Source organism: Natator depressus, chromosome 4 (assembly GCF_965152275.1).
Source record: "Natator depressus isolate rNatDep1 chromosome 4, rNatDep2.hap1, whole genome shotgun sequence".
NCBI classification, from domain to species: domain Eukaryota; kingdom Metazoa; phylum Chordata; order Testudines; family Cheloniidae; genus Natator; species Natator depressus.
This window is the reverse complement of record NC_134237.1, coordinates 21,539,748-21,680,587: the sequence shown is the minus strand read 5'-3', so window position 1 is coordinate 21,680,587 and position 140,840 is coordinate 21,539,748. Positions and strand designations below refer to the sequence as shown.

Genomic DNA, 140,840 nt, shown 5'->3' with positions numbered 1-140,840 from the left:
TCAATGGACCTTTTTTGCAGAGATCAGCTCTGATGCGGATACAAATTTTGTATCTGCAGCTATAGCACAGACTCTCCAGAGCGGGTGGAGGGACCCAGACTCCCATGCTAAGAGCCAGGCAGGCAGCTGTAGGGAGCAGCAGTGGACCCTCCACATACTCTGGGTGGGGATCCCAAGCAGCCCCCCGGCCCGTGTTGCTGCCCCCGAGACCCTCCCACCCAGGGCAGGTGGAGGGTCCACACTGCGGTTCCTCACAGTTGCCCACCCGTCTCTTACTGTGGCTGGGCTGAGGTTCTGCAGTGCATACACACACACCCGTAGCTGGCATGGACTCAGGGATCCTCCACCTGCCCTTGGCCGGCTGGGCAGCCTGGGGGGCAGGGACATGGCCAGGGGCTGCTCTCAGCCCCTCCCGCACTGTGGGCAGGTAGCAGGGCTGCCGTGGCTCCCCATGACTGCCCACCCAGCTCGTATCATGGCCAGGCTGTGGCTCTAAGGCCCCCCTACACCTTGCCAGGGTGGGGCCTCGGTGGGGTAGAAGAGGGGAAGGGGGAAATGGTCTGTCCCTGTGAAAAGGGAATGGGTGAGGCTCCCAGCCTGTTGCTGCACAACTGGTCACTACTGCACGGTGACCTGTAGAGCTGTTTAGAGCCCTGCAAAACTGGTCTAAGTGAAAATTTGCAAGATTTAGCACATAAGTATTATCAAGTGTACAGGTAACAAATTGATCTAGATAAAAAGACCGGCTGTCTAGACAAGCAGGTTCCACATATGTAATTGTTTCTAAACATAGCTAGTTCATTCATTCATGCTTATTGCCCTGGACTCTATTCTAAGGGATATAATGGACTTAACCTGAAAGAACCCTCATGTCTTTCTGCTGTCTTGTTTCTACTGCCCTGTTCCTTTTTCTGCTGGTGCTGAATAATACATCTGGAGTAGATAATGAATTCTGCAGTAAATCTTACAGGAAAGACTGGAGCACATTATACAGGATGTGTAGTAATGGAATGTGGAATGTCGGGAAAGAGGTAGAAGTAGTTTAGAAATCCCTCCTCCATCATTATAAGGTTGAAAAACCTTGGCTGACATTTCCTCAACAGAAACACTTCCAAGTAAAATTACATTTCTTCGCAATTCACAAGTTGCAAACAAGGACATACAGTACCCAGATATTTTTAGTGGGAATCAAGTCGCAATTCAGGAAAGCATTCAAGAATGTGCTTAAAGTTAGCCACATGCTTAAGTGCTCTGATAAATCAGTCCCCAAGTAAGGATCGTCAGTTATTCCCTACACTGTCTCCCTGTCCTCATTCTGCCTTACATTTAAGTAAAAAGGTTCAAAAAGCCTTCCAGGGGTTAACCTTACCTTTCTAGCACTTTGCTGTAAATTCACTTGTCTGCTGTCCTGAAAGATGAGCACCTGTCATTGAGCAGCACTCCCAGACATTCTTGAGGAGGATGCTTCCAAGCACAGGCTCTGATTCAGTGTGGCAAGGCAGGCAGACCAACAGCAGCAAGCAGCAAAGCTTGGACACAATAATGGCAGCTTTACAAACTATTAATCATGTTTTATGTGAATGAAAGAAACCCCGGTCGGAATATGATTAATCATCAAGCAGCCTCCATATTAAAGTAGGTAAGCTGGCTGAAAACCAACTGGGTAGGTGCAGGAAAGCAGCAGGACATGCAGCTTCTGGACACCCACATAAATAAGTAACCCAGTTCTCCCCTCCTCAGTTTTGCAATGATGTGACTGGAGAATCAGGCCCATCAAGTTCTTTCACAAGTATGCACACATCTTGAGAAGATTCTACATTCAGGGTATGCAAATTTACAAAGACGACGACATTCTCACTAACCAACTGAGAAAGATGTTTTGAAAGTTTTTAATAAAATTGGCATTTCCAATTCTCCTACATCCCCTATCTACTTGGTGCTTCTCTTTTCATCATTCCTTTTGTCTCCTTCATCCACTCCTAATCCTGTGCCTTACTTCGCACCACCCTCTATGATAGCTGCCTCGACTAATATGTAGAATGGTTACCTACACTACAGGTATTGTGGCTCCTTAAGATGTCCTGGCAGCTTTTCAAATCTCAGAAATTGGAACATTCCTAACGCAAGAGGTACATGCTGCCTGTGAGCTGGTCGTGTGTGCTTTGATGTTTGGAGGCTTACCAACTAGTTGATGACAAGTGAAAATACACTGTGTGATTCACTTGGAGATTCTCTGTGACAAGATGGTTTGGCCTTTAGACGGTTAGAAATGGCTACATAGAGGTGGGGAGACAATCAGAAGGGGTTGGTGCTATCAAGGCAATATAAAAAGCTCTGGACACATCCAGTGTACACAGTTTCTTCTCTCTCTGTTTGAGGGCAGCTCTAGGAAGAAGCATGGTGAGGTAATTGGTTCAGGTGGAAGTGAGAGATCACCTTTTCTTTGTTTGTAACCATTTTTGACTTTATCCCCTACACTTGAACTCACTTAAAATCCTCTTTTTGTGTTAATAAACTTGTTTTACTTTTAATCTGAATTAGGGCTGTCATGCACAATTAAGGATCCTGCATTGGGTGAAGGTAGAAGTATTCAAACCCCATTGGAGGTAATTGGTACTACTTTTCCTACTCATTTTGCCATGCATGTTATCATGGTCAGCATCCACCATAGGATCTTAGCTGGGTCAAGCGTCGGTTATTTATGGGAAGGGCAATCCTGACAGGACCAGAAGTTGACAGGAAGTCAAACAGCTTGTTGGATTTTTCTGATATGACTGACATCTCTATCTCCAGAGTCTTGTCAATCCTCAAAAGGATTTGAAGTCACCAGTTGCTGGTACCAGTTCAGAGGTTACACTATCATCAGGAGATGAAGATGACTGGTCTTTTGGTGGTGATACCGAGTCTTGGGTACTGTTTATAATTTGTACTATTGTAGCACCTTGGAGCCCCATTTGTGCTAGCCACTGGACAAACACAGAACAAAAAGACAGCCACTGCCACAAAGCACTTACAGCCTGCTCTGCCCTTGTGTCCAGTTCGTCCTGGTACTCCAGCATTGATGGTCTGGCCACAGACACCAGCAGGGAAAGTGACCTCTTTCTCTTCCATGAATCAGGTGGCGACCAGCTTCTTGAAACATGAAATAGTGGACCCCAGGAACCCCAACAGAGCAATGGTGAGCATTCTGTAGGAGTATGGTTGCCTCATTGGTTATGGGCCAGTCCAGTGCCAGTCCTGATGAGCTGCTTGTGGCGGAGCCCTGCAGGGGAAGCTGACTTTGAATAGAGAATCCTCTGCTCTGAGGATGGGGAGAATGGATGCATCCACGACAGTTAGTAGAAACAAACCTCATCTAGGGGTGGCACCAAAGATTATGGTGCTCTCAGTACTGAGGGCTGTACAGGTACAGTAGATTCTTCAGCACCAAAGACTGAGCCGAGGGGAGACCTGGGACATCCTCTGTGGTAGCCACTTTGTGTTGGGATTTCCTCCAAGACCTTTCAATTCGGCTTATCCAAAACACTTTGTCCAGTTCTGGGAGAACACCTAATCCAGTTCTCTGGGATCCAAAAAACTGACTCCAGCTCGTGTCACAGGTTACTTTATTAGGCATTTAACAGCTGTTTGACCATGCTGGCCAGGCCCAGACACAGAGCTACAGGTTGATATTACAATTCCAATTCATGTCACACACCACACAGTTATATACATCTTTCCTAGATGCTAACATCTATACTTCTTGCATGTAAAGTCCCATTGCTTTGCAGATTGCATCAGGCAAGCTTATCAGTTCAGGGTGTTTCTGCTTACTTTTTTTCTTTTTTTTTACTACAAATATACCCACAATAGTTAGTTTAGTTAATTTCTGCCTTCCTTATTTATTATAAATATATTCACAATAGTTAGTTGTTTCACCAATTACTTGTCCGGGCTTGTCTTGTCTTAACTTGGGCCTGCCCACGTCAGCAAAGCCAGCTCTCCACAAAGGCTCCTTCTCACCAGCCTTTGACTCAGTGCTGGGACTGTGGATTTATTTCTGGAGTCTTTACACTGTCTGTCCTGGAGCTCTGACTGGAGTCTCTGCATCCATGTTCAGAACAGCCTCTATCAGTACTGGACTTCAATGCCAGAAAGGTAGATGCCAGCTTTGATGCTTTTGTTGTTGGAAACAGCTTTGGTGTCAGGGGTGGTGGTGCCAGGGTCAGGCCTTTTCTCAGTGAAGTTTTCTCTGCGCTGGTCTTCAGTGTTGATTGCCTGCTAGACTGGATGATGCAGCAGGATCTTGAAGCTTGTCTGATGAGGAAACCTTCACAGATTGTTCCAGAAGATGGAGCTGGAGCTTGAATTGCGCGTCTCACAACTTACACATCTTAGCAGAGAATGATAGCCGTACTGAACAACTGTTTGGTATATGCGATTCTTCTAGGCAGAAGGGGCATCCACGGTGGCCATCTCTTAAGGGGATTAGCCCATTGCAGGATAGACAGGGCTTCAAATGCACAGGCTTTCATTCTGCCATGTCAAGGAGCTCTGTACTGGGAGCGTCTAAGCATCAACCCTTGGTCCAGATGGGTAGAGATGATCACAGCAGTTCTAAGTCAAGGTAATCAAAAGAGTTCTGAAGGTTTTTAGAAGATTTGTAGAAGGTTTAGCCAAGGGTAAGAACTAATGGGTCAGACACTCAAGAGGTTCTGTTTTGCTACAATGGGTGCTAAGAGGGAACTGAGGTAGGGTTGCAGCCACCCTGCCCTTTATGCTCTGATATGGGAACATGAGGAGGCAAAGGATACATGCGCAGCCTTAATAGACACTGCTATTCAAAAGAATCTTCACATGCATTAGGCATGTGCACATATACATTGGGACCCACACTGACATACTCAGAGGAGAAACCAAGTTCCTTCCATTCTTCCTTCAAGAAACACTTGTTCCATAATAAACCAGCCTGTGTCAGTTTTGTTGCCCAGGATCATACCCACTTCTATCCATGGATTAGCAGCTCTTTGGGACAGGGATTCATTGTTTGACCCAGTTCACCTGCTATACAATGCTACATAAGCTGAATGTGTAAGCTACTTTGTGGGAACCAATCATTATGTTAAAAAGTGATGTTGTTTGTGATGCTAACATTAAGAACCCCACAAGAGAGGCCAAACCCTGCTTTAGGTTAATCATAAAAAGAATGGTAATGTAAAACAGATGTTTAATTAAACATTTGTGTTTCCTTCTTAAGCGGACTCCTTCACTACCGGTAGCAGAATCAACCCTGCTTTTCAGCAAAATAACCACCTTCAAAACTATGCTCACAAATGGAAATTATAATTAGAAATTTAAAATACACTTCAGTGCACTTACAGTGACAAGTGCTCCTTACCCTGTAAAGTTTTAGATTATTAAGATGAGCAAAACGTGTGGATTTTTATTTCTTTAAATAGCCCTGGAGTGAGTTGTCTGGCAGAAATTTGAACTCTCATGAATGTGTCCCTGCAGGCATGCACAAAATTTTTTTAAAAAAATCCCCAACAACCATGTGCTATGCTGTACTCCTCATTTCACCCATTAGGGACATGTCTGGTTCACCTTATTCTGAGCATTTTCATGTTTTCAACCACATGCAAACAGCCAATGCAGATATCACTACGATGCACTTTTCCTCCGCTCTGGGTCTAAAGCAGTCATTTTGAGTGGGGGGGGGAGGAGAGAGGCAGGAGAGAAGGGGGAGATGGAGCCAAAAAACATCCATCGCTCAGAAAGAAAGGACTGAATTATTTCTTATGCACGATTGTGAGAACTGGGTTTGAGAATGGGTCGCAGGGGGACATGCGGTTTGTACTAAGGAAGGGACATGGAGAGGAAAGGATTCTTATTTAAAGAAAGAACTTAAAAATCATACACTGAAAATATATTTCTTTACTTTACCACCACCTTCATCATTGTCTATAGTCAAAAGTTGCAGTGTTTTAAATATACCAGTCTAGTTAAAGCAGTACAACCCCCCTAGTGTGGGCTCAGCTGTACCAATATAAAGATTATTTACATTAGTATAGCTTATTCCCTTATGGGAAGGGGAATAAGTTATACTGCTATAAAGATCCTTTATACCAGTATAACTGCCTCCATACAAGGGATTGTACTGATAACTATATCAGTGAAAAAAGCATTCCCATCAATGAAACAATTTATTGATACAAAAACTGTGTGGACACTGGGCCTTAGACTCCAATCCTGCAAAGAGATCTATCTGAGCAGACCCCTGTGCCTGCCTGGAAGTCTGTGGTGCTTCATGTAGGTAGGTACTGCCTGCACGGAGCTCCTTGTAGGAGCGAGGTCTTATATTATTATAAACAAAGACATTAAAACAAATACAACCCACGTCATGTGTCACTCCTCTTGGACAATGAGCATTAATAGTCAGTTTCACTTTTCTTTCTAGCCTGTTTTACTTCGTAATATTTGGCTTTGAAACATTGCAGAGGCTTGTTTATTTATTTAAAACAGCTTTTTTTTTTAAATGAAATTTTAATTGTGGAAACATTCCTGTTTGTTCTAGGGTTTTTATTTTAAAGTTTATTTTTATAAAGATTGGGGCCAAGTGTAAGTTGACAAACATTCCTTTCAGTTTTTTTATTAAAGCAGCCTACAAAATGGGAAGAGAGAAGAAACCTGCTGTTGGAAGAGAGAGCTGTATTTTTATGTGACATGTATTGAATGTTTACTTGGCATGGGAAACATGGACTGAGGGTGGTATTCTGCATTGGAAAGCAGAAGGCTAAAGATGAAGAATGGATATCATTTTGCAATATCTGCCATTCTCTTCACTGCATCATCACAGCAGGAGCCTTCCAAAGTACCATTGAATTGGGAGTTCATAAATTCTGCATTAAACTAACTTTAATTAGGTTTGCCTCGGGCCTAAGTGCCCCAAAAGCTGTTTTGTTAACAGAGAACTATTAAAGAGTTTTCCTCAGCAGAGTAAACTCTAGGGATCTATCTCACAACAAGTACAATAAAAGAAAGAGCCAGTACAGCTGAAGCAGATGGACCCGGTCGAGAGGAAATTGACATTGCTCCAAGGTATAACTTCCCCTCACACACTCCATAACCCTCGCACACCCAACTGACTGAATGGCAATTCCTCTCCTTTGCAAACAAAATGCCTCCCACTATACTGGGCACGTGGGTAGCAGACATAGTCCAAGACAAAAAATAAGTGAAATTAACCAAAACAGCCAGGTGCACGTTCATCTTATTCCTCTTATCTAAGTGTCCATTACACAAAACAGCGAAATGTATTAATGCACAAGAATCCTCTGCTATGTGTCAGCTATGGTTGATCTCCGCCCACATTATATCAAACACAAGCGTTAAAAGGCAAGGAAATGAAAAGTTAAGGCTACTGAAAGTACATCTTTTATTCCTCCGCACAGAGAGACGCTCTCCATTAGCACAACCATCATACACCACAACCTTAACTCTGGCCTCCTAAGGATGCCAGCCTCCATCACTCCTTTCACTAAATTCCACCCATCCACCTCCCCCACAAGCAGACCAGACGTCTCTCCTGTGCATCCTTCACTGTTCTGCAAAACTATCCTAAGAGCCCATCACACAATACCTAGGCAAAAAGGAAAGCATTTCAGTTGAGCTATCAATTTGAAGTTTGTAAAGCTGCTGGCCAGTCGTTGTGGGCCTCTGTAGTACAGTGCATCTGAGCATCTCAATCATTAATGGATGTGTTATACCCCTTTTAAACAGATGGGGAAACTAAGGCACAGGGTAGATTAAGTGAATTGCCCAAGATCACGTAAGAAATCTGTGGTTGAGCTGGGGACTGAACCGAGGTCTCCTGATTCCAATGACAGTGCCCTAGTCACTAAATCATCCTTCCTTGCATATTTGGTATTGCACACAATGCAGTCTAAAGCACTGGTGCAGAAAATACATATAGGTATCAATCAGTGTGTTCATAAAACAGCTGAACCAAGGAAATTCAAACTTCGGTATCATGGCGTACATGGAAAACGCTGGCCAATGCCCAAGAGTTCGACGAGAATCACACCGTTATATACCGTTCCATTACTGTAGCAGATTGCTTTGCCTCAAGAAGCATTACACTGGCTCACCTGACCATTAGGCTTCAGAAGAAGGGAGACTATCAAGCATCAAGTCAATGTACAATCAAACAAGGGTGTGGAGGTGCACTTTCACATTCAGTGTCTGTTCTGCTTAGCTTCATATCCTGTATGTAGGAAAAGGAAAACCACTTTTCTTTTTTCAAAAATCTAAATTTAAAGTTAAATCCTAAAATATTATGGAACTGTTATACACTCGGTGGGGGAGAAAGTAACTGAAGCCAATGTGATGAGTTTGGTGCAAACATAGAGTACTGCTCGGGGACACATCAATTAGATACAGTCTTTCCCTTGAGTTCAGTGGGCTTTGGATCAGGCCCTAAAAAAGCTATGCATTATTAATTGTTGTTACGAATATTAACAGACTCCAACACACATATTTATGATGTACAACTGCTGTGTTTCATATAAAAACAAGTCAGCACAAATAACCAGAGTGCCGCGCAAATACTCGGCCTACCCTCGTGTATTATTAATTCAAGTGGGGCCTCAGTTTTCTCATCATTTCCTTTAATACTCCACTCTTTACGGAGTTTGTGCTGCTGGAACACAGGAGTTGCCATAATGGAGCAGACTAACGGTGACCAACCTAGACAAATATCATAGTTCTGTCAATGGCCAATATTGGATGCTAGAGAAGAAGGTGTAAACTCCCTATATAATTGTGCCATACTAAACTGCTGGGGAAGTTTGTTTCCCAGCTAGTGATCACCTTATATGTCTTGAAACATGACACCCGATAGACTTAGTAATATCATCCTAGACAGTTTGATTATTGATGCATAAGTGCGACGAATGGCATCAAACATCATTTTTTTGAACACTGTGATTCTCAAAAATGACAGGAAACACAGCAGCACAGATGATCAAGGCAGTAACCTATCAGAAAACTTTTCAGTTCAGAGGTGCCCAGATATTGCCAAACATGTTTAGCTTAACATTAAATCAAAAACAAAAAATGTTCAAAATGCAGAATTTATTGCACTGCTAATATAGTTGTAATAATTTATATGTCAAGAAGTTTCTTGACTCTTATGTTCCTATTTGCTCTGCCCTGGAGTAAAATTTGTATATATTTCTCATGACAACCTTTGAATCCTATATGGGTAATAAATAGTCTTCTTCCAAGATACCTGTATGGAGTAGTTATTAAATAAACACGAAGGCATTTGTTATCAGCTGTGTTTAATTTTCAGGGTTTTTAATACTTCTATGCCTAGAGCCTAGACAATTAAATTCCTCTTGAAATAGATCTTAAATAAAAAGGAAAGTTAAAAATAAGTGCTGTAGCATGTAAACAGTACCAGCATATTAAATTTGTGTTCATGAACAAGGAATAAATTAAAAATGGAGGGTGCTTTTTGCCTCCTCGGGGCAATAGTAAGTTATGCCTCAACAAGCTGCCCAGATTTATGTCCCTCAATACTATTCTATCCAGTAAACATTTTTGTACCTGCCATGGAACCTCCAGAATCAGCTGAGGCTGTTTGTTCCAATATATGGAGTTCTTTCTACAAGCATTACTTAGTAATGTGTTTAGAATTCCTTAAGAAAAAAAATCTTAGGAATTTCTATACATTTTACAAAAAAGAAAATGCATTATAGCAAACCAGAATAATACCACCAATTTTTAATATTCTTTTTCTATTTTATGACTATGCCATTTTTACAGAAGCATATGTTCCTCTATTCTTTTTAAAAAGGATCCTATTTTAGAAGAAAGTCAAAGTGAAAGCAAAGCTTGTGAATGCTTTGGGACAGAGATTATCTCTTTTTCGGCATTTGTACAGTTCTTAGCACAATGGGGCCCAAAGCCTGATAGGAAGCTTTGTGCCTTAAATAACTCTGGGATATTCAAACAAGTCTACAGGAGGTAGGAACCAAAATTTCATTTAAATTCAGTGGGAATTGGGTCCTAACTCCCACAGCCTCCTTTGAAAACCCCAGATTAAAGAGATCTCTGTTCATGTCACTCTTTCTAGTGGAGCTATTTCAGAAGCATATTTTATAAAACAGAGGCATGCAACTATCAACTGATTATCGTGGAGGCCATCTATAAGTTATTACCCATGACCATCTGCATCATACAAGGCAACAAAAGACACAGAACACCATGAATCTTAGTTCTATAGAAATTCTACTGATCCAGTAAGGAAGCAAGCCTGCCATGGAAGCTCAGTCGCAAAATATATATTGTATTAGTATCACACTGTGGGAAATTGCAGGGATAGCAAAGGACCCAACCCTGTACCCATTTAAGATGATGGCAAAACTCCCATTAACTTCAAAGGGAGCAGGACTGGGCCTGTAATCTGTGGGTGAGTATTCCATGCCCACAGTACGACATGTAAACATCCCCCATATTTGGATATATAGTTACATTTACAGTCCCAAAAGTTACTCCCCATCACTCTGGACACAAACAGGGTTTAAGGGTCTATATATTTCTTTAATTATCCTGTTTTCTTGCCATGAAGGATGTCAGGAAGAGAGGCATTATCCCCCAGTCTATTGAAGAGCATCCTACCTTCAAAAGCATTTCCCCCTTCCCAATCACTTAAAGACAAACGTTCCTTTAAGGCTTTTACCATGCTGATAGATTTGTTTGTTCTTACCGACAGATAGGAATAAGATCAATAGGATACCAAGGCCTTTCAGAATATGCTCAGCAGAGTACCTCAGATTTAATTAACGATAGCATACATAGGTCTCAGGTTGAACCAAGTTGCAAACTCCATGTTGAAAGGGCTGGCCTGGTGTATTTAATGTGGCATTCTGCAGACCCATTAAGGATTGTGTTTTTTAAAATGAAAAGGAGTACTTGTGGCACCTTAGAGACTAACCAATTTATTTGAGCATAAGCTTTCGTGAGCTACAGCTCACTTCATCGAATACAGACTAACATGGCTGTTACTCCTAAACCTGTTTTTTAAAATGTTTTCCATATGGAACTGGAATTGGTCTGCACAATGGCTTTGGTCAAAAGGCCCAAATTGCCTATGTAATCTCTAAACCACAAACCTATGTGTTGCTAGGAAGTGATCCCTTTTTGTGAGCCAAATGAAATATTTGTCCTGCTCCAACTTCTTTCCCATGTATCTTATACTGTATATGCACCAACATAGGACTTTGTGTCAGTTCAAACAAATCTTGGAAATATCACAGATTATTGCTTAACTCAAATATATTTTGGTAAATGGCCTCATACTGTAACTACAAGAAAGAATCCATATTTTTTTTCTTGTGATATATTAGTGTCTTTCATCTGTTCCCGTGTGCACAGTCCTGTAGTTGTTGTGCACGGAAGACTCCCATTGATTTCAATTACCTGTGTGCACAGGCTGCCGAATTGGACCCAGGTAAGTTACCAAACGTCTTGGCTCTTTCCAATGCAGTCTTCACAGCACTATTAAAAGCAACCAAAAAGTAAACCAGCAAAGTAAATTTCTTGAATACCGGTCTTTTATTAAGACATTCATCATAGCAGCATGTCCAACATCAGGGTCTGACCTTGAAGTCAATAGGAGTTCTGGCATTGGCTTGAATAGGAACGGGATCCAGTCTTAGTGGTGCATTTTGAAGCCACTATTATATTCATAGCTAGAACACAGCATTTAGATAGGAGAACTATTACATGAGGACAGCTTTCTAAGCATAAATGTAATTACATATTTTGGGCCTAACCTGAATGTTGTTTAAAACACAGTGAGGGAGTAGCAGCTGTCTGCAGAAAGTATCTAGAATTATTCAACCACTTTTCTAGTTGCTTCCAAATTATTAGAGCTAACCATAAATGTAAAATATTAAACTCTAGTCTTCAACGATAATGGCCTTTGTAAATAAGAAAAAAAAGAGCATTTTAATATAGACATGTTTTTTTAAAAGAATGTAGATGGAGAACACTGAATCACACAAGTGTACACCACATTCCTGTGACTAGGTGGCAAAATTTTAACTCATGATTTCCCCCCTGTGCCTTGCCGCAGAAACCATCTCAGTTCCCTGTTCATCAACCTGGGATACTGAGGAGTTTCATTTGTAAATGCAGCAGTATATCTTTAAAAATTAGCTAAACTCCCAAATAAAACTCCTACATACAACGATTTCTGATTTAGCACTGACAGTATATGTTGCATTCTAGTAAGGCCTGCTGTTAGGCTCAACCATCACCACCACTCTGGTTTAGTTCCTAAGTGGTGTGAAAAGGCAGGGGGGCTGGGGGGGGAGGTAGCAGAAGTGCTAATGCATTTGTTTGATGTGTGTATGCGAGAGTGAAAGAGAGGAGGTGGGTGGGAGTGTAACTACACAGGCAGCCGGCAAAGCAAATTGTTTGGTTTTATATTTTCTTTTCCCCCTTAGTAGAAAATAATTATAGCTGTACACAGTGATGAAAATGTTGATTTTATTCATCTAATACTGATATTGCTTTTATACCCATTGAACTCTTTGCTTCTAATTTTTCACTGATCTTTTTACATGCCGCTCACAATACACTATGCAGGGTAGATAATATAAAAGCTGTGAACAAATCTATCCCTACATGATTCAGTATGGCAACTTGCCAATGACGAGTGGCTGACATTACTACATTCTCCTCCCCCCCCCCCGTAATTAATGTGAAAAAAACCACAATTATCTAAAAGGACAGTGTGGATTCTCTGCACAGTGAGGAAAGCATGGCCATAGACACTCCATAATGAGGAAATACCTAGGTCATTTTATCATAAATGTGATTTGATATTCCTGGGATGACAGTTTCCTGTCCACGTAAAGCTTGAAGTTCTGTAATTGGCCTATTATAAGGCTGCTGTACTCTGGCTTCCTACTCCATTGAACTCTGGGCTTGATCATCCCTCCTGTGGGAAAACTTGCAATGTGGACAGAAGAGGAGAAAAATCTCCTTAAGGTTCCCCTGCTGGATATTTCCCCCAACCTGTTCTATCTGTGGCACTGTTGGTCACCCTGTGGAACGGACTCCCAAGATCCAGAGACCCTCTACACAGAGGCACCACATCACCTCTGACCCTCTTGTGGCTTTGCCCCGACTTCTTGGGAACAGGGCTCTGTAAGAGCTGCACAGCCATGGCTAGGGCAGCCACGAGACCCTATTAAAGAGGGAGCCATAATACAGAGGCTGGGCAGGACCAAAGGTGGAATATGGCCTCCTACTCCTTTCCACACCCAGCTCCTGCCTTTCCCTTTCTCCAGCATGGCTTTCCAGACCCGCTGTGAGCTCTCTTGTGGTGCAGGCAAAGGGCTATTACTGCTGCAGAGGTAGCTGGGAGGTTGTATATCCTCTGAGATCTATAGGTGGAATGGTCTGGCCCTCTTTTCTCAACTCCCCTGTTGTAATGTACCACAACTGTCTGCCAGGAACTGCCATAGAGAAAGGAAGGGTCACCATGTTTTTGCAGAACATGTGAAACCACCACCAACTACTACTGCCACCACCACCTAGATTTGCATCAGCTCATAAGGGCATGAATTTTCTTGCAATCCTTCTTGGCTGTAGTAAGTGCGATCCTGAATCCACAGAAGTCAACAACACCACTGTCTTTGACTTAAATAGCAGCTATGTTAGGTCCACTGTAATATAATTTTTTTTACTATGCGGCTGATCCTGCACCACTTGCTCATGTGATTAGACCAGCTGGCATTAGTGGAACTACCTGTGAATAAGGGAAGCAGACTTTCCCCCCCCCCATTCCAGCAGACTACTTAGACATTGTTATTCTGTAGTCTCTTCATTTCTGATTCATTTGAAGAGTACAATTTTGGGGCAGTGAAATGAAATTTCTTACCTTTCCAACTAGAAGCAAAAATGAATTTTCCCTTCCAATATAAAGTTCATGAAATCAATATAATTGCAGTACCTGTGCATGTATTAACATTCAGAGCTTTACATAAATTATCTGCATTTTACTTATAATATTGCAGGAATGTGCTTTGACCTACAGTAAGACAATATTCTAGGAAGTAAGATTCGAGTATTTACTCAGCATTTTAAGTAAAGATCATAGTCAAAGCTAGTCAGAAAGCTCACCTGGACCCTCTACTGTGCTATTAATGCAAGAAAAATTCCTACCACTGACTTCAGTGGGATATTTTCCCCATGTAAGAAGTATGGGACTGAGCCTTTGGGGCCTGATTTTGATCTGACTTGATGCTGCATGGCCCTGAGCACCCTCAACTGCATTGACGGAGGATGCCCCTGCTGAGTAACTCTTGGCAGGAGCTGCTCAGAACAGCACTGAGCCCTCACGCCAGTCTCAGCCCTGATCCAGCATTCACGGTAGACAATGAGGGCAGCCTGTCCATTGACTTCAAATGCCTCAAACCCTCTATCAGGGATAATTCCATTGAGTTAAGCAATGACAAGGGAGCATTACGATGTAAAGAGAGATCGGAAACAGGCTCTTTGTCATCAGCTTTTTAACATTTTTAGCTGGCCAATCCCAAGGTGAATTTTAGAGATGTTATATAGTCACTGTTTTTCTTCAGGAGCTTCTATGAAAGAGACAGCCTGCTGATGATCACTGTTAGCAGTTTTTAAATTATTTTTATTTCGCATGCTCTCTCTCTCTCACACACACACACACAGTTGTAATTACTGAATATACAGACTGAGACCTTTATTCAGATTTACTCTTTCAGAAGAACTCTGATACTGGTTTTTCACTTTATGAAAGTATTACTCCAAGATAAATCATTTGAAACCAATTTGAGGTCTTCCTCCTTTAGACATGAGTTTTTATTTATTATTGTCTTATTTCCAATCCATATTACTGAAGCATTTATGTAGAATACGGTACCTCATTTACGACGTAGTCCTAACACCTTGCAAACACTCCTCTGCTGGCTCAGTTCCCTAGCTACAAAGCACAATCATTAATACACAGTATGTAGCATACGTGGTAGATTTGTTAGTCTTTAATATGTGAAACTCTGAATTCAGCTCTTGGTAAGGTCAGAAGTGAAAATGAATTTGGTGATCTCATGCTGCAGTTGTTCCCTGTGGATATTTGTACATGTCACAAAACTACTGAACAATTGGCTGGCTGCTCAAGAGAGGTTCAGGACTGGAATAGCAAGGATGCTGCTGGTTGAAGTTGAAATGCAGTGGCAAAGGTGTGTGGGGAATTTTGTACAAGTACCTGACTCTAGCTATCAATGGGATGAGCACCAACAATTTTGTAAAAATAATTATTATTTGTTCAAAATATTGAAAGGATTTACCCTATAGCTTTAGCACTGCAATCTCTAGGGCTCTGTAATGGATCCTTATTCAAGAAAGCACTTATGCACATGCTTAACCTTTAAGGACAGGCTTAACTGATTTTCCTCCATCCTTATTTTTGAAAATAATGGAGGACAACCCTCCCCCACCTGAAATACAGTAAAGTATTAACTTCAATAGCAATGGGTTCAAGCTCAACATACTTCTTAGGAAAATATCACAAATAGCATAAAATAAACCAAGCTGGTATTTTAGGCCAATTGGTGTAAATAGGAACAGCTCAATTGATTTCAACAGCTGAGGGTCTAGCCCATCATGTCTATATTTCCATAAGATACTGAAGATAAAACAAACACCTTGGCCCTGATCTCACAAGGCTTGCACAAAGGTAGAACTCCAGTGATTTCAGTGGAGTTACTCCTGATTTGCACCAATGTAAATTAGATCAGAGTCAAGACCCTTTTGTTTTTAACCAAAAGAAAGTAACGTATGAGCCTTGTGACAACGAATGGAGAGAGCGTTTCAAGTTCTGAGGCTGATAATAGCAGGGAGACAGAATCTAAGCTCTATTGTTTCAATAGACACAAACTCTCCATTAGTATGCAAATTATTATTTAAAGAAAGAAAATGTGGCATAGAACGTGAATGATGACAGTTACAGTAGTTGTGGTTATGGAGGAAAAAAACATGACTCAGTCTGGGTAACCTTAACATATAATACAGATTCGGATCCATTAGAGGAAGGCCTGGAAGGAATTAGCCCTTCTTCTGCACAAGTTGTCAAAACTTCTAACGAGATAGGTGTGGGAAAACATGCAATCAAAGTACCGTTCACATTAGCACAACCAGCAAGCTGTTTGCAATATGTTTTCAAGGGATTAGGATTAGGGGATAGAAAGTTTCTTACCCTTCAGCTATGCACAGTCAATAACATCTTTTTTTAATCACAGAGACCAAGCAAGAGCGCGATTGCCACCCGCACTTACAATTTAAGCTAAGGAGGCAGTGGTGCGGTCTGTCAGTTACAGCTAAAACTGGAAGCAGCTGCAGTTCTAATCCGAGCTGAGCCACTGATTTACTGTCTGATTTTAGATGAGTCACTTGACCTTCTTGCTCCTCAGTTGTCCCAGCTGGAGAGTTGATGTAAATGGCTGAGTGTATGGTCCATATTGCAAACATACCAAAGATTCACAAATATTTGGGGAATTTAGAAATGGTGGCTAATACAAATGTGTTGTAAACTAGTTGGCATGGAAAGCAGGTCTGAAGACTAAAAGATTAAATTTCAAAACACCACCTACAATTTTGGGTGTCATTTTTTGAGTGCCCAACTACTGACACTTTGGAGCTAAAGAGAGCATGGCAGGAGGGAGAGGGATGGCTGGAATGCAGTTGCCTTCTGACAATTCACAGCTTCTGGAACATCCCTTGGCATTATACTAGGGATAAATATCCTTTTGGGGTTTAATTGAACACTTCAGTACATTGTGGTCCTGTTTGGCTACACACTGCAAGAGTCATGGAAAACCCAACAGACGCTGTCGTCAGATTTCTTCTTTGAAAACTTTTGACCAGTTTGTCCTCTGTCCTTGAGCTTCATTCTGTAGAAGAGAGGTGGGGTGGGGATGTCAGGGAGCCATAAGTGACTCCTTGAACCTTAGGGCCGGCTTCAGCCTCTGCACCGGCTCCAGTCCCGACAAAGTTTAGAACTGCGAGTAGGGCCGCTGTAAGATACATCACTGACATGGGATTGGTGTAGCAGAGTTCCATCCTCATGCTGAATGAACTTCTTCCTGCCCCCCAACGTGCCCCCTATCCAGGAGGTGGCTGGGGTAGCTGGTACAGGACCTAGGTTTGGCACATCCATTCCACGGAAGAATTCATCTACAACAGGAGAATTCGCTGTTGGCCATTTGCAGACAGTTTCTAATTTTTGTGCCTGGATAAAGAAGGCAGACCCGTGGGTGGCATCTGTATGTAAATGGCCTGTTACTGTGAGTATTTAACATATATAGTAATTAGCTATGCAGAAGAGTGACACCCACTCAGCACACCCCCATTTGGCTGAGCATGAAGTTCCCTGCTATTCTCCTCTGGTGCCCCCTACTGGCAGCTGCTCCAGCTCTGGATAGTCTGCTTCTTCACACCCTTCGGTCAGGTCACGTGCAGTCCCACCTCTTCCAGGGTAACACAGGGTCCCCCTGAATAATCCAATGACCTCATGCCAGGTCTTTAGCCTAACTCTGGGCTCAGTGATCCTTACACCACTTTTCACACAGGGCTTTCGTATCATCTTCCTTTGTGTCTGGTAGGGGAATCCAGGGCCTCCTTTTACTCTGGGTTCCAGTCCCAGGAGCCGGCAGCAAGCAGCTAAGGTCTGCTTCCTCACACTCCCCGATACCTCACTAGCCACTTCCTAGCTCAGCCTGTCCCGAGGCCCTTTTCCCCAGCCCCTTCCTGGGCTCCTTCCTCTGCGGACTCCTCACCCCTTCCTGAGCTCTGCACAGTTCTTTCCAGGTCCTGTACTGAATGACGCCTTCCAGAGCTTTCTCCCTGGAGGTGTGGATCCTGTCTGCCTCTCCTGAGGCTGTGTGTGTAAGTCTCCTTCCTCCAGAAACCCAACCTCCAGGCTGCCTCCCGAGGATCTTGGTCTTTTGTTAATGTTCCCGTTCCACCCATGTAGATTCCCATCCCAGTGTATCTCGTGGCCCTGTGCCAGAGCACTCATCTTGGTAGAGGCTCCCCAAACCTATCTTCCGCTTCCCTTCTACTGCCTTGAAGTCCTTCCTTTATTAGTCACCTCACTTCTCTCAGCTGGGACTCATCCTTAATTCAGCCACCCACCTCCTCCCGAACTAAGCCTAAAACCAAATTGGACTAACTCACCCTCCAGATGCAACCAGGTGCACTAATTGCTCTGGATCCAGTTAATTCTTTCTCTGCTGCTGTGGGGTATACACCCTGTCACAAGCTGGCACGAGAATAGCTTTGTGTAGGTTGGAGAATGTTATGTGAGCTCTGCGAGTTTTGTGGGTCTCCATTTTCCTCCACTGTATGAAAAAAAAGGAACTCATGGGGTAGGAACCCTTTAAAATTGATCCCATCTGTACACCTAGCCTCTATGTCCTGGAATAACAGGATGGCAAGACTTTTGTTGACATGCCTGTTTACAGGAGTTAGACGCTGCATACAGCTACTGAGTGAACTCCACCTACTCCCTCTGGTAAGTTAATGGCAGCTGGATGAGAGACAAGTGGAAGTGACCCTATGGGCAGTGGAAGCAGGGAGAAAGGACATGAAGGTCCCTATGAACAGCTAGACTAGGGCAGAACGCTTACGCTGAGGCTGGTGTTCTGTTATTGCTATTTAAGTTACTAATGAAGTCAAACCCAAGCCAGAAGGAATGGTAAAGTCGGTGTGAGCTTTAACTGGACTATGGTAGAACCTGCACAGGAGCTTTCAAATAGCACCTCCTTTCTTCTAGAATTACCTGCATAATATACAGTGGCATCCCCCTTATAAATAAAATATCCTTTGTGAAAAAAAACACTGTCTGTTTTAATGAATAGAGGCACAGCTAATAAACAGTACATCAGTCGTTCGTGCAGATGCATATGCATATTTATAAATAATGCATAACAACAACAAATATGCATTATTGCTTTAAAATGTACCCTTTCTTCTGCTCATCATAATATGAAGAAAGTGAAATTATAGCTCTATCTGTCAGCTGGCACTTAAATAAACTGAAAAACATTTGAACAAACATTTCCTAGATATTACTCACTGAATTATTTTCTACCAATGTTCATTAAATCAAATATTTTATCATAATCCACATAGCCAACTTTACAACATCATACGGTTCAGATGCAATACATTAAAATATACTAATGGGATGACATTTTACCAAGGAAAATAATTGTCAACAATAGAGAGGTGATTTCTTGGCCATTTGCTGAGAAATTGCAGAAAATCCCTCTTTAATATGGATCACTTCACCTCAGCATGTAGGAGAACTGACTAAAAACTAAGCTCTAAAACCTGATGCCTAGCATCGTGACTAATATGGAAATACGTCTACATTGTTCATAGCTTATGAAGAAATCAGAAACCACCCCCACCAGAGAAAAGACACATATATACTCCAGGTCTTTCTCCTGTAAGTTTCTACTGCAGTATAATGAATCACTGCTCACAGGTAGTTAAATTCTAATTGCAAACAACAGAAATAAAAGAGATTCATGCTTGAAAAATTCTAGTGAATACAGTGCAAAGATATGTCACGATGGACATCTTTGCATCATTGGCATGATTTCTTTTTAGATTGGCTGAAGAGAGATATTATTGAAAACCACGGTCACATGGTAAATTTGTGACATTTTCTTCTGTTCAGAATACATTGTGGAACCTGACGTGTTTCCTGGATATGGTAGGGTTTTTTTTGTTTTGTTTTTTTTGGGGGGGGGGGCAGTGACTTTCATAGCCCAGACTGCCTGGTTGGCTGATTCTCGTTCCCAGCGCTGCATGCAAATTGTTCTCTAGTATGTCACTGTTTAGTGTAGATGTCTGTTAATTTTCTTAACTTGGTGGTAAAAATATCACAATGGAAAAGAGAGTTAGCTTTGTAAGTGTTTGAGAGATACATTGTACCATTTTACAACATCCAGCCCAGGAGAAAACACTTGCAGTGCTATCAAAATTCATTACTACACTGGGGGCTTCCTAAGGAGGCTCTGTCAAATAATGCTATTTAAGAAAAAGCTACTGTAACTTTTTGGGAGAGGCAGAAGTCATATCAAGAATTTCGTAAGGATGCTGGTGTACACCCTGATATACTCTACATCTCATTTCCTCAAAACTGGTGCGTGAAAATAGACATGATTAGATGGTACATGTGCTTCCTGTCTTTGCACAAACATAGCTTCGGTGTAGATGTTTCACATGAATGGATCAATTACAAGCACTATTTTGGGTAAGAGACATATTAGGCCTGATTTCGAAGTGTGTCAGAGCTCCCAGTACACAGGAAGAGAAGTGAAGGTTTCCATCATCTTTCTGCCTGTCCTGATTCTGGATGTTGCTGAGCTAATCGAGCCCCTGACACAACTGCTGCTCTAATTTGCACCAGAGAATAATGGCTCCCAGGGACTTCAGTAGCAAAGAGCACATTTCACTCTGGCCCCGTGTCCTCCCACTCCTGATATGACCCCTTTTCCTGCGAAGCACCCCTCTATGGCTGGAAAGAGCAGGAGCAGCTGCAGTAGCATGACTATATCAGTCTTTTGCAAGCCGAGGATTCTCCCATGAGAGGGAATCCTTCAGTGCTGCATCAAGCCAGATGCACAAGGGGAATTTCGACGGGGCTGAGGATCTGGCCCATTATCTGGAACTCTTAAATGTTATTCCATGGGCCAAATATGTTCTGGGTTCACTTCTGTAACTTCCATTGTTATCTAAAGCTGAATTACATCATCTGGGTACCACAAGCCAGTCCAAAATTACATGCTTTGTATTGGTGGCCAAAAAGGAACATTCATCACTATTAAAAGACACAAACTGGATTTTGTCGCAGTGCTATGATCCATAAAGATAGCCACTCACATTATTATTGCCCCTTTTCTTCCATACCCTGTTCAAGCCTTTTATTCTCACATACAAGGTGGGGGACACCTCTATTCCCACCCACAGCTCCAATCCCCATTTCTTCCTGCACTCTGTTACACTCCCGGAGCAAAGTACTGTTTCAAACTGGAGGACATTATAAAAACATTTGCCATAAATCAAACAACATACGCACAGCTTGTACAAACCCCACTGCTGGGGAGTCAAACTCTGCTATGTCTCTTCAACCTCTTCAGCACAGTTCCAAACCTTAAAGGGACAGGGTGCTGGAAAGTATAGCCCTGGCATTGCTTCTAGTTCTTGCACAAAAGTAGTTCTGTAGACTGTAGTTCACGAGGGTTACAACCTTACCCAGGCTGCTCTCCTAGCTTCCCCCTTTGTTCCCATCATGCACCCCAACTCAATGCTTTCTAAAATGTCACCCTCTACACTTGGAACAACCTCCCCATCAACATTAGCCAAGCTTATTCCCTGTCCCGCTTCAATCGACACCTGAACACCTACTTATTTCAGAGCCCTTATGCTCTACCAATGATCACATGTATCTCCTTTTCCTCCAGCTTCTGTATTACTCTGCTGCTATGCTTTATCCACATCGGGACCAATCCTGCTCCCATTGTGGTCCACACACTGCTAACCTCCCAGTGATTTCAACAACAGCAAGACTGAGCTTTTAAAGTGCATGCTCTTTGGGCCAGGATTTCCCTTTTTTTCTGTGTGGACTGTAATTTCTGTCATGTGCTGCACACACCTATTTGGTATTATTGAAAAATACAAAAAAACCTGTTTATTTCACTAGTCCACTCATTTATTCAGACAAAAATCTCGAATCCCAATTTTTATCTCACAGCAATTTACATATCCATTTACTGTAAAGGTCTGAGGTACATAGACAACTAAATATCAGGTGGATTATCATTAAAACAAATTATGGAACTTTAATGACAGTACTGTAGATGAGACCTCAACAGTGTGCTGAACTTAAACGAAGAATCAGCAGATATGTTTTGTGAAACTGAAGATGCACATGGGTTATTTTAAAGCCCATTTATTTATTAGGTAATCTATTTGCATTATGTGTGAATCCATGGTCAACTATTCTAAGAGTCCAGTGATGAATGCCACTAAATGATTATGCAGCACAAATGGAAATACAGCCAGTGTCCATATAAGCATTAAACGAGATCATAATGATTAGCTCTGTTTCAAAGCAATATCATATTAATTCACAAGGGATACTTAAATTGTCATACTTCATTTATAATTTAAACATTGCAGTCATGAAACAAATATATGCATACCCTCAGAATCTGATATATTCACTGCCTCACATTTCTTAAAAATGTGTCTTCATTCCTATACTGTATAAATGTAAATCAGACAGCTGAGCTTTCAACTAGCTTTGTCTATCTCAGTTTATCAGTAAAATGGGGCATCAATGGGGCAACAGATCTCCAATTAAGACAGTAAAGGAAAGCTTGTAAATTGCAGAGAATTTATCCCTAGAATGTGTGTGTCAACAAGTTTATTATTATTAATATTGCTTCATCTCTGTTTGCTGTTCATACTCAGATAGGTTTATGTCTATAGAATTGCTTTGGAAGCTCACAAAGGAACGCAATGTGATCTAGGGCTAGAGAAGGCATCTGGGGATCAGGGGCACTGGATTCTCTTTGTGATTCTTCCACCGACTCACTGGATGATGTTTATCAGCGCTACACACTTGTGCCTGCTTCCGCATTTGTAAACTGGAGACAATGATACCGTCCCACCTTTGTAAAGTTATTTGAAATCCTCAAATGAAAGGTCGTACATATGTTTAAAATATCATCATCATTACTGGGAAGACCTAATGTTGTGCTTATTGGGTGAAATTCATCCCTGGTCTACCTCCATTGATTCCAGTGGAGTTAGACCATAGACAAATTTAGCCTATATTTTTTTGCCTTCCCATCTGCTCCCTGAGAAAAAATAATTGGAAATCAACACTGAATAGTTATGTAAAATACACTGCTGACCATTGTAGTAGCTCTTTTCTTGTCTACTATTGATGGGAATACAATGCAAGAGAAATACAGCTAAGGGCCAGATTGCAATTCCCTTACTCACGCAGAGTGATAACTTACTCAAATGGTCCCACTGGTTTTAAAGGGACTGGAATAAGGTAGTACCTAACTTGTGCAAGTGCATCACAATCTGGATCTAACTGAGTTTAACTTTCCTTTTCGATTTGGACAGTAATTCACAGTTTAGTCTATTATTTTCCCATATTAAAGACATATTACTTCATTGCAAGCTACAGAGTATTTTCATTTGCACCAAAAAAAAAACAGGCTGCCATGATACATGGAGACAGCTAAAGCTACCTATGAATGGCTGCATTTTCTGATGGATTTAGCTGAGTCATAAACAGGAAAACTAGAAGTCGATAAACCTGTAAATCTGACCTCAACTCACTTTCTTCTACTCTTTCTGTAAGGCCAGTTAGCGAAGGGCTAACCAAAGAGAAGGAATGACAGAGAACAATTATGGCATTTGAGGAAGACTTTATGATTGAAGTAATAAAGCTTGGGGCTACATTTTACATTTACTTTGCCATGAGCCCCGAACAAGGAGCAATGCATTGCCGAACCCTAACCAGGAGCAATCTGGGAACCTGACGGACTCTGAAAGTCAATCTGTCTTACATGTTTCCCCTTCACCTTCACAGTAGAACCCCCTTGGTCATGTCTGTCTATACTTGATTCAGAATATTTCTCCTGCTTAAGAAGGTTATATATTGTGTACTTAGGTTCTGTTCTAAGCAGGATGAGAACTTTACTTGCTCACAATCACTTTAAATCCTTATGTCAGGTACCAAGTGGTCTACAACTCTCGGATACAAATGCTCAAACTCCCCTCCGATATCAACAGGGCTTACCTTTTTTGGCTAACTGATTCTGAGCCAGGCATACAGATGTGAAGCATTAGTGCACGTGTAGAATGCAAACCAAACTTTAGTGTCGCTAATTAGGAAAAAGTCTTTTTGAAACACGGCACAAACAAGTGACAGTGGGGAAAATAACATGGCATTATTCCCTGAGATATGAACTAAGGACCAAACAGATGACACAACTTTCTTAAGGGTAAATTAAGTCAGTGGTAGACCCTGGAATAGAACCAAGTTGTCCAGTTTCCTAGTATCTTGCTTTATCTAATAGACTACCTTGCCTCCTGCTATAGCCTTGCCTACACTAGAAAACTTCACCATTGCACCTGCATTGGTGTGAATAAATGGGTGTAAGCTGCATCGAAGAGAGCATCTACAGTAGTCATCCTGTTTTGGGTTCACCATGTCTACATATTCTAGCACTACAATAGGACTGTTTTATGGATACCTGTCTTGCAGTTCTCTGCAAAAATCCTCATCCACTGCACTGTCCAGATTCCTATTTGTAATCTATAACAATTTCACATTTATGAGCCAGATCCTCTCCTAGTGTCACTATGTTGCATTAGCTGAGGATGTGGCTCTGCATGTATAAAAAGTGTATGTATGAAAGATAAACATCATATGGGAAATACCATATAGGGCCTTGACCAGAATGGTTTCTGGGGACATGTCAGGGACATTGTGGAACTGTAACAAGAGAACCCAACTGGATCAGTGGATCCAAAATGTCAGTGCTTCTGGGTCTTCTGTCGACACAGACAACGTAATGATGCAGAGTGGCCAGATGAAGGATGCAACTGATGCATGCCTAGCTTAGAGCAAGTGCCATTGCAATGACGTTGGCAACGCCTATGCGTAACACCGACAGACCCCAGTCGGTAGCGGCCGGAATCGAGCCTGGGGCCTCTAGAGCTTAGTGCATGTGTTTTTCTCTAGTGCACGAGTTAAAAGCCATTTGGCTATTAACTAAAGTTGTAGAGCAGACTCAGTCAGTCAGTCAGTCAGTCTCTCTCTGTCTCAGAACACCACACCCAGGAGGCGTGTGGGTTACATGTGCATGTTGCAAGCCCTTTTGAGGAGTGTTGACACAATGGGTATTACCAGCATTGCGGTTCTTTGTAACAGCACTGGCAGCAATAACACACTTGGGTATAAACAAGCCTCAGGATGGCTGTGAGAATGGGCTTTGTGCGCATCACCATTCTTCTTGGCTGTCCTCCGAGTGCAGTTCTCATCTTGATCAACAGCACATGATTCGTAACTCCACTTAGCGGTAATAGGCATTACTATACACAGACACATCACTAAGAAAACAGAGCCCTTTATCTGCTGAACAGACGCCTGTTCTATTTTCTTCTCTTCAAAACATGTGATAAAAACAAGGCTTTTTGTGACCTGTTTTATAAAGCTAATTTTTTTAAGCCATCCGTTCTAATTCTTCCTTTTTCGAGCCTCAGAAGCCCAGCGGAATGAGTGGCCAGCTGCAGCAGAGTACACTGTGTTTCATTATTTTTAAGAAAGTCAGACTTGCATTAAAGCGGAAGGCAGGGCAGAGCGGATTTAGGACTTTCAGCCTTATATCCACAACGGACGTGTGCCATTTATTGAAAAGATTTACGGAACTGTATTTTCATAATTAATGCCGGTTATATATTTAAGATCAAAGGGTAGTCTGGCTTGCTCGGAGGCAGAAGGCAATAAATGGGAGGCCTTACAATTAAGGTACCCCCTTACTTTCTTGTGCTGGCTACCTGCATCACAGGTAGAAGTGTGGGAGGGGGATCAGGTGTGGCAGAGCTGCTACATCCCACCTGCACAGGTACAGACCTCATGCAGTTTACTCCTTCCCAGGATGCTTAGAGCAGACCCAGTAGTCAGGAATCTTTGTCTAACTCTTAGTGAACATTCACTTACACGTTCTGGAGTATTTTGTTCTTTCCCAATACAGCCTGAAACATTCAGAAATTATCTGTAATCAATCAGTTAATAGATGAATACACCAGAGTTATCCAGAAGCTTCTACATCACATGAGATTGCAATCTGGAAAATGCTCCTTGGTACTTAACAGGGCTGAGTGTTACAAATTACAAACAGAAAATGTGCACAAAAACCAAAGACCTTGGCCCTTGGCACTGGAGTACACTCTTCAACTTTGGGGCAAAGGGCACATGTAAAGAAGGCTATGCCACTTCATGCTCCTCTGGTCCTAGGTCCTCCAGCCTGGTCCCCTGAACATAAGAACGGCCATACTGGGTCAGATCAATGGTCCATCTAGCCCAGTATCCTGTTTTCCGACAGTGGCCAGTGCCATTCAGAGGGAATGAACAGAACAAGGCAATCACTGAGTGCTCCATCCCCTGTCATCTACTCCCAGCTTCTGGCAGTCAGAGGCTAGGGATACCCAGAACATTGGGTTGCATCCCTGACTGTTTGGCTAATAGCCATTGATGGACCTATCCTCCATGAACTTGTCTAATTCTTTTATGAATCCTGTTATAGTCTTGGCCTTCACAACATCCCCTGGCTACGAGTTCCACAGGTTGACTGTGCGTTGTGTGAAGTGTTTCCTTTTGTTTGTTTTAAACCTGCTGCCTATTAATTGCATTGTGTGACTGCTGGTTCTTCTGAAGGAGTAACACTTCCTTATTCACTTTTTCCACACCATTCATGATTTAATAGACCTCTGTCATATCCCCTCTTAGTTGTCTCTTTTCCAAGCTGAAAAGTCCCAGTCTTTTTAATCTCTCCTCATATGGAAGCCATTCCATACCATTAATAATTTTTGTTGCCCTTCTCTGTACCTTTTTCAATTCGAACATATCTTTTTTTGAGATAGGGCAACCAGAAGTGCACGCAGTATTCAAAGTGTGGGTGCACCATGGATTTATAGATGCTCACCTGGTGCCAATCTACAAAGCTCCACAGAAGTCAATAGTGGTACACCCATTTATATGAGCCGATGATCCAGCCTATATTTTTAAAATGTAACACTCTCTCTACAGTAGCTATCCGAACTTTTAAATTGCACTCAGCAGCAGAGTGTCTGAGTATTGGGTGGAGCTTGAGAAAGCTTAAGAGAATTTTTTGCCGTAATTAGGTATTACTTACAAAAAGACATCTTCATGAAAACCTTTTAAATTCCCTCCTAGTTCACTTCCTATATTTAAATTCCTGAATATTTCCACTTTTAATACAGAATAATAATTCATATGCCAAGCGTTGGATGTTCATTTCCAAGACACTGCAAATCCAAATTAAGTCTTGAGACACATGACTCTGTTGGTTTTAGCTCATATACTACTGAACAGTAATCCACAGCCCAAAACTAACATAATATAATTATGCAATATGTCACTTTAAAAAATGAGAACTGTGCGAGTTGAGAGACTGAAAATAACAAACAGTTACCTCTCCAGCACAGGAGGCCACAAGTGGGATGGGGAGGGGGAAAACTGCTTTATTGCTTCTTGCACGGAACTGTATGGGAATTAGCTATGATCAGCGGTGAGTAGAAGATGGATTTCATTCTCCAACCTTAGCAGCCTTTCACAGTTCACTGGCTAAATATTTTTAAACAAATACATTTCATGTGTTTGCTCACATGCTTCCATGCTATCACCATACATTCATCTGGGACCAAGTCACTGTTTGAAGTACGTATTGATTATGCAATATACAACAGTAACAGTTTTAAAAACAGCAACAAAACTCTAGCAAGAGCAGACCAGGATATCAACAATAAAACCCAAAGGCGTTAATGTTCCTGGCATGAGCTACCCTGCACAGGACAGAGGAAACTCTGGGTGTTTCCACACCGTGTTTCATGTGAATTCTTCTAAGGAATGGTTTGACACTTGGAGCAGATTCCCCAAGATCTTCAGAGGTCAGGGCCACCTGCATGAAAGCCCTTGATTCCTGGCTGGCTGTTCGCTTCCCCATAGCCCTCCTGAAGCAGCTGTACTGCCAGACAATTTCCTCAGCCACTTGTTGTTACCAGACCTTCACAGAACAGAAGTGAGAGGAAAGCAGGCATGTTCATGCGGACAGCTTCATCATTCACTTACCTGCAAAAGTCCCATGGCTTTCCAGTGGGTCAGGCAAGTTGAGTGCGATCCCACTCACACTTCCATTTTGCCCTCTCACACAGCAGGTCCCAAACCTTGTGAAGCCCTTGTGGAAGGAGGTAACCATTCAGTGGAGGTGTATTTCCTTCTTCTCTCTTCTGATCCACCAGGTTCTTTTCCCCTCTGACCATGGGACAATTGGCGCCAAGTGAAATTGACATAAGACTGGTCTTCTCTAATTCAGCAATCTTTATAGGTAATTTCCTTTTGCTCTCCAAATGCCTTTATAGGTAATTGTTTGTTTAATAATTTGTTCCAGTGTCTTTCTAGGTTTTGAAGTTAGGTTGTCCAGTCCATAATTCCCTGTCCTCTTTGTTATTCTTTTAAAGATGGGTAATATATTAGCCCTTCTCCATTTCTCTGGGCTCTCACCTGTGCTCCAGAAGTTCTCAAAGATAATTGCTGATGCTTCTGAGATTGCTTCAGCTAATTCCTTAAATACTAATAGGATGAATTTCTAATTTTTATAAGTATTCTTTAAATTATTCTTTCCCCATTTTGGTTTGTGTTTCTTCCCCCTTGTTGTTAATTGTGTTGAGTATCTGGCCACCATTAATCTATTTAGTGAAGACTGCAGCAAAATAGGCATTAAATACCTTGGGCTTCTTGATTTCATGAGTTATTAGCTCTTCTTCCCTGCCAAGTAGAGGACCTACACTTCCCTTCATCTTTCTCCTGCTCCTACTGTATTTAAAGAACCCCTTCTTATTGCCTTATGCCTCTTCCTAGATGCAACTCATTTTGTGCCTTAGCCTTTCTGATTTTATTCCTACATCTTTGTGCTCCTTAGCAATCTGTCCATGTTTCCACTGTTTTGTAGGATTCCGTTCCGATTTTCTGGTTACTAAAGAGGGCCTGATGGTGCCATGTTGGCCTCTTCCCTATTCTTCCAATCTTTACTTTGCATTGGGATAGTTTGCTCTTGTGTCTTTAATATTGTCTGAGAAATTTCCAACTCTCCTGAACTTTTTTTCCCCTTTAGATTTTCTTCCCAGGGGATCTTACCTACTAGTTGTCTGAGTTTGTTCAGAGCTGCTTTTTTGAAGTCCATCCTGACCTAAATTACTATCTACACCTACAGTGGAACTGTCATTTGCTTCAGAGCAGTCTGACCCCCAGTGCATAAAGGTGCTGATTTCTCCAATTTCTTTCTAGACAAGGTCTGAGATACGTAACCTAATACAATTCTCTTCAGAGGAAAGACTATGTAATTAACTCAGTGCCTGTCCACTTTCTAAGCTAAAGTTTCTCCTAACCCTCTTGATCTGTAGAACTATCTGTTCTACCTCTAAAGCAGTACTAAGGAATAGATTGGGGAGTTGTGGCATCTTTCAATATTCATCTATTTCCTTTTTCTTTTCTCCTATCATCTCTATGTAGTCCCCTAGAAAAGCATGTATTTTAATTTCATATCCTCCTAATTAACTCTTCTTGTAATAACTAGGATTTGATGGATCAAGACAAGACTATGGCGATAAAGCTCCAAATCTCCCCAGTGTACTAATTTGGAAATTATGCTAAATGCAAGCACGGAATGGCATGGAAACAGCAAAACCCTTTGAAATGAGGAGCAATTTTACAAGGGTGGTAAAATGGATACTAAGTGTCTTCTTTAGGAAATGTAACTATTTCATAAAATCGTTTTGTGCCACACTAAGCCTTTAGGATACGCACTATTCAAGAGACAGAACTCAGCTGTGCCTCCCTATGAAAAGCCTCATGAAGGCTACCTTTCTGTTACAGCTCTTTTTAGAGCACAGGGCATTCTACCCCTCCACCCTCAACCCCTCTCTTTGTATTATATTCTCTGTATTTACTACTGAGATGCTCCAGCCCAGGGCTGGAGGAGCTGAGCAGGACTTTCCCAGCAACTGCTGCTGTCGGAGCCTATCTACTTAGCCAACTCTGCTGCCTCTGCAGTGCACCCTCTCCATGCTTGCTTGCAAAATGCATTATCATGCACACAACCTCTACCTTCATCCCCATGTCCGGCTGCAATGGTAGCTAGTGCTATGGTGCCGCACAGCGGAGTTGGGAGCCTGTTCGCCTGTGAAGATGCATGGGAACAAGTGGCCTTAAAAGGCATTTCTAAATAGAAAAAAAAAAACAAGCCTATGCAGTCATCTGTTCACAGTAAAGGTTACACTGTGGACCTTCTATTGCAAGTCCTATTTTCACAGCCCCTTCAGATTTACACAGAAAAACAATTTTGATCTCAGAACTTGGTTATTATTTTCAGCCACTTGTAAAAAAACTGGAAAGCTGGAAATAACTGAGCAAACTTTTTTTTAAGTTATATGAGTTACATGGGAACCTTTTTTAAAAGTGTTCTTACAGTTTAATTGTACACCTTAAACTGAAATATCTATGAAAACTCAAGTTTATGTTAGATTTAAAATATACATGCGAGGTGGTGCTATCAGTTCTGCCTCTTATTAAGGCTGCCTGAGATTTCCCCTTATAATTTTCAGTTAAATTATAATTTTGCCAAACTTCAAGTGTTTGGGCTGAATTTTTCCACACAGGCTGTTTGCCTCAGACGGAATTCTTCTGGAAATTTTCAGCCAAAACAGTTCAGCCAGCAAGGCTAGGGAAAAAATACATTGCCTTGCCTTTAAAAAAATATCTGGCAACCTTTTATTTGAAAAGCTTTTGTACTCCCGTACTTTGGAGTAGAGACTTGCAATTTGCCTGAAATTTAGCAGGAGAGGGGTGACCTTTGTACCAGGGATCTGCTTTTGGCTGTTCCTGTGAAAATCCGCCAAAATTTGGCTAAGTTGTAACCCTTTGAAAGAAAAAAAAATCAGTTCAGCCATGAGATAGAGAGAGACTTCTTAGAGTTTAACAGCGAAAATCCCTGAAGAGCCCATCCTCATTGAGCATGTTCCACTCTCTCATAGCTCCGCCTTGTGACCAGACAGCATGTGTGCCAATCCCAGAGAACAAATGAGCATCCTCCATCCCAGGGCTGTATCTCCTGGCTACTGTAGGCTGAGCACCAGAACAGAGAATAGGTAGCTTGTTTTCCCTGTCATCTCAATGACCCCACTGTTGGCACCCTGCCACAGGCCCAAGTGCTGTGCCTCACTTTCCTCTTTTAGCTATATAAATCAGTCCCCACTTAGGCTTTGCCTTCAGGAATCCCTTATTCAGAAGGAACTTTATATTAATTAATAACCAACAGCTAATATAATGAAATAGTCTCTGGCTTCTGTTTCCTCCTTTGTGGAATCTTATCCTTCTTCTAGCCCTCTGTCATCAGTAAGTCACCCACAGCCCCTATTGCCTTCCCAGACTCAGCTGCTGTACCCCAACCCATGCTGGGGTTCAGTCTTTACTTGCTCTCTCTGTGGGGTCTCTCTCTCCCTGTCAACACACTTCATCTTCCTATTCGCCTCTTTGCTTTAGAGGTGGCCACCAACCCACTTCCTGGAGCTAACTGCCCACTCTCTCCCTTCCCCTGGGAGTCTGACAGTTCTCTTAGGAATCTTACTGTCAACTCTTGTTTAGGGCTTGTTTCACCTACTCTATCTCCTGTGCATTCCTCTGCCCGGAAACACCCGCAGGACTTCTCTAGAGAGAACTCCTCTTGTAGTGTAACTTCCTTTTTATAAAAGAAAAGGAGTACTTGTGGCACCTTAGAGATGAACAAATTTATTTGAGCATAAGCTTTCGTGAGCTACAGCTCACTTCATCGGACGCATTCAGTGGAAAATACAGTGGGGAGATTTATATACACAGAGAACATGAAACAATGGGTGTTACCATACACACTGTAACGAGAGTGATCAGGTAAGGTGAGCTATTACCACCAGGAGAGCGGTAGGGGATGGGACCTTTTGTAGTGATAATGAAGGTGGGCCATTTCCAGCAGTTGACAAGAACGTCTGAGGAACAGTGGGGGGGGGGAGGAAGGGGGAGGGAATAAACATGGGGAAATAGCAACTATCTGCTTCCAGATATTTCCTACAAAGGTCATCGTGGGCCAGTTAGGCCCTGATCCTTCCTGAAGGGCCTCATGACATACCCAGGCAGTGTGAAGGAGGAAACCACTTGACTCTAATGCACAGGGGAACAGCATTAGACTGGGGACGGGGGAAAGGGAAAAGAATAGACTAGAACAAGGGGTCTGGTGAGAAACTGGGACTGGAAACAGTCTGGATAGGCAAGGAGAAGGGTGTGAATTAGGAGAGGAGTATGGGACTGGGAGCTGGTGAGGAAGAAGGGGACAATTTTGAGGGGCAGAGGAATACTGAGATCAGAGGAGGATATATAATAGAGCTATTAGCATTGTCTGTCATTACTGACAGATTCCGTATCACCAAAGCCAATGTATAGTATTATCATCATCAAGAATTTGTAATTTAAAAAAGTTTCCTGACAAGAGGACTAGGGTGGGGAAACTTCCTAGGTGCACAGATCCCTGCGAATTGTGAACCTCAGGGGAAAAAAAGTTGACGATGCTCTGAATGGTCTCTGTTCTCCCCTTGGTCCATGTTGCTCATTATCTCCCTCGAGAAAAGAAGCCTGAGGTTCCAGGTCTGCATTCCCTCCCAACAAACCCACTCCATGTGAGGCACCTAGGCTCTTTGGGAACAGTCACAAAATTTAGACTCTCAGGCCACACAAACCATGCATGCCTCCAAGCCATGTGCCTGTCCATGCTGAGTTTGGTGTGAGCATGGACCTGAGTTTTTGACTGGGAGTTGGGAAGGAGAGAGATGTGGGAGGGACAGGCACCCTTTATCCCATTCTTTTTGTTTCATGTGGAGAAGTTTTTAAGGGCTGAAGTCTTTTCATTGCATAAAATGTTTTACCACCATCTTTGGCCACTGAAAATAGTTCAACGCCTTACACTTTATGCCCATAACATTTTGTGTGACTAAATGACTTGAGCGCAAGGACAAACAAGCAGCCTGTAGAGAAGAGCTCTGCATTGGCTCAGAATAGTAGAAGTTTAGGGGTGGCCCCAAAACTCAAACATCAATATAAAAGGGCACAGAATACAATAACCGCTACATCCGCCTATGGACTGGGGCAGTGGTAACATTGCCAAAACAATATTTTATTTCACTTACTGTTTCCCCTGGCCTCTGTCAGCCCACACCCTGCTGCAACCAAGCTAATGAAGGAGGGGAAGCCAATTACAAAATGTCTGTCTGAATCAACTCCTCGCTGTAGGGAGTATATAATATTCTCAGACCAGAAATACAATATATACCGACACAGTTACTAACACATAGCTTTAACTGTCATCTTTGCAACTACAAGAGACTGCCCATAGATACAGACTCTAATAATCTCTGTATAGGGAGCACTTCGAATAGAGACAAAGCATTACATTATTAGAGAGAGACAAAGTTATGGAAATAAATTAGTCCATACTGGAACTGATTCTTCAGAACAACAGGGTGTCCTGAGTACTTTGCTTCTGATATTGTCCAGGATATGTTTGCTGAAATCTCTCTCTGGTGTTTACAATGCAGTAGGAATTAATTAGCGAACACTCAAGTACGTACTAGAGAAATCTCACCTTTTTTTCCCCTCCCCTCCTCCACTGTGGACCTAAAACTCACAGCCATTCCCTGCTAATTACATTGGGTGGATTACTTGAGCGCCACTGTAAGCTGCATGAAAATGATAACACTTGACTGGGAGATGAGTGAAAAGAAGCTGACCTTCTTAGTCAAGGTCATTGTAGTGTCATTGTTCTGAAGAGCTAGAAGTAAAGATCTCCTGAGCCATCACGATACACAGGCTGTTCAGTACAGTGAAATGACAGTGAGCGTTGGAGGGCACAATAAATGCAATTTTAAAAAAAATATATTATGTAGGCTAAACTCCAAGCGCCAGTGACCAGCCTGAATAATCAGGCTGTGTGCTGCGGAGGTGTGTCAAGTGGAAGCAGGGAAAGGATTAAAGCTTGGAACAACATATGCCAGGCCTTTCCCACCAGAGGGGGACCAAAATAGGAAGATGTATACAACAGTCGATTCCCTGCCCCACCTTTCCTCTGCACTATGCACGCCCTGCTCCTTCACAACTTGTTGCAGGCTACTGCAAAGCAATCATCTATCCCAGGCAAAGTGTGTACATTCCTTACACAGCACCTCAATAATCACGTTCCCCCACTGTGCAGTAGAACCTTTTCCATTGTGTTGCAAAGGGCCTTTGGCAGCGAATGAATTTTTTCCTTCCCACTTAAAAGAGATCAGTATGTTGCGTTTTTGCTATAAAAAAAAGATTGTATTGTAAAGAAACTCTGTGAGGTTGTGGAATTTTCTGGAGAACTTCAAATCTATGTTGCAATCTTTGATGTTCAATCACAGTCTGATGGGCTGGCTGAGATGGGCCATGTGACTATCAATCATTTTGCATATATAGCTCTCCTATCTGCTGTTCAATATCTTGGGCACTAAAGACTATTGATTGGCTACCAATTGCCTGAATAAGGTCACATAAGCCTGGCATTTGTAATGCAGAGAACACCAGATGTGAACTTTAGGAAAATTTGGTTATGGGTCAGAATCCATCCAAACACTCTTGCTGGGGCTCATCTCCAGTTTTGCATTTCACAGGATGAAGCACTTCATCTTTTTATTAAAACGACTAACCTATTGTTGCTTTGTGTACCTCTAAGCTACAACAGGGATCTGATGAGATACAGTCATCAGCATCTTCAAGGTTGCCAAAGATCTGCCACCAGGGTCTGTGGCGGTGTTGTGGCAGCTGGTGAATCTAGTTAAAACTTTCAAAGGGACCCAAAGCAGTTAGGTGCTCAACTCCAATTGAAATTTATACGAACGCAAACCCACTCACACACATGTATCGAGATAAATCTCTATGTATCATACAGAAAATGTAACCAAAGAACTCCAATTACCACAGTGTTAATGGGAGTTATGCGACTATGCTCTCCACATCATGCTGATCATTTGTTCGCTTCTAGTTGTCACAGTTTCCTCTGGAGTTAATACACCATTCAGACCTCATCCTGAATTTGGATCGGCTGACTTTGCTTTTCTGTGATAGTTTTTAGGTCAGACTTGTTTCTCTCCTACCTGCAAAACCAAGGCCAGGAGGTACAAGGGGCCAGATTTTTAATGGAATTAAGCACCTAAAAGTGCAGATAGGCACGTAAATACCTTTAAAAATCTGCTCAGGGAACCTTTCCCTCCATTTTTTGTCCATGCGCAAGAGTCAGATGCATTCCTGGTCATTCAGCTTCCCGTGCACACGGACTAGAGTGGGCAGTGCGTCTAGACTCCCCAAAGGGCAGCGGTGGGGCCGTGATGGAGCCACCACTTATGCACCAGCTAACAGAGCAGAGGCAAAGCAGAGATGAACTTTATAGGGTGGTGGATCTTCCCCAGCAGTCTTAGCCAAATTTGCCATCATGCCTCTTCAAGAGTATTCTCAGTGCATTATCCCAGCTAAAGAGAAGTTATCTGCTCTGTACAATGGTTCTGTTTGGGATAGCTGATGAAGCGAGTCTGTGTAGGTTTACTGTGGAGCCTAAAGTTCAGAGGAAATTGCTCTGACCCTCTCAACAAACACTGTGTTGGAAGAAATCTTAGTCCCCAGTGAATCCCTGAATTTAAAAAAGCCGTAATCTGTATTCAAAAGGAAATTTATGCATGTACAGTAGACAAGGCAAAATGCGAAGTTTCACTGAACTTCAAGCTGGCTGCACTTTTTTTCCCCTTGAGCTGTACAAATAAATTTTAGCATGACAATGAAAAGCAAGCTACATCATATGGATTCCTCTAAAATCCCTACATGGATTTACACTGTTTAGAAAATACATCTAGGATAACACGTTTAGGTACCACCAACATTAAATGTTGTGACACTTATGTAGAGATATACTTACAAACATATGACCAAATCCTGTGGATTATTCTGTGTGACAGGCAGGAAATTATATATCCACCACACAGGAGTCACATCACAATGGAAGGGAAAAGCAGCAAGAGAAAAAGCAGCAAGCAGAAGTCCATGGACAGCTAAGGAGTGAAAGGCTTTGGAAAGAATCACCTCTTCAAGAGTGCCATGGGGTTTTGAAAGATCAGCTTGGACTGAAAGGAAGGGCTATGTCTCTGTGAAGAGCACTGGCGCCGATAGAGTTTGGGAGAGCAAAAGGAACATTTCCTATTGTTCAGACTGCTTCAAAATGAATGAGTGCCTGCTGGCAAAACTGGTGAAAAATTAATCACATTTCTGCAGTTTCATGAAAACACTGAACATTTCACAGCTTTGCTTCTAATTGGAAGTGAAATTGGAAAGGCTCTTTTTCTTTTTGTCAAATGGGAAGATATTATCTTTCCACCCCCAGAGGGAAATGCACAAGGGTTCCTCCCCTGGCCAGAATTATAGGATAGATTGTTACTACACACCTACGTAGCACAGAAAGGCTGAGGAGGAGTCTCTCTTATACCCCATTGTGGACTATATGGACCTGGGGGCCAGGCACACTAAAGTGTAAGATTCCCCTACAGCAGGGGGGTGGTTTGTGGGGAGGGAGGGGTGGAACCTTGGTTCTGCTCCGAATGCAGCAGCCATTATGGTTGAGCCTGTGCAGGGGTTTTGTAATCTGCTGCTGGTATAGGCTAGCAGCAAATTACCACCTCTCTCCCGGAGCAAAGAAGAAGCAGAGATTGTGCCTGAGAGGGTACGTATGAGGGGCAATGCCTCCTGGGGCTGCTGTTGGAGTGGTGCAGCTTGTGCACGCCATTGGCTTGGAGCAGTGCCTAAAGAGATGCTTTAACTCAGAGAAAAAACACAGTTGCCACCCCACTGAGCTTTCAGTCAGTGCCAAGAAGAGCCCGAAAGTTGTTGGTAAAGGAGAAAGCAGACTGAATCAGCACAAGATTGAGATCCAGAAAGGCCCATCTTAAACACCACAGAATCACCTGACAGTGTCTCCCTTAAGCAGAATGATCATCCCTATTAAATAGCAAACAGTGCCATTAAATATCATTGGGCTTAAATCATTTCCCTGGGAGATGTTTGTTCCAGTTCGGGAACAGGTTCGGATAGATGTCTGTAGAAAAGATATTGCCTTATTCAGCAAGCAGAGCAATGTACTGCTGAGGGCAAGCAAGGGTGGCAGAATCTGGCCAGAAGTACAGTGTATTGTAGTTCAATTGGATCAAGTACTGGTGTAACTCAGTGTAGCTTCATTGACTTCAGTGAGCCTACACTGATTTACACCAGCTGGGGGTCTGTTTCCTTGATCCCACCTACAAGAAACTTTTTCCAACATACATTTGTGATTAATAACACATTTAAGCAAATCTGACATTAAAATCACTTTACTGTAACCCTATACGGAGTTACTGTGGTGTTTGTTGTGTTTATTTCTCCAATATATTGCCATTGCTTTCTTTAGAATGGTAGTGCCATTACACTACTAGGATATCTTTACACTAGATTACTCACTCTTCTACTGCTCAAACGCTTTCACATACATAACAAATCCGCAGAAGTCCAAAAAAGCCCCAGAAAATATGAAAGAGAATGTGCAGAACCAAAGCACCAAGGGTACCAGAGTGCCCCAGAAAACAGGGGTCTTTGCAAATTACATCCTTCTTGGTACACCAAGCCCTGAGGTTTCTGCTCCCTGCAGAACCACTGAAGATGGTTTAAGCTTTACAAAGAATTGGCCAAAGTCAGAGATAATGCCAGCGTTGCATTTCTATCTTCTTGCCTTGGTGATAGAACTTTAACAGGATGCTGAAATCCACCACAGGACTAGATATTGGTCCCAATAGCTGCTAAGAAAAATAACTATTGACAACTTCTTCCTCCTCTTAACCAAAATCCAAAAGGACAAAAGGCAAATATGCTTCTTTCTTCATCACCTAATTACCCTGATCCCTGGCTACAGGCTATTGGCTTCCATCTAGAACCTGTGATAAGGAAGCAGACACTGTGGGTGCTTTGACCCGCCTATAAAGTACTGTACTGTCAGATCCAGTCCATCCCAGGAACTTCTTGGTCCCTCATCAGGGGACGCACTAATTTCAACATAGACTAAAGAATTTTCTGCTTTACTGTACCAGCTGTTATGAAAATGGATGTATTCTGGTCTGTGCAAACCTCCCTCTGGCTTAATCCTCATTTGTGGTCAGACAAATCTCCTTTTCCCTACCTCTCCTGTGGAATGCATATCTTTAATTACATTTTGCTACACAATAAGCATAAGTCATCCATTGTTGCAGATGTGACAATCCAACTTAAAAAGTATTATACAATCAGGCTTGTAGCTAGGCAGAATAAAGGCTGCAGAGAAGAAAAAAAAATCTGAATGGAGAGTCCAGGAATCCCTTCTCTGGGGAAGTGTGAAAATGCCACGTGTGTTTTCCTGCATTCTGGAAAATTCTAGATGGATTTTACATAAACAACAAGAACAAAAAAGGAGCTTCACCTATGATTTCTTTGCAATTCTAGAATAGCTTGCCTGTGGAAAATTATATTAAGTCACAAAAATATAAAGCATGGACCCACACTCCAACTGTATGCATGTAAAAAGAAAAGGAGTACTTGTGGCACCTTAGAGACTAACCAATTTATTTGAGCATAAGCTTTCGTGAGCTACAGCTCACTTCATCGGATGCATACTATTTCCCCTTGTTTTTTCCTACCCCCCCCCCCAAGACGTTCTTGTTAAACCCTGGATTTGTGCTGGAAATGGCCCACCTTGATTATCATACACAATGTAAGGAGAGTGGTCACTTTGGATAAGCTATTACCAGCAGGAGAGTGAGTTTGTGGGGGGGGTGAGAAAACCTGGATTTGTGCTGGAAATGGCCCAACTTGATTATCATACACATTGTAAGGAGAGTGATCACTTTAGATAAGCTATTACCAGCAGGAGAGTGGGGTGGGAGGAAGTATTTTTTCATGCTTTGTGTGTATATAATAAGATCTTCTACACTTTCCACAGTATGCATCCGATGAAGTGAGCTGTAGCTCACGAAAGCTTATGCTCAAATAAATTGGTTAGTCTCTAAGGTGCCACAAGCACTCCTTTTCTTTTTGCAAATACAGACTAACACGGCTGTTACTCTGAAACCTGTCTGTATGCATGTAGTTTGCATTGAGAAAGAATCAAAATTAGTTCAAAAGGTTATTTCCTTTCTCTCCCCTTTTACCTGTCTTGTCTGTTTAAATGCTTCAGGACAGAGACTGTCTCTTGCTATACATTTGTACAGATCCCAGCACAATGGAGTCAATACTTGTCAGGGGTCTCAATGTGCTGTTGTACTGCATTTAAAAATAATAAAAGGAAAACAAAGCTCCACACTGTCTAATGCTGAATCCTGGTACTAGGAAAATCAAGCTCTCTACCTACTTTGGATTTATGGGAATGGAGGTGGCTTCTGAGGGCAGCAATAGCAGCCAAGGGAATTGTATCGATCAACTTGGGAAACAAAAACTATACCACACATTGATTTACGGACTATTGCACTCCTGAACAGAGCAAGATGTCAGAAAACTGCTTTACTTGTACTAATGTATTGCAAATCCCACTCTCTCATATGGAAACTGTTTCTGGAGTTTTACTGTGAATTAATGACATCTGGATTTGCCTTGTCAGCTTCCCCATCCCATATGCTCCTGGTGGCTATTTGTGTACGATAAACAGTAACATCCAGGATGTTGCTTTGTTTGGATTTTATTTGTGTCTTTACCCTTCTTTTGCTCTCCTTTGTTACTATCTATTTTTCTCCTTTTCTAGACTCTCTAGTATTATTAGGACATTGGTTTCCTTACGTGATAGAATCCGATATCATACTGGAGCTGGGCAAATACTTCTTTATAAATAATTGATCTGAATTGAATTGTGCCCCTTTTTTAGTTCATAAATTGTCAGTGCACAGACTGACACTGTCTCAGATTTGAAATTAGACATGAATAAATTCTGAATTATTGGCCGAATAACTCCTGCAAATAAATCCTGCTCTGAAGCATGTGAGCCTTTTGTTGCATGTATTCATTCTTTGAAAATATAAATGAGAGCAAGTTGGTCAGCTAGATGGTATGTTTCTGTTCCCTGACTGGAGGAGCATAACTCTTAGAATCAGATTTCAAGTGTGCGTTTAAAATGGACTTCCTGCAAATATGCTCCAACATTAGCTTAGGGCCATAATGTGACTGGCTGCACTATGGGTGTGCAAGAGCTGGGGGATGGCAGAGAGAACCCCTGCCCTATTGACACCCCATCCAGCAGATGAGCACAATTGCAGGCCCACTGCTTCCTGTCTGGGTGAGCAAGGGGATTATGCTGCATCCCCAAAAGGTGTGTGGCCTCCCACACACTTCCTTGAAGCAGAGTGCTTATGGAGCTCCCCAAATGCAGCCACATGTCTAAATGACATGATGGAGCCCTTGAAATTAATGGTTTCTGCCATCATTCCTGCCAGTAAATGTATCCCCTAGAAAGTTTCCAGGAATTGGATGCAAAAGGGGTATAAAACTGAACCCAGGAGAATTAATTAAAATACTTCCTACGAGTACTGACAGAAATGTTTGTGCAGGATGTAACTTTCCTCACTGTGCAGTTATCTTTGCCATTTTCTGTTATGAAAATTCAGGAATCTTTTACTGAGGAAGGCACACCTGCTTATACTTCATATTTGTGTGTATGTTGTTTGTAAAAGTTTGTCTCTCTTTAGGAGCAAAGATACAGTCAAGATTTTCATATGTGAGTGCCAGCGATTCTGGGTCCCTCGCTTTTTAAGCACGCAACTTGAAGTACAGTACAGGGGCCTGATTTTCAGAAAATACTGAGCAAACACTTTCTGAAAATCAGGCCTTTTTAAGGTGTTTAAAGTTAGGCAGCCGAAAATCAAAGTACGCAAAATCGCCTCAGCCCTTTTAAATTGCCAAACCATGTCATGAGTCAAGGCATACAAATAGTGCCAGCCATTTCCATGTCTGCCTCAGCGCCTTTATGCTATTAGACCATATGATGGGAAGTCTCTTAAATACGTGCCTCCTGTTACACTCTCCACTGTACTTCTTTACTAGATAATTAAGTAAGAAATTTCAATTTTTTCATGTCTTCACTAAATTAAATTCTGCTCATATTAATCTGCTCCATATGGTCATTAGCCTAGTTACATTTCATCTGTGGGATAATAAGATGGGATTTATTGCAGTCATCCCGCAGTTGTAGATATGGCTGTGTGGACATGGGTTGAAAAAGTTAATTTTCCTCCCCACCCCCATCCCTGTTACAGATTTTGCTTCTTAGAAGCGAAATAATATGCCAGCATTGTCTGATGAAGAACTCCGAAGAATGCAATATAATAAAGTCCCAGTGAATACAATTGCTGGTATCCTCTGATTAAAAAATTGTAAGCCTATTTTGAGCTGTGGGGCGGCAAATATGGTTCAAATGAACAATAGGTATGGCTGGAAGGTAATAAATTCCCTAGTTCCAAACAAATTATCTTAATTAGGCAAGTCGTCCTTCTCATTTATTTCTGTGCCTTACTTTGCTCAGTGATAAATACCACAGGCTGTCTGCAAAGGAGTAATGGAAAAAGCAGCTGCATATCTGCATATGTTTTCTCATCACACTAAGAAAAAGGCAAATACACTTTTTTCAATCATCCACTTCTGCTATGAGTGGAATTTTTGAGGCATTTAACTCAGTGGAGGTCAAGAATGCTGCAGTGATTGACCATTATCTTGTCACATCTGTTTAGAAGCAATGTATAACTCTGAAAAAAATCTAGGTCAGGATAGCTTATTAACCATCTGCACTCGCAAAATATAGTGACTTATTTAAGGCTAAGACCCATGTTAGAGAAACAAAGTAATAGAAATAAGAGGTGGGACTTGTTAACGATAGGGCTGAGAAGAAATCCCCTATTAGAAAACAGTGGCATCTCTTGTCAAGTTCAGTGTCCCAACTAGCAATGCAAGAGGTTTAATAAAATGGAAAGAGGGGGAGAAAATTCAGTGAGAAGATTAAGCAAAGAAGGATCCCATTAGAAAAACAGGTGCATCTATGTGGTGTTTTAGGTGCTCTTTAAAAACAAAAACAAACAAACAAACAAAAAAAAACCAAGAGAGCAAAACATGACTGTAAAAGGAAACTAACAACCAAGCCTGGCTGGCAGCACTGGGTTAGGTGTCCCAAGTATCAAGACTCCCTTCAGCCACAGATTTGTGTACAGGCAGGTTCTCATCAGCTTTGTCTCTCTGGGGCTGATGCTGTAAACTGAGCTCCATGTAGTGGACTGAATTGTGGGCCTTGTGGGTAAGACCCCAGAAAACAAATCCACCACCTGTTCTCAATGGACATATCAGAAATATGCCATGCTTCTTAGGAGCATAGGCTTGCTCCATATCTGGGTCATTCCCCGCAACACTTATTTCTGTGCATCAGTTATCTTTCTGTACACTTATTTAGGTTTTGCTACTTATTACACTTTCTAGATGCTGGATACAAGTATTTTAAAAGCAGCCGCCCCCTGCACAAATTAGATCCTCAGCTCTCGGGGGAGGTGGCTTAAATTCTATTACTGCCCTTACGTGGTCATCTTTTTTTTTGTATTGAACTTGCATTTGGGGAGACGGCTGGGAGGTGTTCCACCAAAGTGCTATGGAATCTTCTTGAGTTGGAGAACCTTCAAGAGTGAAACGTTCTGTTTAGTCTATATCCAGCTGGGAAGGCTATGACCTCTGCTTGAAGGAGATGACTCTACCACTTTAGAGAGCTGCCTACCCAGTTTGTGATGTCTAATCCTCAGTTATATATGAAGTGCAGGTTATGTCCAGTTGTGTGGGTTGGGCTGAGACCCCTTGGAGAATCCTATAGTTACCACAGTTGAGGTTACTTCTTAGGACACTGGGCCATAAATGTCAACCACACGTATCAGAACATCCCAGGATGCTGGATTGACAGAGTTTCCAGCCTCAAGGCCTGCTCTATAAAATCTGCTGTGAAGCCTGCAGAGGTGTTCGGTTTCCAATGTACTGTGAGAATTCCCATGCTAGTTCTCTCGCTCTCTGAACTCTCCTATCAGCCACATGCATTCAAATAATTTGGTCTTCAGCGAAGGATCCCTTCTGCATGGGAGAACAGACAGAGATACAACTGCCACCCGTGCCTTTTTAAAAAGTCTGGACTCAGTAGATTAGACCCTCATCTGGTGTAAATCAGCATTGCTTCATTAACCTGTACAACTATGTATGTTTATTATTGATCACCTCATCCTCCATCCCCACTTTCCTCTTTTTTCAGTCACGTTCACTTGTAATATCTTTTCTCAAATTTGTCCCCAGTCCTCCAAACTCTTCCATGAAGGCTGTGGAGAGCCCCATTTAAAGCAATGGGACTTTGTGCAGTTGAAATGGGTCTGTCTGCATAGAGGAGTTTGCAGAACTGAGGCTGTAAGCTTTCTGGGGCCGGGACGATGACTTCCCATGTGCATTTACAGCATGTTGTACAATGATTCGGTTGCCTGGGTGTTTGTTGCAGTACTAGAGTAATCAGGAAAAAATTAGGAAAGCATAGAGAGAGGAGGCACAAAAGCTTTGGAAGGGAAAAGGTCACCCTCTGCATGAAAGTTCAATAAAACAGCAGGATAACTTGCCTATTTGGCATCTGTTGTGTTTTTTTTTTTTTTATTGATAACAACTTTCTGAATATGGCTGAATAAAGCAGAACGCTCAGGAATTTTGTGCCAATGAAAAACATATCATTCTATAATAGAACCCGCTGACATGATTTCAGTGGCTACAAACTGAATGTTTGGTTTTCTTTTCCTTCTATTTAATTGCAGGGTTTTACCTTACTTCTGTGATTTGTCTTTTTCTAACCACCAATTTGGCCGATTGTGAGGTTAAAACATGATGAGAATTCTAGGGAAACACAGAAGTGGAATTGCTTATGCCACTACTGTTGGGAATGTGGCTGGTTTTTTTTTTCTTTTAATCTTATTGTGTTGGTTGAATATGTAGAGATTACTAGGAAGAAAACAAAAAACGATCATACTGCTGAATTTCCCCTCCACTCTACAATATGGACTCTTGACAAAGGCATCACCTTGGCTGTAAATCTTTCAGATGCAGGTGATCAGGAGAGGGTAAAGAAGGTTTTCTTTGAGGAATTAAAGCTTCTTTCCAGATTTCCGTCTGATCACTCAGGGTAACAGAAAGAATTAGCAACAGTGAAGAAAGCATTCCTAAGGGAGGATTTAGCAGCCGCAGCAATTTTGTATCTAGTGCAATTATATGACACCTATAATCAGTTTTCAGTGGGTGTGGGTGTATATATATGGGGGGGGGAGAAAGACTCAGCCATGCATTTACTGAAAAGGCCATCAGAAGTAAGATTGTGTAGGAAAAAAAGGGAGACCCACGAGACTGACGATTGTGTACCTAATTGTCAGTATAACAGCACAACTGAAGGAGTAGTACATACCTGCTTGCTACTGTGGCTCAGTCAGAACAAAATCTAGCAAGGGCTTTTTGTAGGTGCAATAATGGAAGTTTTGCCCGAGTAAGGACTGTCAGACCCGTACCTCTCAGCGTGTATGTCTAAATTGCGATAGAAGAGCTGCAGCACAGCTGCAACTGGCCCCCCGCTCGCAGGGCTCACGCTGTGGGGCTATATAACTGCAGTGTAGCTGTTCGGGCTTAGATATCTGCACTGCAATTTTATAGCCCCACAGCCCAAGACCTGCACGCTTGAGTCAGCTGACCCAGCCAGCTGTGGGGCTTCTGTTACAGTGTAGACACACCCTCAAAGGGGAATATGGGGCAGAATGTTTGACAAGTCTCCAGAATGAGGGACACAGAAAAATTAATCATGCAGGAAACTTAAAACATTGTGTAAGAGAGAGTCTTTCTATAACCTCCGCTTTGTGATTCTTTGTTTCTGGTGTAAAAGAGTTTTCAGTAATGAAAGTGAGGGAACCCCACAGGTGATTTTTGGGACTAAAATGAGTTACATAGTAGAGAGATGGCAGGGTCATCAGATTAATGTATGTGTAATAAGGCTGGTGCTGCACTGATCCATTTACTTTTTGGTTTTCTTTATCTTGTTTCCTTTATTTAATACAATTATTGATGGGCTTCCTAACTACTTGTTGTTGGACAATTACTTACAAAGATACTTCTTCTTTCTGCCTTGAATCAGAGGGTTGTATTGACTTTCCTTTTTATTCTGCTTCTTGCCTGTGCCCGATATGGCTGCTCCTATTCTAAAGAGCGCTGTGCAAACTTCAAGGCATTGGGTCAGAAAAACATCCACCAAGTTCTGATTCTTAAACCCTTGAGTCTGTAAAACCGGGCTGGAAATCTTACAAGGACAGAGTTTTTGGCCCTCCCATCCCCCTGAGATTCCTACCACTACAGCTTCCAGGCAGCACAATGAACCCTGCCCAGCATCACTGCCCAACAGTAGCAGGGAGTATAAAAGAAGGGATATAGTGTAAAATTTACAAAAGCTCCTAAGTCACTGAGTTCCAGATCCTCAAAATCAGTGGGAGTTAGGCACCTAAATTCTTTTGAGGATCTGGGCCTTAGACATTTTTTAAAACATTACCCACTAACCATAATGCTTCAGGGCACAAGCCAACCTCAGACTAACTGAAAGACAGTATATGGGGTTAGATAGACCTCTGGTCTGATGATTTTTATGTGCTAGTGAGGTCAGTGGGAGTTGTGCAATAGGTCTGCTGTATATTGAGAAATTATTTTTCTACCCATATTTCTGAGGCTGCTTAGAAAACTGAAGACCCTCCTTATCACGGACAGCTGACTTAAAACGATACATGTTATATATCATTGCTTCACAAGGAGCTGAAAGCAAAGGACAAACTATTCTAGAAACGGAAAATGAGAGAGAATGAAAAATAGAGAGAGTAAAAGTTTATACGAGAAAGAGAAGGGTGGAAAATGAATTATTGCTAGCTAACAGGGCTAACGGTAACAATAACTGCCTTTATCAAATAAATAAAATAAATACGAGAGAAAAGTAGGTCCATTGATAAATGAGGGGGTGATCACATCAACAAGAATTTTATACAGGTAGGGTTAATGAATTGCTATTTTATACCAGTCATTGAGAAGAAAAAGGCATATGGGCAATTATGCATTCGTGAAGACCTTAATGGAAACAGCTGATTAAAGTAATGAAATGGGACCAAGAACATTTATCGGAGAAATGTGCTAAATTAAGAGCAAACAGACTATGGAATAAAAGGGTGTGTTGGAATCTCCATCTCTCTGGTCATTCAAACTTAATTTAGAAAACAGTCAGGAAAACTGGGGGACAATCTTGCACTAGGAGGGGTTGCTCCAAAGCACACTAAAGACAGTAGGAGTTTTTCCATTTACTTCAATGGGTTTTTGATCAGGGATGAATAGATGGGGTAAGAGGTCAATCCCACAAAGCGCGGAGCTCCCTGGCCCATATCCAGAAAAGCATTTAAGCCAGTGCTATATTTTAAGCCTGTGACTACTCATGTGCTTAAAGTTACGCACGTGTTTAAATGATTTGCTAGATTAGGGCCAGAATTGTTCTATATTTTGTAGGGCTGTGCCCTTAGTGAGGAGGGTTTTTACATCTCAAAATTTCAGGATTCTATAGTTACTGCCTGGTACCTGTTCCTGTATAGCTAGACAATTCACTATATTTCCACAAAGGGAGGGAATCAACTAAAACCATAAATGGGTTGTCATTAGAGAAGAAATCAATGAAGATTATTCTTTTTAATTAGAGTTCACGGAATTCCTTTTTCTCATGTCCATGGTAGGCAAGTCATCAGTTTCTGATCAAGGTAAACTGTAGCAAGAAAGAAATCAGTGACATGTAATTGGTTCTTTTAGTAATATACAGTAGAGTAGCACCAATTCTGGACACATATCATAACTGAACACAGCTATTTCTGCTTCTGTGGGCATAGATTTTTATATCCCCTGAATTAAGATATGAAATATTCTGATGCTGTTTTTAGTCATTTTCACACAAAAGATTTCTGTGTTGAAATTAAAAATTCAAGAAACTGGAAAGAATAGGAACTGCAAGGCTGTTCTCTAGCACAATGCTTATTTTATATGTGCAACTGACAGTCAGAATTGCGATTTATAATTAGGAAAGGGACAATTCCTGGTTCAGAACAGGTTCCACTTATTCACCCACCAAAATGTGAGTATCAAATAATTAACTGTTTTATGTATCTCCTTTTCTAAGCAACTCAAAATTTAAATTAAAATGACTGCACATGCTTAATTCTATACATTGCCTGAAAAATAGTTTGCATAAATAGTCTTCTTTTAAATGAACAGTATTAAAAAATAAGGTAGTCAGGCATTCAGTTTTAGGTGAGAGAATTTAAATTGTCCCTCTTATAGTCTTTCCAGTTTAATATTTGTGTGTGTGCATGCATGCACGGTTTGGCAAAGTAGCTAATGGGCCCCTTTTGTTCCCACTCTGCTGATGGGAAGGGATATAAGGGCTGTAGATTGATCTCCCTATAACCTGATGTATCCAGTTGCGAAGGGGATGTGGTGCACTTCAGCTTCTTGTGCACTCTGCTGGCAGCCAGTGGGACCTTTCCTTCACCCAGCATGCTCTCTCGGATGGGCATACTCCTCCTTTCTACAAGATTGCTCGTCCTGCACCCTGTTGTCTTCAGCCTGCCAAGTTTGTCTTAAATACATCATGTACTTTTGGGGGCCTGGCATTCTCTGATTCCATCTCTGCCTGTTAGGTCCTCTCTGCTGCTGTCCATCCTTTTCTCTGTCTTTTCAGTGGTAGGGCACTAGACACATGGCAATTCTACATGGTGAGGGCATCAGTTCAGCAAGCTCGTCTACAGCTTCTTGCCCTCTCTTTCTTTCTCCAGTCCCACTCCCAGCTTCACAGAACCTGTCCAGGGGACCAGCAGCCATTCTCAGCTCTACTTTTTCCAAGGACGTAAGTGGCGCATAGACCTTCTGCTGGTTCTCTACTTTCAGATGAATCTTTTAGTCCAGATTTAACATGTGCGGTGGAAAAGCATTTTACCTATTTTGTGGAGTCCACACTGAAAAGCAGGAAGCATCAAGCAGCCTATTCAGAAGTCAAACTTCAGTCTAGTGGGCCTCTGTGCCCTGGCATCCCTCTTTATTGGTAGAAACAGACTCGGTCTTCGCCTGGGCTAACGTTAGTTAATCTAAGACTGTGATATCACTTGCTATTGTCCAGCAACAGAAGAAAGCAGCTAGAATTTGGTACAGGACAATTTCTTAAAAGGTGTTTTTTTCCACATAGATTCTTAAAAATAAAAACAGGTAAGTGCAGACAAAGGGGATCTGGATAATTTAACAAGTAAGAAAAACTGGTTCATTTAACTATCTGGCATTTCAAAGAACTGACTGGACTTCAAAGGAACAAAAGCATATAGTATCCCCTCCCATCAGCCTGACGCAAGAATTTATAATAAGAGATTCCTTGAAAACATAGGTAATTAGATTATTTCCCCATATGAATCACAAATATAATTTAACTACATGCATTGTCTGTTTTGTCATCAGTTAGAAATGCCTTCAAAGAGACCTTCTGAAACGAAATTATTTTCCTTACTACAAAGAAAACTAAAACTCACCGTTTCCCTCATATTGTGTGTTTAAGGATCAAAGGGGATGGAGTGAAAAGTTGAGACTCCAAGCCCAGCAGCACCTTGACTGAGGCAGGTTGTCATTCTCATATGAACTGAAAGCACACTGTCACAGTAGACGTTAAGAACAAATTTTGTGATTCGAAAAGGGTAAGAATACCTGGTCTGTAGGCCTCTGTTATCGTTGTTTTTTTCCCTGAACACACTCTCACCAATGGGCAGTCTTTTCTAAGGCATGCAAACATCCAAGTCCAATATGTGTTTCTATTTAAACATTTTTATTTTCTTTCTCCTCTTGTGCAACGTGAACCTTGTCTGAGTGTACTATACCAGTAAATATGTAAATATATATCAGGTAATGTGATGGAGTGTGACAGAAGGAGCTCAATACTCTAGTGATAGGAAAGAGAGCTCTGTGTACATTCATTGAGAAGACATTGCTTCCTACAGCTCAGACAAAAAGAGAGGCCATAAGCTTGAAGTAATGCAAAACTTGGTGCGTGCACTCAAAAAGTTAGATAAAAGATGGGGGCTCCAGATTTTTAGAGGTGATTACCTAAGGTTGGCTCCTAGGTGAAGATTTTCAAGGCACTTTGGCACACAAATGCCACTGAAAGTCAATAGGAGTTGAGCACCTAAGGCCCATTTGTGCTTTTGAAAATCTCCCAGTCAAAGCCTTAATTAGTGGCCTGATTTTCAATCATGTTGAATCCTCATCTTTTGAAGCTTTATGATGACCTCACATGCTAAGTTTTTCAGTGTTTCCTGCAGAGAGAGACCATGCACCTTGATTAAGGCAAACAGAATACACCCATTATATGATGGCTATAACTCTCTCTTGCTCAGACATTTTGATAACTAAGGGCTTGTCAACACCGGCAATTTACAGCGCTGCAACTTTCTCGCTCAGGGGTGTGAAAAAACACACCCCTGAGCGCAGCAAATTTCAGTGCTGTAAAGCGCCAGTGTAGATCGCACCCCCAGCGCTGGGAGCCGCGCTCCTCATGGAGGTGGGTTTTTTTTAAAGAGTGCTGGGAGAGCGTTGCCAGTGTAGACTAGCTCAAAATCTCTTATTTAGGTGCTTAAATATGATTTAGGTGCCCAACTTTTCAGTTTTGAAAACATTGGCAGGTGATTTTACTATTCCCAAGTATTTTGGAGAAGGCCCACTGCACAACAGCAGTGAGTAGAGAGGCAAGGGCACTGAGAGGAGACATGTAAAGAACAGCAGAGGTCAGAATTAAGACTAAAATTAATTATATCACTGTAGGGAGAGCCATACCGGATAATGATAAAAGGAGAATTTTTGTCCTCATCCCAGACAATTAGTAGCTGGCTGATATCCTGTAGCATGAGGGTTGACATCCCTTATACATTTTCTCCTAGCTAGCGTAACTACTGTTATTATTCATGTATGCCCCTATTCAAGACAGCACTTAATCTGATCAATAGGCATTCTAACCTCGGGATATTACTGAGGAAAATAATATGATGAGCTCTTTATGGCCAGGATTCAGAAAAGTACCCATATTCAGGGGAGCCCATAAGCGGTGTGGAGGAATCCCGAGCTGACGTAACTGGTCGTATGCTACTCTTCCAGGGGTAGGGTAGGGACCTGCCTGATGGCTAGAGACATGCTGAACTCTGGGGATCCCCATTTGGCCTAACAGTCCCTTGTGGGCAATTACAGTGGGGTAAGATAGGACAGCACTGGGCAAACCAATAGGGGGATCAGATCAGAGCCCTCCTTTGCCCCTCCCCATGGTTCCTCAGCGAAGAACAACTTGGCCACACTGAAAGATCAGGGCCTAGTTGTTTTAGGAAATCACAACTCAAGCCACAAAGGATTTTCTACAGAATTATCCTACCACCCTTTCTAGGCAGGCTTTACAAAGATGCAAAGAAGATAAAATTCAGTGCTTTCACTTTTGACATGTTTGTATTGATCTCTACAGGAAACCTGATGGGAAGCAAATGAGAAATGCAAATGAAGCCACCCAGTAGATAAAAGCACAAGACATTTTAGGGGAAAAGGCCGTGTGGTCATCAAAGCTGAGTTTTACCTTCCATATCTCAGTAAATTCTGCAGCGTAGCAACTAGCTGTAATTGTTTCACCAATTATCTTTGCTTTAATAACTTTGCCTCATAAGCTTTTCTTCACATTTCTTTTTCTATACATGAAAAAATAATTCCCTATATCTTCTCTGATGTGCATGCTTTCATTTTTATTTACAGTCATTTCCTTTTTTTCCAACCCTCTGTGTTTGGTTAAAAATAGTATCTCATTGGCAAAATATGTACCAGTTTAATTTTTATACTTTAGCCTATTAAACTCTTGCTCTCGCTTTCTCCATTTCTGATGTTCTTTTTATACTTAAAAGAGAATTTTATTTTTTCACCCTTGCTTCAGAGTTCCCCCTTTTGATCTGGAACAAACCATGTCCTCATTTCTGAGCCTTTAATGTTCCAAGTTAACATATTTCTGTGTTTTTCCCCATGCAAAGAAGAACCAAAAGTGAACCCAAACTCTGAAGGGAAGTCTTTACCACAGAATGTAATTGTCTCACTTCCTCAACTTTACTACTGTAAAGCTCTGTACTGTTGTTTTTTTGTTGGTCTTTTAACTGGTTTTGTACGCTGTCTGAATGCTCACAGAAAGGCAAATGAATCCACCTTCATAAACTTCTTAGTGCTTCCATTTAAACATAGTCACAAGAAATACCTTTCCCTTCTCACTTTTGTTCTTTGTTTCCTCCTCAAGGACCATCGATTCGATGTGTTTTCAGAGGCAGGGTTTAACATGCAGGGTTTGAATGGGTTTTCATTTTAATAAGGCTCCCTCAACTGGCTTTTTATCCACATTTGAAGCACTGCAGTAAATGTCCAATTAACTGAAGTCTAAGTCAAAGATAGCTCTTCTAATGTAGTTACAACCCTGTGCACGGCACTGAAATGTGTACACAAGCTTCATCGGGAAATATTCCCTGGTAGGAGGACTATTATTTTGAGCTGCTTGTTAACTTTGCCTGCCTGATGAAAGGAAGCTGAAACATCAGCCTTTCCCCCCCTTTATACGAAAGATCCATGAAATTCACAGAAACATGTTTCTAGTTGTATCATTATCTATGTTACTTTTAAATTTTAGAGTGTTTTCACTTAGATAAAAACTGTAGAAGTGAGAGTAATAATAAATAGTAGTCACTAGAGGGCTAGCTCCTTCGCAGTGAAATATCACTCTGCAAAGCTGAGAAGGAGATGAGACAAAAGTGGCTTTATGTCATCTTTGTAGTCTAATCCTGGGGTAACACTACTCCACCTCCCAAAGATTTCTCTAGGACAGAGCAATCCCCATGGAGCTGATTAAGTAGGCTTCTCAGAGGCCTGAATCTGAGCAGGCATTGTGATTTAATGGGTGGGGTGCAGGAATGGAAATCAGAAAACCTGGGTTCATTGCTGGCTCTGCTGTTGAGCTGCTGAGTGACTTGAGCAAGTCACTTCATCTCTCTATTTTCCTGTCCTGCCTTTGTTTGTTCTGCCCAAAGGCAGGTACTGTCTTTCAACGCGTGCTTGGACAGTGTCTAGAACAAGTGGGCCCCACACTTTGTCGGGGCCTCTAGGTGCTAATGTAATACAAATTATTTGCATTTATATAGATCTCAAAGCACCTGGCAATCATTCGTTAATTATGCCTGAAACATTGCAGGGAGGCAGGTCAAATACTAAAATACACCTGCTAAAATATTAAAGTACTTCTACCTGCAGACACAGTATTGCTTAGATACTCATGTCTTGCAGAAACAGCTATTATACAGATTAAGGAGCCCCTAATAATATGCATTGACTGGAAGCATCACAGTAGCTCATCAGTCTTGTGTTTAAACTGTTGTGTAAAAGACTCATGGGAGACTCATGGGTTAATGGATCTTTGCTAGTCATTGACACGGCGCATGCATGTAGAACTTTAATACAATAAAGTAATTTATCTCTATGCACAGAACTTAAGTGGTGCACAGGGCTATGTGCTTTGCAGTGTGTTGAATTTCCACCTTTAAGCATGTGATGATTGCTCTTACATTCTCATCATCTTGACCACGCTTTGAGGTGCACTGAAGCCTTGGCACACATTGCCATATCCTGGCAAGTATTCTTGACAAAAAAGGATCCAAAGACATAGGCTGCAATTGCTTCAAGAACTCAGCAAGGTGTGCCAATGCTCTACTGTTCCAGGGCAATTCACCGCAGCACCCCCTGTACCTCATAAGCCCCATAGGGAGGAGCTGCATTGGGCTTGCAGAGTTCAAAAGGCACTGGGGTTAATTTAGCTCAGGAGAGAAGTTGTAGAGCCCTCAACATCCATCCTTGTGCAGAATTTAGCAATTAGTCAGAAACATGACAGCACATACTCTAGGCCTCATCAACAAAGACCCTTTTTGCCTACTGTCAGTACTACAGACCCAATGCAGCTCTGGAATCTGTTCTGCTATACGCACCACCAGCAAAACTGTTAGCTGAACTCTGAATGCAGGATAGTTATTCCTTGGTGACAATGTATTACTTGGAGACTTTCAGCTTGACTTGCCTATCCCAGGCTCAAGTTTAAAGCACAAGCAATTAGAAAAACCCAACGCAACCCCCTTTTTTTTCAATTTGCAAACTGAGACAGGTTAGGGATAGATCAATTCTCTCAGGATAAAAAAGAAAAAAAGAGGAGGACATCCCTGTGAGGTTCCCCATGGAGAGTTGACCACATTGGGCATGTGGGGTTTGTTCACAACCTCACCCCATAACAGGCCACAGAGTCCACCTCCAAACCTGGTGGATACCAGAGCTTTCTGCGTAGAGGCCCTATTTATCCCTACCAGCTCCGTTCCCTCATGGCAGCTCAGCTCCATTGGAGCTACGCTGCAAGAGACTCCCCATGGTTGCAGTCGTTCCCAGGAAACAGCTGAGGAATGGTAACTGAGCCCCAAGCTGAATTATCTTCTCTAAACAATCTTCTGAAGGGGTAGCTCACTCTCGTCTTCCCCTTCCTAGAACCCCTCACCCAGGAAATGCCCTCTCTAGGGTCTGGAAGAGGACAACAGTGCCATAGAGGTAGTTGAGTCCACTGTTCTCCAGGGAAGGATATTCTCTGTACTTATGTGATGGCCACCATCTTAGTCAACACACTGAGGATTGAATCAGGGACCTCCTGAGCTAAGCACATGTCCTACTACAAATTTCAGCTAAAGAATTCTAGCTGAGGTGGTAAAAGACCCATATCTCCTCTGCCAATCAGTCTCAGTGGCAGCCTCTTAGCACCCACTCACCAGTAGGTTACACAGGGATCTAAGGGGAACAATCTGTGCCTTGGAAGTCACTGAGAGAAAATATACATGCATGAGGTGCTTATGGTTGTTTTTCCTCAGTTACACCGGGCCCATTTTTCAGTAAGGAAATATACTGTTTTGGTAAATGACAATTTTTAACAATTTTGGAAAATGATTAATATATTACTATAAAATGAGAAAAATTGTGTGTCAAAAGCAGAAAATGGGTCCACTTCAAACTCTGCAAAACAGAAACAACTTGGAAATTTCAAAGTGTTTCATTCAGTTGTTTTCCCATTTTTCAGCCAGCTCTTATGTGGACCAATGTGCCTCAATTCCAATCTGGAGTGAAAAAAACAGTTCAGTCTCTCTGTATGAGAAGACACTACCATGAAGCATGCTAAGGGTGACAGTGGTTTTTGTGATATGGACGTACCTCTCCACAAAGAACTGGACTAATCCCACAAGGTCACGTTTATAATAGGCTCCCAAACAGCTATCAGATGGTAATGGCTTCTTCTGATCAATAATGACCTGGACAGATTTGGAACTGACCTAGAAGCAAAAGGCTTTGCAGCCTATTACTAATCTCCTGAGCTAGCCTGTCCCCTCTGAGGTGTAGCTTTCTAATGAATATATTCCACATTCAAGATGATAAATGGTTTCAATTAAAAAAAAAATCTTTGGGAAAATATGCCTGTTGTTTAGCAAATGAATATATAGTATTATTCATTTATTCTCTTAGGCCATTGGAGTTAATGTGTCAGTTCTGTAAATTAAACGTTTTTGTATGAATCATGGGTGGGGGTGGGGGGAGGTGGCAACATGCCGAAAAGCCACATTGCCTTGGGAAAAGAGGCAGTTCTTTTCCACTAACAATTAAATGAGGAAGTAAGGGTTGGTTAGGAGTGTGGGGAGGGGAGATGCATTCCCATAATACGTGCCTAAGAGAAAATTGCATTGATATTTATAGAATAAAAGCTCTACCTGCTCTTAAGGTTTTCTAATTGTTAAAGATGTCATCTATAAAAAAAGAACAGAGCCTGCAAATGCTGTGATGTGAGGGAACCGGGTAAGCTTAGTAACTGAGAGAGGAAATCCCCACTGTTCCTCTCACTCCTGTGAAGCTAGGGAAAGGAGGGCAGCTGTTGCAAAATTGAGCTTTTAATTGGAAATTTTGCTCCTTTCTTCCTTATCTCAGGTTAATTTTCCTACTGTTACCTGCTGCTGTGGAACACCAGTGCATTCTTTCAACCCCGGTCGCTTGCAACAGATGGAGAGCTAATGCAGAGGTCAGAGTACACATACTGAGACAACAGATTTCTTTGTGAGCGCCTGACCATTTTATGTATGGTATGTTTTTCAAAGTTAAGCCCTTCAACCCATCTATTCGGGGCCAAATCCTCAAGTCCTCATTCAAGCCAAACTCCTACTGAGGTCAAGCAAAGGCTGCAGGGACCATGACATTTTTAGCCAAATCTCCATCTCACTGACCTGACCACCAGACTTTGAAGGGCTGGTACTCAGAGGCACCTGATAGATGGACAGTATAAACAGTCTCAAATCCACCTGAGTCTATGATAGGAACTGCAGAAGGTGGGGGGGGGGGATTTTACATTAAGAGTATAAACAAAAATGACTTATTATTGGTCAATTTAATCCAAATGTTGCCAATGCCCTATTTACACTGTGCTGTAGGGTGACAAAGATGTAAAGTCACAGAAAGGGTTATTGCCTATGAGGGATGTAACTCATAGATTAATAGTTTAAATGCTTAAAGATACTTGAATGAGACTAATAGGCCCCGAGAGCTGACATATAGTTAGCAGCCAACACTTAAGCCCTTGGGCCAGATTCTCAGCTGTGCCAAAGCTCTGTACAGGGAGGGGAGGGGCAAAGGTAGCTTTATGCCATCTTTGCATCACCCCCAGTTCTTCAGACTACTGGGGTTCAAATCAACCCACAGCATGATTTAGAGTAGTCTCTGCACTGCTCTAAGTTAGGCCCAGATGCAATTGCTCCCACCAGCGTACCCAGTGGCTCGCCGAGGGAGATCATTGGAGCATAGCAGCACACCAGTACCATACCTACCTCTGACAATGCCCCCTACAAACCAGCTTAAGTGGCCCTGTGCTATCCAGAGGTTCTTCTATACAAGGTAAATCCCCATATAGCTTAGTGATGCCAGTCCTTCACTCTACCGGAGAGACTCAAAGTGGCCTTATTGTGCTGGGTACATTGTGCTTGATTCTCCGGTGTTCTGCTTCTTATATAGTGATTTAGATCCATGCAAAGTAGATGTAAAATGCTACATTTCGAGGTGGCAATGAGTTACCCCCTCTTTGCACAGGTGTGAATGATGCCACAAGATCAAGTCACTAGAGAATTAGACCAGAGTCTTTAGTGGCACCAACAGGTTGATACCAGTTGCCAGCAGGATGGTTATTTAGAAAAAATGAGGCTTTGGAAGGAAGTTGCATTTCATGGGAATCACATCATAACCTTGAATCTTATTCTATTAATGATATTGCTGTGACATATAAGCTGTTGGTTTTTTGTTCGATTGCTGGGAGAGATTTATACAGCTTGACTTTGTTAAAAGGTCACCAAGGTTATGAAGACCACAATTTCCATCTGTCTCTTCTTTCTCAAGTTCAGAAACTACAAATTCTAGATTCCCCCCTCTTTGAAAAGACTTCAAGGATTAGATTGGGGGAGGGGGAGTTCTTGTAGTGTGTTTATCTTGTATATTTCAGCTGTGTAGCATGGTAGACACCCGCTCCTGCCCTGAGGGGCTTAGAACAGCCCCGGAGAGGGCTGTGGCTGGGGAAGGTAGCAACAGCTGGGGCCACACCCCAATCAGGCCCAGTTGCCCCTATAAGAGGCTGCAAGCCAGAAGTCCACATAGATTCTCTCTGCCCGTAGAGAGAGAAGGGTCTGGCTGCTGGGGAGCCTAACCAAGTGCCTAGAGTGGAGCAGGGCTAGTGGAAGGTGAAGGGCGCTCCAGCCTGGAAACCCCCCAGGCTACGGCCTAGTCGAAGGCCAGTTAAGTACTAGGATTGCAGGGGGCAGCCCACGGGTAGGCAGAGGCAGCAGGTTCAAACCCTCCTTGCCTGTGATGAGTGGCTTGTATACTGCAGTCAGCCCCAGTGAACGGGGGCTAGATAGTGACTGGGCAATAGCTAAAGACTGAGGCGAGGTGGGGATAGGGGTTCCCCTTGGTGGGGAGACCCTGCAAGTGAGGAGTTACTGCCAGGGGGCAGCACCCCAGCATACAAGGGGCACTGGGTCCGGGAGGAACACGGGCCTGCAGAAGGTGCTCCAAGGCTGGAAGTAGAGCTAATTCCCAGGACGCCAGCAGGAGCCGCTGCAGGGGTGAGACCCACATGCTTATAAGCAGAAATAAAGAAGGTGACCCAGCCTCCAAATAATCGAGTGACTAGAATGAGCCCATTGCAAATGCTGGGAAAATTGAGAGGACATAGGGATGAACCCAGCCTCCACTTTCATGGCTGGGAAGAGCCTATATGCCCTGGAATTGCTGCAGGAATGTGGGGGGTTGCGAGATATTTGGGGAGGAACTCCAGGGGAGGTGAGGAAAGGCATGATCAGTTCAGAAAAGGGAACAGAGGAGCTGCCACTACTGGGATCCTCCTATCCTTCCTATGGCTTCAGGAATGCTAAAAATCAGCAAGTTTTGTTCATTAGCAAGTGATGCTCAAATAAAAGAAATCAAATTGTTTCCTTTAATGGGATAGTGCTTTTCACTAGAGGATGGAGCAGGTGAAGAACTCCCTTGCACATCTATGATGCTGCTGACAACAGTGCTGATACAACTGCTACTAAGGGTAACACAATACTGGAAGAGAAATCGTTGAAGCTGGATGATACAAACAACATCTACTAGTGCTGACAATGCCTCCTGGAACTAAAGCAAGCATCATACTGTCTTCCACCTTTTGAACTTACTCCATCCAGTGTTCACAAGACTGAGTGAAGCCATCATGTATTACACAGCATAGCCAAGGTTCTCTCATCTAGGATATAAAGGCCAAGTGTTTTTAAAATGTTGTCTAAAGTTAAATGCCAAAGCGGTCTCACTTTCCAAAGTGTAGTGCACTAGCAACTCCTATGAACTATAATGGAGTTATACCTGGTGTGAACTAGGCCGATGTTTTTCTGACCATTAATGAATTTTAATGCAGTTGAACTGCGGAGTAGGACCAGTGGTAATTTTTCCCTAAAATTTCCTTGTGTACACAGAGCCAAAGAGGATTTGGATGACTCTTTTCCCTAACCCCCAACCAGAGGAGAGGACTGAGGCTAAGGTAAGCAAGACACTTAAGTTTACTTTTTTTTTTTTCTTACCACTTGACTTTTAACATACTTCTCTCTTCTATTGTATTAGGTGATTGGAAATGGAGGACACCACTCAGATTTACATCAAGCCCCATGGTTTTGGCTGGCAGTTCATTAATCTAGGATATCATGATCAGCAAAGCAGTAAGTTTAAGAGAAATTGGTTATTGTCCCTGTCAAAGAGCGGAAGTGCTTGGGGGCAAAAATCTTGCCCATCTGGAAGTCCAATACTTTAAAATAGCTTCATTCTTCAAGTGTAGGTCTCAGCACATTTTCCTATCGGGTCTGGTAACTTTGCAAGTCTCTGGCATGTCTGTCAGTACATTAGTGTTTATTATTAAGCATCTGACAGTAACAAGACATCTGTAGCGTTTCTGAGAGAAATAAAAGTATATACCCACAATCAGAGGAGAACTGAGTGGTAAACACATTCATTTTCATTTGGAAGTGACCCTACACAGCGATCTGAACACTAATTCCAGAGATGAGATAGGGAGCATCCAGAGAGCTTTAAGCTGAAGAAACTCATCTATGAATCATAAAACCAGATATACGTTACAGACTGTACCAGGCATTCTGTCTGACACAGAAGAAAATTTTTAAAGGTTTAAGGTAATTTTAAGAATTTCCTTCATACTTACAGTTACTGGTTAGTTTGTACTTGGCTATTTGTCCTGTAGCTTGTTAAGTTTTCTAATCATATTTTTATAAGGGATCTAGCCAAGGCTCTAAACCTGATTTTAAGTGCAGAAAATTATTATATATCCTTGTCTGGTCAATGGAGATGTTTGTATTAATGAACTGCAGTCATCAATGCTGAAATTTTTTTATGGAAGCTAACTACTATGATCAGAAAGGTAGTAATGTGAAATCTTATTACTCAAAAAATCTGTCCCAAGGATACATTCAGAGACCTGCCTATGGACTTTCTGGACCAAAAATACTTTTTTCTGCATTTTGCTCCTGTTAGAACTGCTGAGAAACGTCATTTATATCCGAGCGAGAAGAATTCTATACTGTCTCACACATCACCACGAGCAACGCTAAGTTTTATCTGTGAAATCTTTGCCTAGTGCTACCCTACACCTCAATTGCACCTTATCAATGCCTGTAATAAGGCTCCATTGGGAATGAATGATGATTTATTTGGGCTGTAAGGTCCTTGGAGAAGGCAAGTGTGTTGTCTTTTGTGTCTGTCAGGGCTTAACAAATAATAGTGATTAATAATGCTTAACAACAATCACTGCATTTGAGCCAGGAAGAACACAGCTTGACTTTCAGATTCCAAGCTGGGTTTGGAGTGCGGGCACTGAGCTAAAATTATATTTGTACATGTAAACTGAATACACTTTGTCCCCGCCAGAGTAATGCAAAGCTGCACTGGTGCATGCAAGAATGAGCACCAAAGCAACCTAAAAGGCATCTTAGCCAGCCAGTGGACGAGTCTCACTGTCGAGGGGACTCCTCGGGTGATGCTGAACCTCTGCAGCGGCTCTGACACTACCCCCTGCCCAGCTCCCCTTCCAAGCGCATGGGGCATGGCTAGAGAATGAACTGTGTGGCCAGGACATTTAGACATCCCCACCTGCTGGCTGGCCCTTTAGGCAGATGGTGGCAGCTGAAGACTGTTATACTTTGCGCTAGGGACCACCACCAAGATCAGGGAAGATAAAGGTGGCTTAAAATAATTTTTGCTAACCCCATTCTTAGTTATGCTGAGCGCTCCTCAGCTACAGCTCAGGATCTAGCCCTCAGTTAATAGGAGTGGAGTGGACAGCTCAGGTGTTATGGCATACAAGATATTTGCACTCCGACATCACTGGTTTAAATTTTCCTCCAGCAGAGGCAAAGGAGACTAAGGGCAGTTCAGTGGTCCCCTTGGGACAGGGCTGAGGCACAGTGGTTGGATAGCTTTGGGGAAGCTTGCATTGTTGCTGACCGTATTGTGCCTGCTGTAGCGTACAAGTACAGCTGATTGCTAGGTAAGGCATAGATACAAGTAAAGGCATTCATGCCGTGAAAGTGAACAAAAGGCTGGTAAAAGACAATAGCTTAGCTAAACAAGGCGTAAAGCTCAAAAGCAGGGATGGGCAAACTTTTTGACCTGAGGGCTGCATTGGGTTTCAGAAATTGTATGGAGGGCCGGTTAAGGGAGGCTGTGCCTCCCCAAACAGCCAGGTGTGGCGTGGCCTGGCCTCCACCCCCTATCCGACCCCCCTGCTTCTCGCCCCCTGATGGCCCCCCAGGACTCCTGCCCCATCCACTCTCTCTGTCCCCGGACCCCCTGCCCCTAACTGCCCCCTGCCACCCCATTCAACCCCACTTCTCCTTCCTGACTGCCCCCCAGGACTCCTGCCCCATCCAACCACCCCTTCTCCCTGTCCTCTGACCGCTCCTGGAACCCCCACCAACCCCTCCTCTCCTTCCTGACCGCCCCTGGAACCCCTGCCCCCATTCAACCTCCCTGTTCCCTGCCCTCTGACCACCCCAACCCCTATTCACACCCCGACCACCCCCCGAACTCCCCGCCCTCTATCCAACCCCCCTCCCCGCCCCCTTCCCGCGCTGCCTGGAGCACCGGTGGCTGGCGGTGCTACAGCTGCGCCGCCTGGCTGGAGTCAGCCACGCACCATTCAGCACAGAGCACTGGGTCGGGCTGGGCTCTTGAGCTGCGCTGCCCCAGGAGCTCGCAGCCCCGCTGCCCAGAGCATGGCGCCGGCAATGCAGTGAGCTGAGTCTGTGGGGGAGGGGGAAACAGCAGAGGAGGGGCCAGGGACAAGCCTCCTGGGCCAGGAGCTCAGGGGCCGGGCAGGAGGGTCCCGCAGGCCAGATGTGGCCCATGGGCCGTAGTTTGCCCACCTCTGCTCAAAAGCCTTAGCAGCTAACCAGCAGTAACCTTAGATCACATGATACCACAAGATAGAGCACTGTAATGGCTCAACAGGATAACACAGGTAACCACAGGATGCCAGTTGATATCAGCTTTAGATATTTTAAAGATAGGAATATCAGCAAATGTCCGACCACAAGAATGCCATGGTAGCTAATTGACGTATCCACTAATAAACTGGAGGTAAAAGGCCTCGTAACCCATGGGAGAAGGGCACCCCAGCATGTGTCAGGTGTGGATGTTCAAATAAGGAAAAGGGGCTGAAACCCCTACTCAATATGCATTTGGCCTGGCGGTGTCAGCATAACTCATTCTGGCAGCTGTCCCCTGGCCTGCGTGCCTTACGAGATGCCAGGATGATGACCACTGGTGGGGATGAAGATGAGGATGAGGACTTACACTTCAGGTTTTTCTGCAAGGGATCGTGTGACTAAATGAATGCTCAAACACTCATTCTGTATTATCTCTATCTACCTGGCTGAGTTGAAGCGTGACACTATTGCAAATACAGAAGGTTCTGCCAAAGTGTGAGTGTTGCACCTGTATATGTCAGGATTCCCAACTTAACAATTCTGACAACACTGGGCCTGGTCTCAGGACTAGAACGTATGAAACCTCAGAGTGTTAATTGGGAATTCTTAAGTAATCAATCAATAGATCAGGCAAAACTGCTGTATAGATAAAGAGAACCTTTCCGCCCCAGAGTGGTCTGCCCACAAGTGACGACCCACCCCTCCCCAGAATCCAAATAAGCCACAAGTGTTAAAATGATATACCTCCATACCAATACCCTTTGCTTCCAGTTTCATTTATCATTCCCAAGCTGCAGGGGGGAAGACGAGACCGTGCACACTCCTGTTCTGAAGTACTTATTGTATGCCATTCCAAAAGCCAGTAAGACACAGCTGAAGAGATATAGCTGAGGTTCCACCCTGTTGAATTTCAGACATCCTGGAAGTGTGTTCTAAATGGCTAAATTGAGCAAGGAATGATAGGGAAGTCAAAAGGTGCTAATATACATATTGCATTATTTTCTTCTGCGCCTGTGTAGTTAGAGGACCAGAACCTACAATAAACTGAGAATGTGGAGTTGGCTGTTTCGATTTTTATTTAGTAACAGTAGTGGAGCCAGCCTGTCATTTCTGCTGCTAGTTCTGGACAAGTGTACACTCGTTCTCCATCTGGACTGCCACTAACTAATGGAAGTACCCCTTGCCCCCTAAAGAAAGAGAAACACTTTGTGAAAATTACCTTATGTCTGTTCAAACATCTATTGCTGACTGCCCATCATGGTACCAGTCCCCCGCTACTTAGCCCTACTGATAGGGTAAATGAAGGAACTTTTATATCTTCAGACTTCCCATTATGATCCACAGTGTGGTGCCCTTAAATAGCACCCTTTGTGTGTAGATGTAATTGGCCAATATGAAGTAGTTTCTATTCACTCCTTTTAGTAAATACACAGCACACTGAACGTGTATGCGTATAATTTATCATGTCAAAGTCACTTTATTTTACCCAGTATTGTTCTTTCCTTTCTTCTCCCCCTACAAATTATTATTCTGTGTGAATTTCCTACATAATTAAGTGGTTTGGTTGCAGTTCCAAGGTCTATAAAACAACAAAGGGAAAACTGAAATAGCTGGCTCTGAAATTGGTTTACATTCAGCAGTGCTGCCTACCATTTGCTTAGACCAGCAGATGTCAGCCTAAATTGAGAAATGGAAAAGAAATACTGTATCATAATGTTAGTGTCTCATGTACCAGATGGGAGTTTTACACAACATGGCAGGAGCAGTTAGCCAGCAGTGGTTAAAATTCAGTGTTGGGACTAGCACGGTGACACTGCATGCACTGATAACGTTTTTTTGATTATGGAACTTAATTGTATCATAGATCAATGATAGTTTAATTTATGAGGATTGATTTTGTTAATTCAAGCAGTTCAAAAGGCACTGTTAAAGCTTCAATCCATTTAACTGTATCTGACTTGAGCTTTGCTCACAGTATCAGAAGATAAATGACTGCATACAGCTAATACCTTTTAATTTTTCCTTGTTTTGTCTATTTATTTCAACATCTGTCATTTACTGAGAGTTATATTTAAATGAGAACTGTTGGTTATACATAGGGCCCTGCCAAACTCATGGCCATGAAAAATGTATCATGGACTGTGAAATCTGATCTCCCCTGTGAAATCTGGCCTTTTGTATGCTTTTACCCTATAGAGATCAGTGTTTCTCAAATTGAGGGTCCTGACCCAAAAAAGAGGTGCAGGGGGGGTCAAAAGGCTATTTTATGGGAGGGTCGCAGTATTGCCACATTTACTTCTGTGCTGCCCTCAGAGCTGGGCTGCCAGAAAATGGTGGCTGTTGGCCAGGTGCCCAGCTCTGAAGGCAGCGGCCTGCCAGCAGAAGTAAGGGTGGCAATACCGTACCATGCCACCCTTACTTCTGTGCGTCTGCCTTCAGAGCTGGGCGGCCAGAGAGGGGTGGCTTCTCACTGAAGGCCCAGGTCTGCAGGCAGCAGTCAGGGTGGCAATACCATACCATGCCATCCTTACTTCTGCGCTGCTGCTGGCGGTGGTTCTGCCTTCAGAGCTGGGCTCCTGGCCAGCAGCTGCCGCTCTCCGGCTGCCCAGCTCTGAAGGCAGAGCCGTCGTCAGCAGCAGCACAGAAGTAAGGGTAGCAGTACCAAAACCTTACAACCCCCGCACAACTCCTTCGTGGGTCAGGACCGCTACAATTACAACACCATGAAATTTCAGATTTAAAAACTGAAAATCATGAAAACTTGATGATTTTTAAAATCCTAGGACCATGAAATTGACCAAAATGGACCGTGAATTTGGTAGGGCCCTAGTTATACAGGATATAGTTTGGGCTTCTGATATTTAAGCTCCAGTTGCAAAACTACCCCCACTAGTTCCCCCACTGTCATTTTACTATTACCATATATCTGTAATAACAATTCGACAACTAACCCTTCATAAAAAATAATGTTTTGGTGCAGCTACATTGAATTGTACAAGAGGGTATCTGCTCAGAGAGAGAGAGAGTGAGTATGTGAGACCACCATCCTCCAGAGATTATGGTTTCAGGGTATCTCAGATTATCAGGCAGGGCATAACTTTCCAAAAGCTACAGCCCTGGTGCATTTACCTCACATCCAGTACCAGTAAACACAACTGGTGCCAAGTCTCATGATTTTATTACAAGTCCCATGCTGTTTGGGGTTTTTCTTACAGCCCCAAGTACTTAGAATCATTTTATCTGAGAAGCTCAGATTTATTGACAATCAATCAGTGTGTAGCCCTCAAGGTTGAGGAGTAATGCCTGGAAACTCAAACCTGAAAGGTTCAAACTGAATGCAGCCGATGAAGTGAGCTGTAGCTCACGAAAGCTTATGGTCAAATAAATGTGTTAGTCTCTAAGGTGCCACACGTACTCCTTTTCTTTTTGCAAAACCCAGAAGGCAAATCAAAAAAACCCAATTTTATTTTTTTAAATCTTATGAATTTTGAGCCCTCACTGATGACTTTTGAATGCCTGTGATTGTCAACACTGACTGTGCAAATCCCATGAGAAATAACAAACAAACAGTGCAGGAACACCTAGCTGGCTTTAACTAGGTTGCTTTTCCAAGCAAAATCCTTTGCAGGCCCCCTTTAGCCTCGGATCAGTTCCCGGTTCCTTCCTCTAACTCTTGCCTAGCCTGACAGATGGCTCGAACAGCAGTGTCAATAGAGTGCCTGCATCCCTGCACTCTCTCTGGTGTATGCATTTTACTCAGGGCCCAGCCTAGCTGCAGCCTGTGCCCTTTACAATGAGCTTGCACCACCACAGCCAGGCAAATCAATGAACATTTTCTCTTTGCTAGAATCTTTAATCCCAATTTACACTAAGTCACTTCCAAGTAGAAGCCCAGAGACTTTTCTAGAGCCATCCCAAGTGTACATTGCTTGATGGGTGATCAACTTCTCTTGGGAGCTCAAGGAATTGGTAAAGCCTCACCAGGTGACAAGCACTGCTGCACCGACTGTTCCAAAAGCAAATGAATCATCACCCAGTAAACAAATGACATGTCGCTGGAGATGAGAAAATGGAAAGCTTTCCTACTATGTACTTTGTTACAACAGCACTGGCAGTGAGAAGTAAGACTAGAAATACACGTATTGCTGTTATCTTTGGTCTTGTGACTTTCAGATCAAAGATAACAACAGGCCACATTCACATCTGGTTCCAGTTTAGCTCATTAGAAGCCAATGGAGCTAGGCTCAGGCAGACCAGCTCAGGATTCTGGCATTACAGAAAAAGAAGACTCCAAAGAAAGCTTAGTATGTGCTTCATGATTACATGCGTCCCAACACCAAAAGCTCAAAAAAACATGAGCCAGACCCCAAAATCTTGAGCTTTTTTTTTTTTAAAAAAAGGTGAAATAGTGCTTTTGGTCTGTTTTGAGTTCTGATCTCCCCCTGCCCATCCCCAGTTACAGTGTCACCAGCTCTCCCCCATTTGTACAGTCAAATGGTTCTAGACTCTCCCACCCCCTGCTACAGAAGCTGTTGCGAACCACCTGATGGTGCAGAGCTCCCAGCTTCTCTCCAAACCCCAAATTCTACTTAATTAATTTTGTGCCCCCAGCCACATGTCTAAGCCTCGCCCCTCAGTGTACCTGTGCATCTCCTGAAGCGGGGGAGCGGCTGCAGAGAGGTCCTCTTCTTCCCCTTCCCAGCTCCTGGAGTTCTTCACGCCTCCTCAGTCAGGCCAGGCAGGGGGCAGCAGCAGCAGGGCCCCAGCTCCAGTGGTTCTCCACCCCCTTATCCCAGGCTTGGTGTTGCAGGTATGGGGAGGGGCAGGGGAAGAGTGAGCAGAATCACCCTGAACTGTTGGGCTCTTTCTGCTCTCCCCTTCCCTCCTGTGAGGACAGCATACTGCTCCCTTTCTCTTCTTCTAACTCCACCCTCCTCTGGCTCCTGGGGGGAGGTGGGCGAGCCTGGCTGCCTCCTGCAGCAGAGCTAATTGGCTACTCTTCCCCAAGAAGCAGGGAAAGCAGCCAGTCAGAGGGGAGGCTTTCAGCCAAGCAGGGCTGAAATTCCTACAAGGGCAAGAGAGTCTTGTTATCCTGAGATTGGTTTCAGCAAGGCCCAAAGTCACATAACTTGCAAGGAAATCAGGAGAGTTGGCAACGCTGGCAAAGAGAACAGACTGGTTGATTTGCCCACTTACTACTGGTCTCCTCTCATGCCTTCTACAGAATAGCACCAGTCCTGGATGGAGAGCCTTCTCCTCTACACCTTCTGTCTTTTGGAACAGCTGTCTCACGCCTCTTCACCTCACTGTCTCTCCTCTCTTCAAACTTCAGCTGAAAACATTATGTTTTTCCCTTTTTCTGTGACAAAAGATCCATCTCCCTTCTATTTTGTATTATTTAAATCATGGTGGGGTACGATTTGTAGGAAAGGCACTGTGTAGTAAGGAGTTATATTGTATTTTTGAGGAGATGAAAAAACACCAACTGAAAAAAAGGAAGTGATTTGGCTTTAAAATAAATAAATGGAGACCTGGAAAAATTTGTTCCTCCCCTTACCCTAAAATCCTTCAATTATGCACGGTGAATTCTTGATCCTGCAAACATTTGTGCAAATGACTTAACTTTGTTCAGCTGAGTAATCCCACTGAATTCAATGGCACTACTCCCACAAGTAAAGTTATGCCTGTGCTTCAGAGTTTGTGGGATCAGGCCCGTAGCGTTTGAACAGTACACTAAAATCATATGACTCATACGCACAAATTAATTCAGCAATTCCCACTTCCTTATTTACTGCTCATTTTCCGTGTAATCAGGAAAAATGTGCTAAACGAACACCTCAGATTGACTAGTTAGGTCACAACATATCACCTTTTGTAAACACAAATGGACTGCCAGATTAATTGAGGACAGGGAACATCTACCCATCATTCTGTGGGAAAGAGAAATGAGCTGGAGGCGCCAATAGTAGTTGGACAATAAATAAAAACCAAGCAGAAGTATTTAAGTTATTAAAGCTAAACTATTAAGAGAAGAAGGATGGCCAAGTGATTAGGGCAACAGACTAGGTCTTGGGACTCTTGGTTTAAGTCCCTACTGCACCACAGACTTCCTGCTGTGTGACCTTGGGTAAATAAACTCATCCTCTTTGCGCCTCAGTTCCTCTATGTAATATGGGGATGATTGTCTAACCCTGACATGACCCGGGTTGTCAGCGGGCAGGATCGAACCCCCGGGGACCTTTGGAGCATAGTGCATGAGCCTCTACTGCGTGAGCTAAAAGCCAACTGACTCAAAGTGTGTAGAGCAAACTCACTTAACTCTCTCTCTCTTTAAGTGGTCTCAGTACCACTAGATGGGAAAGAACACCACACCCAGAAGCTGTCTGTGTGGGTTACAATTGCACTGCCCTACCTCACAGGGATGTGGTGAGATTAAATGTATTAATGATTATGAGGCACGGTAATGGGGGCTATATAGTGCTTAAGAAAGACTAAGTTCCCTCCAGAGATAGCTGAAGGATGAGATCATTTTCAAAAGTATTTGTTTCTGCCACTGTATTCCTCTGTTCTAGTTTGCTAAACAATTGTAATCATTCCCCATTGTTTCCAGAGACTTATATGCATTATGAAATGCACCTCTCCGTAAGCTTCAGCCCTCTGAGTGCAAGCTAATGAATCAGTCATCTTTCTTTTGTGTTTCCTGTTTTGCTTCTTGTTCCTGCTATGTTCTATAGTCTTGTGCCTTTTCTCATCTGATTCAGCATTGCCTTCCAAGTATTGCTTTTCCTTTGTTACTTCCTGTTTTCCAATTTTGCATATTATAATCTGTTGGCTTTGCAATGTTCAGGTTACACTGCAGTTTCTTTCCTTTCCATTTTATGGCTGCCTTCCCCCCACATCTGTTTCCCCCCCCCTATATAGTACTTTTCATCATTATTGGCAGGATGCATCTCTCACTTAGTGCTTTTAATTTTTTTTGCTTGCTAAAGCTTTTTGTCCTGAATCTAGTTTCTCTCTCTCTCTCTCTCTCTCTCTCTCCATCTCGCATTTTCAGGTTTACATTCCTAGGCTCTGATCCCGCTGTGCAGCCGCCTGTTACAAAGCAGAGCGTAGGAATCTCTGGGGAATGGCCTGTCAAATTCGTCTACTTGGCGATCAGTTACGATGGGTTGGCAGGTGGTGTGTAACTGATCGCTGCATGAGCAGAAATGTATTAGACTGATAGCAATGTTGCAACAATCTAAGACACAGATTCTGTAAGAGATAGAAGCAGGAAGTCAGAGATAGAGAACTGTATGAACATTGGAGAAACAAAGAAGTGAACTCTATTGCAATGTAATTATATTTTCCAGAGTATCAGGTTTATTATAATCTAAATATTATCTTTAAGAGTCAAGTTACTTGTTTTAATTGTAGCCAGAGAATGTGGTTTCAGTGGCACTAGAATGAGGGAAGAACACAACACAATGTAAAGCAGCCACCACCCCTTTTTAATGTTTACATTAGGTTTTTCTTTATAAGCCTTGTCTTATAAACTCATTCCATGCAGTCAGACAACAAATATTTGGCAAAAAACATTGACAAATACAGTAAAATATAATTGGGCAAAGGGATTTTGAGGATTGTGTTCATGCATGAAAATATTGTTGTTTTTGTAAGAATTTGTGGAGTTGATCATTATGGTTCCCCCCTCCTCCCCATCTTTTTTGCTAGCTGTTGATGGTGAAACTGGTGGCCACATGCAGGTCAAATTAAAGTATAGTCACAGAGCAAGATTTCATCATATTCATAAAGAAAATCAGAGAATTTCACAAGTAGGTATAATTTTCAAAATGGTACAGAGGGTTTCATTTCATGCTTTCAATTAGAATGAGTGTGGATTAAATGAGTCAGTTGGTTTAAAATTTTTCAACTAGACCTTCTGCATGATGTGCTAAATAGTTACAGACAGATTTGGCAGAGTTTGGGAGCCTTCATACAGGTGAATGGGGCATGAAAATAACATTTCGTGGAATTTTCTTGGAAATGGCTTAACATTAATCTTTGTACAACTGAAATTTTGAGCAAAAACACCTTGAAATTTGGAAAGCTTTAATTAACTCAGTTTGTTTTTCTGAATTAATGAGGAAATGTAAAGTCTCTTACTTCAATGGGTTTTTTTTAATTTTATTTCCTTTGTGAATATTTTCCATAAGAACAGCCATACTGGGTCAGACCAAAGGTCCATCTAGCCCAGTATCTGGTCTTCCGACAGTGGCCAATGCCAGGTGCCCCCGAGGGAATGAATAGTCTCTAAGGTGCCACAAAGACTCCTCGTTTTTTTTTTTTCTGAATAGAACAGTTAATCACCAAGTGATCCATCAGTAATAGAATTTTTCAGAAATGGCTCATTTGTGCTTCTGATATTAGCTGGTTCCTTTTCTTTTGCAGTGATAAGCCCTTATTTAGTTTGAGCCAAATTCTGCAATCTTTACTACCGCAAATCTCCACTAAGTGTAATGAGAATTTTCATCAAATAAATATCGCAGAATTTGGTCCACAGTGTTGATCCCTCTCTTTTTCAATTCCAAAAAGTCAAAGGACTCAGTGCCAATGAAAGATAATGTCTCCCCATGGAAGAAAGAACCCAGAGAGAGAAACAAAATTGTTTAACTGTATTTCAGTGTCTGCTTTTTCATCATAAATAAATAGAACCTTATCGGATAGATTATTTCGCAAAAAATACTTTTAGCCAGGAAGGAACACAGGGCCAGATTCTCCATTGGTATGGGGCAGCATGACTCTATTGAAGTTATTTTCCATCTGCAGAGAATGTGGCCCATCATGTTCTCTTTGGACACTCTTGCTTGACATGTATTGTGTGTTTGTGGACTGATTCTATGGGGTGCGATTGTTGTCTCCTAGCTGTTGAGCACCCTCAATTCCCTTTGAAATCAGTTGGCTAGATTCTTCTTACAGTTACACTGGTCTAAATCTGGGTGGATTTAGATCACTGTAACTGAGAGCACAGTCTGGTCTGAGAAGAGTTAAGGGCCGTCAGCACCTTTGAGAAGGAGCTCAACATTTCATTTCTGGCAGGAATTAAGATGAGAGAGTCCAGATACATCCTTGGCGAAAAAAAATCCACACATTATGAATGAACTACTTAGCTTCTTGAGACAAAACTTCTTGTTATATGCTGGTGTATACCATCTCAGTGGTGTTTTTGAGATGAAACTCACATTTACCACTCAAAATGGCCCCCAGACTGTTGAAAAGAAATGCAAAACAGTATTTAGATGGTAGAGAAAGACACTCCTCACCGTTTAACTTCAGGAGATTTTCAGACATCCCAGACTAAAATATCACTGAGGTACTTAATCAAATTTGAAATAGCTTCCCTGGGAGGTTGATGAATAAACCTGTGTACCAGCAGCATAACGATGACTGAAAATTGGGCTCCAGAATACTGAGAGAAAGCTGTGGACTCAGAACAGTGTTGGTTTAAGGATGGAGCCTTGTGGGACTTCAGAGCACCTTTGTACTGAACTGGCAGAAAAAAGCATCTTACATGCAAGGAACTTTGTATGACGCACTAACTAAGAGACTAAAACTACTAACAGGCAATATCGAGGCTCATGGAGAAATGAGCTCCCATGATCAGTTCCATCACACTCAACAGACAGATTGAGCAACGTAAGGCATGGCAGCATGCTGTTATCAGCATACATGAGCACATGACTGGTAATGCAGCTCTGCAGAGAGCGGTAATCATGCTGTGGGAAGATCAAAACCCAGACAGAAATTTCTCATTAAGGTTGTTAGCTGGGAAGCAACTTCATAATTTTGTTGTCATTGTCAGTGCTTTTTAAAATAATCTTCCAAAGAAAAGTAGCAATTTTGTGGTTGTTAAAATATTGTCCTGAGTCATCAGTCCCCCCCTCCCCCCCGGACCTTTCCTTTTATTTTTCCTCAATGCTTAGGAAATAAAAATGAGCCAGTTTAAAAAGGTAAAAGCAAACAAAGAGTGACATACAACATTACCATCAGGATAGAGTACTGTTCAGTGCCAGTCTAATACTATTCACCTTGAAAGTGATTTAATTAAATAATACTGATAATACTCCAGGGATGTAGATAAATATTATTATCCACATTTTACAGCTGGTGAAATTGAGGCTCTGATTCAGCATCCTTTCTTTATTCAGCCACACTCAATCTGACTGTAGATGCGGAACTCACGCTTCTCATGATTTCCTTCGTATAGGGCTTCAGAGTGAAGTGGCACAATGTGTAGAGAAGCCCAGTGCTGAAGGCATAAGCATGAAATCTTGCCCAAATTGAAGTAAGTGGCAAAACTCCCATTGACTTCAAAGGGGTCAGGATTTCATGCACATTCTATGGAATCTATGTACAGTGTGATTTCCCCACATTTTTAAATGTGCAGATATTCACACCCTGTGTGTGTGTCTGTAATACATTAGTTCCTTCTGCCACCATATGCTTTCCAGACCTTTGTTTTAAATCTGTACACACAGGGCAGTCTTTTTAGCATCACCAAGCTAAAGTACTCTCGACGTAAGACATTGTAGTCATTCTGCATAGATCTCCTACATATGGAAGATAGAGCTGTTCACATACATTTTATATTTATTCATAAATGTTCATCGGTACCTGTCACCGTATTACCCTGGTTCTGAAAGATTTTTTTAAAAAGACGCCTGTATATAGTGGGCAGGCAGAATAAAACATCCTACCTCCTGACTTCAGCTGGTTGGAAATTTTTGAACATTTTTACTGTTGTTGGTTAAAAAAATGGCATTTGAAACCCCCCCACCCAACATTTTTAGTGAAAAATTGTCAACATTGTTTTGCTTTCGATGGATTTTCATGCTATTTTTAAGATGTAAATGATTAAAATGACTATATTTTTATTAAAATAGTTATCAGAATTATTCTCTTGTAAGAACTGTTTTTCAAAAATAAATCATTTTGAAATTGTTATTGAAATCCATTTTTCTGTACGGAAACAAATTCAAAAACCATTTTGATAAACAAGTCAATAACATTTTCCATTTAAATTATTGCAAAACAATCCCCCAAAAATGGGTAATTTTCAAACCCTGTGAAATTAATACAATTTTGACTTTTTCACAATTTGTTTTGTGTGTGTGTGTGTGTGTGTGTGCACATGTTTTGATCAGCTCTATTCCTGGCTACCAGCAATAATCAGGGAAAGGCATAACACAGACCCCAACTATGCAAATTCTTACACATGAACATAAGTGGGGCTATTAACCATACTAAAGTTACACATGTACATAAGTTCTTGCAGGTTCGAGGCCACAGCTTATGCTATGCCCTGCACACTGCTAAATGAGACTGATGTGCCTTGAGAGGGAGTGGGTTCCATTGCTTGGACCCTTCTACTGTGAATGCTTAGTCATCCATGGATCTTTTCAGGAACTGTGGAAGTCACATATTACTTCCCACCCAGCTCTACTCTTCCTCTATTCCCTTCAGTATTCTCCCCAACAAGTTTCATAAACCTACTTAATTCTTCATTCTGAGATCAATTTTTTTTATGGACAGGTAGCAAGACTGTCTCCCTTTTATATTTTATTAAAGCTTCTAAGTCCATACGTTATGTATCCATTTTCTTTTCATTCAAATTCTGTCCTAGGTAAATAGGAGATCTTTTTGCTAACTAGCACACCAGAGATTTAGTCACTTAAATCGCAGTAGCTGGAATAGCAGTTAACTCTACATATCTTTCATGCAGCAGTGGGAAACTATATTTCTTACTGTGTCACATGCCTGCTCTCAGAAAAAATGCCTGATCTGGGTTTGTTGAAATAATTGTAACCCTTTCCCCCTCAAATTCTCCTCTCCCCAATGATAGTCCAGACTAGCAGATCCTGTTGTTCATGCATCTCCTTAACCATCTATCTGGGCAAGTGGAAAAACTCAATTTAGATAATAGACAAATGATGTGATAAATGCTGGATTTTCAATTTATGCTGAATAAGAAAAGTTTGTCGGTAAAGAATTTAGCCACTTTCCTTCTTTCAACCTCATTTCCAACTGACTCATTCTGCCACTGACATTCCAACATCACCCTCCACTTTATTTCCTGTCGCCTCCACTCTGTTATTGATCACCCATAGGCAATCCAGTAGTATGTCTTGAAATCTGTAAGGATCTCACCAATATATTTGTATACTATGTCTAATATTTTCCTATCCAAAGAAAATTTCAGACTTTGCTGCACCAGCATGTTCTCAGCAACGGTCACTGGAAGGGTCATTTCAGAAAGTCACCTGTGCAAAGTGGAGTGAAACACACTAGCAAACCATAATGGTATTCTTATATACTTGCTTTGCACTCACTTTACACAAAAGGAACTGACTGTACCTAGTGCAAGACAATGGAGAGTCAGTCCCATTCTGAGCAGCTTCTATTCAGAGTAGGCTAGGAACTCCATCTGCTTCCAACCTGAGAAATGTAAATCAATCAGGTGATTGAAAAAAGTAGTTGTCACCAGCTCTTCCCACTTGTACCTGAGAAATGGACCAAAACAAGTGTAACAGAAGTAGTAAAAGAGGCTAAATATTTGTGTAGGAATATATGTCTCAACACAGATTAGAAACCTGTGGGTCCAACCTTTCTCCCATGAAAGCTACTCAGAGTTTTGCTATTGATTACAGTGGGAGCAGGACTGATCCCTATAGTCATTGCAGTTAACACAGCTGAATCCATATTATGAGATGGAAACTGTTGACTATTTTGTGGTTCTAAAAAATGTAGGCACAAAAGTGAATAAATTGATTCTTTAAAAACAGCCTCCACCATCTGAATCTGGATCACTTCAGATTCTGATCAGTTCAGGAAAGTATCTATTCTCTCACAAACAGGTGTTTTCTTAGGTGATACTGGCATCAAAGCATTCAGCAGGTTTAAAGTCAGTCTGCCGCCCCCAGGCGGGCTGATCTGTTGAATGGAGTTCCCTAACCTAAGGAACATACACTGGAGTATTGCAGCATGTGACTGAGGGGAAGTTGCAGTTCAGATCTTAGGGAAACACACTGGTGTGCATATTTGAATAGGATATCCAACCCCTGCTCAGCAGAGACTGACAGTCATCCCAGAATTATATTACTCAAGTTAAGGGCATCTAGCAATCAAGGAAAGAGAGTTAAGAGTTGGGAGAGGAAACATGGGAAGGTACCAGGGCTGATTGTACTCAAACCCAGGAAGGAAATTCAAGACGGGGATCAAGTCAGGGGAGTTTGGGGAAAAGGATAAGGATAGTGGGTAGGGTAGGATTACATGTAGTTGGATTGGGAGGAGATTGGGCAGTGTTTCAGATTAATACGGTATCTAATAGTACTAATGACGAAAGTCTTTTCATAATTCTGATGACTAGGAATTTTGGTTGGGAATTTTCTATTGAAATGATTTTTTGATGGAAAAAGCTGCGTCCACAACATGGAAATATACTCTTTAATTTTCAGCCAAACATATTTTCTGTTTCTGTATATGTCAATGGGTATCTATGGACAAACTGGACTATTGTTCAGGTCTCTGGAGCATATAGTGTTAAAGGGGGTGGTTAAACATATACATTTTGGGCTACATCCTGGAAGTCAATGAGATCCTTGCAGCACTCGACCCACTGAGAATCCACTCCTGTGTTCTGAGGCTTAATGCTGTCTTTTGTAAGTATAAGCAGGTAATGGCACATTCTTTGACAGACACTAATCATAAAAAACAAATGCACATGTATGTTTTTACCTTTCATGATAAAAAGCAATAAGTAAACCAGTACTAACTCATTTCCTTCCCCCCCACCACCCCAGTAAGAAATTTGCAAAGGGGTCAGATTGTTCAGATAGAGCCAAGGATAATTCTCCCTCTAAACAGGTGTATCATTTTAGACATTTTTTAATTGCCATCTTTCCTGGCTTTGCAACAAGATAGAATACTCTAATAGATATTCAGTGTCAGACACCTGTGATTTCATCTGAGACAATCGAGCCCTCGTCATGCTAAATCTTCATCGATATGAAATGTACTGATCTTCAATAATATGTTCACACAGCTTTCGAAAGACTTATGGTATTTACAAAGAATTTTTGTTCATTGCAGAGATAGCACTTGTACAAATCCCATAGATTTGAATTGCAAGCTTTCTGGAAGCCTCGTATGCTATTTGTAAACAGTCATATCCTTGGTTGTGCTTTGTTTGTATGTTGCATTTTCTAAGATAAGAATCCTTTATAACAACGTAGCAACCCACCATCAAGAAGATTTTCATAAGGATTTCTGCTTAGGTGTATGAAATATGTGAATGTACAGTTGGCGTTTCTGTAAGGCAACCACCCCAAATGTCTAAGTATTATGTACTGGGGCACTGAAGTACATTTAAAGTGAACATGCTGCCGATAATATATTTCTTAGCAATTTTATTACCAAGATAGCAGATTGAATTTTCTTGCCTAAACATTTAGAGGATGAAACCCTATTTAAAGGCAAAGGTTTACTAGATCTTACTCATGAAGACAAAATGGCATTTACAACACACATTATTGCTATAGTTCAAGACTGAATGGCAATTTTTCACACAGAAAATGAAAAAAAGATTTCACTGTGCACATTAAATATACAGCAATGTTAAATTCATAGTATTTCTCATTGAACATTACTGAAACAGTGACTTGAATTAATGTGGTTCAGCAAATACAAAGGCTTCCCCCCAAACAAAACAAGAAGATTCTCCTTTTCCACGTATTTCATAGGTCTCCAGAATGGTAATGATTTCACCTGGTTCAATGAAAGGGCCTGTGCATTCTAACAATAGGCTGAATGGGTAAAGAAGTGTGAAGTTGATCCATTAAGGATTAGATGAAAAATATGGACTCAAGTAGCCTAGCTTCGGTATATCTGACACCCCTGAAAAGGTTAATCAAGTCTCAGAAGTTACTCTGTCACTGTGTAATGCACTCAGGATATGATCAGTCAATGAGAGTTTGATTTTACATTATAAAGCTCAGCATGGCAGAGTCCATGTCTTTATCTGTGTCTTGTACAATGCCAAGCTCAGTATCAGCACTTAGTTAATAAGGATAACAAAATGCTTGCAACTTTGTGATCTTGCGAAAGACTGTTGTGGGTGACGTTCCTTTGGAAATAGTCTAAAATTGTCTTTTTGGCTTTCAGGAGTATGTCTCTCTCCTGCTCATATAGTTGAATCCTAAAGATGCAGATAAGGCTGTAATAGGAGTTTCAAAAGCATGTAGGCTTCCACAGAAGAGATTTCACAGCCAAAAAATAAACAAAAGGAAAAGGACGGGAGTGCAAGGAAGCCAATAACTCTTCTATCTACAATTCATGACAGCGATTCAGGTGCTGATTCTTGAGGCTCGTATAGAGGAGTGAGGTGGAAAGGACTTGGGGCAACGCTGCTTGTTCCACTACAGAAGAAGGTATACACAGTTTGCTCGAAAAAACTGCAGATTTCAGCATGAATGATAACAAATATGAGGGGGAATGCATTCAGTGATAACTACGTTTGTGTAGGTGAGGAAATGATAATGCAAGCTCCAGAGTAAATTGGATGGGCTTGTCAAAGCCAAACCAGATAATGTTGCCATGGTTATTGAGTCACCCAGATAAAGAGACCAATGTTCGCTCTACTGTATAAAGGTTTGGGATAGTCTTTGTGATCCTTTATGTGGGCTTTTGGGAGATACTAATGTTCAGATGTGCAACCGGGTATCTCTGTATCATCAGGGAAAACAAATCAAAGAGTTAAAATGAAGGGGAAGGGATGTCAAAATGCTGTTAGAGCCATCGTTTGGGACGATTTCTAATCGGGTCACATGAGAATCTAGATTGATTGATTTATCACTATCTTTTCTGCAAAATGGATAGTCTTACTGATTTTTTTGATCCGCAGTTATGTTCAGTATCATGTGTTTTATTGGATCAAGTGGCTTATATACTTCGTCAGATGCCCAGAAATGAGTTTTAAAGGCTGAGGCAGATACATGCACACGCTGTAGAAACTGCATTTAAGTTTTTAACAGGAACACACAGGCAATTCTACTTTGTTTTATGAGTGAAAAGATCACTGTGAGTTAATGCACAATATATACTTGCCAGGAGATGCAGCTTGTTGTGTATTTAAAAACAAAGTTATTTTCCCCCTTTATTGGCGCAATAGGAATAGCAACAATGCTACTGGGGAAGATGATTTCCAATTTATTGCTACTCAAGGCCTGGATATAATCAGAGTTCTTGGTCCATAGCTAATGAGTTTGGAATTTTTGTGGCAGAAAAATTAAAAAAACATGATGACCTATCAAGAATCTGGCTGCTGTGAGAATATAATTAGTGCCTATGAAGCTGGAGACCCAGCTTGAAGGATTTTGTGGCAAGGGCAGCAAGGGCAAAGAAAGTCACATTAAAAAGAGATGCAATCTCTGGTGGGTCATTTGAATTTCATCTGCAGGGTAATTTCCACGCCATTTAGCCATCTCCACAGCAGGAATAAAGAGGACTAAATACGTTATTAAAATGACAAAGTCATACAAGGCGGGGGGGGATTTGGGCAGTACATTTGATAAAATTCAGTGAGAGAGTAGGATGAGTTAGTATCAAATCAGGGATTTCAAGTGTTTACAGAAAGATACGGTACACTGGGGAGGAAGGGGCTGGAGCACACACATTCAAGGTTCATGGTGTGCTGAGGATTAGTCTCATACAAGCGGAAGAGAGGATTATAAAACCACTACACTAGTGTGGTTTGCATTTGTTCCCAGCACTGGTGACTCTGCTTATTTGGGTGTCGGTCAACGAGCTGCAGGTTACCTTTCTGACAACTTATGCATGGTGAGATCCATTAATAAACCATTAGTGGATTTAGGCCTCCAGTAAATGCACTGTTATTGAGGCTTTTTTTCTCCTTGAAATTCAGATTTTTAAATCTAGGCTTTTCAGAGCAAAGCATGTGCCTCACTTGTTAACTATCTGACTGATATAGGCAAAGAAAAAGGAAGGGGCTTTCTTGCTTTCAGATCACATGGGATTCAGAGGAAAAACAAATGCAGTAGGTCAGACTGGTCTGTGGTAGGTGAGATGCATGTTTTCAGTCCCAAACAAGCCTACTGTTCCCCATTGGTGATAAACCCAGGGTTAGAACAGATTGTGAGATCACTGTCTGCTCTCCCTTGAGGTTTTCATCAGTTGAGAGCAGCCTCCATTTTCAGTGTAGGCTCCAAGGAATCTCCTTGCTGGCATATGCTGCCAGGGGATATGATGAATCAACTCATCTCCTAACCACCCTAAGAACACCTCCATCCTGCTTGTGATGAATGTAGCCATGTAACTCTCCTTATTTTGCTTTCTGTGCACTGCACCTTTAACTTTCTACAGAATGCCCCTCTCTGCAGGGGGAGCTGCCATTTTTTGAGGCAGGGTTAATGCAGCATATTACAGAGGAGACATGCACTGCCCTCTCTCATGGAAACTTTATTTTTGTTCTTTCTGGTTGTGTTGTTTTCTTTAATCTAAAGTAAACACCAGACTGCACGGGAAACATAACTGTGCACATTGGGGGGGGGGGGGGCTAGCTGACTGACACTCTTAAGGGAGGATTTTCTGGGGGAAGGATCCCTATCAGGGTCAGTTAGGACATAAGGTAGAGCAGACTTTGTGCAAATTTGGCCTATAATGTTTGTTCCTGCTAAGTGTGGGAGTCAGAGCCTTTTGGAAGGACAAGTGTCTGTCCATTACCTTTACTTCCATAGAAAACCACTGACCTTCATTAAAATCACAAGTCCTGAATTGAGGCAGTATTCAAATACCTTGAATTCCTAAAAAAAAGCAGTTATGAATAGATTGCCTAGCTTTAAGCTATATTTTCAGATTATGGGACTCCAAAGTATTTCTCCTGACTTCAGTGCATTTCTTTCTTTCTTGTTTAAGCTTCAAGTATATCTACCAATGAGTACTAAGAATAAACCTGGTGTTTTGTGACTTTCTTAGAAACAAGTTCCTGGCAAATGAAAGCAATATAACTTAGAGAGCATCCAAAACTTGTTGGACCAGATTTTCAGCTGCTGTATACTGGTGTAGCTCCATTGACATCAATGAAGCAGTGCTGATTTATAGCAATTGGGGATCTGATCCATTATCCAGCAGTGAAAGAAATTATTTAAACAAGCCCAGTTAGGAGTCTGATACCCAGTGCCTTGCACCCTGTTTAGACATTCACATCTGAGAAAAGTGAAGGCCAATTGGGAGGAAATGCTGCCAGAACAGAGTTCTCTGTTCATTCATGTCATTGATAGCATTTTACACCCACTTTGCACTGGTGTAGGTGACTATAAATGGTGTCAGGCAGTGGAGAATCAGGCCTGCAATTTTTAAACCAATAACATGTTCAAACTGCTACCACCAGACATTTGGATGCATGTTCTAATTTATATTATGCTGCTTTATCACATGACATCAACTTGGAATGGCTCATACAGAAGGAACCCATCTTGATTTGCATTAACAATCAATCAATTTGAATAATGTGCAGAAACAAACAAAATCTTGTATATTCATTCATAGACTTCAAGGCCAGAAGGGATAATTCTAGTCTGACCTCCTGCATCACTCAGGTCAAAGAACCTTATGCAATAATTTCTGTATCAAGCCCATAACTTCTGCCTGAGCATATAGTACACTATAGAATATATTTTTAAAAGATATGCAGTCCTGATTTAAAGGCTCAGTGATGGAAAATCTACCAATTCCCTGGCTAAGTTCTTCTAATAGTCAATTACCCTCACTGTTAAAATGTTGCACCTTATTTCCAGTCTGAATTTGTCTAGCATCAGTTTCCAACCATTAGATCTTGTTATGCCTTTTTCTAGTAAAGAGCTATTTACTACCATGTTGTTTATGTACAAGACCATGTACAAAATTATGAAGACAATGTAGCCTTAAAATACAAAGATATTGACAAATCATATAAGGCCAAAAAGAAAATACACATAGTTTTCACTTGATGCAATAAGCTAAAGAGGAGCCCAAATTCTGAGCTGCAAATCCTATGCAACACCTCTGGAGTGAAGGGGGTTGCACAGGGAAAAATCAGGGCAAAATTTGACCCACCGTATGCAGACTTGGGGGCTGATTCTCCACCGCCTTGTGAAAGCACACTTACCTGTTCAAGGTGAGCACAAAAAATGATCAGATCAGAATTCTCCACTCACTTATGATGGTGATATTTTCATATTACAGCCCCTGTGGACTCTCTTGTCACAGGAGTAAATGGTTATACAAGGAACAAGGCTGTGGAGAATCAGGTCCCTGGACTCCTGAAATTTCACCTGTCCTGCAGGATGGGAGTATCTTTCTTAGAGAAACTCAGTGTTATGCAATGGAATTTACCTTGCAGGAGAGGAGGAAATTCAAGGTACAGATAAATAACTCTGCAGGCTGCTTCATTCAAAGGTGGTATTTTGCATTTATGGCTGACTTATGTACGGTACAACAAGTAACCAGTAAATGTAGTGACAGGTGGATACTTGGCTGGGATGGAGCCAGTTGCCAGTCTGAGCCAGACTTCTTGACCGTAGTTTAACTCCAGTAAAGCATGCCCAGTTATTACCCTGTCAATGTACTTGTTACCGTTGACATTTTCAGACTGGAAAGCGAGCTTGTCTATTCCATCAACCACTAAATAGCCAGAGACGCGAGGACTGGAAGATGCAATGGTGTACTCGAAAACATACACCCCAAGATATGGAACACGGAACTTTCCACTTGCTGGGACATAGGAAGATCCATAGTTGACATCCAGATTATTAAATCTGATGGGGCCAGGAGTCGTCATCCCATAGGTGTGAGAGGCAAAGAAAGCCACCATAGGTGCATATCTGTAAGATCCTTTGGAAAAATCTGCAAAGAGTAAAGAGTATTTCTGAGATGTGTTTCTTGGTCTTTCCATCCCACTCCCCATGCGTTGCATAATTAAAGAGGACCCATACTGTATGTCAGAGTTTCAAGTAGGAAGTGAAACAGACACAGTGTAGAAACATTTAAGGTATCTCGTCAAGTAGCTTCAGCAGCTAGAATAGAAACAAAATGAGTCCCTATGCACTGCAGAAAATGCAGTTTCCTCCACAATTAGTGTGAAGTGCACCTACAAAAGCTGTATGTCAGAAACAGCAAGGGAACTTCATTGTTGACCGTACTGCATTATTATTAAGAAAAGCTTTTATTTTTCCTCTTGCCCCCACTGCAGGATCTCTTTCTTTCCCTGTGTCACAAATCTTTACACAGTGTGTATGGGTGTTCTGAAGCCAGGGATTGTGCTCACAGGCCCTACACAAATATGGGAGAGATTTAGCACTCCTGACAACAAATGGGGGAAAATAAAAATGTATGGGTTTTTTTCCCATTCCAGCTGAGCATACACACTAATATCCCTGCTACTGTACAAATGATTTTACTCACTGTTCACATGTAGTCATGAATGAGAAGCAGCCAAACAGCTGCTGCAAGTAGCATTCAAATCACATTTCATGTGGCTTGGATGTAAAATGTGTATTTATTTATTTTTAAGCTTGGCTAAACAAATATATTTTCTGCTTTCCCTGTTCCCAGTAGCATTTATGTGGCTTTCAGAGTGCAGATCATTAGGTGGCCTAGTAATTCCTCTGATTTGATTGACTGGCTGAGGATCTGGCCCCAGGCTCAGCAGTAGCTAATGCGATTTACAGCACACCCCAAGAAGTGCTGGGCCCATCATTTCCCAGTAAAGGGATTTCACTGTTGTGTAATAAAATTCCACCTCAGCTTGTTCAAATACATTTCTAACACCTTCCCCAGTAACCTGTCTACTCAACCCACCACGGAGCTCTCTCGGTTTGTGGCTGGCTCTGTGACCCAGACCAATTAAACCTTGTGATGTGGGCCATGCTAAAATAGGGTCATCAACAGGGATTAAGTCCTTCAATGCTAAAGCACAGGACTCTTCTACTTGAGCTAAAGGAGTAACTTTAAGTGGTAGCAGCAGTAGTAGGCCCTTATCCTCTGTGAACCAGTCTCTAGAGGGGGCCACAAGATATTTAGTCAGTGTATGATGTTAGCAAATGCTGGCTGATTAGTGCATGATGCAAAACGCTCATATGCGTTAGTATGTTGCCTTGCTAAATACTGTACTTACCTACAGTCACAGAATTTTCGTCTACCAACTTCTTACTGCAGTTGACTCCTCCAAAGGGGTGGCGACAAGCACAAATAAAACTCTGCTTTTCATTGATGCAGGTTCCTCCATTCTCGCAGGGGGAGCTAGTGCAGCCCAAGTACTCACCTGTTTTAAAGGGAAAAAAATAACCTGAATTGTCATGGTCGCTATATTCACCAACGTTAATTACAATGACGCCCACTGGGTCTTGACTAGGGCCATGCAAAACATTTTTATCCATACCTGAAATCAGGTGAAATTCCCCTTCTGAATTTGTGTGTGAAAGTCAACCTCAGAGAGCGTTCAGTCAGAGCAGGACCTTCCCTATCAGTCAGTCAATCTGTTCTACCTGCACATCTTCACTCCAGGCAGCCAGTTCCAGGAGCATTTTCTCTCTCTCTCTCACTCACTCACTCACACACACACACACCCACACCTCTACATGTCTTGTCAAGATTGGCTAGATGAGATAAGATGGAAGATGTTACAACCCTGCCTACTGTGGATGGATGGCCCAGGGTCATCCAACAAATTTGCAATTAGGCCATGGCAAGCAGGCCCATTGCTGGCCCTGAATCAGTGTCCACCAATCCACTGCAAGCTATCTCAGGGATGGCATTCATTACCCACCACTCCATTAGGTGGCAGCAGAACTGGGAAAGGTCACCAAGTTTGGGTTATTCTGGACCAAGATGGGCATCAAGTTCCCATGTCTTGGAGCTCTGCCAGCCGCCCCTCTCTTATAAAGTCAACAGGATTCATCTTGGATTCTCCTGAAGTTGTGGCGGTATGGCACAGGGACAGAGGCAATCCCTAAGTTATGTCATCTGAGCTCTGGAACATCATGATTTGTTCACTTAAAACCTTGCGCCTGCAATTTTGGGCATGCTACCACAGAGGCTGCTTTGAAAATCTGTCCCTGAAATTAAAGAATGTACAAGGTTCATACTGTTCAATGGAAAGTGGTAAAGATTAAGAGCTCCCAAACCACCTGCAGGCTTATGCACTTTTCTGAGCACGGAAGCTCGCAAATTTTTCTTCCCAAGTTATACCGGTCAATCAAAGCCAAAAATCATAGAGAACATTTTTCTTTGCTGTAATTTGTGGTGCATTGGTCTCACCCATACTATACAACAGACTCCGGTCTTAAGAGCAGAGTCCAGCAACTGAAATTGTGTATAGTCCTATGAAAAGACAGCAAGTTGGACAACTTCTAGGTGTGTAAGAATAGGATGGTAAATTTAAAGGGGTCGTTGGGAGATGAAAGGTCCTTTCAAAAAAGCTCTGATTGCCAGGGGAAGTGTTGTATTGTCTCTTTTCACAGATAGCTCCATGACTGCGAATGAGGTACCTTTAGTTTCCAGCACAGCCATTTCAGGTGCTACTGCATTTAGTCACATTATGTATATGACGAATGTTATTTCACTGAACAGAATGTTAAAGCTTTTTTCTCTTTCTGCAATGTCTCTTGAGTTTAAACTGATCAGACTTATGGACTGAAATACCAAAAAGGTTCTTGTGTATCTCATGTAATTTTTCCCGACAGTGAGTATCATCCGTCACAATAGAGCTTGAAATAAAGCAATGTAAGATTTCAGTGTCAAAAGTCACAACACGGGCAGCTGAAGATGAAGCACTTGTTTGCTCCTGCCTGGATAATCGCTTTGCTCTATATTTAATTGAAGTGACTCTTGACTCACATTGCTCAGACTCTCACAATTGCTTTTGTTGTATGTAAGGAAGGATGGATAGTGGCTGATTGTGCCACAGTTCAAAAGCACCAGCTCCTCTGCGTGGACAGCCCAGCGTGCATGGGATGCTGAATGCATCTCAGCCTGTTAACTGGCCTGTGTTTGTGCCTAGCTGCCAGGGACAACCAAAAAGGAACACATATATCCCTGAAGCAGCCAGGAGGAGAGGCCAGTGAAGCAATCTGCATTGGGAAGGAGATGGTTGGTTAAAGGGCTGCAAAGAGAGGAACATGTGTACCGTGGAGAGTGAAGTTAAACTCATCAAGAGAGACCCTGAGCTGATATAAATTGGCATAAGTCAATGGAGTCACACCAATTTACAGCAGCTGAGCATCTGGCCCTCCAATTCCTAGAGACGACCAAGCCAAGTTATTAAATAATCCATAAAAAGTGACAGGTTTCAGAGTAGCAGCCGTGTTAGTCTGTATTCGCAAAAAGAAGAGGAGGACTTGTGGCACCTTAGAGACTAACCAATTTATTTGACCATAAGCTTTTGTGAGCTACAGCTCACTTCAGCTCACGAAAGCTTATGCTCAAATAAATTGGTTAGTCTCTAAGGTGCCACTAGTCCTCCTTTTCTTTTTTCATAAAAAGTGAGGAATTTCCCAGAGGAGCTCATCCTCTAGCTATCTGCTAAAGCACTGTAGGCTCTGTGCTGACCTTGTAGTACACTATGACCCTGTCAAGCCACCAAATACGTTCCTTCTCCTTGCACCATTCAGCACTACATGACATCCCTAAACACAACTGCCATACTATACACATCTTCTGAATGCAGTAAGTTGCAAACAGACTTCACTTAGGGAAATGTCTCTGAGCACAGCATTTCATCTCTTTTTATTTAAGCCTTCACAAGTCACTAGGACAGGTAAGTGAAAGAGAGGCTCGGCAAGGATAGTTAAATGAAAGGTTTAAATGGCCGAAATAACTGCACAGGATAAGATAAACCAGGTTACTAGTTACATGCCATACAGTGGGACAGAGGACAGATGTAGCATTAAGGCAGAGTTCTGCTACTCTTGGTAAAGGCACACGGCCACAGTCTCTCTTTAGGGAATATTCTGCCGATTGTGGTACAAACAAATCTTCACACAAGTAATGAAACTCTGTCAGTATCCACTGAGGTGCTATTTAGAGAGAAATCAGATATTTACTAATCTGATGGAACAGATTATTGCAGCTGGCCTGCTTATGGAGAGGCATGAGTCCAATTATTTAATTTGGGAATGGTTTAAGAGGAAGGCATTTAGAAGTCATTTCTCAATGCTTGGTTTTCAGTAACCGTGACTGTCTAACTACCTGCAACCATTAAAAGATGGGCAGAGTTTGGGATTATCCTGAGCCAAACTGATTTCTAACACTCCCATAGGCTGTCATACCGCAACGTAGTCACAATTAGGTCAGTAGTCTGAATCTGGCCCAGTCTGACAGCGATAAAAGTAATGGCTGTTCAGTGGCACAGGCGAAATGAATTCCTGGTCTCAGTCCAGTGGCTAGATGTCCATAGCACAAGAGGCACAGATTGATTGACTGCCCTGGAGGCAATCTCAGCCGAGAGGCCAAAGCTGCATGGAATTACGCTGTCACCTCACTAGTAGCATTCAGGGTTGAGGCACATTGGCCTTGCCGTGGGGAGGTAGCTTGTACTGCAGTAGCTCTATCCTTATGGGTTCTTTTTTACAACAGAGAATGAGAGTCTCCAGGACCTCCATTGCAATGCCTTTTGTGAGCACTAAATTAAAAAAAAAAAAAAAGCCATCACCATCGCCTTTCATCTGCCTATTATTCTATCAAACTAAATATGCACAATTGAAGTATGAAGAGTCAAATTGAATTAGAATAATCATCAGCCTCTTGCAATTAAAACACTTAATGCAAAATACAAATGGGCTTATTTTACTGCAGGCTTGAATGATAAAGCAACAATGAAAGCTTAACATTTCTGTCAGGAAGAGTCAGAATTTACATGTATCAGTAAAATGTGACCCAAAATAGATCTCTATTTCCACATCTACAGACTTCAGAACTCCATCTTAACCCTCATTATGAGTGTCCCACCCCCAATGGAACAAATGGGAATTGGGCATTAAAATTAAATGGTCTGATATAGCTTATTGAAAGACAAAAACGTTCAGTCTGTACTGTTGTTATCCATTATTGCACATACCATGCTTCTGGGGAGTCTGAGCCAGAAACAATAAGCAGGAAGATAGGAAATAAAGTGGAAATATTATTGAAACCTTAACAAACTATAACTTCTGGGATGCTTGATTCTCTGATGAACTGTGAACGGTTGACTTTAGTCAGGTCCATGTGAGTGTACTGAGATGGAAGGAATGGAAATAAGATACAGGAGATGAGAACAAAGAGAAAATAACCTTTATGCTTATCTCTCCCTTTCCTGGTCTCTCGCTCTCTCACACACAGGCACAAAATACATCACTTGCTCAAAGACTGTCATCCCACTGAAGTCAGTTACTTGGTGGAGCCATTACTTAGATCATAACTTTGCATTCACTTATACGCATACAGAGTTCAAACTCACACTGTAGTCTCACTGATTACCCATTAACATTAGTCACAAAATTCACATTCATTTAAGTAGGGTCAAATCCTGATCACACTGAAGTCAATGGAAATTCTACCTTTGATGTCAGTGGGACCAAGATTTGGCTCTACTTGCATATGGGTTGCAGGATTAGGCTCCTCAAGCTGTCACAAAACTAAACAGAGGGCTTGTCTTCACTACGGGGACATTGACGCCACTGCAATCAATGTAGCGGGTGTCGATTTTGCAGGTCTAGTGAAGGCTCGCTAAATCAACGGCAGATCACACTCTGGTTGACTCCGATACTCCACCTTTCCGAGAAGAGTAAGGGAAGTTGACTGGAGAGCGTCTCCCGCCAATGCAGCTCAGTGAAGGCACCGGTGTAAGTCGACCTAAGCTATGTCGACTCCAGCTATGTTATTCACATAGCTGGAGTAGCTTAACTTAGGTCGACTTACCCTGGTAGTGAAGACAAGCCCAGAAAAACAAACATCTAAGTCCTATTAAAATCAGTAATTAGAGAATTGTAACTCAGTGGCGATGCTGACCATTTGTATTTGGAGACTCTTACGGAGTGTTGTGTATGGTTTCTTAAAATATGGATGGGGGAGCCTTTCTGGATGAGAAAAATCCCTCCCACAAGGAATAGGACAGAGTGGACCAGAGGCGTAAGAGGGATAATGTTTAGACTATTTGTAGAACTGTACAGTAATAAACTAGTGACAGTGCTAAGGGGTTATCTACAGTGCATTCAAAAGCCTCAATATCTTCAGAAAATCCTATAGAAACCTTACTTTCAAACTGTATAGAAAAATTACTTAAAAAAAAAAATGGGTGTTTGCTATTATCTGCAAAGATCCCTGCTTTCTACAAGCACATCCAAAGTTATCAAGAAAGCTATTTGTGGAAAATCCAGTCATATAAATAATAAATAGGACTGACATTTATTCATTAATGCTTAAAAATAAGCAGCTGGCAGCTTCCTGTGCTCCAGGCAGTGGCCCTTGTGACAGTTTCCAACAAAGTGAAAGATCCAGGAGGGATCAGTGACATCAATTTTTTTTCCCTTTAGTTTTAATTAGGATCAAGGTTTTTTGAGTTTCCATCTTTTGTGCAATGACGGAGGCAGGCAGAAAACAGAGATGGCTCAGAAGGAGTTGCTGTTCTTAGGATAAATAATTGAAATTTGCTTTTATTTTATGGAAAGGGTTTTGCACATTTCAGTGCATTTTTAAGCATCTTTCAGTTGCCAGATAAAAGATTGACTTATCCCCCGAAGGATAAGACAACTTTGAGCCCAATTCTTTGATCTTTGGGTTAATGGGGTTAATGTGTGTTTAAACTGAAGCATGTGCTTAAATATTCTGCTGAATAGCTGGACTTAAACACATGCTTAAATACTTGAACTGAAGCCTTGCCTTAATCAGTGTTTTTTCCAATAAAGCTCAAGATCTTGCAAGCTATCACGAGAGGGTCTCAAACAGAGTGAAACTGCAGTTTTCTTTTTAAATCCAATGGATATTTAGGAATCCTTTTTTTGCACCATTGGCTTAGCTTTAGTAATGGATGTGTGGAAATGGGGAAAAAACTGGATAGATTCCTGCACACAATGCAGATTCCAAGAATCTGGGGGAAAATGGGATAGAAAAGGTGGATGAGTGACACAAAGAGATTTGCCCACTTAAGCATGTACTTAAGCATGTATAAACAGGGGAGTGTAACATGGACATTTTTATTTCCCTTACCATTCCCTATCCTGCAGAGACCGTGAATAATTTTTTCAGAAAGCGCCCAAGTGACTTAGGAGCCCATGTCCCATTTACCAAAGTCACTTGGGCTCCTAAATCGCTAACCCATTTTTGAAAATTTTACCCAGCATCTTAATTTTTTTCTCATTTTATTTCCTCTTCCCAGAAGTGACACAGACTAAGCATTTGCTTGTGTTGTAGAATTTCAGTCAAATCTTATGCCCAATATTGTACCTCACATTTTATCTTTTTACTTTTTGATATTTGACCTCTGACATGCAGTTAGGAACCCGTTCACACGTGATTCTTCTCTGAAATGTGCTTTTGTAAAAATGACGTCATCTTACTCAGCAGGATCTGCTTTTTCAGTGGGACTGCTCACATACTCAAAGGGAAACGTGCTTCAGTGTTTGCAGGCTTGGGGCCTATATTAAAACCCCCCCCCCCACACTTCCGTTAGTACTGCAAAGCCAGGCCAGCTGACAGCAATTCCAGGCCCCAGGGCAGAACAATCAGTGGGCCCCATGCCCGCAGAAGCCACGCCCGTGCGGACGTGGTCCACCTGACATTTTGGCGGAGCTGCGCTTGCTCTGGCAGGTGCCCAGTGAGATATTTCGGCTGCACTGCTGGGTGCACTCTTCTGGCAGGGCCAGGGCTTTTACATGCCCACCCGGTAGGGTTGCCAACTGTCTAATCGCACAAAACCAAAGACCCTTGCCCCACCCCTTCCCTAAGACCATGCCCCTGTCCTGTCCCTTCTCTGAGGCCCCACCCTCTGCTCACTCCATCCTCCATCACTCAGTCTCCCCCACCCTCACTCATTTTCACCAGGCTGGGGCAGAGGGTTGGGGTGCGGGAGGGAGTGCTGGGTGTAGGCTCTGGGAGGGTGTATGAGTGTGGGAGGAAGTGCAGGACCCCCCCGGGCCCATTTAAATTGCCCGGACCCCTGGGCAATTGCCCTCTTCCCTCCTCCTCCCCCCATTGGCGGGCCTGTGCAAAGCTGATGCAACCCTTGAAGAGCAAACTGGATTCCTATTCTGGTTTTCACATCTTTATTCTGACATCCAACTGCAGAACCTTTATAGCTAATGCATTAGCTGGACTGCCACTTGATTTTCAGATTCTCAGTTGAATTTGAAAGGCTGTGCTGGTATTTAAAAACTAACCCATCATTACTTTTACATCCTTTCACTGAGGGAAAAACCATGGGACCTCAGGAGGTCTTTTGTAAAAAGCCCATTTCTAGAGGACAAATACACTTTAAGAGTATGTCTACACTGCAATTAGACACCTGCAGCTGGCCCATGCCAGCTGAGTTGGGTTCAAAGGACTTGGGCTAAGAGCTATTTAACTGTGGTGTAGATGTTCAGGCTTGGGCTGCAGACCAAGCTCTGGGACGCTCGCACCTCACATGGTCCTAGAGCCTGTGCTGCCATCTATACCTGAACATCTCCACTGCAATTAAACAATCCTGCAGCCCGAGCCCCACGAGCCCAAGTCAGCTGGCATGGGCCCACTGCAGGATTTTAATTGTATTACACAGACACCCACAGTCACAGATATGTTGAGAGTGAGCTGCTGCATTATTTACTCCTAGTCATTTTTCGTCAAGTTCTCCTGCCAACTCTGTTGGGACTGCTAATTGACTTGGTTAATCACATTGATTACATAAGCCTTTATGATAACATTAAAGACCCCAGCAGCTAGTGTCTGGAAAATGCATTACCTGGTTCTATAGCGTTGTCTGTGTTTCTCTGACTTCGGCCTGCCAGACTTGTGGTGGCATTCACTGTCCCTTTTTTCACTGCAGCTGGTTTCTTTACAGTCTGTTTCATCTGCTTCTGAAGTTTGGTAATATTGCTCAGAGCGTCAGCCATGGATTTGTCCACATACCAGGTTAAATTAGACAGGATTGTCCCTTTTTTTATTTCTAATACAGACTCTATGAGCTCTTTTAGGCCTCTCTGCAGCAGTGGGATATCAGGTTGAGCAAGTTTAATTAACTGGGGTACACTAGCATTCACTTTTCGAATGCTGGCTGAGGCATCCTGACACAGCCCCCAAGCCTCATAGGCAGTCTTGTTCAAAAGAGGGATATTAACTGAGAAACGGATAGACTTTGCTTCCAGTGCCTTGACTCTGGAACTCAGTGTCTGTAACTTGAGAGAGACCATTTGTTCTTGTTCCGTTGAAGCAACTTTGCCTTTTTTTAGTGAAACACAATTATTCACCAAAAGCTTGGTTATATTTGACTCAATGCTCTGCAGGCGAACTTCTTGATCTTTTGAGACCACTGTAGAGTGTAACAGCTTTTCTTCTAGTCGACTGATGTTTTGTTGGTGCTCAACCATTTTGGATGATGTTTCATTTAAAATGTGGTAAACTTGTCTGAGGTCAGGGAGGCTTTTTTTCTCACGCTCTTCATATGGAAAATTGGAAAGGTTCTGAATTACTTTTGAAGCATATTGGTGGCTTTGCTTATCATTGATCAGTGTCTGAAGGGACTCATTCAACCGTTGGAACTGGGGAATAAACGCCAGTATGCTGTCCATCTTCTCGGCACCACAACAGGCCTCGGTCTTATTTTGCAGGACACTTAGAGTATCTTTCAGAACGTAGTTATCCTGAATGGAATCAACAGCACTGTTTAAAACTGTCATGGTCTTATTTAAGCCATCTTCTAGGTCCATGAGGCATTCATTAATACGTCTCTCAAAGACTTCATCTCGAGTTTGAGCCTCACTTTGAAGTCCGTCCTGGCTTTTGACAATTTCTTTGACGGTGGAACTCAGACTATTAACAACAGTGGTTAGGTTTTCCAACGTCCTGCTGATTGCTTCCACTTCAATTTGCTGTTCATACTCTGCAGTCAGACTAAACGGTGGTCCCTGCTCAATCAAGGGTTGGAGGATCTCCATATCGTAACACAAATCATTAATTTGCTCATTCATTTTGTCCATCTTATTATCCAATGGAAAGACGACAGCAGCTAGGGTTTTGTTTAAGACATGCACGTTCTCTTCTGTGCCCTTTAGCTTTATTTGGAAGTCATTCCTGCACTTTGACAATATGTCTTCACATACTGTATGAACAGAATCTCTCTGAATCTCTAATGTAACAGTAAGATTGCTGATCTTGATATCTTGTTCTCTTAAGTCATCATACAGCTGCAGCACCATTAGGCCATGTTTCTTCACTTTCTCTTGTAGAGTGAGAATATATTCTGTAACATTATCATTCACTGCTTTATCTACTGGAGGGACATTTTGGTCCGACATCTGTTCAGCTGATAACAGTTGCTCATGGACCTCTTTCATTTCTGTAAGAGTCTTATTCAGAGATTCATAGTAGATGGTGCTTCTTGACTGCTCATGCTGCAAGTCAACTTCCAAGGATTTCTGCTTTGCCTGTAGTTCTTTGATGGGCTTGTCACAAGCAAACCTCATCTCCTCTTTCATCTGCACCATGTCATTCTTCAGCTCCAGGATTTCATTCTTTGTTGGCCTGTCTTCTTTCTCCTGGGCATACTTTTGTTGGGTCTCATTCATCTGTTTGACTAATTCTTTTGTGCTTTCAAGATCCTCTGATAAACTAGACACAGTCTTGAAAATTTGGGCCACTGTCTCTTGCATGTCACTTTGGTAGACTTTAAACTGCTCTCTGATAAGGTCTTTGACTAGTTCATTGATACTTTTAGACTTGAGACCTAGAAAAAAAACAAGAAAAAAAAAAGCAAAAACCAAATAACTAAATAGTCTTTTGTTTATAGACATCCAACATTCTTTCATCTCATGAGTACACACAGTGTGTCGTAAGGAACTGAAATGTAATGGTTGTCTCATTGTGATCTGTTTGCTTGTAAATTTAATTTAATATGGTAGTAATAAAGTGGCCTGTTGGTGTTTGAGGACCTGATACTGTTTCCAGTGAAGTCAAATGGAGCTTTACTGATGATTGCAATCGGCTCAGAATCAGAGACTGAATGTGTGGGATCAACATTCATTTGCCTAGTCCCAAGCAGAGCAACAGAGAAGATGTGTGTGTTCTCTTGGCTTACTCTGAGAAAAAGGCTTAATCCTTCCCCTCAACCACCATGTTTAGAAGACTAGGGGAGGAAATATCTGTTTTACCTTGGCTGTGTTTGGTCAGGAGGGGGAGAAAGAAAGAAAATTCATTGTAGCTTACCTGTCATCCATGGAGAGTGAGTGGATAAAAGGAGATGGACAGGAAAAAGGGAATCGAGACGGAGGGGATGGATCCTTCTAATTTTGGTACTACTGACACTTTAGAACTTGTACGCAGCAGCAAGACCATTGAAAAAGGCTGGTGCTTTGTAGGTCACACCTTTGCCTAGTTGTAGTGGCACCTCTTGTACTTTTAATTTCGTTCACATAAGTACTAATTCTAGAAGGAGTTATGCCAGTGGAATTAAACCATGGTGATATTTGGCCTTAGGAAGAGCATAAGTCATACCTGACACATGGCTCTTTACAAGTAGCCAAATGTTTGCAAATGCCACACATGCTTTTGGTTCTTGCCTATATAACTTCTGAAAATTATTTGGGCTGCAATTAGGATTCAGAATGAAAAGTGTTCCATTCAACAAGCCTGACTACATAGGAAGCTCCTTGTTTTAAGCATCTTGAATTGTGTGTGTATTTCCAGCTGGAAAAGCAGTGAGCCAAACTGGTAACAGTAGCTTTTTAGGAAATAAGAACAGACCTGCTGTGTATTGTGTCTGGTGAAATGACTGGTAAACGCCCCAGATGCTTCGACAAAGAAGCTGTCAATAGTTCAGCTAGTGGCTTTTTTGAGCCAAGAGAGATAACCGGGAGGAGGGGTTGTAGGTGCAAGAGCATGAAGAGATGCCATTTAAGAAATGGCAGGGAGTTCTCCTGGCAATTCACGCACTTATTTATTGTGTTCCAGGGTCACAGAGGTTTGGGTGATTTTTACACACACACACACACACACACACACACACACACACACACACACACACTAACAGAGCAAAGGAATAAAACTGGGCTCTCCAAGCAGAGTTTTTTGTTGCTTAACTGCTGGACACAACTCTGCTGCAGCAGGAAAGAGGCAAAGTCAGAGACGATTGTAAGAAGGAAACCTGAGAATGAAAACCCAGTGGGCGAAGAACTGAAGATGTGGTTTAAGAATAAAATAATTTACAGACGCACTGTGGGTGTCTTCATCCAGGAGTCAGAAAAGTTGCTTCAGTTTGAAAAATGTTCCGGATTTTTAAAAGCGTAAACACGGGGGCAGGGCAGGACCTTAATGGATACGGAGAGGCACAAAGTACCCTTGTCAGCGCTCTTCATCTAAGCAGCATCAAGCCTTGCTACTATTTAGATGGGAGACCACTTCAAAGGAAACCTGGGTGCTGCAGAAAGAGATGTTTGTTCGGGGCTATGTGGTACCCTTACCTTCCCAGTCAATCAGTGCTCCGCCTTAGTGGACAGCAGCCTGTCTGTTGTGGAGCCGCAGCACCCCTACTTTTTGGATATCCCCCCCATTATCAAGCAGATTGACAAAATGCACAAGCCTAGGTTCTGCCCTGCCACTGCTGGGGGGGCATGGATGAGCGTTCACATTGCACTCCCCGTCAGGACCTGGCCCAGGCCGGGGAAGCTAATGATCCAAGTAGGGGACCAACTCTGGTGATGAATCCTAGTCATATGCCACCTAAGACTCATTGTGCATATGCTAAGAAGAAGGCTGCTTGCAGATCAGGGTAGCCAGCCAGCTGCTACACAGGGAGTAATCTGCGTCCTTTCAGTGGCTGCAGTGACCTTTTTTTTTGCCCTGGGGAAAGCAGGGCAGGAATTGTGCCTTCACAGGGGCTTCTGCCTCTGAATCACAGTCACTCCCTCTTGGGGCTACTCCTTGGGTGGTGCAACTTATATTGCCCCTTTGCTCAGGGCTGTGCTGGCAGCTGTATGTTAGTTAATTTGTAAACCAAGGTCCCCGCTACTGGTGGTCAGTAAAGATCCCTGTCCATTTTAGCAAGATTACAGGTATTAATCCTGGCCAAATTCAATTTGGCTACTTATTTACAGTCTGCAGCTATAAATTCCCTTTGCAGTTTCAACTATTAATGAAGGAATAGCACGTATCAAGGTGTACATGCAAAAGAGGGCAGAGTTAAGGTTTCATGTCCAATTGTAACTGGCATTTTTTGACTTCTAATTGCTTAACTCTACAGTCAATTTAATGTTTTAAATATAATATAAAGATACTGTTATAATAATGGAAGGATTCTATTTAAAAATGTCAGAAGAGAAAAAAAGCAAATGGCAGAGCAAGAACGTAGTTTGAGGGAGAAAACAGATATAAAATTTAGACCGAAAATAGAGGGGAAATGTTCAGAGAGAATAACTTGGGCATGAAGAAGGAAGGGAGGTCTGTTAATGCAGCGAAGAACCTACTGAAAAGGTCTTTCTATTCTTGGAGTATCTGATACTCATTATACAAATGCAAGGAACATGACAGATACCCTGGTGATTGGTGCCATATGTCTAAGGTAGGACAGAAATATCCAAGTATGCTCTGAGGTGCAAAGAGATGAAGGCTTTGGCATACATGGTACTGTTAGTACACAGAACAGATCTCAGCAAGCAGCCATTGTGGCCGAGCAAATAGAGCACTGTACTGGACACAGGAGACGTGTTTGAATCCTGGCTCAACTGATACCCTGCTGGGTGACCTCAAGCAAGTCACTTGTGGCTCCATTTCCCCATCTGTAAATTGTGGGAAGTGATACTGGCCTCCTCTGTAAAGTGCTTTGAGACCCACTGATTAAGAGCGACGTACTCGGTAACCATGACTGAAAAATTAACAGATATTACAAGTGTTGGGATAAGGAGGAAGAGGAAGAACATGTGGAGAGCACAGGAGAGGAGCAGAAGATCTCAATGGAAAGATGGTCTGTAACTGAAATAGGAGGAACGGAGTGGCGTACAATCCTTATGGGCTCACCCCAATCTGGTATGCTGTTTGCCCTAGGGGGAATATGGAGGGAGCAGTACTTGTGTACCCCAGAGCACAGAAACTGCAATTGTCCCTACCCCGATGAAGGCTCCATGCTCCTCGGAAACATGCGTTGCTGCACCTTTTCACGGGGTGCAGCATCCTATCCACTGTGCATCTGTCCTACTTCTCAGGTCAGTGTGGAGGTGGTCTGAGGACATGGCCCTTCTCCACCTCACCCCAATCTGGTATGCTGTTTGCCCTAGGGGGAATATGGAGGGAGCAGTACTTGTGTACCCCAGAGCACAGAAACTGCAATTGTCCCTACCCCTGATGAAGACAGCACCAGGGAGAGATGTGATCCTAGTTTCCAGTCTCCCCACAGCGCACCTGATAAAGATTGGCAACAACCCGGGCCTGAGGTTTATAATTAGAGCTAATAAAGGCAGTTGATGGCAGCACTTTCATCACAGCAACTTGATTAGGAGATTGATTTATGTTGGTAATCTAACACGGAACTAGTAATGGGAGATTTCATGTAGCCAGGTAAAACATGGGGCATGATAGGAAAAGGCAATAAAAACTCAAAAACCATTTGTAGACACACATAGTATAAAAACTGCTATTCTTACAATGTACATTCGTAATTAGGTTTATAATGAGTCCAAAATATAGGTAGAAAGCATGGGCATGGGATTTCAGCTATGCATATCTTGGAAGAATGTGTAAATGATGGATAACACAGAAAGGAATAAAGAAATGGATAGAAAAGATTCAGAGGGGAAATGGGAAATGTTTGAAGACAAATTAAATGTGTGCCCAAGAGTCAATAAATGTAGAAGTGAAAGCAGGCCAATTTGAATGAGAGAGACAGTACAAATGTGATCAGGGGTAAAGCAGAACCACACAGTATGTGGAGTATACAACTCTGGAGACAGAAGGATTGGACATGTGAATTACATTTCGTAGATTTAGAGAAGCAAAGTTTAGAGAAGCATATTGTTTATGCCTACAATACCAGTTTCCTAAAATTATTCTTTAGCCAATGGATAAAAAACCAAAGTAAGTAGTTGGGGGCAAATCCTGGGAAACTGAGCAAAATGTTGCAGTTCTGAGGGAAGGAATTTTCAGCCCTGATCAGCTGAGGTATCTGTGCAGCTGGACCATAGCTATTACTACGGGGTATGCAAAGGAGTAGTTGATGTGTGTCCTTGCTCCTCCTTGTTTTCTGCAGGTGGATCCGCACTGACCCATTGGCCATGCCCTTGCCACCTTCCCAAAATAGCTATTTTCTATTTTCTTACTTACTTTAGGGGTTGGGGTTCATGTTAGGTTTTTTTTAAAAAAACATAGAAGTCAAGAAAGAACTTGACAACGACAAATAGATAGCAAGGTTTCATAAAAGCGAGATCATGTCTAATAAATATTGCTTTGATTTTTCCCTCTGTGAATTGGATCGACTTACTCTTTGGCGTCATAAAGAATTCTTTTCTTTGGGTGAAATCCTGGCTCGACTGAAATCATTGGGACTTTTGGCACTGACTTTAATGAGGCCAGGATTCCACCCTTTGTATGTTTAATCTAATCTTTCCTTCTTTTTTCCCCTCTGGCTAAACTTGTCAAGACTGTGCTTATCACTGGGGCATCTGAGCACCACACTGGACATCTTTATCCTGTTTCTTTTAGCCTTTCAGTTGTATTAGCAGTCCTAGATTCTTCCATTCTTCCATCTTTCTCTTAGGAAATCTCTCCTCCCCCAGACATCCATCAGGATTACTGGGGGGAAAGTATCCCTTGAATTCACATTCCTGAGGGTGCTTCTCCTTTATTTCCAGAGAAAACTGCCATGTTTTAGGATGCATGAATTGGGATAATGTGAGATTCATAGAGTCCTGATGAATTGGACTTTATACAAAAAAAAAAAAAGGGTCACATCAGTGCTAATGTTACTACTGTATAAAACACATTTACCTTTGATCCTTACATGATTTTCCCTTCAGAAGAATGTGCAGAGCCAATTAAGTGTCACTTAGGTGGAAATTTTCATAGCAGTGTAAAGAAATTTTACCTTACAATGCTACTGTTGCCAAAGGGAATTGTGCTCATCATTTATTATTTGTACTACAGTAGTGCCTAGACACCCCTGTGTGGTGGATGCTGTATGAATATAGAGTAAGGCATAGTCCCAACCCCAAATGCTTACAAACTATATACCCCTAATGCACCAAGAAATCTGTTATCTACAGCCAGGCACTCAGATACCACAGAATATGCTCCACGGAGAAAGTCTGGGATATACACTTTAACAAACTTAAAACCCCCTTCACCAAACAAGGACACACCCAGGACCACCTCTCGGCGCCAGCAAAGCAAGCAGGTGCTTGGGGCGGCACAGTTCCGAGGGCGCCATTCCGGTCATCGGTTTTTTTTTTTTGCTTGGGCTGTTGCTCTCTCCGAGCTTGGGGCAGCAAATTTTTTGCTTGGGGCGGCAAAAAACCTCGAGCAGGCCCTGGACACACCATCAGAAAAGTAGAGCACGTCCTGAAATGGGCCATCCAAATACTCCAAGAGAACCTGGTTCAATACAGAAATAAAACCGCACATCCCTAGTTGTCACCTACCACCCCACACTGGAACCTGTATGGGGTATTAAACAACACAACCCATACCCAATGGGGACCATATCCTGAATCCCCTCTTCTGGCCTTCAAATAATCCCCCAACTTCTCCAAGCTCATCATCAGAAACAAGCTGCCTAGAGACCCAGACATACCAGCTCAAAGTGGCACCAGACCCTGCCAGAACAACAGATGCCCTACGCATGCCTATCACAACATGTGGTGTGCCTCATCCAGTGCACTAAACACTCCAACAACAACTATTTGGGTGAAACCAGACAACCAGTACACTCTCAAATGAACTCACACAGGAAAATAATAAAAGACAAAAACACCACTTCACCTGTGGGCGAACACTTTTCACAAAGCGATCACTCTACATCTGACCTATCAGTCCTCATCGTCAAAGGAAACCTGTGCAATACCTTCAAAAGATGAGCCTGGGAGCTTAAATTCATAACTTTGCTAGATACTCAAAATCATGGACTGCATACAGACACTGGGTTTATGGCTTATTACAATAATCTATAACCCATTCAAACTCTGCCCCCAGCTTTTCCTTCCCCCCCTCCCCCCCCCATGACTGGAAAGGTGTTAACGGTTCACTTCAACTTGAATGGTCCCTTGAAATACGTTAACTTCTGATGTTAAGCAATCTGTTCAACGCTGTATGTAGCTGTGTCACTCTGGATATGTCTACACTGTAATTAAGCATCTGCGGCTGGCCCACATCAGCAGACCTGGGCTTACAGAACTCAGGGCTACAGGGCTAGTTAATTGCAGTGTAGACATTTGGGCTTGAGCCCTGATTCTGGGATCCTCCCCCTTCGCAGGGTCCCAGAACCTGGGCGAACCCAACATCTATACCACAACTAAACAGCCGTGTAGTCCAAGCCCTGTGAGCCTGAGTCAGCTGACATGGACGAGCTGCAGGGTTTTAATTGCAGCGTAGACATTTCTCTGAGTACATTTCCTAGACCTGAAGAATTGCTTTGTATACACCTGATGGCTTGTCTCTCTTCACAACAGAAGTTGGTCCAGTAAAAGATATTACTTCACCCACCTTGTCTCTCTACAATCTAACAAGACAAGACAGACCAGAGAAGCATTATCCCCATTTTACAGATGGTGATCAGAGGCACAGGTATGTTAAGGTACATTGATTCTGTCAAACACTTAAGCAGGTGCTTGATTTGAAGCCAATGGGACTTAAGACTGCGCTTCAATCCCTCCTTTAGTGCTTAAGTGCTTTGATGAACTGGGGCCAAAGTGACTTGCCAAAGTCATACAAGAAGTATGTGGCAAAGCTGGGAATTAAACCTGGCTTTCTAACATCAGGGCTTGTCTTCACAGCTTTAAGAAAAAAAAAAAAAAGCTTTTTTCTACCTCACGGTAACTAAAGCACATGAGCTCCCCAAAGTAAAATCCCTTTGTGACACTCTGCACCCCATAGTCACCGTAGTGATATGATTATGACATAATCATGATGCATCTTGTACAAAATATGTCATGTGAGGTATCAATGGAAAAGTTATGGTTTGTTGAATATGATTATCCTATTTGTATGCATGTATCATTGTTTGTATCTGGAGTTATGAATATTGACCATGCAGCTGTATTTCAAATGTGCTTGGTCCTGGGTAATTCCCACAAGTCAGTTTACATCCATTGTGAAGGAACTATTCTAGATAAAGGCACTATCAGTAAAAACAATGGGCCACGGGAAAAGCTTATTTTCACCTGAGGAGCTTTCCTGTGGACACTTCAGCCAATATATGGGTGGTGGCTGCTGTGACTCATCGAAACATGAAATGGTAGATGACCAGATCACGTGATGCTAAACTCCATCTTGTGCCTATATTTTTCCGCAAACTGTGATGGGGATTTTGCTTGAAATGATCAAGTTCCCGCCACATGGATGAACCTATAAAAGGGGGAAGTGACATCATCTGGCCTCACTCCCCTTACATCTCAACATCTGGAAACACCGTAGGAACAAAGACTGAACTGGGGAAGGTGGTCCCAGACAGGAAAGAAGGTGGCCCTGCCTGTGTAGGGAAAATTGGTGGATCGTGTGTACCATCAGGGTGAGACACTGCTTAATTCAAATCATATCTAGGGTAGAGAACTTAGATTGCAATTTTGTTTATTCCTTAGGTAAGCAACTTTGATCTGTATGGTATTACTTATAATGACTTAAAATCTATCTTTCTGTAGTTAATACATTTGTTTTATATTTTTTACCTAAAACAGTGTGTTTTGCTAAAAGTGCTTGGGGAATCTGCTCAGGAACAAAAACTGGTGCATGTCCTCTTCACATTGAGGGAGGGGCAAACTGGGTAATAAACTTATACTGGTCAGGCTTTTGGAGGGCAAGAGGGTACATCTCTGGGTCCTAGGCTGTGGAGCTTGGGGCCGGGGGGGGGGGGAGCTGGCTGGAGCCTCTCTGTTGTTAATTCATTCGTTGCTGAGGAGAAGCATTCATGTAACTGCAGCTGGGTGTGTTGCTGCCTATGTAAATGTTTGTGTGAGTGCAGGTCTGGGAGCGGTCTGCAATTTGTCACAGCCTCACAGCGTGAGAGGGGGCCAGATTGATATGCCAGAGGGCTCAGTAGTACCCCAATTCCAGGTTGCACCCCTGGGAAGCCCATCACCCCTTTATTTTGGCCAAAGTCAGCCTTATAATCCCCATGTGGGGTTGACCTCAGCGAGTTTACCTCATGCTAAAACGGAAGTACCTTGTCTTTGCTATGTTTTTACCTCAGGAGAGCTCTCACAGGTAACACAAAGTATAAAAAAAAAAGAAGTTTTTTTTTTTAAAGCAGTGAAGACAAGCCCTCTTTCAAATGCCTTAGCCACAGCAATCCTTCTCCTTGGAGATAGGGCTAAACCCTCAATTACCATTTGGAAAATTTTACTCTCTATCACAAAGGCAAATTTTTCAATAGAATGAATGTTGGATTGTAAACCAAACAACAACAAACCTCCTCAAAGGTTTGCCCCAAACCTGTGTGAAACATGTATTGCACAAATATTATTCAGGCTTCTCAGAAACAGAGCAAAACCCATCTCTCCGACAGCTAGCAAATGGAGAAAATGCAAAGGAAAGGAAATTTGTAGAAGTTGTAGATAAACTCATATCCCCTAATAGTGGGTTGGTTTAACTTACCTTGGAGAGTACACAACATATTGTATTGATTATTTACTATTAAAGAGACCAAAATAAAGGTCTTTTAAAAATTGTACTGTCAAAAGAAACAAAGAAAGAGTTCCCTCTGCAAATATGGAATAATAATAGAGGTCAGCATAAGAACATTTTTTCCTGGCACCTTTAACAGGGTGAGTGATTGTATTAATTTCTTTCTTTCTTTTACCTTTTAGGAAAGACTGGACGTCTCTACCCTTATCTTCACTGATTTTGCCTTCCAGAGAGGAGAGTGTCTTGCTCACATCACTCATGGTAGCAGAAATGTTGTCAACCTTCTTCTGTAGAAAAGTCAGTTTCACCTGCTGGCTGCTAATCTGCTCTTTCATTTTTTGTGTCACTGCTTGGTGGAAGAATAGAGCAAAAAAGAAGCTTTATTAAATCACAGGGGAAAGAGGAAGTGGATTTTTTTTCTGAGAAGCATTCTCTGAAAGTAGAATGCAAAGTTTCTGAGTTACAATTCATGAGTGAGTCATCTTAATTTTTGTCATATATCACATATGAGTGACATTCAGCAGCACAGCAGTAACTAATTACTGAAGCATCCCATATCCATTATCAAGTATTTATCATTCTAGAAGAGCTCTTTGAATGGTTAACCTATCTTAATCAGCATAATCCCAGTCTTCTCCCACCTACCACCCAGTGGAGGATTCAGTGATCATTAATTCTTTGTCCCTTAATAGCACCAAGATATTTATTTTCACTGATCATTTACAAATCAATCAACACATGTCGTTTCAATGCTTCAGTCTTAAGAAGATACATCCATTTATGAGTGATAGGATCAAAAGAAGGACCCTCTGAACAGGGCGGCCAGATCCATCAAGAATGAGCACCAGAAAAATAAAGAAATAATAATACAGGATAGAACCTTTATAGTTCTGACACTAGCATTCAAAAAAGAGCTAATTGCCCAGTCTGGGAAGTTCAGTTATTAAAATATCAATCCAAATTGCCCCTCCTTGTGGTTGTGGTCTATTGAGATTAGTGGATGTCTGGTTCCCAGCTTTTAATTTAGCCAGTCGAGAAGTAAGGCCCTGATCCTGCATTATTGGGGCCCTACAATGGGTTCACGCATACGCCTGCATTGAACATCTTGCAGGAGTGGGATTTAAGATTGGGATTTTCAAGAGCCTGAGAGAGTTAAGCACTCAAAATATGAGGGAGTTGTGTGCCCAACTCCCTTAAACTCCTTTGAAAATCCCACCTAAATGACAACTTTAAATATATAGATAGATAAATACAGATTTGTTTGCATTACCCCATATTGACCAAACCATGTTTTGACTTAATAAAGCACCTTGCAATGGATCCATACAAATATTTATTAGTGGAGATCCATAGTATTAGTATTGATCTTGTGTCACTTCTCATTATGGCCTCAGTGTCTTTTTCCATGGCAGCAAATGGCAATAGTCACAAATTTGGTGGAAGTATAAAGACTACACAAAGGAAGTAGCCTGCAAAGGGGAATTTTCTTTCAACTGTGCAGTAGTGTAATGGGACAATGATTCTTCAGAATTCGAGTTAGCAGACTTGGTGCTTACACCATCTAGTTTAAAGTGCGGGTCTATGTTGAAAAGTGACTAATTACCACTGGCACTTTCTTATTTAACAGTTCTCCCTGTGGGTAATCTTAGGGTATTGTTGTCCGGGATAGGTCTACAATATGCATGAACACAAGGCTGCAGCAGCATGGGTTTTAATACAGGGTCCACAAGCCCGCACAGGCCCTGGGTTTACTCAGGTGACTAGCTGCTCTGAAGCCTGTACTGCTGCAGCTGCACTCCTATTACTATCTGAGCTAACTAGAATAAGATAGCTTGGGTATGTCTGTGTGCTGCAATTACACCCTGATTGCAGTGTAGACGCGTCTTTCATCAGCTACTGGCCTTAGTGACATTAATAAGAGATTTTGACTACTTTTCACTCCTGTTTACACTTCAGCAATGGGAAAGCAAGTTGAATTCCATTTTGGCTCATGCATAATTGAGAGAACTGTTAACTATATTATATCTGCAGATTCTTTCCTCAGTTATGTTTGTTGATCCTCCCCCCTCTCTTTGCGGCCCCTTGTAGACAGTAGAATTGGATAAGCATAACAATGGTCTGCAGAGAAGGGGATTGCACAGGTATGAGAGAGAACAGAATCTGGCCTGCAGAATTGGTGTAACTGGTAACGAAGCATGAGACAGGAAGATTTGAGTGTCTCGTCCCGGGATGTGTTTACAGGGCTGGCAGCCAGAAAAGACATCTTTTTACTGGTCAACTGAGCAAATCTGATCTAAAAATCATTGAGTGACAATACACATGAGATCCTAAGATACTATCTTTAGAGAGTCACTTTTCAGGGTAAACTTGCACTGTAAGAATTTAGGAGGGAAATAAAATAGTGAAGAAGTGGTGTGCATTCATTTGCCTGTTTATTTTTACGGCTATTTTATGGTCTGCAATTGAGCTCTTCTTTGTCTTCTCACACCATCTCACCCTTGTTGGTATGAGAGCTTTCTCTTCTGTAGCTCCCACTTGAAACACCCTTCCTGTATGTCTGTCCGGGAGCCACTCCCTTTCTTCTCTTGCCTATTCCTTTTCATTTCTCTCTTACTCTTGATATTTCGGGGGAGGGAGGGCATTCTCCTGTCAGAGTAGCACAGCAGGTCTGAATTCTGACTTTCTGCTCTCCCTATGAATCTCCCCAAGGGAGAGGGGCATACTGAGGAATGAAACTTAAGGATCAGAATTTTACCTACAACAATTATTTGATCTGGCAAAGTGTAACGGAATACAAGGCCAGATGCAGAGGGGATGTAAATGGAGAGGTAAGTAATAGGGTACTTGTTACACCATGAGCTGATGCAGGCATGTGCAATTCAAACACCAACAGGAAAAAGCAACTAACAGAAAGGTGTAATCTAGCTTTATATCTTACACTTTCTTTCACAGCCCGTGGATTCCTTTTCTGGCACCTCACCAGGTAAGTTATATCAGTTCACTACTGCTCACACTGACTTGCCCACGTGTGGGTAACAGCACCATTTAGAGAGGAACAAATAGTTTGCTGTACATAATTTATCTAGCAAATGGAGTCTTCCGTTCTTCTTGGGAATAAATATATCACAAGCAAACAATTTCTTCAAACATATTCTTCCTTCAAAATATTCAGCATATTTATTTTGTGATTTTTTAAAAAACATCATGCACTGATCTTGAGTAGTTCTCTGTGAGTATCCGATATATAAACTGTTGGCTAATTGGAGTGGTCTGATAAGTCACATTTTATTGGATGTATTTGTAATTCACCCACTGGCATGAGTAAAATTTGGTTTCCTTGACTATTTGTACAGTGTGGCAAGGCACCTCCTTTGTCTCGCCCGACTTTGCACTTCCCCCTCTGACAGTGGCATAGCCTGCTTTAAATCAGTCCCCCTCTAGTCAGTGTTAGTCTTCCCCCTCTGTATTCTCTTATTAATATTTTCAAGGTAGGCCGTATCAAGACAGGCCCAAGGAGCATTCCTCCAGCAAACAAAAAGAAATCATTTTACAAACACAAAACAAAAGGGGAACACCTTTCCTGGAGGGGTTGTTGTCCTGCAGTTGGCTGCAGGGTATCAATCCTTCTCCTCAACAGCCATTCAGCTTTGGGGGGTTCCCGCCTTTGGGAGGATTACAGCTGCTCACCTTAGAGAAGCCTACCTATCTACCACCACTAGCCCCAGAGCAGCTCCTCTCTCCTTCCCCTGGCTAACCAGAGGAGGGGGCTTTTAAAGGTCTCAGACAGCCTAATTGGACTCAGGTGTCCCTCACTGACCTGAGGGAACCCTTCTCAGCTGATAGGAAAAAGGGCCTTTATCATTCTAGGCCAAGGTTAACATACCTGCCTTCCCTCACGCTCTTGCAGCTGCCCAGCCTGACTTTGTCACCACAGGCGATTATGGAATTCATTGTCTGGAACATTTGTGCTCATAAAACTCCAACATAAAATAGTCGTGGAAAATGAATACAAAAGGGAAGTGAGCCTGGCCAAAGCATATGCATTCAATACTGTAAAAGAATACAATATGTGAGGGGGTCTTTTTTAAGGTATCTAGCTTTATCAATGTTTAGGTCCTCTCTGACTTTAGCTTACTGATTGTATAAAATTACTCATGTTACTGACTAGGGTTGGACTTGGCTAGGCTCTGCCTACATGTGCATAACAAAGAGCCAATCCCTGCCCCAACATCCTCACAATCTAACTATGAAATGGTAGACAACAGGTGGTTGCAACTAAGAGAAGGGAAGAACAGAGTAACAGAGAGACAATTATGATTAGCACAATAAGCTGGGGTCAATATCACACTCTATTCAGAACAGACCTGTAAAGTATTATTGTATAGCTTGCTTGTGATTCCATTTGGGAAGATGACAATCAAGTGACACCAAACTCCTCTCGTCAAATGTTGAGCACTCTGGTGGAAATGCTACTGAACTGGTTTAGAATAAACATATCAGTCTGATAAGAACATATGCAACAGAGAGCGCTAAATCCTCAGCTGGTGTAAATCAGCATAACTCCCCTTTCTTCTGCAATGCAGTGCTAAGCTTTGCTCCCTGTGGATCTGGCCTAGATATGTATATTTTTAATAGAGGCATTGTGGCCAGTGCCACAGTGGGTTTATGTTTTTATTTTGGAGACTGAATCTTTTAGTTGCACGCTCTTAGACACTGATCCAGAAGATTCAGTTCCCTCCCCCCTCTCAAAGTAGCACCACCAGTGGAACAGAGCTGCGAGAGAATCTGATGCTTCATCTCACAGCTTTTGGTAGCTGGGGATGTCTTTTGTAGTAGCTTTAATAAATAGTGTTGACAATTATTGTGTTAGAGATGACAGTAATTACAACTGCTGACCTGGGTCATTGGGGTCCTGCTGGTTTCCCCGTGTCTCCGCATTGATAGCTGTGTTGCTCTCAGCTTGGTTGCTATGTATAAGCAATTGATGATGTTGGTCTAAAAGAGGCGGGGAAAGAAAGGAGGTAAGCAAAACATTCAGCATGACTACTTTATCCCGTACTCAGCAATATTGGTACTGCTCTTCATTTCTCCATTCTATCTCTCCCAAACCTAATTGCCTGTGGTAATTCCTGAGTTAGCAATTTAGCCCATCTGTAACACATGTGGACCATTGGTGAAGACAGTGACTGGATTTAATTCTGACCAGAGAAGATGTCTCACAGATGTTGCAATTCATTGTGATTTGTAGAAGTTGGTGCCAATACAAGATTAAACCTCCCCTATAATTAGGAACATTCAGAAATCTGGATTAAATTTAGAGTAGAAGCTTTAAGACAGATATAAAACAAAACTAATTTATAAAAATATCTTATGTCTTTGCCTGATGGCTAGCTAAAGAAATTTTCAGCTGGTGTCTAACAAAGAATAGAGAATGGCTTTTTGCTTATTGAAAATCAAACATTTTAAAAAAACAGAACTGTACAAACAATACATTTTGTGAGCATCAAACTAAGTACAGAAAGGTAATAAAAGTCACCTTAATTGACTACTGAAAGCAGCATAATCTAGTGATAGGGATTCGGTACTCACATCTGACTTGCTCTGTGAACTTCATGTGGCTTCTCTGTGCCTCAGTTTCCCTAGATATGATTCGGGGTTATCTGTGCTTTACCACTTCAAGTATTTTGAGAGCAGCAGATAAAAAGTGCCACATAAATGACAGGCATTATAATGGATAAGTGTACAACAGAGCTAATTGGATACACTTTTACCAAGAGTTAAGCTATAATAGAAATAAGAGATGTGCCTGGGCTGCAAAGTAAAGATTCATGTTTGGATCTGAACTTTCCCTAAACTGCAGGAGGAGAGGAGGGAGATTTGAGATGAGGGCTTTCATGTGCTGCACCTCCTCTCTAAATGGAAAGAACTTTTTTGTGTGAAGAGAATGGCAATATTAAAGTATTGCAGGGCATTTTTCTATAAATCAACCACAACATTTAATAAAATAACAACTCCCTATCTATTTAAAGAGGAGATTTTCTAAAAGCAGGAAAACAGCTGTGGAATCATGTATTTTAACCACAGTTGCTGTTATACTAGTTTCCTTAGAACAAGCGGTATTTATGGTAGGATTTTCAAATGTGAGGGGAGCTCAAATCTTCAAGTGAATGTAAACCAAAACAAAAAGAAAAGGAGTACTTGTGGCACCTTAGAGACTAACCAATTTATTTGAGCATAAGCTTTCGTGAGCTACAGCTCACTTCATCGGATCACGAAAGCTCATGCTCAAATAAATTGGTTAGTCTCTAAGGTGCCACAAGTACTCCTTTTCTTTTTGCGAATACAGACTAACACGGCTGCTACTCTGAAACCTAAACTAAAACAGAAACTTTCTTAAGATTAAGAAAAGATTCAGATAAGTAGTTCCCTCAGCCCTCCCTCCCTTTTTTCCCTTCTCTTTGTATCAGTATATCTGTTGGGCTGGCTGCTTTCTTTAGATCTCAGGGGTTATGAGACTTCTTGAGGGCCACAGGGTGAGTAAGAGAAACCTGAGAAGCAGGGGCCCTTGGCAGCAGGAAGTCTAATAATGAGGAGTCACAGCAGTGCAAGATACCTGCAACTCTCTCTCTGGCAGGGGGTCCTATCACCAATGGAAATTCAAAGTGTGAAGCACTACTGGGGAGGAGGAGAAAGATCATGGAATGGGTTTATTCAGCACATTCCCTGGGCAACCTTTGCTGATACAATTCCTAATGACCCCAACTGTCATTTAAAGCTCATCTCTCCCTCTAGAACCCCTGATGCAGCTTGCCAAAGCAGGTTTCAGAGTAACAGCCGTGTTAGTCTGTATTCGCAAAAAGAAAAGGAGTACTTGTGGCACCTTAGAGACTAACCAATGCATCTGATGAAGTGAGCTGTAGCTCACGAAAGCTCATGCTCAAATAAATTGGTTAGTCTCTAAGGTGCCACAAGTACTCCTTTTCTTCTTGCCAAAGCAAACACTCTCTAATCTCCTCAGGAGTGAACCCAAACTGAATAGGGATGAATCTAGCCCATTTCATTCAGGGGCTCATCTGACTCAGGCAAGACATGGAGATTGCTGTAGATGAGGGTAGTATTTGTCCAGAATTCAAAGGAATATTTAGACTAGAGATCTCTACACCGTAGAATAGCATTCAGACTCCTTGGGCTCAGGGAGGAGGAGCTGAGAGTCAGGCTAAAGGGAAGGTGAGGACAGGGGAAGGGAGAAAGATCTGTTTGGAGTGAGAGAAGAAAGGCAGAGGCAAGATGGAAAAGAGCAGGGACGGAGACCTGAAAAGGTTCAGATAAATTCAAATATCCAGATTTTGTAGGAATTGTCTGAACCTTTTGAAGCTTGCACATTATTCGTATAATAATCAATACATACTTTGCACTTCATAACAAGGTGTCCCTTATGGACCTTCATGGAGATGCAGAGCTATCCTGGTGACGCTCTCTGGCAACCAGACCAGATGGGTCCTATAAGTTCCAAACTTAGAATATTGAGGGATTTGAGTGTGTCTGTAATGTAAAGAGAACTAGTGGCAGGGACAGTGAGGTTCAGCAAGGAAAAACTCAAAACTGCCACCCAGAGGAGGAACCTTAGGCCGAAGTTGATATTGATTGGTATTTAAATGAACAATAAAGGCAAATCCAAGAAAGGTGGTAAGTTTGGAAAACATCCATTATCTATATTGGGAGCTGGGTGGGAACTCCATCCATTTATGCACGTTTGTGGCACGTTTCACATGAGGATCTCAAAGCATTTTACACAAGTAGGCAAATTGTATTATTCTCATTTTACAGGAGGGGAAACAAAGTCTCATAAAAGATATTGTCTTGCCTGTGCCAAACAGGGAGCCACTGGCAGAGTCAAGAATAGAACCAAGGTTTCCTGCCTCCCAGGCCTCTGCTCTAACCACTAGACAATGTTGCCTCTCTTATGCCCGTCTTAATATTGAAATCAATAGGACGGTTTGCAGTGTAAAGTACTACTTACCCTGAGTAGGGGTGGCTAAAATAGATGCTACACATTTACTAAGTGTGCAAAATATTTCATAAATAACTTGGGTCTAGTTGGAAGGTTATGGACAGGAGCAAGAGTGATAATTTGGTTGACAGGATTTCTGACCCCAAATACAGGATAAGTAGAAAAGGATAGGTTTAGGGAGACTATTTTCAGGTAAAGAACTGAAATCTAGTTTGGTCCTAACCTGACTCTCCAAGGTAACTGAATGGAATGAAATATATATATAAATTTCCCTACATTCCATCAGCCTCATAACAATATTTATGGTAATCAATCAATGACATTTAAGGAAGATACAAGGAGCTGTATTATGGGGTAAGTGAATATGGGAAATAACAATTAGCTACTGAACAGGTGCTCATGACTTCAAATTATTACCTGGACTGTTCCATGGAACCCAATGGAACTGCAATCATGCCGGGTAAGAAACCGAAAGGTCTGTTTATGATTTCAATAGCTGCTGTTATCTTCTTCTGACCATGGTTGTTGACAGCAGTTAAACTCTTACATTCATCCCAATTCATTCTATAGTATTTATCAGGTGGGGATGAGATAATATGATCTTTGACTGTGGAGTCAGTTACTCGCCTGTGATAAAGGACCAGCTGATGGACATCCTTTTATTCTTTCATTTACCAATCTCTCTGTCTTCCCAAATGTATTCACCAGCACCCTTACGGCTAAAGACACCAGATTTGTCAATCAATCTTATCTTTCATCTCCCCCCACATCAAATCAAGCAGCTTGTTCACTGCTTCAGACAAGTGGTACATTCCTGATCCTTATAGTGCTTTCTATTCACTTTTATAGTTTCAGGGACTTATATTTCTCCTTTCACGTTTATTTCACTAATGTTGTAAATTGTCTAGTTAATTGAATGCCTGTGAGAACGGGAACTTAGGAATTGCCATACTGCATCAGACTAGTCCAGTAGTCTGCCTCCTACTGTAGCCAGGACAAACTGCTTCTGGGTTTTCTTGTACTTTCCTCTGAGTGACCAGTTATGGAATAACCTGCCCATATGGGAAAGGTACATGATGGACAACTTTAGAAATTAGGGTCCTTTATCGACAAAAGAGGTTCAGAACAGTCAGCAGCAACGTGACTTGTCTCACCACATCCCGCTAACTCGTCTCAGTCCCATTCTGAAGGAACCATCTGGAGGGATAAGATGGGAGTTGAATCCCTATGCTTAAATATTCATTGGACACAAGGATGTCCTAACAAGGATGAAAATAGTGCCAGTTGTAATTTGAGCCCCGGACTGAAATAATTAAATTTATTTCCCTTAGGAGAGCAAACAGTCACCAAATGGCAAAAACTTTTGCTTTCTACCCACATCTTTTGCTTCCCATGTAATTGGGAGAATTGACCACAAGTCTAAGGCTCGATTTCTCAGCCAGTCTAGCCTTTAATTTTGTGCACAGGAAGTGTACAGGCCTAAATGAAGAAATTGCACATATGGAATTTGAGGCTGCCTTTTAAAAGTTTCACCCACAATGTTAAATTTAGGCCAAGATTTTCAAAAACACAAGACTGAAGTTAGGTTCTTAAATCCACTCTTAGGCATAATAAAGAAAACAACTGGCCGTTATTTAAAAGTGCTGAGCAACCAGCGGCAGCTGCTGGGCACTCAGCACTTCTGAAAAATTAGGTCACTTATTCAGGAGCCCAACATCAGACTCCTGTCTTTGAAAATCTTGGGCTAGATATGTAATATATTGCTGCACGTATTTTTAAACACATATATGCATGAAATGATTTTCAGGAAGTATTAAAATATGGAGATTAGATCATCTTTTTCTCTGAATATATTTGTGATGCAGCAGGAGCAGCTAAAGGAGAATCACTATGGGGAGTTTCTGAGTTTCATTACAAGAATCCTCCCCATCCCTATTATAATCCTTCTGAGAGTTCTGTGCTTAAATTTGAATTGCTGCCCGTCGTGTCTTTTACACTCCGCTTTGGCTTCCTTGTTTCTGTTCAGAACATTTTAGAGCCATCTGCTGGAAAAAGTGTATTATTGCAGACATATTTAGAGTTAACAATAGTTACTGTACTCTCTCTGCAATTCTGAGAATATTGTGTGCCCTAAGCTGCAGCCAGCATAGATGAAATCATTCGGGGGAAAGCGGGAGGGAATTGAATCCATGCACTTAAAATCAACTTACATTGCAATGCTGCATTTGGATGCAACCTGACCTACATTTACGAGGGTGCAGTTTGTTCTTACCAGAAATGATTTGTGGTGCATAATGCACTGTATGTAAGCAGACCTGAGCAAAAATCAGAACTTTTATCCTGTGAGGAAATTCCAATATTTCAACATTTGTTTTCATCACATATTGGGACGAAAAGGTGATCATTTTATTTTATTTATTTGAGGAACAAAATGTTACAAAACATTTTGATTTGGAGGTGGTGAAACATTTTGTTTTGGCATTCTTGACAAAAAACAACAACATTTCAATATTCCCATATCAAAACATTTTGTTTTAAACTGACCTAAAACATTTCATTTCAAGTCAATTCAGCATTAAACTACGTTTTCCTACGGTGCTACATTGCTTCATGAGAGTTATAATTCAGAAACCTTATGACCTTGTTCATTCTTTCTTATGGGTCAGGCTCCCTGACTGGACTACATCTCCCATGATGCACTCATAGTCACGGGACTCCCATAAATGCATCATGCAGCCACAGTTCTACTGTGTAGAGAGGGCAAGGTCAGGAGAGGCCACATCCACCGCTCAGCTCTGTGTGAGACAGAATAGTGCATACATAGTCGTTCTCTCTGCAGCGGTGTGAAAGGGAGGCCTGGGCACATGGCCATTGGCTCACCACTCTGCAAATTCACTGGCCGAAAGCCCTGTGTGGGAGGTGGGTGTCAGTGGCTTTGGAGTGGTTGGGCAGGATTCTGGAGAGAGAAAAGAGAAATACTTTGTCCTTACGTAACACTTTTCATCCGAGGCCGGCCCTTCAGGTGCTTTACAAGCATGCATTAATTAAGCTTCTCTATGCCCTTGTGAGATGTCTCATCCCATTTTTCTACATGGGCAAACTGAGATGTGGAGTGGTTAACTGACTTTCTCAGGTCACAGAGCAAGTTAGTGGAAGATTTGGGAGTGGAAACTAGGAGTTTGACTGTCGGTCACCAGCTGTAACCCAGCACAACTCCCCTTTCTATTTTTCAATACTAATATATAACGAATTGGGGTATAAACCTCATTTCCCATATTTCCTTGATGCTGGACCAGTTACTTTCATTGTACTTTGCCTCCTTCTTAAGCCTTCATTTTTGTAATCTGTTTTTGTTAACGTTTTGTATTTTTTTTAAAATGTCAACTCTGAAAATGTCAAACAGGGGCTTTGGATATAAATCATGGTGGCTGTTCGTGCCACATTAGAGCCTGACCCAACGCTCACTAGCTTTCAATGCTGTAAGAGAGATTCTCCCGACTGCTGGGGTCCCAGCTCTTCAATATTTCCCTCTCCTAGATGGGAATGGCTGTGGCTTCTCTACATTCCTCTACATTAATTTTTAATCACAGCCTCTATTCTACCACTGTTGATTGAATTCCCCACCACATCTAATAGCCTTTCTTGTAATATTCATTCATTTAAAATATGTATGCTAATGCCATATCTTATTTTTCAAGGGCAGTTTGTTTAAGGCCAGGAGCAAAGTAGTAGCAGTTATACAGATGTTAAATGACAGCACATTGCCATATGTTTGATCACCAGGGCAATGGTAAACGCTACATGCTTTGTATAAAAAAGGCACAATTGTACGTAGGCCATGTATAATATCTGGTGTGGCTTTTTGTAAAAGTCAGTCAGCAGGTCCAATCCTGCTACCACTGAAATCAGTAACAATTCTTCTATTGACTTCAGTGGTAAAACGGATCGGGCACATTATCTTATCTACTGGCTGAAATATATTCCAAGTGGCTGAATCTCAAAAGGCAAAGGGGTCAGCCTACTATAGGTCGATTAATTTTACAGTAGGTACTCAGTGAAAGACCTTGATTTAATATCCCCAAGACTGCAATTCTGTACGCCCTCTCTGCCCCCCAGAAAGGTCAGACAGAAGTAGTGAAGCATTTAATACAGATTCCAGGTTGCCGTACAATAGAATCAGAATCAAGAGTTCGTGAGTTTTATTTATTAAGGGAAGAGCTGGGGGAGGTAATTTCTCTCTCCCTCTCTCTCTCTGAATAATGTGGCATGAACAGTAAAAATTGAAAGCAGGGACAGTAAATAAATGCTGCCAATCTGCACTTTTCTGATTTTAATGGATTTCATTCTGTTAGGAAAAGATCTGAACTAGACTGATTTTCATCTGGGGCTTTTGCTCTTGAATCAGATTGCCTTTTCTCTCTTTAAACTGAACTGGATTCAAATCAATACAACTCTGACACACCTTTGGGTTGACACTTTTCTCCACTGTACCCAGGGCAGCACTTCCACTCCAGTGATGTCACAATTTTATGTTTGATTCTGTAGGCTTGGCGGGTCATCGTCTGGGATCTGGAGATCAAGAAGAGTTTGGAAATCAAATGTTACGAGTCTGTCTCAGAAGATTGAATATGATGTTGGAAGATAAATCTGTAATCAGCACATTACACTGCACATTTCACCTATGAATTTTTTTTACAACTACTTTGGAATGAAAGGAATTAAAAAAATCCCAACAACAAAAACCAAAAAACCCTTTGTATATTTTCAATACTAACGACTGATTCTGGGTGCCCAACTTCAGACATCTTAAAGGGGCCTGATTTTCAGATGAGGGTTAACTCAGTGCTTTCTTAAAAAAAAATCAGGCCTCTTTATGGTATCTGAGATTGGGCACATAAACATTCAGGAATCCAAAATATCTAGTTACTTTGGAAGGCCTGGGCCATAGTGTATGCTCTGCTGTTTATAGCAAGATAAATTCTGAAGGGTGAAATCCTGGCCTCACTGAAGTCAGTGGGAGTTTTGCTATTGACTTCAACCAGATCGGGATTTCACCCGAAGTCTTTATTTAGTCCTTGTTCATGCAAATCTCCTATGATAGAGAAAGAGAGAGTATAAATTGGGTAAGAACTTCAGAATTAGGTCCGGTGTTATCGTGAAGCAGACTTTGTACTGATGGTAACATTTCTCTCCGAAATTCATAAAGAAGCGCTCTCTCTCTTTCTCTCTCTCTCACACACACATAGTGAAAACCACCACTAAAAGCTTAAGCCTTCTCTCCTGTTCAGAAAAAGGTTTCATGAGGGCATTTCTGTCCATTCTGTCCATACTGATGTAATTACATCACAGTAAAGAGCTGGTGTTTGCACGGTCCCTCCTCCTGCACGCAAAAGCCAGCAGCTGTTGTGCACGAGGAAAGAGTGCAAATTGAGTAAAGACTCATCTTTAAGAGGTAAAATTATGCATAGTCCTAAAAGATGGGCATGACTATGAATAATCAACAACGTAAATATATGGAGTTTGGAATATTAATTCTGGTTTCAAATATTCATAGCCATCCACTCCCTCTGCTCGGATTCCCAGGATCCTCGTTAGGTTTCCTTAGCCACATACGGCTATCTCTCAGGCTCCAGTGATCACCTTGCAACTTGGCTTCTAGATGCCTTCTGCTTTCCTGTATACCCTAAAACATCTTTCTCTTCCCGCAATGTGAAACTATGGGGCAGGATGTTGGTAACAGCAGAACGGCTGAGAGTCTATTCTGCTCCCCACTGGTGCTCCATCCAGATCTCACGTTCTTAGTGCCTTCCCCTCAATGGAGTTTCTCAGAGTTTATTTTCCAACAGAGATTGTACAAGATTTGAATAGGGAGGTGAACTTTGGTCCCTCAAGGAATTGACTTAAGGTGGAAAACCTTGTGGAGCAGGACAGAGATGGAAGCTTGGTGAAGAACTGAGGGAGGATGGGAAGAGAGAACCCAAGAGCCAATCTGAAAGTCAAATGAAGGTAGATATAGCTGTGTAACTGTGCTGCCTCCGTTTGAGGTGTACTGCACCTTTATAATTAAGAACTTTGCCTGAGTGCAGAGAAAGTAGCCATTTTGTTCTCAGAGTTGCTTGGCCCATCAGAGAGACAGCATACACATGCCACACTCGCTCTTGGGCATTTGGTCTTTCTTGTTTTTCCCCCCTTAATTTCATACAAGAATCAGTGTAGACTGGAAGCTAGTGTGTGTGTTTATGTATATTTATATATGTATATATAAAATCTCCTCTCTCCCTTTTAACATTCTAAATATAAACGCCAGACAGAAGCAGTGATAAAAAATGCTACTGGCTACTAGACACTGTTCCCAGTGAGAGGGCTAAAGTTACAAAGTTTGGGAGCTCTGAAGATAGCTGCCACAGAATTCTCAGTCCTTTTATAGCAGCACAATCCCAATCTAAAGGACTGCTGGAAGAAGGCAAACTCGAAGACTAAATCCACCAGGTTTGTGTCAGAAAACATCCTCCCAGTGAACTCTAAAATGCTATTTTGTTTTACTCTACAGTTAATCTCAACACCGTCTCACAAGGGATAGTCTTATATCATCTACTTTTCTGCAGCTGCCAGAAGCTCTCCCTTTGTCCTACAAATGGCTGAGCTCTGACTAGTAGAGTAAGACTGTATACAATACTTACTTACACAACCAGCCGAAAGAGTTTATTTTCCTACAAAAAGAAAAGGAGTACTTGTGGCACCTTAGAGACTAACCAATTTATTTGCTCAGCTGCAGCTCACGAAAGCTCATGCTCAAATAAATTGGTTAGTCTCTAAGGTGCCACAAGTACTCCTTTTCTTTTTGCGAATACAGACTAACACGGCTGTTACTCTGAAACCTTTTCCTACAAAGGCATCCTGAAATTTTTTAATTAATAATAATTAAAAAAACCCTGAAAAGAGACAATGTTACAACTGCAAGATTCATCACATGCACAGTGTATTAGTAACACATGTTATGGCCTTCCCCAGAGCCACTTTAAGCATTCCCAAAATGCGGAGCGTAATTTACCTGCTACCGATAGGCAGTAGCAAAGGCACAGGCAGACTCCAGCACGTGATGTTTATACAGTACAAAAGAATGGTATAGTCTAGTGGTCAGAGCCACAGACCGAGAGCCAATAAGTCCTAACTTCTGGATTGGAACAACTCAGACACACTTAGGGGATGTCTCCCTTTGCATACCCCAAGTAGCAGCGGAGGTGTAATAGGGAAACCACCAAAGCACACACCAGACCAAATTCAGAAGGACTCTGGCAATAAAACTTTTTAAGAACAGGCCATTAGCCTGGGTTGGAGGTTATCACAGACACGGAAAGAAGGAGCTGAAGGCGAGATGAAGGACAGCAGTGTCCAACTTCAATCTACTCCTAACCTAAACTTGAATCCTGTCCTCTGTACACAATCCTGCCACCAAGTGGAAAATGCATGAAAAAGTCCAGGCCAAACTGAGGGGCTGGAAGATAAAGCTCGTCCGAAATAAAAAAAAAAAATCAAATTGTGAAAATTTTCACTAAAACAAAGGATAAATGTTTCGCAAACTTTTTTTGCAAAAATGTCATCCCATCCCCCCAACCCTGCCCGAGCTCTGCTAGCAGGTCGTTGAAAACTAACGTTTGTAGAATCCAGTGAGGCAATCCAACCACAGCCTCATCAGCGGGAATAAACAATATGAGTATGCTTAGCACAGTGAGTGGGTCCTAATCAGTAAACTACCCCCAGGGCTCAGTCTTCAGCCAACTCCAGTTGCAACAGCTGTGACTGAGATGTTTTTTTGAATTCTCTCTTTCACAGACCGTTTCAGAACTTAAAGGTGCAATGACAACGCAACCATCATGGTTCTTAAATGGCCATATGCCTCACAAACAATCAACTCCCCCCCCACCCTTGTGTAAGACAGTGAAACTTCTGCTGCCTTCAGTAGGAGTTATAATTGCTCACTTCAGATTTGAATTTGATCCCTACAGAACAGGTGTTAAGTTACACAAATTTTGCACATCCACCAAATACCAACTCCGTTCTGGTAGCACCGCTTTGCTAAACCTACGTGCACCCGTTTCCTGGCAATATTACAGCTCAGTCTGGCCCACTGCCTTCAGACCACATGCTGCGCGCACCGTTTGTGTGGGGAAGGCCTCGTGATTGTGGTGAAGCTGTGGGTGTGGGGAGCTTGAAAGGAAGCTGCGTGTGGGAGGCTCTGACCACATAGGTGCTTTCATCTGTAGAAGGATCTGTACTGGCAGAGGGAGCGCCACACTGAGGGACTGCAAGTGCCACAGCTGCTTCTAGTGTAAGAGTGTCTGCATCAAGTCCATCAGTCATTCCCTGGCAGGGATTCCTTTCTTCCGGGGGACCTCTTAGAACTCCGACACAAAACCTGTTTACCCTGACGGGTGAAGGGCCAGTATTTGGTCCTTGGTATAGGAGCTAAAGAGCAATTTGTACCGAGTTACCTACTACGTTTTGCTTCAGAATTTTACATTGATATGATCAAAGAATCATACAAGATGCTTGTCCCACCATATTTGGCTCAGGGCTATAAGCAGGATGGATTGAATTGCTATTTTTCATTCAAAGTAATAGCAGGTTACCTGCTGATTCATAATTAAAGTGCATGCAAATGCTATTTCTGAAAAGGATTACGCACCTCACAGGACAGGCTCCAGTAGTCCAGGTACACGGCTTCGCTTTGCCTGATGTCAAGGTTTCCATGTTGTCCACCACGACGGTAGGTAAGAGTCTGGTGTGGACATAAGCACACCAGTTCCTGTATGAGAAAGAAGGAACAAGCTTAATTGATTTTTAAATCACAACTGTGATATCCAAATAACATTTCCCCAAATACAATGGGAACATGATACTTCAAGAGGAAGGATGGCCTTGTGATTAAGGCAGGGGACTGGGATACAGGAGATCTGGGTACAGCACCAAGCTGTGTCATAGATTTCCATGTGATCTTGGGTGACTCACTTCATCCCTCGGTGCCTCAACTCCCCGTCAGTAAAATGGGGATAATAATTCCTTTCTGCCCTTCTGTAGATGTTGGGGCATGGACTGTTGCTTACTAAATGCTGTGGAGCATCAAGGACAAAGGGATCCTAATATCAGTTGAGGCCTTTAGGTACTACAGGAACACAAAAAAATAACAATAACAGTATACTTCAGCAGGCATTTTCTAGCTTTGAGGCCATAGAAACTTGTTCTCTGGGATTCACAGAAGTGGGTCCTGGAGTTTCAGTATTCACACATCTATCAGTATTTCTATTTCACTGATAGGTTTTCACACCCCACATTTTTAACCAGTTCTAATATTTACCCACTTTGTGTTGTGCTTTGAGAGCCTTACAGGAAAGGTACTATGAGCACCAAGCATCTGGTTGGTGCACTGAGCCCAACTGCACTTGTGACTGCTGGACTACAGAGATTTGACATCCACAGAAACGGCTCTCTATTTCGAGAGGTACTTCACACGCAGCAGCACTCATGTATACCACATTATGGGGCACTCAGACACAGCCCATATTATATAATTAATGAAGAATGTGCTTCATATAAGAGTTGTTGTGTAGTTTCTTTGATCTTGTTTCTCTTTCTCATTGTATATTTCCTTGGGGGTTTACATCAGGAAAAAATATGTCTTTTTAACTGGGGGTGTAAAAACTCTGTGCTCTCGTATGAGGCTCTGTTTATATTCTCTTTCCTATGGCTGGGACTCGTAGCTTCATTCTTTTGTGTCAGTTTGCAAACTGCATCAATAAATATTTGGAAAACATAAATGCAGCCTCCAACAGTAAACGTAAGGATCAGATTCTTCTCTCACATAGAGGGTGTTAATCAGGAATAATTCTTTCGAAGTCTATGGAGTTACACTCATGCAAACCTGGTGTAAGTAAGTGGAGAACCAAACACTATAGTTATAGCAGAGAGATCATAAAACCACTTACAACAACCATGGGATTGTATGGGACATAAAAGTCCACCAATGGAGTGAGGAAACAAGGGAACTTCAAAAATTATCATAGTTATTCAGAATAAAAATGACACGTTTGCTAACTCCCTATCCTGTGTTATATAGGTGAGTTAGGTAAGGGGAAAAAAAGGCACAGGTAGCCCCTTCCATCCCAGAACACTTATGCAGCAGTAGTAAAAAATATGCTCCTAGCAGTCTCTTGCTATTGAGTGGTAGGAATGAATTCTGGCTGTAGCACCTGCCGGTGCTCTGTAATCCTAAGGGAACACAGCCTTCTGTGCATGAACGTGGCCAGGACTCTTGCCCTCCTGTGCATATGAGGTGGTTGGCAACACATGCCAATGTGTTGCAGGTTACACCCATTTAGACCATCAATCCTCAGCGTGCACCCCTCCAGCACCTGAACCACCATGCTTTGCATGTCCAACCCTTGCACCCGGTATAGCTCAGGTGAGGATTCTACATGGATAACAATGAGATCAGAGATAGTCCTTATCTTTAACACACAGTACAAAGGTGAACTAAGTCTCCCATCATAGATGTGGGGTGAGTATTATCTCCTTTTTATAGATATGGAAAAAAAGACTGGATCAAAGTGAGTCATGGTATTCAGGGGTGGAGTTCCTACTGAAGCCAGTTGTTTATGCTCAAGCTGCATTTGGTACGCGGCTTATAATTTTAGGTGCCCCACCTATGACATGGAGAGCTTGATTTGCAGTGGTGCTGAATATCCCCAGTTTCGACTGTTGCAGGTATTCAGAATGTCAGAAAAATCCTGCCTCTGAATTTCTAAAGCTGGCCACCCAGCAGCTAAGGCACTCAAAAGTAGAGGCAAAAATTTAAAACGGGGCCCGAAATAACTCACTCGAAGCTACAGTGAGGCAGTGGCAAGGTTAGAATTTAAGAATTCCTGGCTCCCACACCTGTGCTCTAACTGCTAGATCACACTTCTCCCCACAGAAATAAATTAATTAAGATAAAACTGGTAGCACTCTTAAAATTAGATATGTTTTTACACTTGAACAAAGGACAAAATGAAAAAAAAAAAGCAGCCACAAGAACCAATTTTAAAATACATTAAAGGCCTGAAACACAGAGAGCGTTTACTTTTCAGAAACGTAGCCTACTTTTTAAGATTCATAGTGCAAATCCACTAATCATAATTATGGAGAGTGGAAGAGTTACTGAAACTTGCACACATCTTTCTTGCTGGATGCATTCCAATGGGGGATGGGAAAGGAAGCAGCCAAGCCCATTCCAAAATATTGGCTAAGCATTGTTTTGTTTAAAAAAAAGTCAACATCATTCTCTGATCTCCGTAAAAAATTAACTCTAGTGTTACCTGCAAAGAGCATTTGTATTTAAAATGGTTAAACTGATTTCAAGCTGCATCAGGGCAATGGCTAAAGTGGTTCTCTGTAGCCTAGCAATCTTTGATCAGCCTAAATTGGAGGAAATATGGATGGTAAAAGAGCCCCTGGTGAGACTCATAATTAGGTTTGTGCTACCAATGAAATAAGCTCATTAAGTGATGTTGAAAATGTAAATATAATTTTGAAACCAAATAGTCTGAACAAAATTTAGGTTTAAAAATAGAAAATGAAGCATGACGGAAGGATGATGACAGGGAGTGTAAAGGCAAAGGCAGCCACTCAAAACAACTGTTTTGCATAAAGTGAATTTAAACCTGAAAATCCTCTTTACCTTTCATGGAATAATTTATTACAGATTGGAAATACTGATTTCTAAACCTGTGGGCTTTGTCACGACCTGCAGTTGCTATTGCCCTCCTTTTGCACTAACTTAGATTTGATTAGTGAAACATTGTATTTAAAAAACAGAAACAACCACATTGGTAGTAAGAGTGGAAGATCCCTGGGTGGCCTAAAGTCCATGTAGCAGCTTTTCACAATCCTCTTGCAGCTCTTTGCATGCGGGGGCGGGAAAACACTGCTGGAAAGAGGCTGCAGTAAGAGTACCCCTACGCTCCCACTGTTCCTGGCTGCTAGAGAACACCCTTTTGGCAGGGCCAAATTTAGGATAGTGTTTGGGTGTAAAGCCAACTTTGCTCCACAGCCTGCACCAAGTGCCTCATGGCTAAATCTGAGAATCGGAGCCATATTAAATAGTGACAAGGACATTTGCCTGGCTCACGATAAAGGATCAAATTATGGTGCACTGCAGATGAAGGAATGCAGTAAGCCTTCTCCTCTCTCCCCAGTGCTCCAATATAAAAAGCAGCCGTGCTGTCCCATGCCCCTCACGGTGCATGCCAGGGGAGTTTGGGGTTGTTGAGGGAATCCATGCTGGACCTACAGGAAAGGTTAGCAAGCATCACTCCTACTGGCACCAATGCAAGCATTATGGAGACTCAGGGTCCAATTCTCCTGCCAATGCAAGCTAAGAAGCCAATGTAAATAATTCTCATGTTGTAGGGACTTGGGAGTGGGACTAATCAGGCCCATGAAGCATTCAGTCCCCTCCTCTCATGCACCAAGCACATTGCCATGCTGTGGCACATATTCACTAATAATGCATTTTCCTCCTTAATAGGCAGAACTTGTTTCTGAAAGTATTAAACTAACTACAGGGTAGGGACGCTTGCTTACCCATTTGTAGCTGACTGAGCCATCTCTGAGTAAATGGTAATAAGCTCATGATATCATGGTGTGGATGGAGCAGGAGCATGAGCAGCATTTTTGACCTTCAGAATGATCTAATCCCCAGAAAAAATGCTCTCTCTCTTTCTGTGGAGTAAGAACAAGTAGCACACGAACCCTGAGCTGTGGTGCATCCTTAGGAGATGAAAAGTAGCGAATATCAGTGCTCGCATTATTTACTGTACTTTTGTTTAACCTTTGATAAGAACATAAAAATGGCCATAGTGTGTCAGATCAATGGTCCATCTAGGCCAGTATCCTGTCTTCCAGCGGTGGCCAGTGCCAAATGCTTCAGAGGGAATGAAGAGAACAGGGCACTTAACACATGATTCATCCCCTGTTGTCCAGCCCCAGCTTCTGGCAGTTGGAACACCCAGAGCACGGAGCTGGGTCCCTGATCGTCTTGGCTAATAGCTGTTGATGGACCTATGCTCCGTGAACTTATCTAATTCTTCTTTGAGCCCAGTTATCCTTTTGGTTTTCACAACATCCCCTGGCAATGAGTTCCATGGGTTGACTGTGTTGTATGAAGTAGTACTTCCTTTTGTTTATTTTAGACCTTCTCCCTATTAGTTTAATTGGGTGATACCTGGCTCTTGTGTTATGTGAAGAGGTAAATAACACTTCTTTATTTACTTTCTCCATACCAGTCATGATTTTATGATAACATTCATGATAATGAGCAGACATAATTCACTGACTGGCTGAGATTCTGAAGTTATCATGGATTATGGATCGTGTATGTTGAAGAAAGAGATGGTTGGGTTAAAAAGCAAGATTGCAGGGACAGAAACGTTCATCTTGAAAGTAAAATGTATGTTGCTCATTCTTGGGCATCCTGGGATCTGCATCCTGGATGATTAAGTCCATTGCTGAACTGGGGTTAGGCAATAATACCAACTCCCCTTTCTAATGTGGTTGGAGCAAGTGACGTTCTTCCCACTGCCCCAAATCCAGTTAAAAGCTAGTAGAAGGCTAGTAAATCATAAACTTGGCTCAAGCACAGGGTTCATTGGTGAAGGTCTGTTCTAATTTCCTTGGTTTAATGTCTGTCTTTTTCTAGGTGCTGAAACCACCTTTTTCTGGGCTGATGAATTTCTTTCAATGTCTGTATTAAAATCTTCCATCTCAGTATATCTATTTCACCCACTAACAGTAACAGCCAGCAGGTGGCAACCTTTCCCAACATATGCAGCTAAAGGACCCATGCGCAACATTTCACTCACTATATCCACACAATGAAATACATCAGAACGATTCACCTTGCCCCCCGCACTGCGGCTTTTCTCCTGTTTCCCACTGTGTAGTGTGGTGTGTGCACGTGAGAATCTTAGATTTTTGCTAAGAGAGCTTCCCCATATGAATAACAATTGTTTTCTTAAAAAAACAATTTATAACATTTTTGCTTTCTAAACAGTATTAGAAAAAATATTTGTTCGGGTCATGGCATCCAGAGAAATAGCTTTCCACTCAAAGTGCCAGATCCTCCAGAGGAATAGAGCCGCGAAATCTACTGAAATCAATAGAGAGTCACCAGTTTACCCCCGCTGAGGATCTTGTCTCCTTGTGAGCCAGAATTGTTTAGCTGCAGTTCATGGTTGTGCAAAATTCACACACAGCCATAAAGGTGCTCCTAAACCCATCCGTTAATATAATAGATTGCCTTGAACAAGCAGAATGAGGCCAGGAATCTTATACTAATCACACCACCAAGCCAGGGTTGTAGGAACGATAGAGATCACTGAACTGTAATTAAAAAATAAGAAAAAAAATCTGTTTAATTCCAACAACTGCAAGAAAAAAGGGATATTTTTAAGTGGGGAGATGTGTATCCTGCTTTGGAGCAGTTCAGTCAGCCCCCTTTCTATAAAGAAGGCTAGCCTTGCAAAGTTGTCATGAAAATTTACCAGCCCGCTGACAAAATCAGCTTGTTCATTGGGGAATTGTACCAAAGGCCATTGAAGCGAATGGGGGGAGTATTTCTATGGGCTTTGGATCAGGCCCCTTATTACTAGGATGAGTGATGCAAATGTAAAGTGAAATGTGATTTATTCAACCATCAAAAAAATGTTCATTTCCCTGGTGCGACTGGGAGAGTGGACGTTTATGAGGCTGTAAGAACCATTTCCGTATCATGTTGCCACTGTAAATCCATTACAAAGCAAAAAAACAGAACATCCACTGCCAGCTCTGCAACTTTGCTTCCATTTGCTTAGAAACACAGACGATGCGTCTGAACAATCCTTGCAACTGTTCCTAAACCCTGGCAAAATGCACACTCCCGCTAGCCAAAAGCCCAAAGGGCATGGGTTTAGTTCTGCTCCCTTACTTGTTTTGTACCACTGCTGAAAAGGGGTTTATTTTTATCCACAAATAAATTAGATTACTTAGCTTTTAACTGATGCGATATTGAATCTGCACAGTTGAACTGCATTGAACCATGGGATTACTGTGTAGCTGAAGGAATACAAAAGGACCTAGATCTGGAGCACTAATTAAAGGCAACACATAGCTCTGTGATTGATTCAGATGATATTCACTGTATACATTGCATGGAATAGTGTAGGAGATACAGAGCCTCATTCTCCCCTACTTTGCACTTTGTGTCATCATTTACACCAGTGCAAAATGGTTGTAAAATGCTACCCAATGAGAATGGTAGCATATTACACCTGCTGTGCACCGATATATACGTCTCCCCAGGATACAGGGCTGTGGAGAATCAGGCTCATAGAATAGCAAAGTAAAATGCAGGAATAGGGGTGTTGGGTCCAGCATTCTTACCATATTCCAACTTGTGAAACCTCATTGCATCTATGTAAATTCCCCTTACAATTTAAACGGGATATGAGATTCTTCACTTTCTTTCTCAGGCTCCAGTGCAGCAAAAGACTTAAGCACATAGTTAACATTAAGCATGTGAACCTTCCCCTTGACTTCAAGTTAAGCACATGCTGAAGTGCTTTGTTAAAGCATGGCCCTATAGTGTTGTGTAGCAGTATAGTGTGCAAAGAAATACTACTTTTTTTAAAAAAAAGGATGATTTTCCTTTCCTTGAGTCTCAGCTTGCAGCCTTTACCACATTTAGCTACTCCACATTCATGCTGGTAATTGGGCTAATTTTCTACTGCCTTACACTTTTTATAGTTACTTGCACCTGTTCAAAAGAAGTGCAGAGTGAGTGTAATATGCCAACCCTGGTATAGGTGAACCCTTGCATGTATTAGAAGTGGTCCCAGTTTAAAAAAGGTGTATTTTTAAATCAAATGTTAAAAAAGTACAAACCCTTCTGTGGCTAATTTTAAATTGATTGACTTATTGATTGATTTAGATACTTAAAGGAGTCTGTGCCTGTTTAATTATTTCATTTTAAAGCAATTTTTCTTAAATGGGTACATGTTTTAATTCAGAAAAGCTGAGAGAGAAGAATTCTGTTCCGGTAGCATCTTACACCCATTCTGCATAAACATAAATGCTTATCAAGGTGCAAGTCAGGATAGAATCTGACTTCAATGGGACTGCTCATGTGAGTAAGGGTTGCAATGATTATGTCTTTTATTACAAAAAATTAACCTCATAATAAGTTTTCCCCATCTGAAAATAGAGTTATTCAAGGAACACTTGTTAGGTTGAGTCAGGCCTTGAATTTAGATTATGTAGAAACAAGATGTTACAAAGCCTATGATTAATAGAAATGTATCCATACTTTTTTTTTTTAGAAAAGATTCCAATGAGAATATTTCTTAGTTTGATTGAAACAGCCTGCCAAGTATTTGTATTGAGAGAGTCTACACATTTATATAATGCAAATCAGCATACTCAGAGAACAGAAAGAAACATCACAGCGTTTTGCTACTGCCCCATAGCCCAAAAATGACAGGATCAATTTTTCCCCCTCGATGATTTTCTTGGTATCCAATGGATGACACAATAAGAAGCTCTTCACCTGTTCCGTACCTAAAGACATGATGGATTCTCGATCGCCTGCACTCTTTGAGGCTATGTCCATACTATGAGCTAGGAGGGATGGGATTCTCAGCTCACGTACACATTCTTATGTTAGCTCAATGAGAGCTAGGCAAGTGCAAGTAGGAGCATAGTCGCACAGGCAGCCGTGGCGCTGCTTACCTATGCCGAATACGCCTCCACAGGGTTCAGGTGAGACTTTGTATTCAGCACGGCTGAGCCATGTTGCCACTGCCCATGCTACTGTGGCTATGTGGCTACCGATACTCATGCTAGCTCTCATTGAGCTAGCAGAAATGTGTGTACATGACCTGGGAATCACACCCCTAGATCACAAGTGTAGATGCCACCAGAGCTAAGACTGGAGATCTTGTTAAAAGATATGCTGTAACTCAAGCAAAAGTTATGGACTTGATGGGGAAATTATTGGATGAGGTTCTGTGGCCTGTATGATGCAGGTCAAAGTAGATAAATGTAATAGCCCCTTCTAGCCTTAAAATCTCTGATTTTATTAATCCTAATTGAAAATTTAAAAAAATGCTTAAACGACTAGAAATGGACTATAGAAAGTGAAAGTGACTAGTCTATTTTCATTGTCCATGCTAAACGGAATGCAAAAAGGAAACTATATGTGAAGTAAATTTGCAGAATTCCTTCAGCTCAGATCACTTTGCCTGTAATGGTACCACATGCAATGGAGGCTGTCTTTTAAATATGTAGTTTTTATTGTGAGAGAGAGCACTCTTGTTGATACAGAAGAATAGGGGAAAATAAAGGTGTACAATTTGTTTTCTCAGGATTCAAGGCCCTGACATTTTGTCCTGCATTCTCCAAAACAGATGCTTTTCTGTCATCATTCATTTCCTTTGTTGCACATAGCATGTTGAAATCTTGGACAATGAACAGTCCCTTTGTTTTATTCAAATTTTGATTTAACATCATGAGCCATTAAATCTTCTTTCCAATGCTGCAGTGTCAATCCTCAGCTTCCACTCACCTCTTAGCTGATCATCATTTCTAGAGATCAGTAAACTTGCTCAGATAAAATAAGGACCATCCTGTGACTGCCATGTCAGGTAAGCTGGGGTGGGATTTGAGACCTTTACTCCACTATTTCAAAGTCCAACTGCCAGGTACGCCTGACCTTTCTGAGCTCAGTCAAAATAACCAACATTTCCCGCAGTCGAAGTGTAAACTAACCATTCAAAAACACTTCCATTAGCCTAGTTTGAGAGTAAGCCCTCAAAATACAGTTGAGAAACCAACCTATATTCATTCTCTAAAAAGATCATAGTTACAGTTAAATTTGAGATCTTTTCTCTCGAATAATTATCTCCCATAACCTAATCAACCACAAGCATGAAGTCCCATATGCTATCATCCTTTTAACTTACTGCCTACTTTTGTAGATGATATTTACATTGCTTATGTTAAAACATACCATAATGCTTAGTGGGACAAAGTTTCCCCTGGATAAACCCAAGTATCCCCCAATTACTTCGATGGTTTGAGTACCATCACCTTCTCGGTAACAGTAGTTAGCAGTTCAAAGTGACTGCATGGAGCTGAGGACAGGATAAGGCCCTGATGCAAAACCCACAGAAGTCAATGGGAGTTTTTCCAGGGACTTCAGTGGGCTTTGGATCAGGCCCTTAGTACTTACTAGGAGCACAAGTGGCAGAATCTTCCCTTCCTTCATTTTCAGTATGAAATCTGCCTTTTAAACCACTTTCAGCACACAAGAAACAGGCGGTAAAAGAAAGACCTTATGAGAACATATGGGGATACCTAGCTGCTGTTCTTTTTCTTGACACATTTATTCTAAGAATTAGTGCATTAATTTTCTAAAGTGTTAATTGCATTCATATCTGTGAGAGTTCATATTTTCTGTGCACCTGATAAGAAATACAGCAAAGAACTGAATGTCAGACCTGTGTGAATGGTTTGGAACTAAATCCTAACACTAACTGGCCAAGTTGTTAGTGTAATCTTAATCTGTATAATGGGAAGAAGTGACAATAATGTGAGAAACTTGCTGCTCACATGGAATGTGAAACAAAGCGTATGTTGACCATTAAGACAAAGGGCCTATTGTTAAGTGAACTAAACCCCTATCAAGCTTTAAGAATAATTTTCAATAATAATGCTAAATTGTGCAACCTTTACAAAGAGTGGAAAATTTAGTTTAGGAAGAGTAGAATGTTTCATATAATATCCTGTGTATCAGAAAAAGTGTTTTTAACTGCAAAATGTACTAACCACATTATTGTGGAAAGTCTTGATAGTGCAATATGTACTTGGAAGTTTGCAACATGTACCAGAGAAAAGGAGGTATATGTAAGTGTCAAGTGTAAAAAGGGAAGTTATGGCTTGACAACAATCTGTCTATAAAAGATAAAGTTTGGGTTACTGATCCAACAGACAGAACTGGGACCAGACAGTCATTCGTGTCATTGGTTGCAAGCTTTGGTTCCATAAAGATTAGGTATCATACACCTCTTCTTATTATGAGCTATTCTTAATAATATAGGCAACTTTATTAATAAAGGCAATCACGCTTGACTACTTCTATCTCATGATTTTATTGTTACTAAGACCGAACCACTAAATACATATGTTCTTATGTGTTACCTTTATATAGAGAATAAACAAACATCTCTATCATTAAAGTAATTAGTATAATGGGGAGAGCGGGAGCAGTTATTACCACCTTAAAAATATTGAGCCTTGAGAAAGCAGAACCATCTGCATTTAGAGCATCACTTCATCACAATCTGATCTGAAGAGGAAACTAAGTACCCCAATTTGGCCTCTTACTGAAGGAGCTAAGGGAAGAGCTATACCAAGAGTATTCCTCTGTAATAAATTCCTAGTTCATGTTGCAAAAATGCCACTTGGAGAGATGGGCTGGATTCCTTTAGTACTGTATTTCCAATACCATAGAAAACAGAGCCTGCCACTCCAATACCTTGTAATCTTAACCACCAGCCTGAGGCTTAGAAAACCTGCATTTTAGATGTTGCTGTTTTTCTAAGCCACAATGTTTGTTTTCAGCAATTAGCATTTTCATTTAAGTTTCATAATTACAGGGCAGCTCACGTAACACCTCCTTCTTTCCTTCCTGAGCGGTTGCAGGCAAAGATAAGTGATAGTTTTTAGTGTGTTATGATACCTGCAGAGCAGAACTCCAACAACCTCAGGTAGCCTTTACTGTCACTCTGTGTGCCAAATCCCCAAAGTGACTCATCCCAAACTATATATTGTAGTTATTTGTAATGTTAATATCACAACTGAACTACATCACCTGTCCATTCATTCCATGCATGGGGCAGTACTACTGGGAGTGATCATCCATAACGTAACACTGTTGCAGTACTGATTCAAATAAATCAGTCTCCCACCATCTCCCTGAACTGTATCAGCCCTATTCAACCTAGCTAAATGAAAAAGTCCATGCAGTGTGCAGGTTTTCCTTTGTCACCTTACAGAAGCATGTTTAGTGACCCATCAGTACTTAACCATACTAAACCTTTCACTTCTGCATTCATCAGTGACATTCTTGTAAGTATTCTCTGTTAAAGTTCTATTGGGACATTAGCATTTCCTTGCCACGGGGCTATAGTGACATATCAGGTAGTTACATGGACCAGCCATGGAGGTACATTATTACCCCTAATACCTAGCATATAACAAAGCAATGAGTTGGTGAAATAATGCCAGTACCTGCTTTAGCAATACGCTTCGGGCGTTAGGATCATAATGGAAGTAAATGTGCTCAGAATACACAGATAGGAAAATTAAAAACTGCTAGACCGGGGGATCAGAGACAAGGTTCAGGAATACCATCATGCTCCTTACACTACTGGAGAGGAATGGTATGTTGCAGAAGTACTCATTTAGGCTTTGGGAAGGAAGGTGGAGGACCACTCACTCTTCAAGTATCTCCAGCTAGTTACGAGAGCAGTCTTACACAGGAGGCCTCTCTCCATACAGACCGTTGTGAAAGTACAGTAATCACAGCCAGCAGATAAGATAAAAAGCAGGGCTTAAAATGGTGTGTCTTTAAAATACAGGGATATCCAAGGTCTTCCGAAATCCACTCAAGAATCCCTCTCCTCTGAACTTAAAAATCCAAAAGGCCAGATTCACCACCATGTGCAACTCTGGTGATGCAAAGCGTCCATAAACGTGGCTTAACCAATTGGTTAAACCAGGTTTACAGCTATTCTCTGTCATCGAAGCAGCCAGATTATACTGGTGAACATTGCACATCAGCTTTTATTTCTATGTACACTACACATTCCTCCATGTCAAAAACATCACAAAAAACATACAGGGAACTGCTGATAATTTCAGAGCACTGGTTATATCTAGGAATTGCTGCAGCACACACATCAGCTATGACAACTGAGCAAATCCATCATGGTTGTTGGGTTTATTAAACCTTTCTCTGCTTAATAGATGTAATAATAGCAACGAGCAGCAGCATAGTCGGGGTGGAAGGGTAGGTTTATAGATGTCTCAGACCCTGTATGGATTAGCCTGTGACTGGCTCTGTACCCCCAACATAATAAAATCATTACACTACCACTTGCAGAGAAATATTGCAGTAATCTAACCTTTGTTGTAAATTAATACCCGTGAGTCATATTGGACCCCAGGGTGTAGTTCCAAAACAACTCTCGATTTAATTTTTATTGTAACTTTCTTGCATATGGCATTTTAAGTATTTAAATGACAACTAGTCCTAAAACAGTAAATTGCTATCAATTCAGGATTTAGTTTTTTACAACACTTACAACAGTAAAGCCCTATAACAGTTGTCAACCCAGTGTTGTTAATATTAAACAGCAGCTCTCTCTCCGAGGCCCACTGAAAATCAATTGTAAGGTTTTGCGCTTCTATAGCACTTTCCATTTTAGGAACATAATTAAGTCCAATTCCTGAGACCAGTGGCCAGTCTGAATAGCCATGCTCGGCTTGGATATGGGAAAAGGATAGCAAGATCTGTTTAGCTGCAGTCATGCTGCTCTGCCCACATAAAGTCAATGGACTTACTCTGAATGTACACTAACTGAGAACAGAACTGGGCCCAAAATGATCACATATCATCCAGCAAGTCAATTTGAGCTGGAAAATTAGCTTTGGTGCAGGTTGTCCAGTCAACTAATATTTGTCTTATGTGGAGTCAACAGTAGTAATGTGCTTCACTAATTAATTAACTTAGTAGATAACAAGGAGACAGAAACAGGGTCTCTAACTATAATCCAGTTCTGAGCAATGTTCAACTTTGTGTGTCAGGCTCCATTTTTCACTGCTCAGGCCCACCTCTAATCAGCTAGCACTCATTGAGTGTTCAATTGTGGAAGCCCTGTGGTGTGGAATACCCACTAACTTAAAGAACTAAACCCTACTCTGTCACTCAGAAACTAGTTTGAGTGGTTGGTAACCTTTGGTATAGTGATGAGAGGTGGCAAAAAGTATTAATACTGTTCAATGGATACATTATGCCCCTCTTTGAGACTCATTTCTTCTGCATGCCCTACAAGAAAAGAACTACACTGAACAGAATACAAAATCAACCAAACCTCTAATTAGTTTTTCCCCTCTGAGTTTCTCTGAGAGTCCCATCTTCAAAGGGTCATTCAGTGAAAGTGAAGGTGGCTATTCAATAGAAATACAAGGAAATATTTTTTCACATGATGTACAATTAGACTGTGGAACTCACTGAGATCAAGAGCTTGGCCGAATTCAGAAATGCTTTAGACATCTATATGGATAACATGACAATCCAGAAATACAAAAGGAACTGCTTAAAAAAAGGTTATGAAGGGACAAAAACCCTCATGTGTTAGGGCTTATTGGGGGAGAGGAGGAAATTCTTTTTTGAAGCAGGTTATCCCATAACTGCCTACTGCAAAACTTTTTGCACCTTCCTCTGGAGCATCTGGTCCTGGCCACCACTGGACACAGGATACCGAACTACATGGGCCACTGCTCTGATCCGGTATGTTAGTGCCTATGTTTGGTGTTTCTGTCTACTCGAGTTGAAGCTCTTTGGCACAAGCACTGTCTTCATTGTGCATCATGTAGTGCTGAGCACATTACTGTCAGTTAACAGATAACAGAATAACAGAGACTTGGTGGGATAACTCACATGACTGGAGTACTGTCATGGATGGTTATAAACTGTTCAGGAAGGACAGGCAGGGCAGAAAAGGTGGGGGAGTAGCACTGTATGTAAGGGAGCAGTATGACTGCTCAGAGCTCCGGTACGAAACTGCAGAAAAACCTGAGTGTCTCTGGATTAAGTTTAGAAGTGTGAGCAACAAGAGTGATGTAGTGGTGGGAGTCTGCTATAGACCACCGGATCAGGGGGATGAGGTGGATGAGGCTTTCTTCCAGCAACTCGCAGAAGCTACTAGATCACACGCCCTGGTTCTCATGGGTGACTTTAATTTTCCTGATATTTGCTGGGAGAGCAATACAGCGGTGCATAGACAATCCAGGAAGTTTTTGGAAAGCGTAGGGGACAATTTCCTGGTGCAAGTGCTAGACGAGCCAACTGGGGGGGAGCTTTTCTTGACCTCCTGCTCACAAACAGGGAAGAATTAGTGGGGGAAGCAAAAGTGGATGGGAATCTGGGAGGCAGTGACCATGAGATGGTCGAGTTCAGGATCCTGACACAGGGAAGAAAGGTAAACAGCAGGATATGGACCCTGGACTTCAGGAAAGCAGACTTTGACTCCCTCAGGGAGCAGATGGGTAAGATCCCCTGGGGGACTAACATGAAGGGGAAAGGAGTCCAGGAGAGCTGGCTGTATTTCAAGGAATCCCTGTTGAGGTTACAGGGACAAACCATCCCGATGAGTCGAAAGAATAGTAAATATGGCAGGCGACCAGCTTGGCTTAATGGTGAAATCCTAGCGGATCTTAAACATAAAAAAGAAGCTTACAAGAAGTGGAAGGTTGGACATATGACCAGGACTGACTATAAAAATATTGCTCGGGCATGTAGGAATGAAATCAGGAGGGCCAAATCGCACCTGGAGCTGCAGCTAGCAAGAGATGTCAAGAGTAACAAGAAGGGTTTCTTCACGTATGTTGGCAACAAGAAGAAAGCCAAGGAAAGTGTGGGCCCCTTACTGAATGAGGGAGGCAACCTAGTGACAGAGGATGTGGAAAAAGCTAATGTGCTCAATGCTTTTTTTGCCTCTGTCTTCACTAACAAGGACAGCTCCCAGACTGCTGCGCTGGGCATCGCAACATGGGGAGTAGATGGCCAGCCCTCTGTGGAGAAAGAGGTGGTTAGGGACTATTTAGAAAAGCTGGACGTGCACAAGTCCATGGGGCCGGACGAGTTGCATCCGAGAGTGCTAAAGGAATTGGCGGATGTGATTGCAGAGCCATTGGCCATTATCTTTGAAAACTTGTGGCGAACGGGAGAAGTCCCAGATGACTGGAAAAAGGCTAATGTAGTGCCAATCTTTAAAAAAGGGAAGAAGGAGGATCCTGGGAACTACAGGCCGGTCAGCCTCACCTCAGTCCCCGGAAAAATCATGGAGCAGGTCCTCAAGGAATCAATCCTGAAGCACTTAGACGAGAGTAAAGTGATCAAGAACAGTCAGCATGGATTCACCAAGGGAAGGTCATGCCTGACTAATCTAATCGCCTTCTATGATGAGATTACTGATTCTGTGGATGAAGGGAAAGCAGTGGATGTATTGTTTCTTGACTTTAGCAAAGCTTTTGACACTGTCTCCCACAGTATTCTTGTCAGCAAGTTAAAGAAGTATGGGCTGGATGAATGTACTATAAGGTGGGTAGAAAGTTGGCTAGATTGTCGGGCTCAACAGGTAGTGATCAATGGCTCCATGTCTAGTTGGCAGCCGGTGTCAAGTGGAGTGCCCCAGGGGTCGGTCCTGGGGCCAGTTTTGTTCAATATCTTCATAAATGATCTGGAGGATGGTGTGGATTGCACTCTTAGCAAATTTGCGGATGATACTAAACTGGGAGGAGTGGTAGATACGTTGGAGGGCAGAGATAGGATACAGAGGGACCTGGACAAATTGGAGGATTGGGCCAAAAGAAACCTGATGAGGTTCAATAAGGATAAATGCAGGGTCCTGCACTTAGGACGGAAGAACCCAATGCACAGCTACAGACTAGGGACCGAATGGCTAGGCAGCAGTTCTGCGGAAAAGGACCTAGGGGTTACAGCGGACGAGAAGCTGGATATGAGTCAGCAGTGTGCCCTTGTTGCCAAGAAGGCCAATGGCATTTTGGGATGTATAAGTAGGGGCATAGCGAGCAGATGGAGGGACGTGATCGTTCCCCTCTATTCGACATTGGTGAGGCCTCATCTGGAGTACTGTGTCCAGTTTTGGGCCCCACACTACAAGAAGGATGTGGATAAATTGGAGAGAGTCCAGCGAAGGGCAACAAAAATGATTAGGGGTCTGGAACACATGACTTATGAGGAGAGACTGAGGGAACTGGGGTTGTTTAGTCTGCAGAAGAGAAGAATGAGGGGGGATTTGATAGCTGCTTTCAACTACCTGAGAGGTGGTTCCAAAGAGGATGGTTCTAGACTATTCTCAGTGGTAGAAGATGACAGGACAAGGAGTAATGGTCTCAAGTTGCAGTGGGGGAGGTTTAGGTTGGATATTAGGAAAAACTTTTTCACTAGGAGGGTGGTGAAACACTGGAATGCGTTACCTAGGGAGGTGGTAGAATCTCCTTCCTTAGAAGTTTTTAAGGTCAGGCTTGACAAAGCCCTGGCTGGGATGATTTAATTGGGGATTGGTCCTGCTTTGAGCAGGGGGTTGGACTAGATGACCTCCTGAGGTCCCTTCCAACCCTGATATTCTATGATTCTATGATTCTATAACCCTGCCATTAGATATTATCATGAATGCCCCAACTAAAGGGACAATAACTTAAATCTCCCCGTATCCAGTAAGTATTTACCACATTTATGTAACTACATTAGGCTAGAAAACAAAATTTTAAAGTGGCTAATCCAGTTTTTAATTCTATTTCTGTGTAGGATCCCCTTGTTTTTGGATTTTTTTAATGGATTTCTATAGTGAATTTTATTTTGCTTTGATTGTCTAGCATGAAGTGGCCTGGTGGGGGGAGTATTATCTAAATAAAGTGATCACTAATAATGATTATTTAGTACCAAATTTAAAACTATGATAAACTTAAGAAATAAAAAAATATTTCTCTTAAGCATATGCATACACATATACACAAACAAAGCAGCACACAGCAAACTGATGGAATTTTTCCAAAATTTGATTTTGACCATTTTTTGGACAAAATTTTGAATACTGACCAAAAGGAATGAATTTATGAAAATGCTTGTGAAAACAGGCATTTTTGCGTGCTGTAATGTATATGTAAATATGCAAAAGAACTTTATTGTCCAACTGTCTTCTGGGACAATGAAGAAATTCAGATAATCAAGGTTAGGTATCACTGAGGGAATTTCCATTTGACAGCACTGGAAACCGAGTTCCTCCCTCCACCAAATACATCACTTTTTATATGATAAATAAACTTATGTTTTTTCCCCTATTATCTCTTCCCCTTCAAGGTCTCTGCCTATTGTGCACGAACCTTTCGACAGCAGCGTGCCTGTACAGATGTTAACACACTGGGTTGCTGTGAAGGGTATGATGTCAAATAGCTTATACAAGGTCACTGGAAGAGTCTGTTTCAAACTGAATGTAACAAAAGATTGATGTTCCCATTCAAAATAAAGTAAAGGGCAAGTTGGATTTCTAAATTAGCTTAAAGATATGCACTTTAAAGCTATTAAAACCCGCTATTGATGTATTTGTGCTATGCTCATGTGTTACACAATGAAGAAAACTCAAAGAAAGCCTTATGTATTGACATCAAGTTTTACCTTGTGCCAGTCTATTTTTATTTAACACCATACTGCAAAAAAAAAAAGGGTTATCTGTAATCATCTTTAAGTACTTTGTGGGGATGTTAAAAACCCACATTTATTAAAAATACTTAATACTTAGCTCTTAAATAGCACTTTCATCTCTCAGTCGATCTCACAGTGCTTAACAAAGATGGTCAGTATCAAAACCCCCAAATGTTAGATGGGGAAACTGAGGCAGAGGTGAAATGACTTGCTTAGGGTCACCCAGCAAGCCAGTCACAGAGCCAAGAATAGAACCCCAGTCTCCTTAAATTGTTGTAAACATACTCATATAGTTATGACTAGACCTATATTATGGGACGACAGAGAATTAGGATCTTGGAATGAGAAGCAGAATATTAACCATTCTACCTGAAAGACCATCAGGATGAAATCTAATCTGGTACTGTAGGAGTTAGCTCAGAGTGACAGGTCATGCAGCTTGAGTTTGGCATTCTGATCCATCTTATTGCCCTATACTGCAACTCATCCCTGGAGTATCTGAATGCAATATCCAATTCTTGCTTTGCAACTTCACCTGCTGCATGGGGTCTGAGCAAAACAAGGTATTTGTGTTGAGAAGTAGCTTAGTCCTCAAGTAACCCCACTAGCTTTCATGGGGCTCTTCATGGAAAAAAGGTACTATTTAACATGAGGTATGGTAATTTCTACTTCTGAGTCACATCCAGCCCTGATGGGTGTGACTCCAGTGAGCTCACTTACTCCAGGGCTGAGTTTGACCCTCTATATCCATTTCCCCATCTACAAAATAGGGGCAATATGCACCTATTCCATGATGGTATTGTGAACATTAATTGAAATTTGTGGGATACTGCAAAGGGAGGTCTGCCGGAATTGGCTATGGCTGTTTGAGGGGTATAGAAAAGCTGAGAAATGCCACTTCCTAGTCAGTAGTTACACCAGCTGGAAGCTGAATTAATGTGGAAAAGCCTAGGGACTTCAGTTTTATCAAGGGTTAAAGCCGTCACCTATTTCTTGATTCAAACAAATATGAAATTGGTGATACAGTTCCATGATCTCTCACCAATAGAGAGATCCAGTTTAACTTCAGTTTACCTAGCCCACTGTGACAAGGAGTTTGTTTTAACCCACTATCTTCATCTTAGAGAACTTCAGTGGAATACTGCTTCTATGGAAGTGCTCTCCTTACTGTAATCTCTTCCTAGGTTAAACCAAATAGACTTTTGTCATTTGTGTCTGTTATCACTTGTACACAGATCCTGCTCCAAAGCCCAGTAAGGTCAGTGCCCAAAGGTTTTAGATCAGGTTGCTGCATAATGTGCATGGAGATGTTTAAGAGTTTAATTTTGTTTAAATTAAAAAGAAAAACAAGTCTACATTTTTAATGTTAAAATGTAAATAAGCACTGTAGAAAAGGAAACCTCTATTGTATAGCCACACAGCAATAGATATTCCTGAAAAAGAGCAACACCTTGCATCATTCCGTCAAATATCCAAACTCTTAACAATTAAGGGAGCCTCAACACTTCATTGAGGTAAGTAAGGATTATTGTCCCATTTAAAGTTTAAGAAATTGAGGCACAAACAAGCTAACTGACTAGGGAGACTAGACAGCAAGGGTGAAAAATCAGGACAGGGAGTGTGTGTGTCTGTGGGGGGTGGTGGTGATGGTGGTAATAGGAGCCGACATAAGAAAGACCCCAAAATTGGGACTGTCCCTATAAAATTGGGACATCTGGTCACCCTATAAGTGACTCACCCAAGCGAGTCTGCCCAGTGGTGAGATTATTCACTAAAGACAGTTGGTCTAACAAGTACCCAGTCATGAATGTTAACTGTGCTGCAATGCCACTTGGTTTGGCTTTCAATTAAAACGTTTTGTTTGGCATCCTCATATTTTAATAGTTTGTGATCCCTTTAACAAAGAGACCAGGTGGGTGAAGTAATACCTTTTACTGGACCCACTTCTGTTGGTGAGAGACCCAAACAGAAATGCGTCCAATAAGAGATATTACTTCACCCACCTTGTCTCTCATCTCCTGGGACCAACATGGCTTCACCACGACTGCATATCCTTTAAGAGGGGCAGTTCAAGAACACAAAGCCAAACATTTTTTAAACGGCCTCTATGTTTGTGCACCCAAAGAAGTGGGTGTGCAATCTCTTGAACCCACAAAAATGAAAATTCGAGAGGGAGAATTTAGACACCACACTGCTCAATATGAGTGCCTAAAACAGCAGGCATAGACCATCTACAATAAAATGTGTGTTGTGGGCAGCTACTTAAAACCTTGAAGTATATTGACCACAGATAATTAGGTTATTCCATCTACCATTCTAGTCATACATGACAGTGAGGACTTGCACATTGGGTTTAAAATAATAATCATGACAGGCTAAAACTCTGTAGTCTTTACTCAGCCACTACAATGGGCATGATGTTAGGGGGCCAAGGGAACTTGGCAATCATGAGTTTGCAGTTGTGGGTACATGGACTTGGATACACTGAGTGTAGACATACCTTGAGTACGGACTACAGATGTTGGCCCTGGCTTCCCCCCACCCCAGCCTTCCTCAAATCCAAGTCCTATTGAAATCAATAGGAACTTTGCCTTTGATTTCAGTAGGACCAGGATATAGTCCATGGCCTTTATAAGCAGTTCATAAGATAAGAGAATAGGATAAGAGAATAAAATATGTAGCTTTCCTTACTTTCCTCGGGTAGTTTCAAAGCTGGATTTTTTGAAGTCAGCATCCTTCTTAGTGCTGATGGCGCTATAGTACGACAGCCTGGGAGATCTGTTCCCTGTTCTTTGCTGGCTTTTAACAGCCCCTTGTTGGGGAGGTATCTTTCTAGGAGTGCTCTGTGGAAAGCTCCCTGTGCTGTTGGATAGGGTTCCTTGCTTAGGATTAGCACCACCACGATTGCCGTTTCCACTGGACTGTGTTGTAGGGGTAGAGGTTCTCTTCTCCTGGGTCCCTGGCAGGGTTTTCAATCCCTGAACCTCTTCTATGGGTGCAGGGGTGATTTTCACAGCATGTTCCCATGATGTACTTGCTGCAGCTGTTTGGGTCTCAGAAGGGGTGGATATAGGGGTTGCCATCAGGTTTCTGAGGCTGTGTGTTGCAGTAGGAGGTGAAGTCAAGTCTGCATGGCTTGGTTGGGTTTCACCATCCCTAGTCATGGGCCAGGGCTTGCCAGTGGTAGCAGATTCCAGGCTGCCACTCTGTAAGTGAGATAGAAGCAATAAGAAGATTATCTCCTTCATCCTGTGTTGGTTTGTAAGAATCACACGATATCTTGCACGTATTCCTTGTGTGAGGGTCCTGCAGCCGCCTTCTCCTCCTCCTGAGGCGCGGCTCTCAGAGTGAACCTGCACGGAGAGTGCTCTGCCAGTTTTGTTTCTGCAGAAGAGGAAACAGGTTTTTAGTATTTCAAAACTGACTGAGGAAGCTCAATTTCCTGTTTCTCTGCAACCTGTGCCCCCTTACAGGCCTGGAGCCTGGAAGCCTTAGGGGAAAAGAATAAAAAGGGTTATCTGCTGAAGCTACAGGATGAAGATTAATGGCACAATGTGTACATGGAAACTTTGTCAGTGAAGTTAGTTGGGGGGTGGGGGGGGGAACAAACCAGTTAAGTAATTTCCCTTTCCATGTATCCATGCACAGAACTGTCAAATGTGCCACTTAGTTGTTTGTATTTGCTGTGAACTTGCTATGGAGTTCCCTAGAAAAGAACTTGGGTGGACTTCAATACACTGGTACATTATGTAATGTTTGCCATGTTTCTCACTGGAGTTTGAATACTCAAGCAAACAACTGCTGCAGGAATGGAGCTGGTGGGAAGAGATTGCCTTTGCACTAGACTGAAAAAGTATAAATGAATAGAACAACTTTATCTACATGCTATGAGCTAAGACCTGGCCCCTTCCTTGTAACACTACCCTGTAGGACCAGAGCACTTTGAAGTTTATGACAAGGAGTACTATAGTTATTATGGACGCATTAGCAGTAACTCCAGAGTTGAGGTTGCATTCAAATTTTGAATTTAAGACCTTTTTATATTTAACAATTGAATTTAATCTCAAAATTTAATATATGCTCTTTGTGGGTCAACTGAATTTTCTATAATAGCTTTGGTCAAAGATTTACTAACTTTAGCAGAGGAAACTTTTCTGAATGAACCTTCTTTGAATTTTTTCCCCACACTTATAAAATGTCCCCCCATCCTCTAACTAAAGAGCCACAGCAACTCACACACACACATTTCCATTGCAACGCTGACACAGGCCATTTCTGAAAACATTAATTTTAAACACAAACAGACTTATTCCCTGTCCTCATTTTAACCTGCTTTATCTCTGGGATGAAAAGCCAGTGGACATTTTGAGTTCTATTGGCTAGTTTTGTCCTCTGATGCTGCCAGCCTGACTTCCTCCATCTCCACTCAGCACAGAGACCATGAGGAGCTAAGGAAGAAAAACAGGCAGCAGTAGGTCTGAAAGAGAGCTTTGGGAGCCATAGGGAATAGACTGAAGATCTGTCAGGCCATGAAAGGAAGAGTGGGGCAGTCAGTGACTAATGGGGCTACATTAAAGGTTCCTGCCTATGTATCAGGCCGATGGAGGGAATCAAGTCTTTATGTGGTTCATACAGACTCAGCTCCCCTTAGCACTGATGATGTCTTGACTTCACAGTACAACAGGCAACAGTGAACTAAGGAACCAAGGGGGGAGTTGACAGCGTGCTCTACTCAGCACTAGACTGGCACTTCCTCCTGGTCACTGTGGGGAATAGCTCACTAGGTCAACACCCTTTCCCACAGTTGCTCACAAACCCGCACCTCTCTCTCACGCCACAAGCTGCTACTGCTTCTTTGTGACTCAGCCCTCCAGCCAGGTCACCGGATGCATTTTGCCCTCCTGGGGG

The 140,840-nt window shown here is 42.0% G+C and overlaps 1 protein-coding gene across 1 annotated transcript; it reads right to left on the bottom strand.

The window, feature by feature from the left end:
* Positions 1-80,785: 80,785 nt before the first annotated feature.
* MMRN1 (multimerin 1) lies at positions 80,786-139,277 on the bottom strand. The gene is made up of 8 exons (XM_074949975.1): positions 138,624-139,277; positions 118,041-118,160; positions 113,817-113,923; positions 106,240-106,338; positions 101,519-101,692; positions 90,272-92,251; positions 82,478-82,624; positions 80,786-81,207 (listed from the first exon to the last, which is right to left on the bottom strand). Exons 1-8 carry the CDS (start codon positions 139,178-139,180, stop codon positions 80,786-80,788), a joined length of 3,606 nt encoding a protein of 1,201 aa, XP_074806076.1. The 5' UTR covers positions 139,181-139,277.
* Between the last annotated feature and the right edge of the window lie 1,563 nt (positions 139,278-140,840).

Excerpts from the sequence above, each read along its gene's own strand:
- MMRN1 (XM_074949975.1), bottom strand. The coding sequence starts at position 139,180 with ATGAAGGAGATAATCTTCTTATTGCTTCTATCTCACTTACAGAGTGGC. Across the intron at positions 113,924-118,040 it reads ACTGGAGCCTGTCCTGTGAG|ATCCCAGACGATGACCCGCC; the intron begins GTGCGTAATCCT and ends CTTGATCTCCAG. Across the intron at positions 92,252-101,518 it reads CGTCCAGTCTTTCCTAAAAG|GTCTCAAGTCTAAAAGTATC; the intron begins GTAAAAGAAAGA and ends TTTTTTTTCTAG.